This window comes from Triturus cristatus, chromosome 4_2 (assembly GCF_964204655.1).
Source record: "Triturus cristatus chromosome 4_2, aTriCri1.1, whole genome shotgun sequence".
In the NCBI taxonomy this organism is placed as follows: domain Eukaryota; kingdom Metazoa; phylum Chordata; class Amphibia; order Caudata; family Salamandridae; genus Triturus; species Triturus cristatus.
The window spans coordinates 101,865,697-102,009,875 of record NC_140586.1 but is presented as its reverse complement, the minus strand read 5'-3'; positions in this window follow the sequence as shown (position 1 = coordinate 102,009,875).

Genomic DNA, 144,179 nt, shown 5'->3' with positions numbered 1-144,179 from the left:
GGTGTTTTCACTTGAACAATAAAGGCCTCCAAATGGTATTTAATTCACTTCCCATGGAGGAGAAACACTTTTTAAGGCCTCAGAGTGAGTAAATTGGCCATTTTCATTCACTTTTATCCATTTCTCAAATCTTGTGTTTAGGGCACCTGGAAGCATGAAAATCACTTTAAACATCTCATTTTATCTTTAAAAGTGATTTTCCTTGTATAAATGTGAATTGTAGTTCAAAGACGCAACATTTGAAAATGGACCATTTTTGTCGTTTCTGAAGCATGTCGTAAGGGGGGGTGGTTATCTCTTTCACCAAAAAACGTGCGTTTTTGATTGAACGATAAAGGCCTCCAAATGTTATTTTATTCTCTTCCCGTGGAGGAGAAACACTTTTTAAGGCCGCAGAGTGAGTAAATTGGCCATTTTCATTCACTTTTACCCATTCCAAATATCTTGTGTTTAAGGCCCCTGGACGCATGAAAATCACTTTAAACATCTCATTTTATCTTTAAGAATGATTTTCCACGTACAAATGTGAATTGTAGTTCAAAGACACAGCATTTGAAAACGGACCATTTTTTTAGTTTCTGAAGCATGTCGTAAGGGGGGTGGGTATCTCGTTCATCAAAAATCAGGCGTTTTCGATTGAACAATAAAGGCCTCCAAATGTTATTTTATTCACTTTCTGGGGTGGAGAAACACTTTTTAAGGCAGCAGAGTGAGTAAATTGGCCATTTTCATTCACTTTTACCATTCCACAAATCTTGTGTTTAAGGCCCCTGGAAGCATGAAAATTACTTGAAACATCTCCTTTCATCTTTAAAAGTGATTTTCCACTTACAAATGTGAATTGTAGTTCAAAGACGCAACATTTGAAAATGGACCATTTTTTTCGTTTCTGAAGCATGTCGTAAGGGGGGGTGGTTATCTCTTTCACCAAAAAACATGCGTTTTTGATTGAACAATAAAGGCCTCCAAATGATATTTTATTCTCTTCCCGTGGAGGAGAAACACTTTTTAAGGCCGCAGAGTGAGTAAATTGGCCATTTTCATTCACTTTTACCCATTCCAAAAATCTTGTGTTTAAGGCCCCTGGACGCATAAAAATCACTTTAAACATCTCATTTTATCTTTAAAAGTGATTTTCCATGTACAAATGTGAATTGTAGTTCAAAGCCGCAACATTTGAAAACAGACCATTTTTTTAGTTTCTGAAGCATGTCGTAAGGGGGGGTGGTTATCTCTTTCATCAAAAATCAGGCGTTTTCGCTTGAACAATAAAGGCCTCCAAATGTTATTTTATTCACTTCCCGTGGAGGAGAAACACTTTTCAAGGCCGCAGAGTGAGTAAATTGGCCATTTTCATTCACTTTTACCCATTCTAAAAATCTTGTGTTTAAGGCCCCGGACGCATCAAAATCACTTTAAACATCTCATTTTATCTCTAAAAGTGAATATCCACGTACAAATGTTAATTGTAGTTCAAAGACGCCACATTTGAAAATGAACCATTTTTTTAGTTTTAGAAGCATGCCGTAAAGGGGGGTTGTTATCTCTTTCACCAAAAAACAGGCGTTTTTGATTGAACAATAAAGGCCTCCAAATGTTATTTTATTCACTTTCCGGGGTGGAGAAATACTTGTTAAGTCCTCAGAATGAGTAAATTGGCCATTTTCGTTCACTTTTACCACTGCACAAATCTTGTGTTTAAGACCCCTGGAAGCATGAAAATCACTTGAAACATCTCATTTCATCTTTAAAAGTGATTTTCCACTTACAAATGTGAATTGTAGTTCAAAGACGCAACATTTGAAAATGGACCATTTTTTTCGTTTCTGAAACATTTCGTAAGGGGGGGGTGGTTATCTCTTTCACCAAAAAACGTGCGTTTTTGATTGAACAATAAAGGCCTCCAAATGTTATTTTATTCTCTTCCCATGGAGGAAAAACACTTTTTAAGGCCACAGAGTGAGTAAATTGGCCATTTTCATTCACTTTTACCCATTCCAAAAATCTTGTGTTTAAGGCCCCTGGACGCATGAAAATCACTTTCAACATCTCATTTTATCTTTAAAAGTGATTTTCCACTGTACAAATGTGAATTGTAGTTCAAAGGCGCAACATTTGAAAACAGACCATTTTTTTAGTTTCTTAAGCATGTCCTAAGGGGGGGTAGTTATCTCTTTCACCAAAAAACAGGCGTTTTTGATTAAACAATAAAGGCCTCCAAATGTTATTTTATTCACTTTCCGGGGTAGAGAAATACTTGTTAAGGCCTCAGAGTGAGTAAATTGGCCATTTTCATTCATGTTTACCCATTCCTCAGATCTTGTGTTTAGGGCCCCTGGAAGCTTGAAAATCACTTTAAACATCTCATTTTATCTTTAAAAGTGATTTTCCACGTACAAATGTGAATTGTAGTTCAAAGAGGCAACATTTGAAAACGGACCATTTTTTTTGTTTCTGAAGCATGTCGTAAGGGGGGTGGTTATCTCTTTCGTCAAAAATCAGGCGTTTTTGATTGAACAATAAAGGCCTCCAAATGTTATTTAATTCACTTTCTGGGGTGGAGAAACACTTTTTAAGGCCTCAGAGTGAGTAAATTGGCCATTTTCATTCACTTTTACCATTCCACAAATCTTGTGTTTAAGACCCCTGGAAGCATGAAAATCACTTTAAACATCTCATTTTATCTTCAAAAGTGATTTTCCTTGTAAAAATGTGAATTGTAGTTCAAAGAGGCAACATTTGAAAACGGACCATTTTTTTTGTTTCTGAAGCATGTCGTAAGGGGGGGTGGTTATCTCTTTCATGAAAAAATCGGGCGTTTTTGATTGAACACTAAAGGCCGCCAAATGTTATTTAATTTACTTTCTGGGGTGGAGAAACACTTTTTCAAGGCCTCAGAATGAGTAAATTGGCCATTTTCATTCACTTTTACCATTCCACAAATCTTGTGTTTAAGGCCCCTGGAAGCATGAAAATCACTTGAAACATTTCATTTCATCTTTAAAAGTGATTTTCCACTTACAAATGTGAATTGTAGTTCAAAGACGCAACATTTGAAAATGGACCATTTTTTCCCTTTCTGAAGCATGTCGTAAGGGGGGGTGGTTATCTCTTTCACCAAAAAACGTGCGTTTTTGATTGAACAATAAAGGCCTCCAAACGTTATTTTATTCTCTTCCCGTGGAGGAGAAACACTTTTTAAGGCCGCAGAGTGAGTAAATTGGACATTTTCATTCACTTTTACCCATTCCAAAAATCTTGTGTTTAAGGCCCCTGAACGCATGAAAATCACTTTAAACATCTCATTTTATCTTTAAAAGTGATTTTCCACGTACAAATGTGAATTGTAGTTCAAAGACGCAGCATTTGAAAACGGACCATTTTTTTAGTTTCTGAAGCACGTCGTAAGGGGGTGGTTATCTCTTTCATCAAAAATCAGGCGTTTTCGATTGAACAATAAAGGCCTCCAAATGTTATTTTATTCACTTTCTGGGGTGGAGAAACACTTTTTAAGGCCGCAGAGTGAGTAAATTGGCCATTTTCATTCACTTTTACCCATTCTAAAAATCTTGTTGTGTAAGGCCCCTGGACGCATGAAAATCACTTTAAACATCTCATTTTATCTCTAAAAGTGATTATCCACGTACAAATGTTAATTGTAGTTCAAAGACGCCACATTTGAAAATGAACCATTTTTTTAGTTTCAGAAGCATGCCGTAAGGGGGGTGGTTATCTCTTTCACCAAAAAACAGGCGTTTTTGATTGAACAATAAAGGCCTCCAAATGTTATTTTATTCACTTTCCGGGGTGGAGAAATACTTGTTAAGGCCTCAGAATGAGTAAATTGGCCATTTTCATTCACTTTTACCATTGCACAAATCTTGTGTTTAAGACCCCTGGAAGCATGAAAATCACTTGAAACATCTCATTTCATCTTTAAAAGTGATTTTCCACGTACAAATGTGAATTGTAGTTCAAAGACGCAACATTTGAAAACGGACCATTTTTTTTAGTTTCTGAAGCATGTCGTAAGGGGGGTGGTTATCTCTCGTCAAAAATTCGGGCAGTTTCGCTTTAACAATAAAGGCCTCCATATGTTATTTTATTCGCTTTCCGGGGTGAAGAAATACTTGTTAAGGCCTCAGAGTGAGTAAATTGGCCATTTTCATTCATGTTTACCCATTCCTCAGATCTTGTGTTTAGGGGCCCTGGAAGCTTGAAAATCACTTTAAACATCTCATTGTATCTTTAAAAGTGATTTTCCTTGTATAAATGTGAATTGTAGTTCAAAGACGCAACATTTGAAAATGGACCATTTTTGTCGTTTCTGAAGCATGTCGTAAGGGGGGGTGGTTATCTCTTTCACCAAAAAACGTGCGTTTTTGATTGAACAATAAAGGCCTCCAAATGTTATTTTATTCTCTTCCCATGGAGGAAAAACACTTTTTAAGGCCACAGAGTGAGTAAATTGGCCATTTTCATTCACTTTTACCCATTCCAAAAATCTTGTGTTTAAGGCCCCTGGATGCATGAAAATCACTTTTAACATCTCATTTTATCTTTAAAAGTGATTTTCCACTGTACAAAAGTGAATTGTAGTTCAAAGACGCAACATTTGAAAACAGACCATTTTTTTAGTTTCTTAAGCATGTCCTAAGGGGGGGTGGTTATCTCTTTCACCAAAAAACGTGCGTTTTTGATTGAACAATAAAGGCCTCCAAACGTTATTTTATTCTCTTCCCGTGGAGGAGAAACACTTTTTAAGGCCGCAGAGTGAGTAAATTGGACATTTTCATTCACTTTTACCCATTCCAAAAATCTTGTGTTTAAGGCCCCTGGACGCATGAAAATCACTTTAAACATCTCATTTTATCTTTAAAAGTGATTTTCCACGTACAAATGTGAATTGTAGTTCAAAGACGCAGCATTTGAAAACGGACCATTTTTTTAGTTTCTGAAGCACGTCGTAAGGGGGTGGTTATCTCTTTCATCAAAAATCAGGCGTTTTCGATTGAACAATAAAGGCCTCCAAATGTTATTTTATTCACTTTCTGGGGTGGAGAAACACTTTTTAAGGCCGCAGAGTGAGTAAATTGGCCATTTTCATTCACTTTTACCCATTCTAAAAATCTTGTGTTTAAGGCCCCTGGACGCATGAAAATCACTTTAAACATCTCATTTTATCTCTAAAAGTGATTATCCACGTACAAATGTTAATTGTAGTTCAAAGACGCCACATTTGAAAATGAACCATTTTTTTAGTTTCAGAAGCATGCCGTAAGGGGGGTGGTTATCTCTTTCACCAAAAAACAGGCGTTTTTGATTGAACAATAAAGGCCTCCAAATGTTATTTTATTCACTTTCCGGGGTGGAGAAATACTTGTTAAGGCCTCAGAATGAGTAAATTGGCCATTTTCATTCACTTTTAACATTGCACAAATCTTGTGTTTAAGACCCCTGGAAGCATGAAAATCACTTGAAACATCTCATTTCATCTTTAAAAGTGATTTTCCACGTACAAATGTGAATTGTAGTTCAAAGAGGCAACATTTCAAAACGGACCATTTTTTTTGTTTCTGAAGCATGTCGTAAGGGGGGGTGGTTATCTCTTTCGTCAAAAATCAGGCGTTTTTGATTGAACAATAAAGGCCTCCAAATGTTATTTAATTCACTTTCTGGGGTGGAGAAACACTTTTTAAGGCCTCAGAGTGAGTAAATTGGCCATTTTCATTCACTTTTACCCATTTCTCAAATCTTGTGTTTAGGGCCCCTGGAAGCATGAAAATCACTTTAAACATCTCATTTTATCTTCAAAAGTGATTTTCCTTGTACAAATGTGAATTGTAGTACAAAGAGGCAACATTTGAAAACGGACCATTTTTTTTGTTTCTGAAGCATGTCGTAAGGGGGGGTGGTTATCTCTTTCATGAAAAATCGGGCGTTTTTGATTGAACAATAAAGGCCGCCAAATGTTATTTAATTTACTTTCTGGGGTGGAGAAACAATTTTTCAAGGCCTCAGAATGAGTAAATTGGCCATTTTCATTCACTTTTACCATTACAGAAATCTTGTGTTTAAGGCCCCTGGAAGCATGAAAATCACTTGAAACATCTCATTTTATCTCTAAAAGTGTTTATCCACGTACAAATGTTAATTGTAGTTCAAAGACGGCACATTTGAAAATGAACCATTTTTTTAGTTTCAGAAGCATGCCGTAAAGGGGGGTGGTTATCTCTTTCACCAAAAAACAGGCATTTTTGATTGAACAATAAAGGCCTCCAAATGTTATTTTATTCACTTTACGGGGTGGAGAAATACTTGTTAAGGCCTCAGAATGAGTAAATTGGCCATTTTCATTCACTTTTACCATTGCACAAATCTTGTGTTTAAGACCCCTGGAAGCATGAAAATCACTTGAAACATCTCATTTCATCTTTAAAAGTGATTTTCCACTTACAAATGTGAATTGTAGTTCAAAGACGCAACATTTGAAAATGGACCATTTTTTTCGTTTCTGAAACATTTCGTAAGGGGGGGGTGGTTATCTATTTCACCAAAAAACGTGCGTTTTTGATTGAACAATAAAGGCCTCCAAATGTTATTTTATTCTCTTCCCATGGAGGAGAAACACTTTTTAAGGCCGCAGAGTGAGTAAATTGGCCATTTTCATTCACTTTTACCCATTCCAAAAATCTTGTGTTTAAGGCCCCTGGACGCATGAAAATCACTTTTAACATCTCATTTTATCTTTAAAAGTGATTTTCCACTGTACAAATGTGAATTGTAGTTCAAAGACGCAACATTTGAAAACAGACCATTTTTTTAGTTTCTGAAGCATGTCCTAAGGGGGGGTGGTTATCTCTTTCACCAAAAAACAGGAGTTTTTGCTTAAACAATAAAGGCCTCCAAATGTTATTTTATTCACTTTCCGGGGTAGAGAAATACTTGTTAAGGCCTCAGAGTGAGTAAATTGGCCATTTTCATTCATGTTTACCCATTCCTCAGATCTTGTGTTCAGGGCCCCTGGAAGCTTGAAAATCGCTTTAAAAATCTCATTTTATCTTTAAAAGTGATTTTCCACGTACAAATGTGAATTGTAGTTCAAAGAGGCAACATTTGAAAACGGACCATTTTTTTTGTTTCTGAAGCATGTCGTAAGGGGGGGTGGTTATCTCTTTCATGAAAAATCGGGCGTTTTTGATTGAACAATAAAGGCCGCCAAATGTTATTTAATTTACTTTCTGGGGTGGAGAAACACTTTTTCAAGGCCTCAGAATGAGTAAATTGGCCATTTTCATTCACTTTTACCATTCCACAAATCTTGTGTTTAAGGCCCCTGGAAGCATGAAAATCACTTGAAACATTTCATTTCATCTTTAAAAGTGATTTTCCACTTACAAATGTGAATTGTAGTTCAAAGACGCAACATTTGAAAATGGACCATTTTTTCCCTTTCTGAAGCATGTCGTAAGGGGGGGTGGTTATCTCTTTCACCAAAAAACGTGCGTTTTTGATTGAACAATAAAGGCCTCCAAACGTTATTTTATTCTCTTCCCGTGGAGGAGAAACACTTTTTAAGGCCGCAGAGTGAGTAAATTGGACATTTTCATTCACTTTTACCCATTCCAAAAATCTTGTGTTTAAGGCCCCTGGACGCATGAAAATCACTTTAAACATCTCATTTTATCTTTAAAAGTGATTTTCCACGTACAAATGTGAATTGTAGTTCAAAGACGCAGCATTTGAAAATGGACCATTTTTTTAGTTTCTGAAGCACGTCGTAAGGGGGTGGTTATCTCTTTCATCAAAAATCAGGCGTTTTTGATTGAACAATAAAGGCCTCCAAATGTTATTTTATTCACTTTCTGGGGTGGAGAAACACTTTTTAAGGCCGCAGAGTGAGTAAATTGGCCATTTTCATTCACATTTACCATTCCACAAATCTTGTGTTTAAGGCCCCTGGAAGCATGAAAATCACTTGAAACATCTCATTTCATCTTTAAAAGTGATTTTCCACTTACAAATGTGAATTGTAGTTCAAAGACGCAACATTTGAAAATGACCATTTTTTTCGTTTCTGAAGCGTGTCGTAAGGGGGGGTGGTTATCTCTTTCACCAAAAAACGTGCGTTTTTGATTGAACGATAAAGGCCTCCAAATGTTATTTTATTCACTTTCCGGGGTGGAGAAATACTTGTTAAGGCCTCAGAGTGAGTAAATTGGCCATTTTCATTCACTTTTACCATTCCACAAATCTTGTGTTTAGGGCCCCTGGAAGCATGAAAATCACTTGAAACATCTCATTTCATCTTTAAAAGTGATTTTCGACTTACAAATGTGAATTGTAGTTCAAAGACGCAACATTTGAAAATGGACCATTTTTTTGTTTCAGAAGCATGCCGTAAGGGGGGGTGGTTATCTCTTTAATCAAAAATCAGGCGTTTTCACTTGAACAATAAAGGCCTCCAAATGTTATTTAATTCACTTCCCATTGAGGAGAAACACTTTTTAAGGCCTCAGAGTGAGTAAATTGGCCATTTTCATTCCCTTTTATCCATTTCTCAAATCTTGTGTTTAGGGCCCCTGGAAGCTTGAAAATCACTTTAAACATCTCATTTTATCTTTAAAAGTGATTTTCCACATACAAATGTGAATTGTAGTTCAAAGAGGCAACATTTGAAAATGAACCATTTTTTTTGTTTCTGAAGCATGTCGTAAGGGGGGGTGGTTATCTCTTTCGTCAAAAATCGGGCGTTTTTGATTGAACAATAAAGGCCTCCAAATGTTATTTAATTCACTTTCTGGGGTGGAGAAACACTTTTTAAGGCCTCAGAGTGAGTAAATTGGCCATTTTCATTCACTTTTACCCATTCCAAATATCTTGTGTTTAAGGCCCCTGGACGCATGAAAATCACTTTAAACATCTCATTTTATCTTTAAAAGTGATTTTCCACGTACAAATGTGAATTGCAGTTTAAAGACGCAGCATTTGAAAACGGACCATTTTTTTAGTTTCTGAAGCATGTCGTAAGGGGGGTGGTTATCTCGTTCATCAAAAATCAGGCATTTTTGATTGAACAATAAAGGCCTCCAAATGTTATTTTATTCACTTTCTGGGGTGGAGAAACACTTTTTAAGGCCGCAGAGTGAGTAAATTGGCCATTTTCATTCACTTTTACCATTCCGCAAATCTTGTGTTTAAGGCCCCCAGAAGCATGAAAATCACTTGAAACATCTCATTTCATCTTTAAAAGTGATTTTCCACTTACAAATGTGAATTGTAGTTCAAAGACGCAACATTTGAAAATGGACCATTTTTTTCGTTTCTGAAGCATGTCGTAAGGGGGGCTGGTTATCTCTTTCACCAAAAAACGTGCATTTTTGATTGAACAATAAAGGCCTCCAAATGATATTTTATTCTCTTCCCGTGGAGGAGAAACACTTTTTAAGGCCGCAGAGTGAGTAAATTGGCCATTTTCATTCACTTTTACCCATTCTAAAAATCTTGTGTTTAAGGCCCCTGGACGCATGAAAATCACTTTAAACATCTCATTTTATCTTTAAAAGTGATTTTCCACGTACAAATGTGAATTGTAGTTCAAAGACGCATCATTTGAAAACGGACCATTTTTTTAGTTTCTGAAGCATGTCGTAAGGGGGGGTGGTTATCTCTTTCATCAAAAATCAGGCGTTTTCGCTGGAACAATAAAGGCCTCCAAATGTTATTTAATTCACTTCCCGTGGAGGAGAAACACTTTTTAAGGCCGCAGATTGAGATAATTGGCCATTTTCATTCACGATTACCCATTTCTCAAATATTGTGTTTAGGGCCCCTGGAAGCTTGAAAATCACTTTAAACATCTCATTTTATCTCTAAAAGTGATTATCCACGTACAATGTTAATTTTAGTTCAAAGACGCCACATTTGAAAATGAACCATTTTTTTAGTTTCAGAAGCATGCCGTAAGGGGGGGTGGTTATCTCTTTCACCAAAAAACGTGCGTTTTTGATTGAACGATAAAGGCCTCCAAATGTTATTTTATTCTCTTCCCGTGGAGGAGAAACACTTTTTAAGGCCGCAGAGTGAGCAAATTAGCCATTTTCATTCACTTTTACCCATTTTCTCAAATCTTGTGTTTAGGGCCCCTTGAAGCATGAAAATCACTTTAAACATCTCATTTTATCTTTAAAAGTGATTTTCCACGTACAAATGTGAATTGTAGTTCAAAGAGGCAACATTTGAAAATGGACCATTTTTTTTGTTTCTGAAGCATGTCGTAAGGGGGGGTGGTTATCTCTTTCGTCAAAAATCAGGCGTTTTTGATTGAACAATAAAGGCCTCCAAATGTTATTTAATTCACTTTCTGGGGTGGAGAAACACTTTTTAAGTCCTCAGAATGAGTAAATTGGACATTTTCATTCACTTTTACCATTCCACAAATCTTGTGTTTAAGGCCCCTGGAAGCATGAAAATCACTTGAAACATCTCATTTCATCTTTAAAAGTGATTTTCCACTTACAAATGTGAATTGTAGTTCAAAGACGCAACATTTGAAAATGGACCATTTTTTTCGTTTCTGAAGCATGTCGTAAGGGAGGGTGGTTATCTCTTTCACCAAAAAGCGTGCGTTTTTGATTGAACAATAAAGGCCTCCAAATGTTATTTTATTCTCTTCCCGTGGAGGAGAAACACTTTTTAAGGCCGCAGAGTGAGTAAATTGGCCATTTTCATTCACTTTTACCCATTCCAAAAATCTTGTGTTTAAGGCCCCTGGACGCATGAAAATCACTTTAAACATCTCATTTTATCTTTAAAAGTGATTTTCCACGTACAAATGTGAATTGTAGTTCAAAGACGCAACATTTGAAAACGGACCATTTTTTTAGTTTCTGAAGCATGTCGTAAGGGGGGGTGGTTATCTCTTTCATCAAAAATCAGGCGTTTTCGCTTGAACAATAAAGGCCTCCAAATGTTATTTAATTCACTTCCCGTGGAGGAGAAACACTTTTTAAGGCCGCAGAGTGAGTAAATTGGCCATTTCCATTCATGTTTACCCATTCCTCAGATCTTGTGTTTAGGGCCCCTGGAAGCTTGAAAATCACTTTAAACATCTCATTTTATCTTTAAAAGTGATTTTCCTTGTACAAATGTAAATTGTAGTTCAAAGACGCAACATTTGAAAATGGACCATTTTTGTCGTTTCTGAAGCATGTCGTAAGGGGGGGTGGTTATCTCTTTCGTCAAAAATCGGGCGTTTTCGCTTGAACAATAAAGGCCTCCAAATGTTATTTTATTCACTTTCCGGGGTGGAGAAATGCTTGTTAAGGCCTCAGAGTGAGTAAATTGGCCATTTTCAATCACTTTTACCCATTCCAAAAATCTTGTGTTTAAGGCCCCTGGACGCATGAAAATCACTTTAAACATCTCATTTTATCTTTAAAAGTGATTTTCCACGTACAAATGTGAATTGTAGTTCAAAGACGCAACATTTGAAAACGGACCATTTTTTTTAGTTTCTGAAGCATGTCGTAAGGGGGGTGGTTATCTCTCGTCAAAAATTCGGGCAGTTTCGCTTTAACAATAAAGGCCTCCATATGTTATTTTATTCGCTTTCCAGGGTGGAGAAATACTTGTTAAGGCCTCAGAGTGAGTAAATTGGCCATTTTCATTCATGTTTACCCATTCCTCAGATCTTGTGTTTAGGGGCCCTGGAAGCTTGAAAATCACTTTAAACATCTCATTTTATCTTTAAAAGTGATTTTCCTTGTACAAATGTGAATTGTAGTTCAAAGACGCAACATTTGAAAATGGACCATTTTTGTCGTTTCTGAAGCATGTTGTAAGGGGGGGTGGTTATTTCTTTCACCAAAAAGCTGGCGTTTTTGATTGAACAATAAAGGCCTCCAAATGTTATTTAATTCACTTTCTGGGGTGGAGAAACTCTTTTTAAGGCCTCAGAATGAGTAAATTGGCCATTTTCATTCACTTTTACCATTCCACAAATGTTGTGTTTAAGGCCCCTGGAAGCATGAAAATTTCTTGAAACATCTCATTTCATCTTTAAAAGTGATTTTCCACTTACAAATGTGAATTGTAGTTCAAAGACGCTACATTCGAAAATGGACCATTTTTGTCGTTTCTGAAGCATGTCGTAACGGGGGGTGGTTATTTCTTTCACCAAAAATCTGCCGTTTTTGATTGAACAATAAAGGCCTCCAAATGTTATTTAATTCACTTTCTGGGGTGGAGAAACTCTTTTTAAGGCCTCAGAATGAGTAAATTGGCCATTTTCATTCACTTTTACCATTCCACAAATGTTGTGTTTAAGGCCCCTGGAAGCATGAAAATTTCTTGAAACATCTCATTTCATCTTTAAAAGTGATTTTCGAATTACAAATGTGAATTGTAGTTCAAAGACGCAACATTTGAAAACGGACCATTTTTTTAGTTTCTGAAGCATGTCGTAAGGCGGGGTGGTTATCTCTTTCATCAAAAATCAGGCGTTTTCTCTTGAACAATAAAGGCCTCCAAATGGTATTTTATTCACTTGCAGTGGAGGAAAAACACTTTTTAAGGCCTCAGAATGAGTAAATTGGCCATTTCCATTCACTTTTACCCATTCCAAAAACCTTGTGTTTAAGGCCCCTGGACGCATGAAAATCACTTGAAACATCTCATTTCATCTTTAAAAGTGATTTTCCACTTACAAATGTGAATTGTAGTTCAAAGACGCAACATTTGAAAATGGACCATTTTTGTCGTTTCTGAAGCATGTCGTAAGGGGGGTGGTTATTTCTTTCACCAAAAATCTGGCGTTTTTGATTGAACAATAAAGGCCTCCAAATGTTATTTAATTCACTTTCTGGGGTGGAGAAACACTTTTTAAGGCCTCAGAATGAGTAAATTGGCCATTTTCATTCACTTTTACCATTCCACAAATCTTGTGTTTAAGGCCAGTGGAAGCATGAAAATCACTTGAAACATCTAATTTTATCTTTAAAAGTGATTTTCCACTTACAAATGTTAATTGTAGTTCAAAGACGCCACATTTGAAAATGAACCATTTTTTTAGTGTCAGAAGCATGTCGTAAGGGGGAGTGGTTATCTCTTTCATAAAAAATCAGGCGTTTTCACTTGAACAATAAAGGCCTCCAAATGTTATTTAATTCACTTCCCGTGGAGGAGAAACACTTTTTAAGGCCTCAGAGTGAGTAAATTAGCCATTTTCATTCACTTTTACCCATTTCTCAAATCTTGTGTTTAGGGCCCCTGGAAGCATGAAAATCACTTTAAACATCTCATTTTATCTTTAAAAGTGATTTTCCTTGTACAAATAAGAATTGTAGTTCAAAGACGCAACATTTGAAAATGGGCCATTTTTGTCGTTTCTGAAGCATGTTGTAAGGGGGGTGGTTTTCTCTTTCACCAAAAAACAGGCGTTTTTGATTGAACAATAAAGGCCTCCAAATATTATTTTATTCACTTTCCGGGGTGGGGAAAAACTTGTTAAGGCCACAGAATGAGTAAATTGGCCATTTTCATTCACTTTTACCCATTCCAAAAATCTTGTGTTTAAGGCCCCTGGACGCATGAAAATCACTTTAAACATCTCATTTTATCTTTAAAAGTGATTTTCCACGTACAAATGTGAATTGTAGTTCAAAGACGCAACATTTGAAAACGGACCATTTTTTAAAGTTTCTGAAGCATGTCGTAAGGGGGGGTGGTTGTCTCTTTCGTCAAAAATCGGGCGTTTTCGATGAATAATAAAGGCCTCCAAATGTTATTTTATTCACTTTCCGGGGTGGAGAAATACTTGTTAAGGCCTCAGAGTGAGTAAATTGGCCATTTTCATTCATGTTTACCCGTTCCTCAGATCTTGTGTTTAGGGCCCCTGGAAGCTTGAAAATCACTTTAAACATCTCATTTTATCTTTAAAAGTCATTTTCCACGTACAAATGTGAATTGTAGTTCAAAGAGGCAACATTTGAAAACGGACCATTTTTTTAGTTTCTGAAGCATGTCGTAAGGGGGGGTGGTTATCTCTTTCATCAAAAATCAGGCGTTTTTGCTTGAACAATAAAGGCCTCCAAATGTTATTTAATTCACTTCCCGTGGAGGAGAAACACTTTTTAAGGCCGCAGAGTGAGTAAATTGGCCATTTTCATTCACTTTTATCCATTTCTCAAATCTTGTGTTTAGGGCCCCTGGAAGCATGAAAATCACTTTAAACATCTCATTTTATCTTTAAAAGTGATTTTCCTTGTATAAATAAGAATTGTAGTTCAAAGACGCAACATTTGAAAATGGACCATTTTTGTCGTTTCTGAAGCATGTTGTAAGGGGGGTGGTTTTCTCTTTCACCAAAAAACAGGCGTTTTTGATTGAACAATAAAGGCCTCCAAATATTATTTTATTCACTTTCCGGGGTGGGGAAAAACTTGTTAAGGCCTCAGAATGTGTAAATTGGCCATTTTCATTCACTTTTACCCATTCCAAAAATCTTGTGTTTAAGGCCCCTGGACGCATGAAAATCACTTTAAACATCTCATTTTATCTTTAAAAGTGATTTTCCACGTACAAATGTGAATTGTAGTTCAAAGACGCAACATTTGAAAACGGACCATTTTTTAAAGTTTCTGAAGCATGTCGTAAGGGGGGGTGGTTATCTCTTTCGTCAAAAATCGGGCGTATTCGATGAATAATAAAGGCCTCCAAATGTTATTTTATTCACTTTCCGGGGTGGAGAAATACTTGTTAAGGCCTCAGAGTGAGTAAATTGGCCATTTTCATTCATGTTTACCCGTTCCTCAGATCTTGTGTTTAGGGCCCCTGGAAGCTTGAAAATCACTTTAAACATCTCATTTTATCTTTAAAAGTCATTTTCCACGTACAAATGTGAATTGTAGTTCAAAGAGGCAACATTCGAAAACGGACCATTTTTTTTGTTTCTGAAGCATGTCGTAAGGGGGGTGGTTATCTCTTTCATCAAAAATCGGGCGTTTTTGATTGAACAATAAAGGCCTCCAAATGTTATTTAATTCACTTTCTGGGGTGGAGAAACACTTTTTAAGGCCTCAGAATGAGTAAATTGTCCATTTTCATTCACTTTTACCATTCCACAAATCTTGTGTTTAAGGCCCCTGGACGCACGAAAATCACTTTAAACATCTCATTTTATCTTTAAAAGGGATTTTCCACGTACAAATGTGAATTGTAGTTCAAAGACGCAACATTTGAAAACGGACCATTTTTTTAAGTTTCTGAAGCATGTCGTAAGGGGGGGTGGTTATCTCTTTCATCAAAAATCAGGCGTTTTCGCTTGAACAATAAAGGCCTCCAAATGTTATTTAATTCACTTCCCGTGGAGGAGAAACACTTTTTAAGGCCGCAGAGTGAGTAAATTGGCCATTTTCATTCACGATTACCCATTTCTCAAATCTTGTGTTTAGGGCCCTGGAAACTTGAAAATCACTTTAAACATCTCATTTTATCTTTAAAAGGGATTATTCACGTACAATGTTAATTGTAGTTCAAAGACGCCACATTTGAAAATGAACCATTTTTTTAGTTTCAGAAGCATGTCGTAAGGGGGGGTGGTTATCTCTTTCATCAAAAATCAGACGTTTTCACTTGAACAATAAAGGCCTCCAAATGTTATTTAATTCTCTTCCCGTGGAGGAGAAACACTTTTTAAGGCCGCAGAGTGAGTAAATTGGCCATTTCCATTCACTTTTACCCATTCCAAAAATCTTTTGTTTAAGGCCCCTGGACGCAAGAAAATCACTTTAAACATCTCATTTTATCTTTAAAAGTGATTTTCCACGTACAAATGTGAATTGTAGTTCAAAGACGCAACATTTGAAAACGGACCCTTTTTTTAGTTTCTGAAGCATGTCGTAAGGGGGGGTGGTTATCTCTTTCATCAACAATCAGGCGTTTTTGCTTGAACAATAAAGGCCTCCAAATGTTATTTTATTCACTTTCCGGGGTGAAGAAATACTTGTTAAGGCCTCAGAGTGAGTAAATTGGCCATTTTCATTCACTTTTACCATTCCACAAATCTTGTGTTTAAGGCCCCTGGAAGCATGAAAATCACTTGAAACATCTCATTTCATCTTTAAAAGTGATTTTCCACTTACACATGTGAATTGTAGTTCAAAGACGCAGCATTTGAAAATGGACCATTTTTTTCGTTTCTGAAGCATGTCGTAAGGGAGGGTGGTTATCTCTTTCACCAAAAAACGTGTGTTTTTGATTAAACAATAAAGGCCTCCAAATGGTATTTTATTCTCTTCCCGTGGAGGAGAAACACTTTTTAAGGCCGCAGAGTGAGTAAATTGGCCAATTTAATTCACTTTTACCCATTCCAAAAATCTTGTGTTTAAGGCCCCTGGATGCATGAAAATCACTTTAAACATCGCATTTTATCTTTAAAAGTGATTTTCCACGTACAACTGTGAATTGTATTTCAAAGACGCAACATTTGAAAACGGACCATTTTTTTAGTTTCTGAAGCATGTCGTAAGGGGGAGTGGTTATCTCTTTCATCAAAAATTAGGCGTTTTCGCTTGAACAATAAAGGCCTCCAAATGTTATTTAATTCACTTCCCGTGGAGGAGAAACACTTTTTAAGGCCTCAGAGTGAGTAAATTGGCCATTTTCATTCACTTTTACCAATTTCTGCAATCTTGTGTTTAGTGCCCCTGGAAGCATGAAAATCACTTTAAACATCTCATTTTATCTTCAAAAGTGATTTTCCACGTACAAATGTGAATTATAGTTCAAAGACGCTACATTCGAAAATGGACCATTTTTGTCGTTTCTGAAGCATGTCGTAACGGGGGGTGGTTATTTCTTTCACCAAAAATCTGCCGTTTTTGATTGAACAATAAAGGCCTCCAAATGTTATTTAATTCACTTTCTGGGGTGGAGAAACTCTTTTTAAGGCCTCAGAATGAGTAAATTGGCCATTTTCATTCACTTTTACCATTCCACAAATGTTGTGTTTAAGGCCCCTGGAAGCATGAAAATTTCTTGAAACATCTCATTTCATCTTTAAAAGTGATTTTCGAATTACAAATGTGAATTGTAGTTCAAAGACGCAACATTTGAAAACGGACCATTTTTTTAGTTTCTGAAGCATGTCGTAAGGCGGGGTGGTTATCTCTTTCATCAAAAATCAGGCGTTTTCTCTTGAACAATAAAGGCCTCCAAATGGTATTTTATTCACTTGCAGTGGAGGAAAAACACTTTTTAAGGCCTCAGAATGAGTAAATTGGCCATTTCCATTCACTTTTACCCATTCCAAAAACCTTGTGTTTAAGGCCCCTGGACGCATGAAAATCACTTGAAACATCTCATTTCATCTTTAAAAGTGATTTTCCACTTACAAATGTGAATTGTAGTTCAAAGACGCAACATTTGAAAATGGACCATTTTTGTCGTTTCTGAAGCATGTCGTAAGGGGGGTGGTTATTTCTTTCACCAAAAATCTGGCGTTTTTGATTGAACAATAAAGGCCTCCAAATGTTATTTAATTCACTTTCTGGGGTGGAGAAACACTTTTTAAGGCCTCAGAATGAGTAAATTGGCCATTTTCATTCACTTTTACCATTCCACAAATCTTGTGTTTAAGGCCAGTGGAAGCATGAAAATCACTTGAAACATCTAATTTTATCTTTAAAAGTGATTTTCCACTTACAAATGTTAATTGTAGTTCAAAGACGCCACATTTGAAAATGAACCATTTTTTTAGTGTCAGAAGCATGTCGTAAGGGGGAGTGGTTATCTCTTTCATAAAAAATCAGGCGTTTTCACTTGAACAATAAAGGCCTCCAAATGTTATTTAATTCACTTCCCGTGGAGGAGAAACACTTTTTAAGGCCTCAGAGTGAGTAAATTAGCCATTTTCATTCACTTTTACCCATTTCTCAAATCTTGTGTTTAGGGCCCCTGGAAGCATGAAAATCACTTTAAACATCTCATTTTATCTTTAAAAGTGATTTTCCTTGTACAAATAAGAATTGTAGTTCAAAGACGCAACATTTGAAAATGGGCCATTTTTGTCGTTTCTGAAGCATGTTGTAAGGGGGGTGGTTTTCTCTTTCACCAAAAAACAGGCGTTTTTGATTGAACAATAAAGGCCTCCAAATATTATTTTATTCACTTTCCGGGGTGGGGAAAAACTTGTTAAGGCCACAGAATGAGTAAATTGGCCATTTTCATTCACTTTTACCCATTCCAAAAATCTTGTGTTTAAGGCCCCTGGACGCATGAAAATCACTTTAAACATCTCATTTTATCTTTAAAAGTGATTTTCCACGTACAAATGTGAATTGTAGTTCAAAGACGCAACATTTGAAAACGGACCATTTTTTAAAGTTTCTGAAGCATGTCGTAAGGGGGGGTGGTTGTCTCTTTCGTCAAAAATCGGGCGTTTTCGATGAATAATAAAGGCCTCCAAATGTTATTTTATTCACTTTCCGGGGTGGAGAAATACTTGTTAAGGCCTCAGAGTGAGTAAATTGGCCATTTTCATTCATGTTTACCCGTTCCTCAGATCTTGTGTTTAGGGCCCCTGGAAGCTTGAAAATCACTTTAAACATCTCATTTTATCTTTAAAAGTCATTTTCCACGTACAAATGTGAATTGTAGTTCAAAGAGGCAACATTTGAAAACGGACCATTTTTTTTGTTTCTGAAGCATGTCGTAAGGGGGGTGGTTATCTCTTTCATCTCTTTCATCAAAAATCGGGCGTTTTTGATTGAACAATAAAGGCCTCCAAATGTTATTTAATTCACTTTCTGGGGTGGAGAAACACTTTTTAAGGCCTCAGAATGAGTAAATTGTCCATTTTCATTCACTTTTACCATTCCACAAATCTTGTGTTTAAGGCCCCTGGACGCATGAAAATCACTTTAAACATCTCATTTTATCTTTAAAAGGGATTTTCCACGTACAAATGTGAATTGTAGTTCAAAGACGCAACATTTGAAAACGGACCATTTTTTTAGTTTCTGAAGCATGTCGTAAGGGGGGGTGGTTATCTCTTTCATCAAAAATCAGGCGTTTTTGCTTGAACAATAAAGGCCTCCAAATGTTATTTAATTCACTTCCCGTGGAGGAGAAACACTTTTTAAGGCCGCAGAGTGAGTAAATTGGCCATTTTCATTCACTTTTATCCATTTCTCAAATCTTGTGTTTAGGGCCCCTGGAAGCATGAAAATCACTTTAAACATCTCATTTTATCTTTAAAAGTGATTTTCCTTGTACAAATAAGAATTGTAGTTCAAAGACGCAACATTTGAAAATGGACCATTTTTGTCGTTTCTGAAGCATGTTGTAAGGGGGGTGGTTTTCTCTTTCACCAAAAAACAGGCGTTTTTGATTGAACAATAAAGGCCTCCAAATATTATTTTATTCACTTTCCGGGGTGGGGAAAAACTTGTTAAGGCCTCAGAATGTGTAAATTGGCCATTTTCATTCACTTTTACCCATTCCAAAAATCTTGTGTTTAAGGCCCCTGGACGCATGAAAATCACTTTAAACATCTCATTTTATCTTTAAAAGTGATTTTCCACGTACAAATGTGAATTGTAGTTCAAAGACGCAACATTTGAAAACGGACCATTTTTTAAAGTTTCTGAAGCATGTCGTAAGGGGGGGTGGTTATCTCTTTCGTCAAAAATCGGGCGTATTCGATGAATAATAAAGGCCTCCAAATGTTATTTTATTCACTTTCCGGGGTGGAGAAATACTTGTTAAGGCCTCAGAGTGAGTAAATTGGCCATTTTCATTCATGTTTACCCGTTCCTCAGATCTTGTGTTTAGGGCCCCTGGAAGCTTGAAAATCACTTTAAACATCTCATTTTATCTTTAAAAGTCATTTTCCACGTACAAATGTGAATTGTAGTTCAAAGAGGCAACATTCGAAAACGGACCATTTTTTTTGTTTCTGAAGCATGTCGTAAGGGGGGTGGTTATCTCTTTCATCAAAAATCGGGCGTTTTTGATTGAACAATAAAGGCCTCCAAATGTTATTTAATTCACTTTCTGGGGTGGAGAAACACTTTTTAAGGCCTCAGAATGAGTAAATTGTCCATTTTCATTCACTTTTACCATTCCACAAATCTTGTGTTTAAGGCCCCTGGACGCACGAAAATCACTTTAAACATCTCATTTTATCTTTAAAAGGGATTTTCCACGTACAAATGTGAATTGTAGTTCAAAGGCGCAACATTTGAAAACGGACCATTTTTTTAAGTTTCTGAAGCATGTCGTAAGGGGGGGTGGTTATCTCTTTCATCAAAAATCAGGCGTTTTCGCTTGAACAATAAAGGCCTCCAAATGTTATTTAATTCACTTCCCGTGGAGGAGAAACACTTTTTAAGGCCGCAGAGTGAGTAAATTGGCCATTTTCATTCACGATTACCCATTTCTCAAATCTTGTGTTTAGGGCCCTGGAAACTTGAAAATCACTTTAAACATCTCATTTTATCTTTAAAAGGGATTATTCACGTACAATGTTAATTGTAGTTCAAAGACGCCACATTTGAAAATGAACCATTTTTTTAGTTTCAGAAGCATGTCGTAAGGGGGGGTGGTTATCTCTTTCATCAAAAATCAGACGTTTTCACTTGAACAATAAAGGCCTCCAAATGTTATTTAATTCTCTTCCCGTGGAGGAGAAACACTTTTTAAGGCCGCAGAGTGAGTAAATTGGCCATTTCCATTCACTTTTACCCATTCCAAAAATCTTTTGTTTAAGGCCCCTGGACGCAAGAAAATCACTTTAAACATCTCATTTTATCTTTAAAAGTGATTTTCCACGTACAAATGTGAATTGTAGTTCAAAGACGCAACATTTGAAAACGGACCCTTTTTTTAGTTTCTGAAGCATGTCGTAAGGGGGGGTGGTTATCTCTTTCATCAACAATCAGGCGTTTTCGCTTGAACAATAAAGGCCTCCAAATGTTATTTTATTCACTTTCCGGGGTGAAGAAATACTTGTTAAGGCCTCAGAGTGAGTAAATTGGCCATTTTCATTCACTTTTACCATTCCACAAATCTTGTGTTTAAGGCCCCTGGAAGCATGAAAATCACTTGAAACATCTCATTTCATCTTTAAAAGTGATTTTCCACTTACACATGTGAATTGTAGTTCAAAGACGCAGCATTTGAAAATGGACCATTTTTTTCGTTTCTGAAGCATGTCGTAAGGGAGGGTGGTTATCTCTTTCACCAAAAAACGTGTGTTTTTGATTAAACAATAAAGGCCTCCAAATGGTATTTTATTCTCTTCCCGTGGAGGAGAAACACTTTTTAAGGCCGCAGAGTGAGTAAATTGGCCAATTTAATTCACTTTTACCCATTCCAAAAATCTTGTGTTTAAGGCCCCTGGATGCATGAAAATCACTTTAAACATCGCATTTTATCTTTAAAAGTGATTTTCCACGTACAACTGTGAATTGTATTTCAAAGACGCAACATTTGAAAACGGACCATTTTTTTAGTTTCTGAAGCATGTCGTAAGGGGGAGTGGTTATCTCTTTCATCAAAAATTAGGCGTTTTCGCTTGAACAATAAAGGCCTCCAAATGTTATTTAATTCACTTCCCGTGGAGGAGAAACACTTTTTAAGGCCTCAGAGTGAGTAAATTGGCCATTTTCATTCACTTTTACCAATTTCTGCAATCTTGTGTTTAGTGCCCCTGGAAGCATGAAAATCACTTTAAACATCTCATTTTATCTTCAAAAGTGATTTTCCTTGTACAAATGTGAATTGTAGTTCAAAGAGGCAACATTTGAAAACAGACCATTTTTTTGTTTCTGAAGCATGTCGTAGGGGGGGTTATCTCTTTCATCAAAAATCGGGCGTTTTTGATTGAACAATAAAGGCTTCCAAATGTTATTTAATTCACTTTCTGGGGTGGAGAAACACTTTTTAAGGCCTCAGAATGAGTAAATTGGCAATTTTCATTCACTTTTACCATTCCAAAAATCTTTTGTTTAAGGCCCCTGGACGCAAGAAAATCACTTTAAACATCTCATTTTATCTTTAAAAGTGATTTTCCACGTACAAATGTGAATTGTAGTTCAAAGACGCAACATTTGAAAACGGACCATTTTTTTTGTTTCTGAAGCATGTCGTAAGGGGGGTGGTTATCTTTTTCAACTCTTTCATCAAAAATCGGGCGTTTTTGATTGAACAATAAAGGCCTCCAAATGTTATTTAATTCACTTTCTGGGGTGGAGAAACACTTTTTAAGGCCTCAGAATGAGTAAATTGTCCATTTTCATTCACTTTTACCATTCCACAAATCTTGTGTTTAAGGCCCCTGGACGCATGAAAATCACTTTAAACATCTCATTTTATCTTTAAAAGGGATTTTCCACGTACAAATGTGAATTGTAGTTCAAAGACGCAACATTTGAAAACGGACCATTTTTTTAGTTTCTGAAGCATGTCGTAAGGGGGGGTGGTTTTCTCTTTCACCAAAAAACAGGCGTTTTTGATTGAACAATAAAGGCCTCCAAATATTATTTTATTCACTTTCCGGGGTGGGGAAAAACTTGTTAAGGCCTCAGAATGAGTAAATTGGCCATTTTCATTCACTTTTATCCATTTCTCAAATCTTGTGTTTAGGGCCCCTGGAAGCATGAAAATCACTTTAAACATCTCATTTTATCTTTAAAAGTGATTTTCCTTGTACAAATAAGAATTGTAGTTCAAAGACGCAACATTTGAAAATGGACCATTTTTGTCGTTTCTGAAGCATGTTGTAAGGGGGGTGGTTTTCTCTTTCACCAAAAAACAGGCGTTTTTGATTGAACAATAAAGGCCTCCAAATATTATTTTATTCACTTTCCGGGGTGGGGAAAAACTTGTTAAGGCCTCAGAATGAGTAAATTGGCCATTTTCACTCACTTTTACCCATTCCAAAAATCTTGTGTTTAAGGCCCCTGGACGCATGAAAATCACTTTAAACATCTCATTTTATCTTTAAAAGTGATTTTCCACGTACAAATGTGAATTGTAGTTCAAAGACGCAACATTTGAAAACGGACCATTTTTTAAAGTTTCTGAAGCATGTCGTAAGGGGGGGTGGTTATCTCTTTCATCAAAAATCAGGCGTTTTCGCTTGAACAATAAAGGCCTCCAAATGTTATTTAATTCACTTCCCGTGGAGGAGAAACACTTTTTAAGGCCGCAGAGTGAGTAAATTGGCCATTTTCATTCACGATTACCCACTTCTCAAATCTTGTGTTTAGGGCCCCTGGAAACTTGAAAATCACTTTAAACATCTCATTTTATCTCTAAAAGTGATTATTCACGTACAATGTTAATTGTAGTTCAAAGACGCCACATTTGAAAATGAACCATTTTTTTAGTTTCAGAAGCATGCCGTAAGGGGAGGTGGTTATCTCTTTCATCAAAAATCAGGCATTTTCACTTGAACAATAAAGGCCTCCAAATGTTATTTAATTCACTTCCCATGGAGGAGAAACACTTTTTAAGGCCTCAGAGTGAGTAAATTGGCCATTTTCATTCACTTTTATCCATTTCTCAAATCTTGTGTTTAGGGCCCCTGGAAGCATGAAAATCACTTTAAACATCTCATTTTATCTTTAAAAGTGATTTTCCTTGTACAAATAAGAATTGTAGTTCAAAGACGCAACATTTGAAAATGGACCATTTTTGTCGTTTCTGAAGCATGTTGTAAGGGGGGTGGTTTTCTCTTTCACCAAAAAACAGGCGTTTTTGATTGAACAATAAAGGCCTCCAAATATTATTTTATTCACTTTCCGGGGTGGGGAAAAACTTGTTAAGGCCTCAGAATGAGTAAATTGGCCATTTTCGTTCACTTTTACCCATTCCAAAAATCTTGTGTTTAAGGCCCCTGGACGCATGAAAATCACTTTAAACATCTCATTTTATCTTTAAAAGTGATTTTCCACGTACAAATGTGAATTGTAGTTCAAAGAGGCAACATTTGAAAACGGACCATTTTTTTTGTTTCTGAAGCATGTCGTAAGGGGGGGTGGTTATCTCTTTCGTCAAAAATCGGGCGTTTTTGATTGAACAATAAAGGCCTCCAAATGTTATTTAATTCACTTTCTGGGGTGGAGAAACACTTTTTAAGGCCTCAGAATGAGTAAATTGTCCATTTTCATTCACTTTTACCATTCCACAAATCTTGTGTTTAAGGCCCCTGGACGCATGAAAATCACTTTAAACATCTCATTTTATCTTTAAAAGGGATTTTCCACGTACAAATGTGAATTGTAGTTCAAAGACGCAACATTTGAAAACGGACCATTTTTTTAGTTTCTGAAGCATGTCGTAAGGGGGGGTGGTTATCTCTTTCATCAAAAATCAGGCGTTTTCGCTTGAACAATAAAGGCCTCCAAATGTTATTTAATTCACTTCCCGTGGAGGAGAAACACTTTTTAAGGCCGCAGAGTGAGTAAATTGGCCATTTCCATTCACTTTTACCCATTCCAAAAATCTTGTGTTTAGGGCCCTGGAAACTTGAAAATCACTTTAAACATCTCATTTTATCTTTAAAAGTGATTTTCCACGTACAAATGTGAATTGTAGTTCAAAGACGCAACATTTGAAAACGGACCCTTTTTTTAGTTTCTGAAGCATGTCGTAAGGGGGGGTGGTTATCTCTTTCATCAACAATCAGGCGTTTTCGCTTGAACAATAAAGGCCTCCAAATGTTATTTTATTCACTTTCCGGGGTGAAGAAATACTTGTTAAGGCCTCAGAGTGAGTAAATTGGCCATTTTCATTCACTTTTACCATTCCACAAATCTTGTGTTTAAGGCCCCTGGATGCATGAAAATCACTTTAAACATCTCATTTTATCTTTAAAAGTGATTTTCCACGTACAACTGTGAATTGTAGTTCAAAGACGCAACATTTGAAAACGGACCATTTTTTTAGTTTCTGAAGCATGTCGTAAGGGGGGGTGGTTATCTCTTTCATCAAAAATTAGGCGTTTTCGCTTGAACAATAAAGGCCTCCAAATGTTATTTAATTCACTTCCCGTGGAGGAGAAACACTTTTTAAGGCCTCAGAGTGAGTAAATTGGCCATTTTCATTCACTTTTACCAATTTCTGCAATCTTGTGTTTAGTGCCCCTGGAAGCATGAAAAACACTTTAAACATCTCATTTTATCTTTAAAAGTGATTTTCCTTGTACAAATAAGAATTGTAGTTCAAAGACGCAACATTTGAAAACGGACCATTTTTTTAGTTTCTGAAGCATGTCGTAAGGGGGGGTGGTTATCTCTTTCATCAAAAATCAGGCGTTTTCGCTTGAACAATAAAGGCCTCCAAATGTTATTTAATTCACTTCCCGTGGAGGAGAAACACTTTTTAAGGCCGCAGAGTGAGTAAATTGGCCATTTTCATTCACGAGTACCCATTTCTCAAATCTTGTGTTTAGGGCCCCTGGAAACTTGAAAATCACTTTAAACATCTCATTTTATCTCTAAAAGTGATTATTCACGTACAATGTTAATTGTAGTTCAAAGACGCCACATTTGAAAATGAACCATTTTTTTAGTTTCAGAAGCATGCCGTAAGGGGAGGTGGTTATCTCTTTCATCAAAAATCAGGCGTTTTCACTTGAACAATAAAGGCCTCCAAATGTTATTTAATTCACTTCCCATGGAGGAGAAACACTTTTTAAGGCCGCAGAGTGAGTAAATTGGCCATTTTCATTCACTTTTATCCATTTCTCAAATCTTGTGTTTAGGGCCCCTGGAAGCATGAAAATCACTTTAAACATCTCATTTTATCTTTAAAAGTGATTTTCCTTGTACAAATAAGAATTGTAGTTCAAAGACGCAACATTTGAAAATGGACCATTTTTGTCGTTTCTGAAGCATGTTGTAAGGGGGGTGGTTTTCTCTTTCACCAAAAAACAGGCGTTTTTGATTGAACAATAAAGGCCTCCAAATATTATTTTATTCACTTTCCGGGGTGGGGAAAAACTTGTTAAGGCCTCAGACTGAGTAAATTGGCCATTTTCATTCACTTTTACCCATTCCAAAAATCTTGTGTTTAAGGCCCCTGGACGCATGAAAATCACTTTAAACATCTCATTTTATCTTTAAAAGTGATTTTCCACGTACAAATGTGAATTGTAGTTCAAAGACGCAACATTTGAAAACGGACCATTTTTTAAAGTTTCTGAAGCATGTCGTAAGGGGGAGTGGTTATCTCTTTCGTCAAAAATCAGGCGTTTTCGATGAATAATAAAGGCCTCCAAATGTTATTTTATTCACTTTCCGGGGTGGAGAAATACTTGTTAAGGCCTCAGAGTGAGTAAATTCGCCATTTTCATTCATGTTTACCCGTTCCTCAGATCTTGTGTTTAGGGCCCCTGGAAGCTTGAAAATCACTTTAAACATCTCATTTTATCTTTAAAAGTCATTTTCCACGTACAAATGTGAATTGTAGTTCAAAGAGGCAACATTTGAAAACGGACCATTTTTTTTGTTTCTGAAGCATGTCGTAAGGGGGGGTGGTTATCTCTTTCATCAAAAATCGGGCGTTTTTGATTCAACAATAAAGGCCTCCAAATGTTATTTAATTCACTTTCTGGGGTGGAGAAACACTTTTTAAGGCCTCAGAATGAGTAAATTGTCCATTTTCATTCACTTTTACCATTCCACAAATCTTGTGTTTAAGGCCCCTGGACGCATGAAAATCACTTTAAACATCTCATTTTATCTTTAAAAGGGATTTTCCACATACAAATGTGAATTGTAGTTCAAAGAAGCAACATTTGAAAACGGACCATTTTTTTAGTTTCTGAAGCATGTCGTAAGGGGGGGTGGTTATCTCTTTCATCAAAAATCAGGCGTTTTCGCTTGAACAATAAAGGCCTCCAAATGTTATTTAATTCACTTCCCGTGGAGGAGAAACACTTTTTAAGGCCGCAGAGTGAGTAAATTGGCCATTTTCATTCACGATTACCCATTTCTCAAATCTTGTGTTTAGGGCCCTGGAAACTTGAAAATCACTTTAAACATCTCATTTTATCTCTAAAAGTGATTATTCACGTACAATGTTAATTGTAGTTCAAAGACGCCACATTTGAAAATGAACCATTTTTTTAGTTTCAGAAGCATGTCGTAAGGGGGGGTGGTTATTTCTTTCATCAAAAATCAGACGTTTTCACTTGAACAATAAAGGCCTCCAAATGTTATTTAATTCTCTTCCCGTGGAGGAGAAACACTTTTTAAGGCCGCAGAGTGAGTAAATTGGCCATTTCCATTCACTTTTACCCATTCCAAAAATCTTTTGTTTAAGGCCCCTGGACGCAAGAAAATCACTTTAAACATCTCATTTTATCTTTAAAAGTGATTTTCCACGTACAAATGTGAATTGTAGTTCAAAGACGCAACATTTGAAAACGGACCCTTTTTTTAGTTTCTGAAGCATGTCGTAAGGGGGGGTGGTTATCTCTTTCATCAACAATCAGGCGTTTTCGCTTGAACAATAAAGGCCTCCAAATGTTATTTTATTCACTTTCCGGGGTGAAGAAATACTTGTTAAGGCCTCAGAGTGAGTAAATTGGCCATTTTCATTCACTTTTACCATTCAACAAATCTTGTGTTTAAGGCCCCTGGAAGCATGAAATTCACTTGAAACATCTCATTTCATCTTTAAAAGTGATTTTCCACTTACACATGTGAATTGTAGTTCAAAGACGCAGCATTTGAAAATGGACCATTTTTTTCGTTTCTGAAGCATGTCGTAAGGGAGGGTGGTTATCTCTTTCACCAAAAAACGTGTGTTTTTGATTAAACAATAAAGGCCTCCAAATGGTATTTTATTCTCTTCCCGTGGAGGAGAAACACTTTTTAAGGCCGCAGAGTGAGTAAATTGGCCAATTTCATTCACTTTTACCCATTCCAAAAATCTTGTGTTTTAGGCCCCTGGATGCATGAAAATCACTTTAAACATCGCATTTTATCTTTAAAAGTGATTTTCCACGTACAACTGTGAATTGTAGTTCAAAGACGCAACATTTGAAAACGGACCATTTTTTTAGTTTCTGAAGCATGTCGTAAGGGGGAGTGGTTATCTCTTTCATCAAAAATTAGGCGTTTTCGCTTGAACAATAAAGGCCTCCAAATGTTATTTAATTCACTTCCCGTGGAGGAGAAACACTTTTTAAGGCCTCAGAGTGAGTAAATTGGCCATTTTCATTCACTTTTACCAATTTCTGCAATCTTGTGTTTAGTGCCCCTGGAAGCATGAAAATCACTTTAAACATCTCATTTTATCTTCAAAAGTGATTTTCCTTGTACAAATGTGAATTGTAGTTCAAAGACGCAACATTTGAAAACAGACCATTTTTTTGTTTCTGAAGCATGTCGTAGGGGGGGGTTATCTCTTTCATCAAAAATCGGGCGTTTTTGATTGAACAATAAAGGCTTCCAAATGTTATTTAATTCACTTTCTGGGGTGGAGAAACACTTTTTAAGGCCTCAGAATGAGTAAATTGGCAATTTTCATTCACTTTTACCATTCCAAAAATCTTTTGTTTAAGGCCCCTGGACGCAAGAAAATCACTTTAAACATCTCATTTTATCTTTAAAAGTGATTTTCCACGTACAAATGTGAATTGTAGTTCAAAGACGCAACATTTGAAAACGGACCATTTTTTAGTTTCTGAAGCATGTCGTAAGGGGGGGTGGTTATCTCTTTCATCAAAAATCAGGCGTTTTCGCTTGAACAATAAAGGCCTCCAAATGTTATTTAATTCACTTCCCGTGGAGGAGAAACACTTTTTAAGGCCGCAGAGTGACTAAATTGGCCATTTTCATTCACGATTACCCATTTCTCAAATCTTGTGTTTAGGGCCCCTGGAAACTTGAAAATCACTTTAAACATCTCATTTTATCTCTAAAAGTGATTATTCACGTACAATGTTAATTGTAGTTCAAAGACGCCACATTTGAAAATGAACCATTTTTTTAGTTTCAGAAGCATGCCGTAAGGGGAGGTGGTTATCTCTTTCATCAAAAATCAGGCGTTTTCACTTGAACAATAAAGGCCTCCAAATGTTATTTAATTCACTTCCCATGGAGGAGAAACACTTTTTAAGGCCGCAGAGTGAGTAAATTGGCCATTTTCATTCACTTTTATCCATTTCTCAAATCTTGTGTTTAGGGCCCCTGGAAGCATGAAAATCACTTTAAACATCTCATTTTATCTTTAAAAGTGATTTTCCTTGTACAAATAAGAATTGTAGTTCAAAGACGCAACATTTGAAAATGGACCATTTTTGTCGTTTCTGAAGCATGTTGTAAGGGGGGTGGTTTTCTCTTTCACCAAAAAACAGGCGTTTTTGATTGAACAATAAAGGCCTCCAAATATTATTTTATTCACTTTCCGGGGTGGGGAAAAACTTGTTAAGGCCTCAGAATGAGTAAATTGGCCATTTTCATTCACTTTTACCCATTCCAAAAATCTTGTGTTTAAGGCCCCTGGACGCATGAAAATCACTTTAAACATCTCATTTTATCTTTAAAAGTGATTTTCCACGTACAAATGTGAATTGTAGTTCAAAGACGCAACATTTGAAAACGGACCATTTTTTAAAGTTTCTGAAGCATGTCGTAAGGGGGAGTGGTTATCTCTTTCGTCAAAAATCAGGCGTTTTCGATGAATAATAAAGGCCTCCAAATCTTATTTTATTCACTTTCCGGGGTGGAGAAATACTTGTTAAGGCCTCAGAGTGAGTAAATTCGCCATTTTCATTCATGTTTACCCGTTCCTCAGATCTTGTGTTTAGGGCCCCTGGAAGCTTGAAAATCACTTTAAACATCTCATTTTATCTTTAAAAGTCATTTTCCACGTACAAATGTGAATTGTAGTTCAAAGAGGCAACATTTGAAAACGGACCATTTTTTTTGTTTCTGAAGCATGTCGTAAGGGGGGTGGTTATCTCTTTCATCAAAAATCGGGCGTTTTTGATTGAACAATAAAGGCCTCCAAATGTTATTTAATTCACTTTCTGGGGTGGAGAAACACTTTTTAAGGCCTCAGAATGAGTAAATTGTCCATTTTCATTCACTTTTACCATTCCACAAATCTTGTGTTTAAGCCCCCTGGACGCATGAAAATCACTTTAAACATCTCATTTTATCTTTAAAAGGGATTTTCCACGTACAAATGTGAATTGTAGTTCAAAGACGCAACATTTGAAAACGGACCATTTTTTTAGTTTCTGAAGCATGTCGTAAGGGGGGGTGGTTATCTCTTTCATCAAAAATCAGGCGTTTTCGCTTGAACAATAAAGGCCTCCAAATGTTATTTAATTCACTTCCCGTGGAGGAGAAACACTTTTTAAGGCCGCAGAGTGAGTAAATTGGCCATTTTCATTCACGATTACCCATTTCTCAAATCTTGTGTTTAGGGCCCTGGAAACTTGAAAATCACTTTAAACATCTCATTTTATCTCTAAAAGTGATTATTCACGTACAATGTTAATTGTAGTTCAAAGACGCCACATTTGAAAATGAACCATTTTTTTAGTTTCAGAAGCATGTCGTAAGGGGGGGTGGTTATTTCTTTCATCAAAAATCAGACGTTTTCACTTGAACAATAAAGGCCTCCAAATGTTATTTAATTCTCTTCCCGTGGAGGAGAAACACTTTTTAAGGCCGCAGAGTGAGTAAATTGGCCATTTCCATTCACTTTTACCCATTCCAAAAATCTTTTGTTTAAGGCCCCTGGACGCAAGAAAATCACTTTAAACATCTCATTTTATCTTTAAAAGTGATTTTCCACGTACAAATGTGAATTGTAGTTCAAAGACGCAACATTTGAAAACGGACCCTTTTTTTAGTTTCTGAAGCATGTCGTAAGGGGGAGTGGTTATCTCTTTCATCAACAATCAGGCGTTTTCGCTTGAACAATAAAGGCCTCCAAATGTTATTTTATTCACTTTCCGGGGTGAAGAAATACTTGTTAAGGCCTCAGAGTGAGTAAATTGGCCATTTTCATTCACTTTTACCATTCCACAAATCTTGTGTTTAAGGCCCCTGGAAGCATGAAAATCACTTGAAACATCTCATGTCATCTTTAAAAGTGATTTTCCACTTACACATGTGAATTGTAGTTCAAAGACGCAGCATTTGAAAATGGACCATTTTTTTCGTTTCTGAAGCATGTCGTAAGGGAGGGTGGTTATCTCTTTCACCAAAAAACGTGTGTTTTTGATTAAACAATAAAGGCCTCCAAATGGTATTTTATTCTCTTCCCGTGGAGGAGAAACACTTTTTAAGGCCGCAGAGTGAGTAAATTGGCCAATTTCATTCACTTTTACCCATTCCAAAAATCTTGTGTTTAGGGCCCCTGGATGCATGAAAATCACTTTAAACATCGCATTTTATCTTTAAAAGTGATTTTCCACGTACAACTGTGAATTGTAGTTCAAAGACGCAACATTTGAAAACGGACCATGTTTTTAGTTTCTGAAGCATGTCGTAAGGGGGGGTGGTTATCTCTTTCATCAAAAATTAGGCGTTTTCGCTTGAACAATAAAGGCCTCCAAATGTTATTTAATTCACTTCCCGTGGAGGAGAAACACTTTTTAAGGCCTCAGAGTGAGTAAATTGGCCATTTTCATTCACTTTTACCAATTTCTGCAATCTTGTGTTTAGTGCCCCTGGAAGCATGAAAATCACTTTAAACATCTCATTTTATCTTCAAAAGTGATTTTCCTTGTACAAATGTGAATTGTAGTTCAAAGAGGCAACATTTGAAAACAGACCATTTTTTTGTTTCTGAAGCATGTCGTAGGGGGGGGTTATCTCTTTCATCAAAAATCGGGCGTTTTTGATTGAACAATAAAGGCTTCCAAATGTTATTTAATTCACTTTCTGGGGTGGAGAAACACTTTTTAAGGCCTCAGAATGAGTAAATTGGCAATTTTCATTCACTTTTACCATTCCAAAAATCTTTTGTTTAAGGCCCCTGGACGCAAGAAAATCACTTTAAACATCTCATTTTATCTTTAAAAGTGATTTTCCACGTACAAATGTGAATTGTAGTTCAAAGACGCAACATTTGAAAATGGACCATTTTTTTTAGTTTCTGAAGCATGTCGTAAGGGGGGGTGGTTATCTCTTTCATCAAAAATCAGGCATTTTCGCTTGAACAATAAAGGCCTCCAAATGATATTTTATTCACTTTCCGGGGTGGAGAAATGCTTGTTAAGGCCTCAGAGTGAGTAAATTGGCCATTTTCATTCATGTTTACCCATTGCTCAGATCTTGTGTTTAGGGCCCCTGAAAGCTTGAAAATCACTTTAAACATCTCATTTTATCTTTAAAAGTGATTTTCCATGTACAAATGTGAATTGTAGTTCAAAGAGGCAACATTTGAAAACGGACCATTTTTTTTGTTTCTGAAGCATGTCGTAAGGGGGGTGGTTATCTCTTTCATCAAAAATCAGGCGTTTTTGATTGAACAATAAAGGCCTCCAAATGTTATTTAATTCACTTTCTGGGCTGGAGAAACACTTTTTAAGGCCTCAGAATGAGTAAATTGGCCATTTTCATTCACTTTTACCATTCCACAAATCTTGTGTTTAAGGCCCCTGGACACATGAAAATCACTTTAAACATCTCATTTTATCTTTAAAAGTGATTTTCCACGTACAAATGTGAATTGTAGTTCAAAGACGCAACATTTGAAAACGGACCATTTTTTTAGTTTCTGAAGCATGTCGTAAGGGGGGGTGGTTATCTCTTTCATTAAAAATCAGCCGTTTTTGATTGAACAATAAAGGCCTACAAATGTTATTTAATTCACTTTGTGGGGTGGGGAAAAACTTTTTAAGGCCTCAGAGTGAATAAATTGGCCATTTTCATTTACGTTTACCCATTCCTCAAATCTTGTGTTTAGGGCCCCTGGAAGCTTGAAAATCACTTTAAACATCTCATTTTATCTCTAAAAGTGATTATCCACGTACAAATGTGAATTGTAGTTCAAAGACGCAACATTTGAAAATGGACTATTTTTGTCGTTTCTGAAGCATGTCGTAAGGGGGGGTGGTTATCTCTTTCGTAAAAAATCGGGCGTTTTCACTAGAACAATAAAGGCCTCCAAATGTTATTTTATTCACTTTCCGGGGTGGAGAAATACGTGTTAAGGCCTCAGAGTGAGTAAATTGGCCATTTTCATTCATGTTTACCCATTCCTCAAATCTTGTGTTTAGGGCCCCTGGAAGCTTGAAAATCACTTTAAACATCTCATTTTATCTTTAAAAGTGATTTTCCACGTACAAATGTGAATTGTAGTTCAAAGAGGCAACATTTGAAAATGAACTATTTTTTTAGTTTCAGAAGCATGTCGTAACGGGGGGTGGTTATCTCTTTCGTCAAAAATCAGGCGTTTTCACTTGAACAATAAAGGCCTCCAAATGTTATTTAATTCACTTTCTGGGCTGGAGAAACACTTTTTAAGGCCTCAAAATGAGTAAATTGGCCATTTTCATTCACTTTTACCATTCCACAAATCTTGTGTTTAAGGCCCCTGGACACATGAAAATCACTTTAAACATCTCATTTTATCTTTAAAAGTGATTTTCCACGTACAAATGTGAATTGTAGTTCAAAGACGCAACATTTGAAAACGGACCATTTTTTTAGTTTCTGAAGCATGTCGTAAGGGGGGGTGGTTATCTCTTTCATCAAAAATCAGGCGTTTTCGCTTGAACAATAAAGGCCTCCAAATGTTATTTTATTCACTTCCCGTGGATGAGAAACACTTTTTAAGGCCGCAGAGTGAGTAAATTAGCCATTTTCATTCACTTTTACCCATTCCAAAAATCTTGTGTTTAAGGCCCCTGGACGCATGAAAATAATTTTAAACATCTCATTTTATCTTTAAAAGTGATTTTCCACGTACAAATGTGAATTGTAGTTCAAAGACGCAACATTTGAAAACGGACCTTTTTTTAGTTTCTGAAGCATGTCGTAAGGGGGGGTGGTTATCTCTTTCATCAAAAATCTGGCGTTTTCACTTGAACAATAAAGGCCTCCAAATGTTATTTAATTCACTTCCCGTGGAAGAGAAACACTTTTTAAGGCCGCAATGTGAGTAAATTGGCCATTTTCATTCACGATTACCCATTTCTCAAATCTTGTGTTTAGGGCCCCTGGAAACTTGAAAATCACTTTAAACATCTCATTTTATCTCTAAAAGTGATTATCCACGTACAATGTTAATTGTAGTTCAAAGACGCAACATTTGAAAATGGACCATTTTTGTCGTTTCTCAAGCATTTCGTAAGGGGGGTGGTTATCTCTTTCACCAAAAAACAGGCCTTTTTGATTGAACAATAAAGGCCTCCAAATGTTATTTTATTCACTTTCCGGGGTGGAGAAATACTTGTTAAGGCCTCAGAATGAGTAAATTGGCCATTTTCATTCACTTTTACCCATTCCAAAAATCTTGTGTTTAAGGCCCCTGGACGCATGAAAATCATTTTAAACATCTCATTTTATCTTTAAAAGTGATTTTCCACGAACAAATGTGAATTGTAGTTCAAAGACGCAACATTTGAAAATGGACCATTTTTTTAGTTTCTGAAGCATGTCGTAAGGGGGGGTGGTTATCTCTTTCATCAAAAATCAGGCATTTTCGCTTGAACAATAAAGGCCTCCAAATGATATTTTATTCACTTTCCGGGGTGGAGAAATGCTTGTTAAGGCCTCAGAGTGAGTACATTGGCCATTTTCATTCACTTTTACCCATTCCAAAAATCTTGTGTTTAAGGCCCCTGGACGCATGAAAATCACTTTAAACATCTCATTTTACCTTTAAAAGTGATTTTCCACGTACAAATGTGAATTGTAGTTCAAAGACGCAACATTTGAAAACGGACCATTTTTTAGTTTCTGAAGCATGTCGTAAGGGGGGGTGGTTATCTCTTTCATTAAAAATCAGGCGTTTTCGCTTGAACAATAAAGGCCTCCAAATGTTATTTAATTCACTTCCCGTGGAAGAGAAACACTTTTTAAGGCCGCAAAGTGAGTAAATTGGCCATTTTCATTCAAGATTACCCATTTCTCAAATCTTGTGTTTAGGGCCCCTGGAAACTTGAAAATCACTTTAAACATCTCATTTTATCTCTAAAAGTGATTATCCACGTACAATGTTAATTGTAGTTCAAAGAGGCAACATTTGAAAACGGACCTTTTTTTTTGTTTCTGAAGCATGTCGTAAGGGTGGTGGTTATCTCTTTCATCAAAAATCGGGCGTTTTTGATTGAACAATAAAGGCCTCCAAATGTTATTTAATTCACTTTCTGGGGTGGAAAAACACTTTTTAAGGCCTCAGAATGAGTAAATTGGCCATTTTCATTCACTTTTACCATTTCAAAAATCTTGTGTTTAAGGCCCCTGGAAGCATGAAAATCACTTGAAACATTTCATTTCATCTTTAAAAGTGATTTTCCACTTACAAATGTGAATTGTAGTTCAAAGACGCAACATTTGAAAACGGACCATTTTTGTCGTTTCTGAAACATGTCGCAAGGGGGGGTGGTTATCTCTTTCATCAAAAAACAGGCGTTTTTGATTGAACAATAAAGGCCTCCAAATGGTATTTTATTCACTTTCCGGGGTGGAGAAATACTTGTTAAGGCCTCAGAATGAGTAAATTTGCCATTTTCATTCACTTTTACCCATTCCAAAAATCTTGTTTAAGGCCCCTAGACGCATGAAAATCACTTTAAACATCTCATTTTATCTTTAAAAGTGATTTTCCATGTACAAATGTGAATTGAAGTTTAAAGACGCAACATTTGAAAACGGACCATTTTTTTTAGTTTCTGAAGCATGTCGTAAGGGGGGGGTGGTTATCTCTTTCATCAAAAATCGGGCGTTTTCGCTTGAACAATAAAGGCCTCCAAATGTTATTTTATTCGCTGACCGGGGTGGAGAAATACTTGTTAAGGCCTCAGAGTGAGTAAATTGGCCATTTTCATTCATGTTTACCCATTCCTCAGATCTTGTGTTTAGGACCCCTGGAAGCTTGAAAATCCCTTTAAACATCTCATTTTATCTTTAAAAGTGATTTTCCACGTACAAATGTGAATTGTAGTTCAAAGACGCAACATTTGAAAATGGACCATTTTTTGTACTTTCTGAAGCATATCGTAAGGGAGGGTGGTTATCTCTTTTGTCAAAAATTGGGCTTTTTTGCGTGAATATCAAAGAACTAAAAAATGTTATTTAATTCACTTTCTGGGGTGGAGAAACACTTTTTAAGGCCTCAGAGTGAATAAATTGGCCATTTTCATTCACGTTTACCCATTCCTCAAATCTTGTGTTTAGGGCCCCTGGAAGCTTGAAAATCACTTTAAACATCTCATTTTATCTCTAAAAGTGATTATCCACGTACAAATGTGAATTGTAGTTCAAAGACGCAACATTTGAAAATGGACCATTTCTTTCATTTCTGAAGCATGTCGTAATGGGGGTGGTTATCTCTTTCGTCAAAAATCGGGCGTTTTCGCTTGAACAATAAAGGCCTCCAAGTGTTATCTAATTCACTTCCCGTGGAGGAGAAATACTTTTTAAGGCCTCAGAGTGAGTAAATTGGTCATTTTCATTCACTTTTACCTATTCCTCAAATCTTGTGTTTAAGGCCCCTGGAAGCTTGAAAATCACTTTAAACATCTCATTTTATCTCTAAAAGTTATTATCCACGTTTAAATGTGAATTGTAGTTCAAAGACGCAACATTTGAAAACGGACCATTTTTTTAGTTACTGAAGCATGTTGTAAGGGGGTTGGTTATCTCTTTCATCAAAAATAGGGCGTTTTTGATTGAACAATAAAGGCCTCCAAATGTTATTTTATTTATTTTCCGGGGTGGAGAAACACTTGTTAAGGCCTCAGAATGAGTAAATTGGACATTTTCATTCACTTTTAGGCATTCCCAAAATCTTGTGTTTAAGGCCCCTGGATGCATGAAAATCACTTTAAACATCTCATTTTATCTCTAAAAGTTATTATCCATGAACAAATGTGAATTGTAGTTCAAAGACGCAACATTTGAAAACGGACCATTTTTTTCGTTTCTAAAGCATCTCGTAAGGGCGGGTGGTTATCTCTTTCACAAAAAAACTAGCATTTTTGATTGAACAATAAAGGCCTCCAAATGTTATTTTATTCACTTCCCGTGGAGGAGAAACACTTTTTAAGGCCGCAGAGTGAGTAAATTGGCCATTTTCATTCACTTTTACCCATTCCTGAAATCTTGTGTTTAAGGCCCCTGGAAGCATGAAAATCACTTTAAACATCTCATTTTATCTTTAAAAGTGATTTTCCACATACAAATATGAATTGTAGTTCAAAGAGGCAACATTTGGAAACGGACCATTTTTTAAGTTTCTGAAGCATGTCGTAAGGGGGGTGGTTATCTCTTTCATCAAAAATCTGACGTTTGTGATTGAAAAATAAAGGCCTACAAATGTTATTTAATTCACTTTCTGGGGAGGAGAAAAACTTTTTAAGGCCTCAGAGTGAATAAATTGGCCATTTTTATTCACATTTACCCATTCCTCAAATCTTGTGTTTAGGGCCACTGTAAGCTTGAAAATCACTTTAAACATCTCATTTTATCTTTAAAAGTGATTTTCCACGTACAAATGTGAATTGTAGTTCAAAGAGGCAACATGTGAAAACGGACCATTTTTTTTAATTTCTGAAGGATACTGTAAGGGGGGGTGGTTATCTCTTTCATCAAAAATCGGGCGTTTTTGATTGAACAATAAGGACCTCCACATGTTATTTAATTCACTTTCTGGGGTGGAGAAACACTTGTTAAGGCCTCAGAATGAGTAAATTGGCCATTTTTATTCACTTTTACCCATTCCAAAAATCTTGTGTTTAAGGCCCCTGGACGCATGACAATCACTTTAAACATCTCATTTTATCTTTAAAAGTGATTTTCCAAGTACAAATGTGAATTGTAGTTCAAAGACGCAACATTTGAAAACGGACCATTTTTTAGTTTCTGAAGCATGTCGTAAGGGGGGGTGGTTATCTCTTTCACCAAAAAACGGGTGTTTTTTATTGAACAATAAAGGCCTCCAAATGTTAATTTATTCACTTCCCGTGGAGGAGAAGCACTTTTTAAGTTCGCAGAGTGAGTAAATTGGCCATTTTCATTCACTTTTACCCATTCCTCAAATCTTGTGTTTAGGGCCCCTGGAAGCTTGAAAATCACTTTAAACATTTCATTTTATCTCTAAAAGTGATTATCCACGTACAAATGTGAATTGTAGTTCAAAGACGCAACATTTGAAAATGGACCATTTTTGTCGTTTCTGAAGCATGTCGTAAGGGGGGGTGGTTATCTCTTTCGTCAAAAATCGGGCGTTTTCACTTGAACAATAAAGGCCTCCAAATGTTATTTTATTCACTTTCCGGGGTGGAGAAATGCTTGTTAAGGCCTCAGAGTGAGTAAATTGGCCATTTTCATTCGTTTACCCATTCCTCAGATCTTGTGTTTAGGGCCCCTGGAAGCTTGAAAATCACTTTAAACATCTCATTTTATCTTTAAAAGTGATTTTCCACGTAGAAATGTGAATTGTAGTTCAAAGAGGCAACATTTGAAAACGGACCATTTTTTTTGTTTCTGAAGCATGTCGTAAGGGGGGGTGGTTATCTCTCATCAAAAATCAGGCGTTTTTGATTGAACAATAAAGGCCTCCAAATGTTATTTAATTCACTTTCTGGGGTGGAGAAACACTTTTTGAGGCCTCAGAGTGAGTAAATTGGCCATTTTCATTCACTTTTACCCATTTCTCAAATCTTGTGTTTAAGGCCCCTGGACGCATGAAAATCACTTTAAACATCTAATTTTATCTTTAATAGTGATTTTCCACGTACAAATGTGAATTGTAGTTCAAAGACGCAACATTTGAAAACGGACCATTTTTTTAGTTTCTGAAGCATGTCGTAAGGGGGGGTGGTTATCTCTTTCATTAAAAATCAGGCGTTTTCGCTTGAACAATAAAAGCCTCCAAATGTTATTTTATTTACTTCCCGTGAAGGAGAAACACTTTTTAAGGCCGCAGAGTGAGTAAATTGGCCATTTTCATTCACTTTTACCCATTCCAAATATCTTGTGTTTAAGGCCGCTGGACGCATGAAAATAATTTTAAACATCTCATTTTATCTTTAAAAGTGATTTTCCACGTACAAATGTGAATTTTAGTTCAAAGATGCAACATTTGAAAATGGACCATTTTTTTAGTTTCTGAAGCATGTCGTAAGGGGGGGTGGTTATCTCTTTCATCAAAAATCTGGCGTTTTCGCTTGAACAATAAAGGCCTCCAAATGTTATTTAATTCACTTCCCGTGGAAGAGAAACACTTTTTAAGGCCGCAAAGTGAGTAAATTGGCCATTTTCATTCACGATTACCCATTTCTCAAATCTTGTGTTTAGGGCCCCTGGAAACTTAAAAATCACTTTAAACATCTCATTTTATCTCTAAAAGTGATTATCCACGTACAATGTTAATTGTAGTTCAAAGACGCCACATTTGAAAATGAACCATTTTTTTAGTTTCAGAAGCATGTCGTAAGGGGGGGTGGTTATCTCTTTCACTAAAAAACTTGCGTTTTTGATTGAACAATAAAGGCCTCCAAATGTTATTTAATTCACTTTCTGGGATGGAGAAACACTTTTTAAGGCTTCAGAATGAGTAAATTGGCCATTTTCATTCACTTTTACCATTCCACAAATCTTGTGTTTAAGGCCCCTGGAAGCATGAAAATAACTTGAAACATTTCATTTCATCTTTAAAAGTGATTTTCCACTTACAAATGTGAATTGTAGTTCAAAGACGCAACATTTGAAAATGGACCATTTTTTTAGTTTCTGAAGCAAGTCGTAAGGGGGGGTGGTTATCTCTTTCATCAAAAATCAGGCGTTTTCGCTTGAACAATAAAGGCCTCCAAATGTTATTTTATTCTCTTCCCGTGGAAGAGAAACACTTTTTAAGGACGCAGAGTGAGTAAATTGGCCATTTTCATTCACTTTTACCCATTCCAAACATCTTTTGTTTAAGGCCCCTGGACGCAAGAAAATCACTTTAAACATCTCATTTTATCTTTAAAAGTGATTTTCCACGTACAAATGTGAATTGTAGTTCAAAGACGCAACATTTGAAAACGGACCCTTTTTTTAGTTTCTGAAGCATGTCGTAAGGGGGGTGGTTATCTCTTTCATCAACAATCAGGCGTTTTCGCTTGAACAATAAAGGCCTCCAAATGTTATTTTATTCACTTTCCGGGGTGAAGAAATACTTGTTAAGGCCTCAGAGTGAGTAAATTGGCCATTTTCATTCACTGTTACCATTCCACAAATCTTGTGTTTAAGGCCCCTGGAAGCATGAAAATCACTTGAAACATCTCATTTCATCTTTAAAAGTGATTTTCCACTTACACATGTGAATTGTAGTTCAAAGACGCAGCATTTGAAAATGGACCATTTTTTTTTGTTTCTGAAGCATGTCGTAAGGGAGGGTGGTTATCTCTTTCACCAAAAAACGTGTGTTTTTGATTGAACAATAAAGGCCTCCAAATGGTATTGTATTCTCTTCCCGTGGAGGAGAAACACTTTTTAAGGCCGCAGAGTGAGTAAATTGGCCATTTTCATTCACTTTTACCCATTCCAAAAATCTTGTGTTTAAGGCCGCTGGACGCATGAAAATAATTTTAAACATCTCATTTTATCTTTAAAAGTGATTTTCCACGTACAAATGTGAATTGTAGTTCAAAGATGCAACATTTGAAAATGGACCATTTTTTTAGTTTCTGAAGCATGTCGTAAGGGGGGGTGGTTATCTCTTTCATCAAAAATCTGGCGTTTTCGCTTGAACAATAAAGGCCTCCAAATGAGATTTAATTCACTTCCCGTGGAAGAGAAACACTTTTTAAGGCCGCAAAGTTAGTAAATTGGCCATTTTCATTCACGATTACCCATTTCTCAAATCTTGTGTTTAGTGCCCCTGGAAACTTGAAAATCACTTTAAACATCTCATTTTATCTCTAAAAGTGATTATCCACGTACAATGTTAATTGTAGTTCAAAGACGCCACATTTGAAAATGAACCATTTTTTTAGTTTCAGAAGCATGTCGTAAGGGGGGTGGTTATCTCTTTCACCAAAAAACTTGCGTTTTTGAGTGAACAATAAAGGCCTCAAAATGTTATTTAATTCACTTTCTGGGGTGGAGAAACACTTTTTAAGGCCTCAGAATGAGTAAATTGGCCATTTTCATTCACTTTTACCATTCCACAAATCTTGTGTTTAAGGCCCCTGGAAGCATGAAAATAACTTGAAACATTTCATTTCATCTTTAAAAGTGATTTTCCACGTACAAATGTGAATTGTAGTTCAAAGACGCAACATTTGAAAATGGACCATTTTTTTAGTTTCTGAAGCAAGTCGTAAGGGGGGGTGGTTATCTCTTTCATCAAAAATCAGGCGTTTTCGCTTGAACAATAAAGGCCTCCAAATGTTATTTTATTCTCTTCCCGTGGAGGAGAAACACTTTTTAAGGACGCAGAGTGAGTAAATTGGCCATTTTCATTCACTTTTACCCTTTCCAAAAATCTTTTGTTTAAGGCCCCTGGACGCAAGAAAATCACTTTAAACATCTCATTTTATCTTTAAAAGTGATTTTCCACGTACAAATGTGAATTGTAGTTCAAAGACGCAACATTTGAAAACGGACCCTTTTTTTAGTTTCTGAAGCATGTCGTAAGGGGGGGTGGTTATCTCTTTCATCAACAATCAGGTGTTTTCGCTTGAACAATAAAGGCCTCCAAATGTTATTTTATTCACTTTCCGGGGTGAAGAAATACTTGTTAAGGCCTCAGAGTGAGTAAATTGGCCATTTTCATTCACTTTTACCATTCCACAAATCTTGTGTTTAAGGCCCCTGGAAGCATGAAAATCACTTGAAACATCTCATTTCATCTTTAAAAGTGATTTTCCACTTACACATGTGAATTGTAGTTCAAAGACGCAGCATTTGAAAATGGACCATTTTTTTTCGTTTCTGAAGCATGTCGTAAGGGAGGGTGGTTATCTCTTTCACCAAAAAACGTGTGTTTTTGATTGAACAATAAAGGACTCCAAATGGTATTTTATTCTCTTCCCGTGGAGGAGAAACACTTTTTAAGGCCGCAGAGTGAGTAAATTGGCCATTTTCATTCACTTTTACCCATTCCAAAAATCTTGTGTTTAAGGCCCCTGGATGCATGAAAATCACTTTAAACATCTCATTTTATCTTTAAAAGTGATTTTCCACGTACAACTGTGAATTGTAGTTCAAAGACGCAACATTTGAAAACGGACCATTTTTTTAGTTTCTGAAGCATGTCGTAAGGGCGGGTGGTTATCTCTTTCATCAAAAATTAGGCGTTTTCGCTTGAACAATAAAGGCCTCCAAATGTTATTTAGTTCACTTCCCGTGGAGAAGAAACAATTTTAAGGCCTCAGAGTGAGTAAATTGGCCATTTTCATTCACTTTTACCAATTTCTGCAATCTTGTGTTTAGTGCCCCTGGAAGCATGAAAATCACTTTAAACATCTCATTTTATCTTCAAAAGTGATTTTCCTTGTACAAATGTGAATTGTAGTTCAAAGAGGCAACATTTGAAAACAGACCATTTTTTTTGTTTCTGAAGCATGTCGTAGGGGGGGTTATCTCTTTCATCAAAAATCGGGCGTTTTTGATTGAACAATAAAGGCCTCCAAATGTTATTTAATTCACTTTCTGGGGTGGAGAAACACTTTTTAAGGCCTCAGAATGAGTAAATTGGCCATTTTCATTCACTTTTACCATTCCACAAATCTTGTGTTTAAGGCCCCTGGAAGCATGAAAATAACTTGAAACATTTCATTTCATCTTTAAAAGTGATTTTCCACTTACAAATGTGAATTGTAGTTCAAAGACGCAACATTTAAAAATGGACCATTTTTTAGTTTCTGAAGCATGTCGTAAGGGGGGGTGGTTATCTCTTTCATCAAAAATCAGGTGTTTTCGCTTGAACAATAAAGGCCTCCAAATGGTATTTTATTCTCTTCCCGTGGAGGAGAAACACTTTTTAAGGACGCAGAGTGAGTAAATTGGCCATTTTCATTCACTTTTACCCATTCCAAAAATCTTTTGTTTAAGGCCCCTGGACGCAAGAAAATCACTTCAAACATCTCATTTTATCTTTAAAAGTGATTTTCCACGTACAAATGTGAATTGTAGTTCAAAGACGCAACATTTGAAAACGGACCATTTTTTAGTTTCTGAAGCATGTCGTAAGGGGGGGTGGTTATCTCTTTCATCAAAAATCAGGCGTTTTCACTTGAACAATAAAGGCCTCCAAATGTTATTTAATTCACTTTCCGTGGAGGAGAAACACTTTTTAAGGATGCAGAGTGAGTAAATTGGCCATTTTCATTCACTTTTACCCATTCCAAAAATCTTGTGTTTAAGGCCCCTGGACGCATGAAAATCATTTTAAACATCTCATTTTATCTTTAAAAGTGATTTTCCACGAACAAATGTGAATTGTAGTTCAAAGACGCAACATTTGAAAATGGACCATTTTTTTAGTTTCTGAAGCATGTCGTAAGGGGGGGTGGTTATCTCTTTCATCAAAAATCAGGCGTTTTCGCTTGAACAATAAAGGCCTCCAAATGGTATTTAATTCACTTTCCGTGGAGGAGAAACACTTTTTAAGGCCTCAGAGTGAGTAAATTGGCCATTTTCATTCACTTTTACCCATTTCTCAAATCTTGTGTTTAGGGCCCCTGGAAGCTTGAAAATCACTTTAAACATCTAATTTTATCTCTAAAAGTGATTATTCATGTACAAATGTGAATTGTAGTTCAAAGACGCAACATTTGAAAATGGACAATTTTTTTCGTTTCTGAAGCATTTCGTAAGGGGGGGTGGTTATCTCTTTCACCAAAAAACGGGTGTTTTTTATTGAACAATAAAGGCCTCCAAATGTTAATTTATTCACTTCCCGTGGAGGAGAAGCACTTTTTAAGTTCGCAGAGTGAGTAAATTGGCCATTTTCATTCACTTTTACCCATTCCTCAAATCTTGTGTTTAAGGCCCCTGGAAGCATGAAAATCACTTTAAACATCTCATTTTATCTTTAAAAGTGATTTTCCTTGTACAAATGTGAATTGTAGTTCGAAGAGGCAACATTTGAAAACGGACCATTTTTTTAGTTTCTGAAGCATGTCGTAAGCGGGGGTGGTTATCTCTTTCATCAAAAATCAGCCGTTTTTGATTGAACAATAAAGGCCTACAAATGTTATTTAATTCACTTTGTGGGGTGGGGAAAAACTTTTTAAGGCCTCAGAGTAAATAAATTGGCCATTTTCATTTACGTTTACCCATTCCTCAAATCTTGTGTTTAGGGCCCCTGGAAGCTTGAAAATCACTTTAAACATCTCATTTTATCTCTAAAAGTGATTATCCACGTACAAATGTGAATTGTAGTTCAAAGACGCAACATTTGAAAATGGACCATTTTTGTCGTTTCTGAAGCATGTCGTAAGGGGGGGTGGTTATCTCTTTCGTAAAAAATCGGGCGTTTTCACTTGAACAATAAAGGCCTCCAAATGTTATTTTATTCACTTTCCGGGGTGGAGAAATACGTGTTAAGGCCTCAGAGTGAGTAAATTGGCCATTTTCATTCATGTTTACCCATTCCTCAAATCTTGTGTTTAGGGCCCCTGGAAGCTTGAAAATCACTTTAAACATCTCATTTTATCTCTAAAAGTGATTATCCACGTACAAATGTGAATTGTAGTTCAAAGACGCAACATTTGAAAACGGACCATTTTTTTAGTTTCTGAAGCATGTCGTAAGGGGGGGTGGTTATCTCTTTCGTCAAAAATCAGGCGTTTTCACTTGAACAATAAAGGCCTCCAAATGTTATTTAATTCACTTTCTGGGCTGGAGAAACACTTTTTAAGGCCTCAAAATGAGTAAATTGGCCATTTTCATTCACTTTTACCATTCCACAAATCTTGTGTTTAAGGCCCCTGGACACATGAAAATCACTTTAAACATCTCATTTTATCTTTAAAAGTGATTTTCCACGTACAAATGTGAATTGTAGTTCAAAGACGCAACATTTGAAACCTGACCATTTTTTTAGTTTCTGAAGCATGTCGTAAGGGGGGGTGGTTATCTCTTTCATCAAAAATCAGGCGTTTTCGCTTGAACAATAAAGGCCTCCAAATGTTATTTTATTCACTTCCCGTGGAGGAGAAACACTTTTTAAGGTCGCAGAGTGAGTAAATTGGCCATTTTCATTCACTTTTACCCATTCCAAAAATCTTGTGTTTAAGGCCCCTGGACGCATGAAAATAATTTTAAACATCTCATTTTATCTTTAAAAGTGATTTTCCACGTACAAATGTGAATTGTAGTTCAAAGACGCAACATTTGAAAACGGACCTTTTTTTAGTTTCTGAAGCATGTCGTAAGGGGGGGTGGTTATCTCTTTCATCAAAAATCTGGCGTTTTCACTTGAACAATAAAGGCCTCCAAATGTTATTTAATTCACTTCCCGTGGAAGAGAAACACTTTTTAAGGCCGCAAAGTGAGTAAATTGGCCATTTTCATTCACGATTACCCATTTCTCAAATCTTGTGTTTAGGGCCCCTGGAAACTTGAAAATCACTTTAAACATCTCATTTTATCTCTAAAAGTGATTATCCACGTACAATGTTAATTGTAGTTCAAAGACGCAACATTTGAAAATGGACCATTTTTGTCGTTTCTCAAGCATTTCGTAAGGGGGGTGGTTATCTCTTTCACCAAAAAACAGGCCTTTTTGATTGAACAATAAAGGCCTCCAAATGTTATTTTATTCACTTTCCGGGGTGGAGAAATACTTGTTAAGGCCTCAGAATGAGTAAATTGGCCATTTTCATTCACTTTTACCCATTCCAAAAATCTTGTGTTTAAGGCCCCTGGACGCATGAAAATCACTTTAAACATCTCATTTTATCTTTAAAAGTGATTTTCCACATACAAATGTGAATTGTAGTTCAAAGACGCAACATTTAAAAATGGACCATTTTTTTTAGTTTCTGAAGCATGTCGTAAGGGGGGGTGGTTATCTCTTTCGTCAAAAATCGGGCGTTTTCACTTGAACAATAAAGGCCTCCAAATGTTATTTTATTCACTTTCCGGGGTGGAGAAATGCTTGTTAAGGCCTCAGAGTGAGTAAATTGGCCATTTTCATTCATGTTTACCCATTCCTCAGATCTTGTGTTTAGGGCCCCTGGAAGCTTGAAAATCACTTTAAACATCTCATTTTATCTTTAAAAGTGATTTTCCACGTATAAATGTGAATTGTAGTTCAAAGAGGCAACATTTGAAAACGGACCATTTTTTTTGTTTCTGAAGCATGTCGTAAGGGGGGGTGGTTATCTCTTTCATCAAAAATCAGGCGTTTTCGCTTGAACAATAAAGGCCTCCAAGTGTTATCTAATTCACTTCCCGTGGAGGAGAAATACTTTTTAAGGCCTCAGAGTGAGTAAATTGGTCATTTTCATTCACTTTTACCTATTCCTCAAATCTTGTGTTTAAGGCCCCTGGAAGCTTGAAAATCACTTTAAACATCTCATTTTATCTCTAAAAGTTATTATCCACGTTTAAATGTGAATTGTAGTTCAAAGACGCAACATTTGAAAACGGACCATTTTTTTAGTTACTGAAGCATGTTGTAAGGGGGTTGGTTATCTCTTTCATCAAAAATAGGGCGTTTTTGATTGAACAATAAAGGCCTCCAAATGTTATTTTATTTATTTTCCGGGGTGGAGAAACACTTGTTAAGGCCTCAGAATGAGTAAATTGGACATTTTCATTCACTTTTAGGCATTCCCAAAATCTTGTGTTTAAGGCCCCTGGATGCATGAAAATCACTTTAAACATCTCATTTTATCTCTAAAAGTTATTATCCATGAACAAATGTGAATTGTAGTTCAAAGACGCAACATTTGAAAACGGACCATTTTTTTCGTTTCTAAAGCATCTCGTAAGGGCGGGTGGTTATCTCTTTCACAAAAAAACTAGCATTTTTGATTGAACAATAAAGGCCTCCAAATGTTATTTTATTCACTTCCCGTGGAGGAGAAACACTTTTTAAGGCCGCAGAGTGAGTAAATTGGCCATTTTCATTCACTTTTACCCATTCCTGAAATCTTGTGTTTAAGGCCCCTGGAAGCATGAAAATCACTTTAAACATCTCATTTTATCTTTAAAAGTGATTTTCCACATACAAATATGAATTGTAGTTCAAAGAGGCAACATTTGGAAACGGACCATTTTTTAAGTTTCTGAAGCATGTCGTAAGGGGGGTGGTTATCTCTTTCATCAAAAATCTGACGTTTGTGATTGAAAAATAAAGGCCTACAAATGTTATTTAATTCACTTTCTGGGGAGGAGAAAAACTTTTTAAGGCCTCAGAGTGAATAAATTGGCCATTTTTATTCACATTTACCCATTCCTCAAATCTTGTGTTTAGGGCCACTGTAAGCTTGAAAATCACTTTAAACATCTCATTTTATCTTTAAAAGTGATTTTCCACGTACAAATGTGAATTGTAGTTCAAAGAGGCAACATGTGAAAACGGACCATTTTTTTTAATTTCTGAAGGATACTGTAAGGGGGGGTGGTTATCTCTTTCATCAAAAATCGGGCGTTTTTGATTGAACAATAAGGACCTCCACATGTTATTTAATTCACTTTCTGGGGTGGAGAAACACTTGTTAAGGCCTCAGAATGAGTAAATTGGCCATTTTTATTCACTTTTACCCATTCCAAAAATCTTGTGTTTAAGGCCCCTGGACGCATGACAATCACTTTAAACATCTCATTTTATCTTTAAAAGTGATTTTCCAAGTACAAATGTGAATTGTAGTTCAAAGACGCAACATTTGAAAACGGACCATTTTTTAGTTTCTGAAGCATGTCGTAAGGGGGGGTGGTTATCTCTTTCACCAAAAAACGGGTGTTTTTTATTGAACAATAAAGGCCTCCAAATGTTAATTTATTCACTTCCCGTGGAGGAGAAGCACTTTTTAAGTTCGCAGAGTGAGTAAATTGGCCATTTTCATTCACTTTTACCCATTCCTCAAATCTTGTGTTTAGGGCCCCTGGAAGCTTGAAAATCACTTTAAACATTTCATTTTATCTCTAAAAGTGATTATCCACGTACAAATGTGAATTGTAGTTCAAAGACGCAACATTTGAAAATGGACCATTTTTGTCGTTTCTGAAGCATGTCGTAAGGGGGGGTGGTTATCTCTTTCGTCAAAAATCGGGCGTTTTCACTTGAACAATAAAGGCCTCCAAATGTTATTTTATTCACTTTCCGGGGTGGAGAAATGCTTGTTAAGGCCTCAGAGTGAGTAAATTGGCCATTTTCATTCGTTTACCCATTCCTCAGATCTTGTGTTTAGGGCCCCTGGAAGCTTGAAAATCACTTTAAACATCTCATTTTATCTTTAAAAGTGATTTTCCACGTAGAAATGTGAATTGTAGTTCAAAGAGGCAACATTTGAAAACGGACCATTTTTTTTGTTTCTGAAGCATGTCGTAAGGGGGGGTGGTTATCTCTCATCAAAAATCAGGCGTTTTTGATTGAACAATAAAGGCCTCCAAATGTTATTTAATTCACTTTCTGGGGTGGAGAAACACTTTTTGAGGCCTCAGAGTGAGTAAATTGGCCATTTTCATTCACTTTTACCCATTTCTCAAATCTTGTGTTTAAGGCCCCTGGACGCATGAAAATCACTTTAAACATCTAATTTTATCTTTAATAGTGATTTTCCACGTACAAATGTGAATTGTAGTTCAAAGACGCAACATTTGAAAACGGACCATTTTTTTAGTTTCTGAAGCATGTCGTAAGGGGGGGTGGTTATCTCTTTCATTAAAAATCAGGCGTTTTCGCTTGAACAATAAAAGCCTCCAAATGTTATTTTATTTACTTCCCGTGAAGGAGAAACACTTTTTAAGGCCGCAGAGTGAGTAAATTGGCCATTTTCATTCACTTTTACCCATTCCAAATATCTTGTGTTTAAGGCCGCTGGACGCATGAAAATAATTTTAAACATCTCATTTTATCTTTAAAAGTGATTTTCCACGTACAAATGTGAATTTTAGTTCAAAGATGCAACATTTGAAAATGGACCATTTTTTTAGTTTCTGAAGCATGTCGTAAGGGGGGGTGGTTATCTCTTTCATCAAAAATCTGGCGTTTTCGCTTGAACAATAAAGGCCTCCAAATGTTATTTAATTCACTTCCCGTGGAAGAGAAACACTTTTTAAGGCCGCAAAGTGAGTAAATTGGCCATTTTCATTCACGATTACCCATTTCTCAAATCTTGTGTTTAGGGCCCCTGGAAACTTAAAAATCACTTTAAACATCTCATTTTATCTCTAAAAGTGATTATCCACGTACAATGTTAATTGTAGTTCAAAGACGCCACATTTGAAAATGAACCATTTTTTTAGTTTCAGAAGCATGTCGTAAGGGGGGGTGGTTATCTCTTTCACTAAAAAACTTGCGTTTTTGATTGAACAATAAAGGCCTCCAAATGTTATTTAATTCACTTTCTGGGATGGAGAAACACTTTTTAAGGCTTCAGAATGAGTAAATTGGCCATTTTCATTCACTTTTACCATTCCACAAATCTTGTGTTTAAGGCCCCTGGAAGCATGAAAATAACTTGAAACATTTCATTTCATCTTTAAAAGTGATTTTCCACTTACAAATGTGAATTGTAGTTCAAAGACGCAACATTTGAAAATGGACCATTTTTTTAGTTTCTGAAGCAAGTCGTAAGGGGGGGTGGTTATCTCTTTCATCAAAAATCAGGCGTTTTCGCTTGAACAATAAAGGCCTCCAAATGTTATTTTATTCTCTTCCCGTGGAAGAGAAACACTTTTTAAGGACGCAGAGTGAGTAAATTGGCCATTTTCATTCACTTTTACCCATTCCAAACATCTTTTGTTTAAGGCCCCTGGACGCAAGAAAATCACTTTAAACATCTCATTTTATCTTTAAAAGTGATTTTCCACGTACAAATGTGAATTGTAGTTCAAAGACGCAACATTTGAAAACGGACCCTTTTTTTAGTTTCTGAAGCATGTCGTAAGGGGGGTGGTTATCTCTTTCATCAACAATCAGGCGTTTTCGCTTGAACAATAAAGGCCTCCAAATGTTATTTTATTCACTTTCCGGGGTGAAGAAATACTTGTTAAGGCCTCAGAGTGAGTAAATTGGCCATTTTCATTCACTGTTACCATTCCACAAATCTTGTGTTTAAGGCCCCTGGAAGCATGAAAATCACTTGAAACATCTCATTTCATCTTTAAAAGTGATTTTCCACTTACACATGTGAATTGTAGTTCAAAGACGCAGCATTTGAAAATGGACCATTTTTTTTTGTTTCTGAAGCATGTCGTAAGGGAGGGTGGTTATCTCTTTCACCAAAAAACGTGTGTTTTTGATTGAACAATAAAGGCCTCCAAATGGTATTGTATTCTCTTCCCGTGGAGGAGAAACACTTTTTAAGGCCGCAGAGTGAGTAAATTGGCCATTTTCATTCACTTTTACCCATTCCAAAAATCTTGTGTTTAAGGCCGCTGGACGCATGAAAATAATTTTAAACATCTCATTTTATCTTTAAAAGTGATTTTCCACGTACAAATGTGAATTGTAGTTCAAAGATGCAACATTTGAAAATGGACCATTTTTTTAGTTTCTGAAGCATGTCGTAAGGGGGGGTGGTTATCTCTTTCATCAAAAATCTGGCGTTTTCGCTTGAACAATAAAGGCCTCCAAATGAGATTTAATTCACTTCCCGTGGAAGAGAAACACTTTTTAAGGCCGCAAAGTTAGTAAATTGGCCATTTTCATTCACGATTACCCATTTCTCAAATCTTGTGTTTAGTGCCCCTGGAAACTTGAAAATCACTTTAAACATCTCATTTTATCTCTAAAAGTGATTATCCACGTACAATGTTAATTGTAGTTCAAAGACGCCACATTTGAAAATGAACCATTTTTTTAGTTTCAGAAGCATGTCGTAAGGGGGGTGGTTATCTCTTTCACCAAAAAACTTGCGTTTTTGAGTGAACAATAAAGGCCTCAAAATGTTATTTAATTCACTTTCTGGGGTGGAGAAACACTTTTTAAGGCCTCAGAATGAGTAAATTGGCCATTTTCATTCACTTTTACCATTCCACAAATCTTGTGTTTAAGGCCCCTGGAAGCATGAAAATAACTTGAAACATTTCATTTCATCTTTAAAAGTGATTTTCCACGTACAAATGTGAATTGTAGTTCAAAGACGCAACATTTGAAAATGGACCATTTTTTTAGTTTCTGAAGCAAGTCGTAAGGGGGGGTGGTTATCTCTTTCATCAAAAATCAGGCGTTTTCGCTTGAACAATAAAGGCCTCCAAATGTTATTTTATTCTCTTCCCGTGGAGGAGAAACACTTTTTAAGGACGCAGAGTGAGTAAATTGGCCATTTTCATTCACTTTTACCCTTTCCAAAAATCTTTTGTTTAAGGCCCCTGGACGCAAGAAAATCACTTTAAACATCTCATTTTATCTTTAAAAGTGATTTTCCACGTACAAATGTGAATTGTAGTTCAAAGACGCAACATTTGAAAACGGACCCTTTTTTTAGTTTCTGAAGCATGTCGTAAGGGGGGGTGGTTATCTCTTTCATCAACAATCAGGTGTTTTCGCTTGAACAATAAAGGCCTCCAAATGTTATTTTATTCACTTTCCGGGGTGAAGAAATACTTGTTAAGGCCTCAGAGTGAGTAAATTGGCCATTTTCATTCACTTTTACCATTCCACAAATCTTGTGTTTAAGGCCCCTGGAAGCATGAAAATCACTTGAAACATCTCATTTCATCTTTAAAAGTGATTTTCCACTTACACATGTGAATTGTAGTTCAAAGACGCAGCATTTGAAAATGGACCATTTTTTTCGTTTCTGAAGCATGTCGTAAGGGAGGGTGGTTATCTCTTTCACCAAAAAACGTGTGTTTTTGATTGAACAATAAAGGACTCCAAATGGTATTTTATTCTCTTCCCGTGGAGGAGAAACACTTTTTAAGGCCGCAGAGTGAGTAAATTGGCCATTTTCATTCACTTTTACCCATTCCAAAAATCTTGTGTTTAAGGCCCCTGGATGCATGAAAATCACTTTAAACATCTCATTTTATCTTTAAAAGTGATTTTCCACGTACAACTGTGAATTGTAGTTCAAAGACGCAACATTTGAAAACGGACCATTTTTTTAGTTTCTGAAGCATGTCGTAAGGGCGGGTGGTTATCTCTTTCATCAAAAATTAGGCGTTTTCGCTTGAACAATAAAGGCCTCCAAATGTTATTTAGTTCACTTCCCGTGGAGAAGAAACAATTTTAAGGCCTCAGAGTGAGTAAATTGGCCATTTTCATTCACTTTTACCAATTTCTGCAATCTTGTGTTTAGTGCCCCTGGAAGCATGAAAATCACTTTAAACATCTCATTTTATCTTCAAAAGTGATTTTCCTTGTACAAATGTGAATTGTAGTTCAAAGAGGCAACATTTGAAAACAGACCATTTTTTTTGTTTCTGAAGCATGTCGTAGGGGGGGTTATCTCTTTCATCAAAAATCGGGCGTTTTTGATTGAACAATAAAGGCCTCCAAATGTTATTTAATTCACTTTCTGGGGTGGAGAAACACTTTTTAAGGCCTCAGAATGAGTAAATTGGCCATTTTCATTCACTTTTACCATTCCACAAATCTTGTGTTTAAGGCCCCTGGAAGCATGAAAATAACTTGAAACATTTCATTTCATCTTTAAAAGTGATTTTCCACTTACAAATGTGAATTGTAGTTCAAAGACGCAACATTTAAAAATGGACCATTTTTTAGTTTCTGAAGCATGTCGTAAGGGGGGGTGGTTATCTCTTTCATCAAAAATCAGGTGTTTTCGCTTGAACAATAAAGGCCTCCAAATGGTATTTTATTCTCTTCCCGTGGAGGAGAAACACTTTTTAAGGACGCAGAGTGAGTAAATTGGCCATTTTCATTCACTTTTACCCATTCCAAAAATCTTTTGTTTAAGGCCCCTGGACGCAAGAAAATCACTTCAAACATCTCATTTTATCTTTAAAAGTGATTTTCCACGTACAAATGTGAATTGTAGTTCAAAGACGCAACATTTGAAAACGGACCATTTTTTAGTTTCTGAAGCATGTCGTAAGGGGGGGTGGTTATCTCTTTCATCAAAAATCAGGCGTTTTCACTTGAACAATAAAGGCCTCCAAATGTTATTTAATTCACTTTCCGTGGAGGAGAAACACTTTTTAAGGATGCAGAGTGAGTAAATTGGCCATTTTCATTCACTTTTACCCATTCCAAAAATCTTGTGTTTAAGGCCCCTGGACGCATGAAAATCATTTTAAACATCTCATTTTATCTTTAAAAGTGATTTTCCACGAACAAATGTGAATTGTAGTTCAAAGACGCAACATTTGAAAATGGACCATTTTTTTAGTTTCTGAAGCATGTCGTAAGGGGGGGTGGTTATCTCTTTCATCAAAAATCAGGCGTTTTCGCTTGAACAATAAAGGCCTCCAAATGGTATTTAATTCACTTTCCGTGGAGGAGAAACACTTTTTAAGGCCTCAGAGTGAGTAAATTGGCCATTTTCATTCACTTTTACCCATTTCTCAAATCTTGTGTTTAGGGCCCCTGGAAGCTTGAAAATCACTTTAAACATCTAATTTTATCTCTAAAAGTGATTATTCATGTACAAATGTGAATTGTAGTTCAAAGACGCAACATTTGAAAATGGACAATTTTTTTCGTTTCTGAAGCATTTCGTAAGGGGGGGTGGTTATCTCTTTCACCAAAAAACGGGTGTTTTTTATTGAACAATAAAGGCCTCCAAATGTTAATTTATTCACTTCCCGTGGAGGAGAAGCACTTTTTAAGTTCGCAGAGTGAGTAAATTGGCCATTTTCATTCACTTTTACCCATTCCTCAAATCTTGTGTTTAAGGCCCCTGGAAGCATGAAAATCACTTTAAACATCTCATTTTATCTTTAAAAGTGATTTTCCTTGTACAAATGTGAATTGTAGTTCGAAGAGGCAACATTTGAAAACGGACCATTTTTTTAGTTTCTGAAGCATGTCGTAAGCGGGGGTGGTTATCTCTTTCATCAAAAATCAGCCGTTTTTGATTGAACAATAAAGGCCTACAAATGTTATTTAATTCACTTTGTGGGGTGGGGAAAAACTTTTTAAGGCCTCAGAGTAAATAAATTGGCCATTTTCATTTACGTTTACCCATTCCTCAAATCTTGTGTTTAGGGCCCCTGGAAGCTTGAAAATCACTTTAAACATCTCATTTTATCTCTAAAAGTGATTATCCACGTACAAATGTGAATTGTAGTTCAAAGACGCAACATTTGAAAATGGACCATTTTTGTCGTTTCTGAAGCATGTCGTAAGGGGGGGTGGTTATCTCTTTCGTAAAAAATCGGGCGTTTTCACTTGAACAATAAAGGCCTCCAAATGTTATTTTATTCACTTTCCGGGGTGGAGAAATACGTGTTAAGGCCTCAGAGTGAGTAAATTGGCCATTTTCATTCATGTTTACCCATTCCTCAAATCTTGTGTTTAGGGCCCCTGGAAGCTTGAAAATCACTTTAAACATCTCATTTTATCTCTAAAAGTGATTATCCACGTACAAATGTGAATTGTAGTTCAAAGACGCAACATTTGAAAACGGACCATTTTTTTAGTTTCTGAAGCATGTCGTAAGGGGGGGTGGTTATCTCTTTCGTCAAAAATCAGGCGTTTTCACTTGAACAATAAAGGCCTCCAAATGTTATTTAATTCACTTTCTGGGCTGGAGAAACACTTTTTAAGGCCTCAAAATGAGTAAATTGGCCATTTTCATTCACTTTTACCATTCCACAAATCTTGTGTTTAAGGCCCCTGGACACATGAAAATCACTTTAAACATCTCATTTTATCTTTAAAAGTGATTTTCCACGTACAAATGTGAATTGTAGTTCAAAGACGCAACATTTGAAACCTGACCATTTTTTTAGTTTCTGAAGCATGTCGTAAGGGGGGGTGGTTATCTCTTTCATCAAAAATCAGGCGTTTTCGCTTGAACAATAAAGGCCTCCAAATGTTATTTTATTCACTTCCCGTGGAGGAGAAACACTTTTTAAGGTCGCAGAGTGAGTAAATTGGCCATTTTCATTCACTTTTACCCATTCCAAAAATCTTGTGTTTAAGGCCCCTGGACGCATGAAAATAATTTTAAACATCTCATTTTATCTTTAAAAGTGATTTTCCACGTACAAATGTGAATTGTAGTTCAAAGACGCAACATTTGAAAACGGACCTTTTTTTAGTTTCTGAAGCATGTCGTAAGGGGGGGTGGTTATCTCTTTCATCAAAAATCTGGCGTTTTCACTTGAACAATAAAGGCCTCCAAATGTTATTTAATTCACTTCCCGTGGAAGAGAAACACTTTTTAAGGCCGCAAAGTGAGTAAATTGGCCATTTTCATTCACGATTACCCATTTCTCAAATCTTGTGTTTAGGGCCCCTGGAAACTTGAAAATCACTTTAAACATCTCATTTTATCTCTAAAAGTGATTATCCACGTACAATGTTAATTGTAGTTCAAAGACGCAACATTTGAAAATGGACCATTTTTGTCGTTTCTCAAGCATTTCGTAAGGGGGGTGGTTATCTCTTTCACCAAAAAACAGGCCTTTTTGATTGAACAATAAAGGCCTCCAAATGTTATTTTATTCACTTTCCGGGGTGGAGAAATACTTGTTAAGGCCTCAGAATGAGTAAATTGGCCATTTTCATTCACTTTTACCCATTCCAAAAATCTTGTGTTTAAGGCCCCTGGACGCATGAAAATCACTTTAAACATCTCATTTTATCTTTAAAAGTGATTTTCCACATACAAATGTGAATTGTAGTTCAAAGACGCAACATTTAAAAATGGACCATTTTTTTTAGTTTCTGAAGCATGTCGTAAGGGGGGGTGGTTATCTCTTTCGTCAAAAATCGGGCGTTTTCACTTGAACAATAAAGGCCTCCAAATGTTATTTTATTCACTTTCCGGGGTGGAGAAATGCTTGTTAAGGCCTCAGAGTGAGTAAATTGGCCATTTTCATTCATGTTTACCCATTCCTCAGATCTTGTGTTTAGGGCCCCTGGAAGCTTGAAAATCACTTTAAACATCTCATTTTATCTTTAAAAGTGATTTTCCACGTATAAATGTGAATTGTAGTTCAAAGAGGCAACATTTGAAAACGGACCATTTTTTTTGTTTCTGAAGCATGTCGTAAGGGGGGGTGGTTATCTCTTTCATCAAAAATCAGGCGTTTTTGATTAAACAATAAAGGCCTCCACATGTTATTTAATTCACTTTCTGGGGTGGAGAAACAATTTTTAAGGCCTCAGAGTGAGTAAATTGGCCATTTTCATTCACTTTTACCCATTTCTCAAATCTTGTGTTTAGGGCCCCTGGAAGCATGAAAATCACTTTAAACATCTCATTTTATCTTCAAAAGTGATTTTCCTTGTACAAATGTGAATTGTAGTTCAAAGAGGCAACATTTGAAAACGGACATTTTTTTTTGTTTCTGAAGCATGTCGTAAGGGTGGTGGTTATCTCTTTCATCAAAAATCGGGCGTTTTTGATTGAACAATAAAGGCCTCCAAATGTTATTTAATTCACTTTCTGGGGTGGAAAAACACTTTTTAAGGCCTCAGAATGAGTAAATTGGCCATTTTCATTCACTTTTACCATTCCAAAAATCTTGTGTTTACGGCCCCTGGAAGCATGAAAATCACTTGAAACATTTCATTTCATCTTTAAAAGTGATTTTCCACTTACAAATGTGAATTGTAGTTCAAAGACGCAACATTTGAAAACGGACCATTTTTGTCGTTTCTGAAGCATGTCGCAAGGGGGGGTGGTTATCTCTTTCATCAAAAAACAGGCGTTTTTGATTGAACAATAAAGGCCTCCAAATGGTATTTTATTCACTTTCCGGGGTGGAGAAATACTTGTTAAGGCCTCAGAATGAGTAAATTGGCCATTTTCATTCACTTTTACCCATTCCAAAAATCTTGTTTAAGGCCCCTAGACGCATGAAAATCACTTTAAACATCTCATTTTATCTTTAAAAGTGATTTTCCATGTACAAATGTGAATTGAAGTTTAAAGACGCAACATTTGAAAACGGACCATTTTTTTTAGTTTCTGAAGCATGGGGGGGTGGTTATCTCTTTCATCAAAAATCGGGCGTTTTCGCTTGAACAATAAAGGCCTCCAAATGTTATTTTATTCGCTGACCGGGGTGGAGAAATACTTGTTAAGGCCTCAGAGTGAGTAAATTGGCCATTTTCATTCATGTTTACCCATTCCTCAGATCTTGTGTTTAGGACCCCTGGAAGCTTGAAAATCACTTTAAACATCTCATTTTATCTTTAAAAGTGATTTTCCACGTACAAATGTGAATTGTAGTTCAAAGACGCAACATTTGAAAATGGACCATTTTTTGTACTTTCTGAAGCATATCGTAAAGGAGGGTGGTTATCTCTTTTGTCAAAAATTGGGCTTTTTTGCGTGAATATCAAAGAACTAAAAAATGTTATTTAATTCACTTTCTGGGGTGGAGAAACACTTTTTAAGGCCTCAGAGTGAATAAATTGGCCATTTTCATTCACGTTTACCCATTCCTCAAATCTTGTGTTTAGGGCCCCTGGAAGCTTGAAAATCACTTTAAACATCTCATTTTATCTCTAAAAGTGATTATCCACGTACAAATGTGAATTGTAGTTCAAAGACGCAACATTTGAAAATGGACCATTTCTTTCGTTTCTGAAGCATGTCGTAATGGGGGTGGTTATCTCTTTCGTCAAAAATCGGGCGTTTTCGCTTGAACAATAAAGGCCTCCAAGTGTTATCTAATTCACTTCCCGTGGAGGAGAAATACTTTTTAAGGCCTCAGAGTGAGTAAATTGGTCATTTTCATTCACTTTTGCCTATTCCTCAAATCTTGTGTTTAATGCCTCTGGATGCATGAAAATCACTTTAAACATCTCATTTTATCTTTAAAAGTGATTTTCCACGTACAAATGTGAATTGTAGTTTAAAGACGCAACATTTGAAAATGAACCATTTTTTTAGTTTCAGAAGCATGTCGTAGGGGGGGTGGTTATCTCTTTCCTCAAAACGCAGGCATTAAGGCTTGAACAATAAAGGCCTCCAAATGTTATCTAATTCACTTCCCGTGGAGGAGAAATACTTTTTAAGGCCTCAGAGTGAGTAAATTGGTCATTTTCATTCACTTTTACCTATTCCTCAAATCTTGTGTTTAAGGCCCCTGGAAGCTTGAAAATCACTTTAAACATCTCATTTTATCTCTAAAAGTTATTATCCACGTTTAAATGTGAATTGTAGTTCAAAGACGCAACATTTGAAAACGGACCATTTTTTTAGTTACTGAAGCATGTTGTAAGGGGGTTGGTTATCTCTTTCATCAAAAATCGGGCGTTTTTGATTGAACAATAAAGGCCTCCAAATGTCATTTTATTTATTTTCCGGGGTGGAGAAACACTTGTTAAGGCCTCAGAATGAGTGAATTGGACATTTTCATTCACTTTTACCCATTCCCAAAATCTTGTGTTTAAGGCCCCTGGACGCATGAAAATCACTTTAAACATCTCATTTTATCTCTAAAAGTTATTATCCATGTACAAATGTGAATTGTAGTTCAAAGACGCAACATTTGAAAACGGACCATTTTTTTCGTTTCTAAAGCATGTCGTAAGGGCGGGTGGTTATCTCTTTCACAAAAAAACTAGCATTTTTGATTGAACAATAAAGGCCTCCAAATGTTATTTTATTCACTTCCCGTGGAGGAGAAACACTTTTTAAGGCCGCAGAGTGAGTAAATTGGCCATTTTCATTCACTTTTACCCATTCCTGAAATCTTGTGTTTAAGGCCCCTGGAAGCATGAAAATCACTTTAAACATCTCATTTTATCTTTAAAAGTGATTTTCCACATACAGATATGAATTGTAGTTCAAAGAGGCAACATTTGGAAACGGACCATTTTTTAAGTTTCTGAAGCATGTCGTAAGGGGGGTGGTTATCTCTTTCATCAAAAATCTGACGTTTGTGATTGAAAAATAAAGGACTACAAATGTTATTTAATTCACTTTCTGGGGAGGAGAAAAACTTTTTAAGGCCTCAGAGTGAATAAATTGGCCATTTTTATTCACATTTACCCATTCCTCAAATCTTGTGTTTAGGGCCACTGTAAGCTTGAAAATCACTTTAAACATCTCATTTTATCTTTAAAAGTGATTTTCCACGTACAAATGTGAATTGTAGTTCAAAGAGGCAACATGTGAAAACGGACCATTTTTTTTAATTTCTGAAGGATACTGTAAGGGGGGGTGGTTATCTCTTTCATCAAAAATCGGGCGTTTTTGATTGAACAATAAGGACCTCCACATGTTATTTAATTCACTTTCTGGGGTGGAGAAACACTTGTTAAGGCCTCAGAATGAGTAAATTGGCCATTTTTATTCACTTTTACCCATTCCAAAAATCTTGTGTTTAAGGCCCCTGGACGCATGACAATCACTTTAAACATCTCATTTTATCTTTAAAAGTGATTTTCCAAGTACAAATGTGAATTGTAGTTCAAAGACGCAACATTTGAAAACGGACCATTTTTTAGTTTCTGAAGCATGTCGTAAGGGGGGGTGGTTATCTCTTTCACCAAAAAACGGGTGTTTTTTATTGAACAATAAAGGCCTCCAAATGTTAATTTATTCACTTCCCGTGGAGGAGAAGCACTTTTTAAGTTCGCAGAGTGAGTAAATTGGCCATTTTCATTCACTTTTACCCATTCCTCAAATCTTGTGTTTAAGACCCCTGGAAGCATGAAAATCACTTTAAACATCTCATTTTATCTTTAAAAGTGATTTCCTTTGTACAAATGTGAATTGTAGTTCGAAGAGGCAACATTTGAAAACGGACCATTTTTTTTAGTTTCTGAAGCATGTCGTAAGCGGGGGTGGTTATCTCTTTTATCAAAAATCAGCCGTTTTTGATTGAACAATAAAGGCCTACAAATGTTATTTAATTTACTTTCTGGGGTGGGGAAAAACTTTTTAAGGCCTCAGAGTGAATAAATTGGCCATTTTCATTTACGTTTACCCATTCCTCAAATCTTGTGTTTAGGGCCCCTGGAAGCTTGAAAATCACTTTAAACATCTCATTTTATCTCTAAAAGTGATTGTCCACGTACAAATGTGAATTGTAGTTCAAAGACGCAACATTTGAAAATGGACCATTTTTGTCGTTTCTGAAGCATGTCGTAAGGGGGGGTGGTTATCTCTTTCGTCAAAAATCGGGCGTTTTCGCTTGAACAATAAAGGCCTCCAAATGTTATTTTATTCACTTTCTGGGGTGGAGAAATGCTTGTTAAGGCCTCAGAGTGAGTAAATTGGCCATTTTCATTCACTTTTACCATTCCACAAATCTTGTGTTTAAGGCCCCTGGAAGCATGAAAATCATTCGAAACATCTCATTTTATCTTTAAAAGTGATTTTCCACGTACAAATGTGAATTGTATTTCAAAGACGCAACATTTGAAAATGGACCATTTTTTGTACTTTCTGAAGCATATCGTAAGGGAGGGTGGTTATCTCTTTTGTCAAAAATTGGGCTTTTTTGCGTGAATATCAAAGAACTACAAATGTTATTTAATTCACTTTCTGGGGTGGAGAAACACTTTTTAAGGCCTCAGAGTGAATAAATTGGCCATTTTCATTCACGTTTACCCATTCCTCAAATCTTGTGTTTAGGGCCCCTGGAAGCTTGAAAATCACTTTAAACATCTCATTTTATCTCTAAAAGTGATTATCCACGTACAAATGTGAATTGTAGTTCAAAGACGCAACATTTGAAAATGGACCATTTCTTTCGTTTCTGAAGCATGTCGTAATGGGGGTGGTTATCTCTTTCGTCAAAAATCGGGCGTTTTCGCTTGAACAATAAAGGCCTCAAAGTGTTATTTAATTCACTTGCCGTGGAGGAGAAACACTTTTTCAGGCCTCAGAATGAGTAAATTGGCCATTTTCATTCACTTTTACCCATTCCTCAAATCTTGTGTTTAAGGCTCCTGGAAGCATGAAAATCACTTTAAACATCTAATTTTATCCCTAAAAGTGATTATCCATGTACAAATGTGAATTGTAGTTCAAAGACGCAACATTTGAAAATGGACCATTTTTTTCGTTTCAGAAGCATGTCGTAGGGGGGGTGGTTATCTCTTTCCTCAAAACTCAGGCATTAAGGCTTGAACAATAAAGGCCTCCAAATGTTATCTAATTCACTTCCCGTGGAGGAGAAATACTTTTTAAGGCCTCAGAGTGAGTAAATTGGTCATTTTCATTCACTTTTACCTATTCCTCAAATCTTGTGTTTAAGGCCTCTGGATGCATGAAAATCACTTCAAACATCTCATTTTATCTTTAAAAGTGATTTTCCACGTACAAATGTGAATTGTAGTTTAAAGACGCAACATTTGAAAATGAACCATTTTTTTAGTTTCAGAAGCATGTCGTAGGGGGGGTGGTTATCTCTTTCCTCAAAACTCAGGCATTAAGGCTTGAACACTAAAGGCCTCCAAATGTTATCTAATTCACTTCCCGTGGAGGAGAAATACTTTTTAAGGCCTCAGAGTGAGTAAATTGGTCATTTTCATTCACTTTTACCTATTCCTCAAATCTTGTGTTTAAGGCCCCTGGAAGCTTGAAAATCACTTTAAACATCTCATTTTATCTATAAAAGTTATTATCCACGTACAAATGTGAATTGTAGTTCAAAGACGCAACATTTGAAAACGGACCATTTTTTTAGTTTCTGAAGCATGTCGTAAGGGGGGGTGGTTATCTCTTTCATCAAAAATCGGGCGTTTTTGATTGAACAATAAAGGCCTCCAAATGTTATTTAATTCACTTTCTGGGGTGGTGAAACACTTTTTAAGGCCTCAGAATGAGTACATAGGCCATTTTCATTCACTTTTACCTATTCCTCAAATCTTGTGTTTAGGGCCCCTGGAAGCTTGAAAAGCGCTTAAAACATCTCATTTTATCTCTAAAAGTTATTATCCACGTTTAAATGTGAATTGTAGTTCAAAGACGCAACATTTGAAAACGGACCATTTTTTTAGTTACTGAAGCATGTTGTAAGGGGGGTGGTTATCTCTTTCATCAAAAATCGGCCGTTTTTGATTGAACATTAAAGGCCTCCAAATGTTATTTAATTCACTTTCCGTGGTGGAGAAACACTTTTTAAGGCCTCAGAATGAGTAAATTGGCCATTTTCATTCACTTTTACCATTCCACAAATCTTGTGTTTAAGGCCCCTGGAAGCATGAAAATCATTCGAAACATCTCATTTTATCTTTAAAAGTGATTTTCCACGTACAAATGTGAATTGTATTTCAAAGACGCAACATTTGAAAATGGACCATTTTTTGTACTTTCTGAAGCATATCGTAAGGGAGAGTGGTTATCTCTTTTGTCAAAAATTGGGCTTTTTTGCGTGAATATCAAAGAACTACAAATGTTATTTAATTCACTTTCTGGGGTGGAGAAACACTTTTTAAGGCCTCAGAGTGAATAAATTGGCCATTTTCATTCACGTTTACCCATTCCTCAAATCTTGTGTTTAGGGCCCCTGGAAGCTTGAAAATCACTTTAAACATCTCATTTTATCTCTAAAAGTGATTATCCACGTACAAATGTGAATTGTAGTTCAAAGACGCAACATTTGAAAATGGACCATTTCTTTCGTTTCTGAAGTATGTCGTTATGGGGGTGGTTATCTCTTTCGGCAAAAATCGGGCGTTTTCGCTTGAACAATAAAGGCCTCCAAATGTTATCTAATTCACTTCCCGTGGAGGAGAAATACTTTTTAAGGCCTCAGAGTGAGTAAATTGGTCATTTTCATTCACTTTTACCTATTCCTCAAATCTTGTGTTTAAGGCCTCTGGATGCATGAAAATCACTTTAAACATCTCATTTTATCTTTAAAAGTGATTTTCCACGTACAAATGTGAATTGTAGTTTAAAGACGCAACATTTGAAAATGAACCATTTTTTTAGTTTCAGAAGCATGTCGTGGGCGGGTGGTTATCTCTTTCCTCAAAACTCAGGCATTAAGGCTTGAACAATAAAGGCCTCCAAATGTTATCTAATTCACTTCCCGTGGAGGAGAAATACTTTTTAAGGCCTCAGAGTGAGTAAATTGGTCATTTTCATTCACTTTTACCTATTCCTCAAATCTTGTGTTTAAGGCCCCTGGAAGCTTGAAAATCCATTTAAACATCTCATTTTATCTCTAAAAGTTATTATCCACGTATAAATGTGAATTGTAGTTCAAAGACGCAACATTTGAAAACGGACCATTTTTTTAGTTTCTGAAGCATGTCGTAAGGGGGGGTGGTTATCTCTTTCATCAAAAATCGGGCGTTTTTGATTGAACAATAAAGGCCTCCAAATGTTATTTAATTCACTTTCTGGGGTGGTGAAACACTTTTTAAGGCCTCAGAATGAGTACATAGGCCATTTTCATTCACTTTTACCTATTCCTCAAATCTTGTGTTTAGGGCCCCTGGAAGCTTGAAAAGCGCTTAAAACATCTCATTTTATCTCTAAAAGTTATTATCCACGTTTAAATGTGAATTGTAGTTCAAAGACGCAACATTTGAAAACGGACCATTTTTTTAGTTACTGAAGCATGTTGTAAGGGGGTTGGTTATCTCTTTCATCAAAAATCGGGCATTTTTGATTGAACAATAAAGGCCTCCAAATGTTATTTAATTCACTTTCTGGGGTGGTGAAACACTTTTTTTGGCCTCAGAATGAGTACATAGGCCATTTTCATTCACTTTTACCTATTCCTCAAATCTTGTGTTTAGGGCCCCTGGAAGCTTGAAAAGCGCTTAAAACATCTCATTTTATCTCTAAAAGTTATTATCCACGTTTAAATGTGAATTGTAGTTCAAAGACGCAACATTTGAAAACGGACCATTTTTTTAGTTACTGAAGCATGTTGTAAGGGGGGTGGTTATCTCTTTCATCAAAAATCGGCCGTTTTTGATTGAACATTAAAGGCCTCCAAATGTTATTTAATTCACTTTCCGTGGTGGAGAAACACTTTTTAAGGCCTCAGAATGAGTAAATTGGCCATTTTCATTCACTTTTACCATTCCACAAATCTTGTGTTTAAGGCCCCTGGAAGCATGAAAATCATTCGAAACATCTCATTTTATCTTTAAAAGTGATTTTCCACGTACAAATGTGAATTGTATTTCAAAGACGCAACATTTGAAAATGGACCATTTTTTGTACTTTCTGAAGCATATCGTAAGGGAGAGTGGTTATCTCTTTTGTCAAAAATTGGGCTTTTTTGCGTGAATATCAAAGAACTACAAATGTTATTTAATTCACTTTCTGGGGTGGAGAAACACTTTTTAAGGCCTCAGAGTGAATAAATTGGCCATTTTCATTCACGTTTACCCATTCCTCAAATCTTGTGTTTAGGGCCCCTGGAAGCTTGAAAATCACTTTAAACATCTCATTTTATCTCTAAAAGTGATTATCCACGTACAAATGTGAATTGTAGTTCAAAGACGCAACATTTGAAAATGGACCATTTCTTTCGTTTCTGAAGTATGTCGTTATGGGGGTGGTTATCTCTTTCGGCAAAAATCGGGCGTTTTCGCTTGAACAATAAAGGCCTCCAAATGTTATCTAATTCACTTCCCGTGGAGGAGAAATACTTTTTAAGGCCTCAGAGTGAGTAAATTGGTCATTTTCATTCACTTTTACCTATTCCTCAAATCTTGTGTTTAAGGCCTCTGGATGCATGAAAATCACTTTAAACATCTCATTTTATCTTTAAAAGTGATTTTCCACGTACAAATGTGAATTGTAGTTTAAAGACGCAACATTTGAAAATGAACCATTTTTTTAGTTTCAGAAGCATGTCGTGGGCGGGTGGTTATCTCTTTCCTCAAAACTCAGGCATTAAGGCTTGAACAATAAAGGCCTCCAAATGTTATCTAATTCACTTCCCGTGGAGGAGAAATACTTTTTAAGGCCTCAGAGTGAGTAAATTGGTCATTTTCATTCACTTTTACCTATTCCTCAAATCTTGTGTTTAAGGCCCCTGGAAGCTTGAAAATCCATTTAAACATCTCATTTTATCTCTAAAAGTTATTATCCACGTATAAATGTGAATTGTAGTTCAAAGACGCAACATTTGAAAACGGACCATTTTTTTAGTTTCTGAAGCATGTCGTAAGGGGGGGTGGTTATCTCTTTCATCAAAAATCGGGCGTTTTTGATTGAACAATAAAGGCCTCCAAATGTTATTTAATTCACTTTCTGGGGTGGTGAAACACTTTTTAAGGCCTCAGAATGAGTACATAGGCCATTTTCATTCACTTTTACCTATTCCTCAAATCTTGTGTTTAGGGCCCCTGGAAGCTTGAAAAGCGCTTAAAACATCTCATTTTATCTCTAAAAGTTATTATCCACGTTTAAATGTGAATTGTAGTTCAAAGACGCAACATTTGAAAACGGACCATTTTTTTAGTTACTGAAGCATGTTGTAAGGGGGTTGGTTATCTCTTTCAACAAAAATCGGGCATTTTTGATTGAACAATAAAGGCCTCCAAATGTTATTTTATTTATTTTCCGGGGTGGAGAAACACTTGTTAAGGCCTCAGAATGAGTAAATTGGACATTTTCATTCACTTTTACCCATTCCCAAAATCTTGTGTTTAAGGCCCCTGGACGCATGAAAATCACTTTAAACATCTCATTTTATCTCTAAAAGTTATTATCCATGTACAAATGTGAATTGTAGTTCAAAGACGCAACATTTGAAAACGGACCATTTTTTTCGTTTCTAAAGCATGTCGTAAGGGCGGGTGGTTATCTCTTTCACAAAAAAACTAGCGTTTTTGATTGAATAATAAAGGCCTCCAAATGTCATTTTATTCACTTCCCGTGGAGGAGAAACACTTTTTAAGGCCGCAGAGTGAGTAAATTGGCCATTTTCATTCACTTTTACCCATTCCTGAAATCTTGTGTTTAAGGCCCCTGGAAGCATGAAAATCACTTTTAACATCTCATTTTATCTTTGAAAGTGATTTTCCACATACAATTATGAATTGTAGTTCAAAGAGGCAACATTTGGAAACAGACCATTTTTTAAGTTTCTGAAGCATGTCGTAAGGGGGGTGGTTATCTCTTTCATCAAAAATCGGACGTTTGTGATTGAAAAATAAAGGCCTACAAATGTTATTTAATTCACTTTCTGGGGAGGAGAAAAACTTTTTAAGGCCTCAGAGTGAATAAATTGGCCATTTTTATTCACATTTACCCATTCCTCAAATCTTGTGTTTAGGGCCACTGTAAGCTTGAAAATCACTTTAAACATCTCATTTTATCTTTAAAAGTGATTTTCCACGTACAAATGTGAATTGTAGTTCAAAGAGGCAACATGTGAATACGGACCATTTTTTTTAATTTCTGAAGGATACTGTAAGGGGGGGTGGTTATCTCTTTCATCAAAAATCGGGCGTTTTTGATTGAATAATAAGGACCTCCACATGTTATTTAATTCACTTTCTGGGGTGGAGAAACACTTGTTAAGGCCTCAGAATGAGTAAATTGGCCATTTTCATTCACTTTTACCCATTCCTCAAATCTTGTGTTTAAGGCTCCTGGAAGCATGAAAATCACTTTAAACATCTAATTTTATCCCTAAAAGTGATTTTCCACGTACAAATGTGAATTGTAGTTTAAAGACGCAACATTTGAAAATGAACCATTTTTTTAGTTTCAGAAGCATGTCGTAGGGGGGGTGGTTATCTCTTTCCTCAAAACTCAGGCATTAAGGCTTGAACAATAAAGGCCTCCAAATGTTATTTTATTTATTTTCCGGGGTGGAGAAACACTTGTTAAGGCCTCAGAATGAGTAAATTGGACATTTTCATTCACTTTTACCCATTCCCAAAATCTTGTGTTAAAGGCCCCTGGACGCATGAAAATCACTTTAAACATCTCATTTTATCTCTAAAAGTTATTATCCATGTACAAATGTGAATTGTAGTTCAAAGACGCAACATTTGAAAATGGACCATTTTTTTCGTTTCTAAAGCATGTCGTAAGGGCGGGTGGTTATCTCTTTCACAAAAAAACTAGCGTTTTTGATTGAACAATAAAGGCCTCCAAATGTTATTTTATTCACTTCCCGTGGAGGAGAAAAACTTTTTAAGGCCGCAGAGTGAGTAAATTGGCCATTTTCATTCACTTTTACCCATTCCTGAAATCTTGTGTTTAAGGCCCCTGGAAGCATGAAAATCACTTTAAACATCTCATTTTATCTTTAAAAGTGATTTTCCACATACAAATATGAATTGTAGTTCAAAGAGGCAACATGTGAAAACGGACCATTTTTTTTAATTTCTGAAGGATACTGTAAGTGTGGTTATCTCTTTCATCAAAAATCGGGCGTTTTTGATTGAACAATAAGGACCTCCACATGTTATTTAATTCACTTTCTGGGGTGGAGAAACACTTGTTAAGGCCTCAGAATGAGTAAATTGGCCATTTCTATTCACTTTTACCCATTCCAAAAATCTTGTGTTTAAGGCCCCTGGACGCATGACAATCACTTTAAACATCTCATTTTATCTTTAAAAGTGATTTTCCAAGTACAAATGTGAATTGTAGTTCAAAGACGCAACATTTGAAAACGGACCATTTTTTAGTTTCTGAAGCATGTCGTAAAGGGGGGGGGGGTTATCTCTTTCATCAAAAATCAGGCGTTTTCGCTTGAACAATAAAGGCCTCCAAATGTTATTTAATTCACTTTCCGTGGAGGAGAAACACTTTTTAAGGCCTCAGAGTGAGTAAATTGGCCATATACATTCACTTTTACCCATTTCTCAAATCTTGTGTTTAGGGCCCCTGGAAGCTTGAAAATCACTTTAAACATCTAATTTTATCTTTAAAAGTGATTATTCACGTACAAATGTGAATTGTAGTTCAAAGACGCAACATTTGAAAATGGACAATTTTTTTCGTTTCTGAAGCATGTCGTAAGGGGGGGTGGTTATCTCTTTCACCAAAAAACGGGTGTTTTTTATTGAACAATAAAGGCCTCCAAATGTTAATTTATTCATTTCCCGTGGAGGAAAAGCACTTTTTAAGTTCGCAGAGTGAGTAAATTGGCCATTTTCATTCACTTTTACCCATTCCTCAAATCTTGTGTTTAAGGCCCCTGGAAGCATGAAAATCACTTTAAACATCTCATTTTATCTTTAAAAGTGATTTTCCTTGTACAAATGTGAATTGTAGTTCGAAGAGGCAACATTTGAAAACGGACCATTTTTTTAGTTTCTGAAGCATGTCGTAAGCGGGGGTGGTTATCTCTTTCATCAAAAATCAGCCGTTTTTGATTGAACAATAAAGGCCTACAAATGTTATTTAATTCACTTTCTGGGGTGGGGAAAAACTTTTTAAGGCCTCAGAGTGAATAAATTGGCCATTTTCATTTACGTTTACCCATTCCTCAAATCTTGTGTTTAGGGCCCCTGGAAGCTTGAAAATCACTTTAAACATCTCATTTTATCTTTAAAAGTGATTTTCCTTGTACAAATGTGAATTGTAGTTCGAAGAGGCAACATTTGAAAACGGACCATTTTTTTAGTTTCTGAAGCATGTCGTAAGCGGGGGTGGTTATCTCTTTCATCAAAAATCAGCCGTTTTTGATTGAACAATAAAGGCCTACAAATGTTATTTAATTCACTTTCTGGGGTGGGGAAAAACTTTTTAAGGCCTCAGAGTGAATAAATTGGCCATTTTCATTTACGTTTACCCATTCCTCAAATCTTGTGTTTAGGGCCCCTGGAAGCTTGAAAATCACTTTAAACATCTCATTTTATCTCTAAAAGTGATTATCCACGTACAAATGTGAATTGTAGTTCAAAGACGCAACATTTGAAAATGGACCATTTTTGTCGTTTCTGAAGCATGTCGTAAGGGGGGGTGGTTATCTCTTTCGTAAAAAATCGGGCGTTTTCACTTGAACAATAAAGGCCTCCAAATGTTATTTTATTCACTTTCCGGGGTGGAGAAATACGTGTTAAGGCCTCAGAGTGAGTAAATTGGCCATTTTCATTCATGTTTACCCATTCCTCAAATCTTGTGTTTAGGGCCCCTGGAAGCTTGAAAATCACTTTAAACATCTAATTTTATCTTTAAAAGTGATTTTCCATGTACAAATGTGAATTGTAGTTCAAAGAGGCAACATTTGAAAACGAACTATTTTTTTAGTTTCAGAAGCATGTCGTAAGGGGGGGTGGTTATCTCTTTCGTCAAAAATCAGGCGTTTTCACTTGAACAATAAAGGCCTCCAAATGTTATTTAATTCACTTTCTGGGCTGGAGAAACACTTTTTAAGGCCTCAAAACGAGTAAATTGGCCATTTTCATTCACTTTTACCATTCCACAAATCTTGTGTTTAAGGCCCCTGGACACATGAAAATCACTTTAAACATCTCATTTTATCTTTAAAAGTGATTTTCCACGTACAAATGTGAATTGTAGTTCAAAGACGCAACATTTGAAACCTGACCATTTTTTTAGTTTCTGAAGCATGTCGTAAGGGGGGGTGGTTATCTCTTTCATCAAAAATCAGGCGTTTTCGCTTGAACAATAAAGGCCTCCAAATGTTATTTTATTCACTTCCCGTGGAGGAGAAACACTTTTTAAGGCCGCAGAGTGAGTAAATTGGCCATTTTCATTCACTTTTACCCATTCCAAAAATCTTGTGTTTAAGGCCCCTGGACGCATGAAAATAATTTTAAACATCTCATTTTATCTTTAAAAGTGATTTTCCACGTACAAATGTGAATTGTAGTTCAAAGACGCAACATTTGAAAACGGACCTTTTTTTAGTTTCTGAAGCATGTCGTAAGGGGGGTGGTTATCTCTTTCATCAAAAATCTGGCGTTTTCGCTTGAACAATAAAGGCCTCCAAATGTTATTTAATTCACTTCCCGTGGAAGAGAAACACTTTTTAAGGCCGCAAAGTGAGTAAATTGGCCATTTTCATTCACGATTACCCATTTCTCAAATCTTGTGTTTAGGGCCCCTGGAAACTTGAAAATCACTTTAAACATCTCATTTTATCTCTAAAAGTGATTATCCACGTACAATGTTAATTGTAGTTCAAAGACGCAACATTTGAAAATGGACCATTTTTGTCGTTTCTCAAGCATTTCGTAAGGGGGTGGTTATCTCTTTCACCAAAAAACAGGCCTTTTTGATTGAACAATAAAGGCCTCCAAATGTTATTTTATTCACTTTCCGGGGTGGAGAAATACTTGTTAAGGCCTCAGAATGAGTAAATTGGCCATTTTCATTCACTTTTACCCATTCCAAAAATCTTGTGTTTAAGGCCCCTGGACGCATGAAAATCACTTTAAACATCTCATTTTATCTTTAAAAGTGATTTTCCACATACAAATGTGAATTGTAGTTCAAAGACGCAACATTTAAAAATGGACCATTTTTTTTAGTTTCTGAAGCATGTCGTAAGGGGGGGTGGTTATCTCTTTCGTCAAAAATCGGGCGTTTTCGCTTGAACAATAAAGGCCTCCAAATGTTATTTTATTCACTTTCCGGGGTGGAGAAATGCTTGTTAAGGCCTCAGAGTGAGTAAATTGGCCATTTTCATTCATGTTTACCCATTCCTCAGATCTTGTGTTTAGGGCCCCTGGAAGCTTGAAAATCACTTTAAACATCTCATTTTATCTTTAAAAGTGATTTTCCACGTAGAAATGTGAATTGTAGTTCAAAGAGGCAACATTTGAAAACGGACCATTTTTTTTGTTTCTGAAGCATGTCTTAAGGGGGGGTGGTTATCTCTTTCATCAAAAATCGGGCGTTTTTGATTGAACAATAAAGGCCTCCAAATGTTATTTAACCCCTTCAGCGCTGCGCGGATTCAGACGGACCCAGGACTTCCTACCCAGACGGCAGCCTCAGCCTCGCGGTCCTAGACGGACCCAGGACTTCCTACCCAGACGGCAGCCTCAGCCTCGCGGTCCCAGACGGACCCAGGACTTCCTACCCAGACGGCAGCCTCAGCCTCGCGGTCCTAGACGGACCCAGGACTTCCTACCCAGACGGCAGCCTCAGCCTCGCGGTCCTAGACGGACCCAGGACTTCCTACCCAGACGGCAGCCTCAGCCTCGCGGTCCTAGACGGACCCAGGACTTCCTACCCAGACGGCAGCCTCAGCCTCGCGGTCCCAGACGGACCCAGGACTTCCTACCCAGACGGCAGCCTCAGCCTCGCGGTCCCAGACAGACCCAGGACTTCCTACCCAAACGGCAGCCTCAGCACAAGTTCATCCTATGATTACCATAACATACAACAAGGGAATCAGTCTCACTATTTATCAGATCACACAAGAACTGCCAGTTCGAGCACGGCCTGTTCTCTGGTTCGAGGGGCTCCTCTCTCCCTTATTCAGTTACCACTTACCTGAGCAGGGTTAACATCTGTTCATGTCAAGTCACAGCTGACTAGAAGAATAGGCTACCCTCTCATGCAAGAACACATAGCACATGTTGGTTCACTACAAACTGGGTACTTTATTTATTCATTATATACGCGATCACATAACATTATAATATAACATATAACCTGCAAAGAAAAGTGAAAGATTAGGTTGTATACTCTAATAAAAAGGGGTCGACATCACCTTAGTCGTATGTAGCCTGCACTCAATGGTCATCTAGGTTCCCTTCTCGTCTGTGCCTCGGCTCGCCTGGAAGTCACACCTCCGCAGTTACGGATCTACTCCCTTCTCTCTTCTCCGAGTCACTGGGACCTCTTCCTCATCGGCTACTCTCTTCTCTCTCTGGCTATTCTGCTAGTAGAGTATCTGTCTCTCGGTTTTTCTCCGCCTTCAAGTTTGTCCTCTGTCTTCCCTGGAATAAGTAGTAGCTTTACTGCTAACGGCTAGATGCCACCTACGGACTGAAGCAAGTGCCAGTATCTGCCTCAGACTTTCACTAATATAGAGGTGCATTTCCTCATGGAAAATTCCGGCCCGTAACCTGCCGCCCACCAAATTCTTGTACCTCCCCGTACCAAGGACACGTTCCCAGCCGGCCGGCCTGATGTAGTGTCTTCGGCATGAAGAAAAATACAATCCTTCGATAAGGGCCGGCCTGAACCGGTTCTCTCCAAGCGAATAACACCTCGTAACTAAAACATTACCCTTAACCTAGAAGCATCTCAAGCTGCCGGAGCAGAAAGAAAGATGGAGTCTCTCCCGTTTGAGGCCTACCAGGCCTGAATTCAGCACGGCTCCATGAAATACCCTCGCTACAGGACAGGTTATCCCTAATACTAACAAATCTTTCGCGCACCCAAAGCGTACACATCACGAGTACGCTTTGGGTGCACGACTCCGAAAAAAAATTGGAAACATTTAAAAAAAATATTTATATTTTACATATTTTAAAATAAAAAATAAAACAAAAAAAGTAAATATTTCAGTTTTAATTTTTTTAAAATTTTGTTTTTGCAATTTTCAGAAAAATATATAATGAATAAAATATTTATAAATAAACAGTTAAAAAACTGTAGAAAATCAGTACAAAAAATAGGTATAACTACTATTACACTTAAAAATTAGCATTTAAAAAACCTTTGAAATTCACTGAAAAAACAATAGGTTTCAGAGACGTTATAGTTAGAAATTAGCATTTAAAAAACCTTAGAAATTCACAGAAAAAACCATAGGTTTCAGGGGTGTTATAGTTAGCTAAATAGTATACTAATTTCTAACAATAACGTCTCTGAAACCTATTGTTTTTTCAGTGAATTTCAAAGGTTTTTTAAATGCGGTGCGGTGCGCGCACGGTGAAAAACCTGAAAAAATAAATAAATAAATAAATACATAACTTAGCATTTAAAAAACCGTACAAATTCACTGAAAAAACCATAGGTTTCACACACGTTATAGTTACGAATTAGCATTTAAAAAACCTTGCAAATTCACTTAAAAACCATAGGTTTCACACATGTTATAGTTAGCTGGACATTTCACTCGTAAAAAACCAATGAAATTCCCCCGTTATAGTTAGTGCAGGCAACTATAACTCACGCGACCGCAATCCTCTGCTGATGACGTCAGATATTACATCACTGATGACATATGTGTCTTTCTGAAAAATAAATATTTGTAATATATGTATAGCTAAAGATTAATGGAAGAAGACATGGGTAAATAAGTGTCTAAATACAGTGATGTAATATCTGACGTCATCAGCAGAGGATTGCGGTCGCGTGAGTTATAGTTGCCTGCACTAACTATAACGGGGGAATTTCATTGGTTTTTTACGAGTGAAATGTCCAGCTAACTATAACATGTGTGAAACCTATGGTTTTTTAAGTGAATATATATATATATAAATACACAGAAAAAAGCACATAGATGTGCTTGTGTTTTTCTTTATATATATGTGTGTGTTTAAACACAAGCACATCTATGTGTTTTTTTCTGTTTATATTAGTATGTATTTATATATAGTATTACATATTAGTGGAATCAATTAAATTTACATTTTGTTACATTTATATATTAAAATATTTAACATTTACTGCTTTAAGCTCTATTTTGAAAAATCGATATTTTTGTATATTTTTAGACACTATTAGTGCCAAAGATCTTTTTTTTCAGATGTTTTTGTAATTACTGTTGTAATTATTGGAGCATGATGATGTGGTAAATTATATATTTGGCAACCATATTGTTTAGCGCAATATTGGGTAAGTGATCCAGCAAACTGAAGTCCAAATGGCCAACAACTACTGGACAACTAATTGGAGGCAATTGTTGGTCAAGACTCCAGTCCAGGAAAGAGGGTGAAGTAAAGAAAAACTTAAAAACCGGGGATCAAGTAGAGTAAAAGATACAGATTTCTGCTGAGACAGGGCAAGGGTCAGCGACAAAGCAGGCTCTGTCGCATTTCAGTCTTGAAAGCAATGCACTTCCAGAGACCAGCTGACTTCATTCTGTAGTTCTTGTATCATCTTCTTGTGGGTGCGAGGAACCTCATAACTGTCAGCCTGTCCCACACAGGTACTTCCCCGCAGCTGGACTCAATTTTTCTCAAGGGTGGGTGTATTAAATCCTCATTCAGAAGCAGTTTATCAGCTCACACAAGCAGGCAGATTTCCCTTTCTCCACTTCCAGAGGCTTCCTCAGGCTTAGTCTCAAACAACAAAAGTGGAAAGCAGCAGAGGATATACTATTGGGCTGTCTGTTTTTCTCTTCACTGCTGTTTAAACCATCCATGGCCACATAGAAAGCAATGAACAACTTACTCATCTCCGGCAAAGGAATATCTAGAAATCAAACTCTTGGGGCCCTATTATGAGAATGGCCATCTGAGGACTGCCAGACTCGTGGTGGTGGATCCAGCCACTGCCACACCAGCGGTCCGACCGCCTGATTATGATGTGAAAGTTGGACTGCCTGCTCTGCCAGGATACCGCCGTTCCCTGGCATTGGAGCAGCAATCAGAGGCCGCAATAAGCTTGGCGGGACCTCCACGGTCCCGACAAGCATTTTACGAGTTTCCCAGGTTTTAGATAGAGGTTCTTACTCTATGTAAACCTTGGAGGAGAGAAAACGAAGGGGGCCCTACAGGGCCCCCATGTGCCTCAACCGAATGTGCATGCACATGGGGGGCATAACATGTGCTCTCCTGTGTGCATTCACAGAGGTTCCTGAACAGCATGGACTTTCGAGTCCATTTCGTACAGTAACCTTGTAGAGGCACCGCCATAGGACCACCACACCGCCCGCCTGCCACACTACTTGTAAATTATAGTCTGGCAGGCGGGCGGGCGAACTTGGGTGGAGCAGTGGTGCTGCAGTTTGCACCCCCGGGCCACCACTACGCCGAAAAGTCGTAATGGGCCCCTTGGTGTCTAGTAAGGGAGTATTAAAAAAATTAAACCCCACTCACACCAAATCTCTAATGGCACAGCACAAGCGAAGTGTGCCTCTTCCTGGTAAAGTTTATTTTACCCATTCGTCCTTCGACACATTCACTAATAAATCCAGACTAGTCAACTCACACACATTTGGCGGGTAACACTTTTTGTTTGTGTTCATTCCCCATTCCCCTTTATGGTATCACCCTCTTCGAGTATGAATTTAAGGATGTTATTTTGGTGAAAGTTCCTAAAAGAAATATGATCAGTTTACAATATTGCACACAATACAATACATTGCATGATCATATTTCGTATCAGTCGGCTTGCACAAATATATAAAAGCTTGCATATAGTATACAAAATGAAGTGCTTTGGGAGTGTAGAAATGCATGAACAATAGAAGCTTCCTATAAAATTACATATTATGCATAGCCACTAAACTGCTGCTATTTGACAAATTATAAACAAGTGCATGAATAAAAGAAATTAAGGCTAAGAATATTTTTTTCTTTATGGAAGAAGAGTAATTCATATGCTTCTACCCCTATATACTAAAGTGCTAGAACATAAGTGCAAAATATTAGAGTGCATTGTTAGAGTGTTTAAATATCCACAGTATTTGGGAGACCCACAACACCAAGACACTTACTAATCAAACAAAGTGCATTCGATTCATGAGTTAGAATCTTAGACCAAATTGGCCAGACACTATCAAGATATTTTGCAATTCAAAAAAATAATGTGAATGTAGTGTCTAAAATACAAATTCTAAGTGCAACCCATGATTGACGAATGCACATAGCGTGACAAAGTGGGACAATCCAGCCTTTGCGCTGCTAATGTACTTTGGACAAAAAAACTAAAGACGTTCATCAGATTCCTCCTGTTTAGGACAGGCTGGGCATAATTTAGCACCCTTGGATGGGCCCTACCATTTGGCAGTGACCGTTGCAAGCGGAAGGGCATCTAGCCTTAATCTTATGTAGAGGTCTTTGGTAAAAGCTGAAACAATCTCATCCATATAAGGCTCGAACCACAGAGTTGGTTTTATCCCAAGAAATCTATTTTTTAGTGAGCCAAAATTTTGTGATCGGATCATAGCCCTCTCTCTTCATTCTCCCATAAAACCCTCTTCGTCGTTGTAACGGCAGAGGAGATAATAGATACTGGGTCAGTCCAGAAATTAATCAAACCCAGAGAAATTATGATCTTCTTCACATATTTTAGCCATGGGAGTGACATCACAACCTTTTTGCCTATTTAGGAAATGTTTCAAGCCTGCCCTATAAGGTTCCAGTTCGGTAGTCACGCACATCCTTAGCCAATATAAGACTGGACTGGTCTGAGTCTCTCTTTAGGGATAATAGCCTGCATATCCAGATCAAGTTTAAAAACTAGTGGGGTGCTTTGGGGAGGTTTAAGAGCCAGCCTCAAATATTTGTTTTCAGCCATTCCTAAAGTTTTGATGTTACAATAACCCCACAGTTCACCCCCATATACTGCAGTGGCCACAGCTTGAGATCTCCATATTTCTAGGAAGGGAGATACAAATCTCAAGGTGACTGCCACCCTGTGGTTTAGGAGGAGCAATACTGTTCGTGTTCTGCCTGGCCCAGGAGTTGCTACTGTATAGGTGAATTCCCAGATAATCAAAGTCTGAGATTCTTTCAAGATCCACACCTTCTAAGCTTACTATCCCACTAAAGTGCCTGTGTGGGTGTATTGCCATGAGTTTTGTTTTATTAGTATAATGGCAAGGCTGTGGTTAGTGCAAAACAGTTTCAACCAAATTAAAAGGGTTTCAATGCCTTTCCATGTTCTGAACACTAACAGGGTATAGTCTGCGAACAATCGGGCTAGGATTGTTGTGCCTCCTAAAATTGAGGAATTGTAATTACATGTTAGTAAAAAATCTACATGACCATTTATAAAGAGAAGAAATAATGTTGGGGCAAGGGCTCATCCTTGCCGAACCCCCTTGTCCACCTTTATCTGGTCCATTATTTTCCCATTAGCACTCCATCTGATTTGTGCATAATTATCAGTGTGTAAGCCCACGAAAACATCCAAAAGAGGAGCTGAGTGACCTAACTCTCTTAGAGTACACCACGGTCTTTCTCTGGGGACCATGTCAACTGTAGCTTTCAGATCAACAAATGCCAAATAAAGGCTTACCTATTGAGATCCACCACCTTCCTTCTTAAGAGTTGGAATCTGAACACTTGGTCCACTGTGCTCGTTTTAGAGTGAATCCTGGAACTGGGAATGAATGTTGTTGTCTTCAATCCAACCTAAAAGATGATCCAGAATCTGCCTGCAGAAGATTTTCTGTGCTGCATCAATAAGGCTTAGTGGGCGGTCGTTTGCTGGATAAGATTTATGGTCCCTTCTTAAAGGTGGGTACTATCTTTGTTCTTTTCCAGCTAGCAGGGATTGGACATGGGCCATGATGACATTGACAATATGGTTTAAGTAAGGAGCCCAAACATTGGGCTCAGACTTAAAAAGATCTGCAGGGATGTTGTCTGGCCCGGGTGCTTTACCTGCTTTCTTCACGCAAATAGCATGATATGTTTGGCCAGGCAAAAGTTAGCTATGGATTCATCTATTTTCCACCCATTGGAGGTGCTTATCGTGGGGGATACCAATTTAGCTCTTCAGGGTGAACTAGAGTGGAGAGGGAAAGGCCAGCAGGACCAGCACTGTAAAGAGCTTGAAAATGGCTGACCCAATCCTGGGGGAGAATGTTATTTTCTGGCTTCATTGTAATTGTTTTTGCACCATGACATATCATGTGCCAAAATGGGTTTCCTAATCGAACTGCATTCAAAGTTCCTCCCAAACAGAGATATCCCAGGCTACTTTAGCCTGTTTTTGGGCTGCTTTATAATTGGCTCTAGCAGATTGAATTTCAAGTTGGGTGCCACCTTTTATAGCTTGAATTAAAGCACACGTAGCTATCCTACAGGTCTTGCTATACTAAGTAGGTTTGGTATATGGAGATGCATTGCTCTTGATTGGAGATTTGGTGAAAATAGAGTTTTTCAATACCTCAAAGCACTTGGCATGAGAGACCATAACTCGGTAAGGGAGGAGTCTGGTTCATGCAATTGTGGACAAGATAGGTCCCGGCACTTGGATACCCTCATTTCTGATGACAAACTTCAATATTATGTCCCTTTGGTTGTTGGTAACAACTAAGCTACCACAAGGCAATTGTGTGTGTCTGTCTAGAGCATTTGGCTTACCCCGAAGGGAGGGAAAGCAAAGGAAAGCGATCACTTTTATACCGCTCCAATATTTCCATGTCAATGAGGTTAGGCCACGAGTGCAAGTCCAGAAGGATTTAATCTGTATTGTTCTTGTAAGAACTCCTTCTAAAAGTCAGCCGCCTAGCCATATCAGAGGCAGTCAAGCCTTTGCAAGCTCTCAAATGACAGCTTAATCAAAGGTCTACCATTTGCAATGCTACCTTGGCTGAGGATGATAAACAAGGACCCAGGGGCTGTGCGATGCCCCATTTTTGATCTTCCTCACCGCTATGTTCTTAAGGAGGTGTTGGACCTGTCAGCCCTAGGGTGGTCTCCCCTTCTATTTTTGTATCGTGCCTCATTTTTTTCCACCCTCATTTTTATGTTGGACTAGGTCTCCGGGCGCCTTTTCATTGCCAATCAGTGTTAAGGTGCAGGTGCTCCCTTCTCCCAAGATGGCTGCCACAGACCCCTGCTACTGCAGGGTGGTCGTTTTTCATAGTAGCACCCTAGCTGCCAGGAGCTGGCTGGGACCCACAACAATGTTACGACACCAGCCTGCCTTTTTGTCCCATAGGTAGAGTGGGGAAGCTCCTGGAAGATGCTGGAACCTTCTAGAAGGGAGGTGGGGTTTTACTTTTGCCGCCTTGGCTAGAGGTCACCTGACCTAGGGCTACTTAAGAGTGGGAGGGAAACTTTTGTGGGGAGTTGGCCATTGGGGTGACGCAGAGCTGGAAGAATCCACCAGGAGTGTAGGCGGTAGGGCCTAGCCAGGGACTTATGCCTCTGAGAGTGACAGGATTTAGGTACTGCCTCTTAAGTGAGTGAGGTGCCCTGTGAATCCCACTGATCTTGCCCAGTAGTAGGAGGACCCAGAGACTCTCTGCCAGCCTGACTAGGAAGGATCTAGTCGCCCTCTCCATTCCTACCCCCTGTAACAGAACCCCTTAAGGGCGCCAGATACATCTGCGCCACAAGACTTCATCTGTCAACTGAGAACTGAAACCTAGCTGTAAGAACTGAGACTGCATGACAAGAGCAAGCTGTAAGCCTTGAATGCCAGAGCTGAGACTGCGTGTCCAAGCTGACCTATCAAACTAAATGCCAAGCCGATTGCCAAGCCACCGGGGATCGACCAGGTACTAGCGCTGTGACCCCCGCGCTCCCTGTCCTGGTCTGGGACCCCCGGCAGCGTGCTCCGTTGAGCACCATATCCCCATCCTTAACTTGAGCCCCCCCTGCGACGACGAAGCCAGTGCACTCACCACCGCGGCCTGGAGGCCCTGGAGAAGTGCCCTGCTGTGTCGCGAGGCCCTGGAGAAGCCCGGGACCCCGTCGCTGCCGTCGCAGCCGTGTGAGGAGGTGTGCAAGGTCGGGGCCGAGTTCCCCCAACGTCGTGAGGACGGACGCCTGCTGACGCCGAGACGGAGGTAAGCCCGGAGGCCGAGATCCCCCCTGGTGCGCCCCCTGCTGGTCTGGAAACCACACCGCACTTGGCCCGGGTTGTCCCCTCCGTGGGAGTCCCCTCCCCTGCCTGCGCGACGGAGAGACCCCGCCGAGGGATCCTGTCCGTGTCCCCCCTTCTGTAATACTGAGCGCGGTGCTCTGTGAACTGCCCCGGAGCATAGGGACCCGCTCCTCAAGTCCGGTCACCCTCCCCGCTGGAAGCCGCCCAAAGAACTGACTGACATTACCCTCGTGTGGCGCTTCACGCCACCGACCCTGCGTCCCCAGCCGGAGAGACCGTAACTGCGAGTAACCCACTGTGTTATGTGCTCTGATCGAAAGTAAATTACATGCCAAGGAATGCGAGTAGCGCACTGTGTTATATGCTCGGCTCGAAAGTAATTACCTGCCAAGGAATGCGAGTAGCGCACTGTGTTATATGCTCTGCTCGAAAGTAATTACCCGCCAAGGAATGCGAGTAGCTCACTGTTTTATATGCTCTGCTCGAAAGTAATTACCTGCCAAGGAATGCGAGTAGCGCACTGTGTTATAGGCTCTGCTCGAAAGTAATTACATGCCCAGGAACGCGAGTAGCGCACTGTGTTATATGCTCTGCTCGACCGTAGTTACATGCCCAGGAATGCGAGTAGCGCATTGTGTTATATGCTCTGCTCGAAGGTAATGATATGCAACTGATTACGAGTAACGCTTTGTGATAACTGTTCTACGCAAACGTTTCCACATGCAACTGATTGCGCGTAGCGCTGTGTTTTATATGCCTTGCTTCACAGTACTAGGGGCCAGTGGTCACGAGGAGCGCTCAGTTCGACAGGCGCCATGTTGATGAACCCAATGTTCCCTCTTACAAGTATTACGCTGTGTTAGACGGCCTGGTCAGGAACAGACTTTACATAAGCGCGCACAGCGCTAGAATCTCCCGCATCTAACCAGCGGGCGTGGGTACATGAACGAGGTTAGGCACTGCATAGATATCACCAAGAGTGTCGCATGTACTGAACGATGGTATTATGATTCATGTATTACCTTGTTATTTCCTGAACTGCAACTGACCAGCTATACTTGGATAAACTTGAAGTATTTGCATAATTTAAACGGTGTGGCGTCCCTTATTGTGTGTGACTCTAGTCCATGAGAAGCGTGTGGTGTATGGTTGCTTAACACATAGCCCTCTGGTTGCCCGACCGGCTCGCGCCACGTTACCGCCCTTAGGGCCTGGTGACCCCAGGTTCCTACAGGAGGGCAGAAGGCTCAAAAGCTATGTTGAAGTGCCCGCCAACCACAACAGCAACCTCTTTAGGAATCCTTTAAATGGTGACTCTCAGTAAAGTTAAGACTATGGATTCTGAGAACGTCGGGACGCTCCTATTGTACACATTGTTTAAAACTGTTTTCCCTGTTCCAGGATGAAAATTCAAGCCCAAGCAGGTTGGGGCAATGAATACTTAATTGCTTCACATGACATCTCCAAGAAATGTTAAGCCATGTTGGAAGTCCCCATGGTGATCTGCCAAACTCGGACTTTCAGGCTGGGACAAAAAAGGCTTTAGAACCTTGTCTGTGAGATGGTACTATTTCCCAAGTTTCTTGAAACATGATAATCTCACCGTTATCAACAAAAGCCCCCCAGTCAACTTGCATCTTTTTACTCCTCAACCCCACCATGTACTCGAAAACTAGAGATAAACTACTACTCGAGGTAATATTCTAGATGTCTGGTGAGATGTTACAGTCTCCAGGTGTAATGGGCACAATGGGGATTGCATGACTGATGTTCCATCAACGGGAACGATTTCTTGGGGCAGGTTGGAAAATGCCAGAGGCCAAGCTACTGCAGTATTGCCGGAGTTTAGGACAGACTAATGTACAGGTGAACCTGTAGAGGGCCCCTGGACTGATAGTATTTTAAATATTGCAGGTGTATTTAAGGCAGGCCCAGTGGTAAGGTTCAGTGAATCGACAAAAGATGTAAGTGAAGAGATTTGAGGGCAGTCTGTCCTCTTCAAAAGGGGTATGTGAGTTTTTAACTGAATCTTCTATTTAGCTGTTGAAAGGGTTCGAGACTCTAAAGATAATAAACCACTCGTAAAAGAGGAATGTGCGAATATCAGTTTGACAAGATCTAAAGTGTCATCCATAGATGGTAACCGGGTAGCAGTAAGAATGTCTGAATGAATTGCACTATGACATTTCCGAACGTCTCTGATCCAGTGAACGGCCTTATTAACTAATTAAGCCTAATTTTCCCGATATTTTGTCTGTGACTTAGTCACACCAGTGGCGGCTTCGCCGTTAAGTCGGCGAAGTGTCGATCCACTGTTCTCTCAGCAGTAAAATCATGAAAAATAAAATGATAATAACACAAGTTATCATTTTAGTTTTTTCACGCTAAACCAAGAAAATGGCAGGGCAGCTCTGGGCTAGGCTGATAGACAGCACCTGCAACAGGGAGGAGGAGTGGTGGGCACTGCTGCAAGTGTGTATAAACCTTTGGCCGGCCTTCATAAAATGGCTAAACCATCCCACGCACTTGCATTTCTTCAACCCGAGCTGTGCTGCACAGCCAGATGGAGAACAGGCAGAGGTTGAGAGGTCCTAACTGAGCATTAAACCAGCCCGCTCAGGCCAATCATGGCACTGCACTCATGCATTACCAGCATGGGAGCAGCACCTGGATTGGCATAGGATACTAGGAGCCTTGCATGGACTGCCGGGAGTCGAGAGGAGAGTTGCAGAAGAGTACCAAGGCGGCGGCTGGCAGGTAAGTGCCTTTTTATTTATTTATTTTTGTATTTCCCCCCCCATGCTGCCCCTTATTACTCCTGTGCTGGCTCACCACTTTTATGCCACAGCAGCCGCCACTGAGGCACACCTGTCATATAGATGGTCCTAGTGTTTAGAGGGGTGTCTAAATTCAAACCGACCCCTGAATACTTTTGTGGACATGATGTAGCTGGACTACAGATAATGGCATTGGGGTAGATAGTGAGGAATCTTGGTCAGAGTTGTGAGTGTGGAATAACATGAGGTGGATTGGTGTATCCTAGTGTCCTTCCCAGAATAGGAGCCGATTGGACTAGCTAGGGTGCCCCAGCGGGCATGGGTGTTTCCACCGGCTGTTGATAGAAAGGGGCCGGAGATGTTCCTAGGTGCTTCTCCTAGTATGATGTATAAGACTCTGGGGTGATTCTCTTGCTGTAGTGTGGGGTAACCTATTAGGTGGAGTATTGCATTCAGTGGTAACCCCCCCTGTTGGCAACCGGGCACACTCTATCTCACATCTTTCATTGGCTAGCCCTCATGGATAAAGTTCTGAGAGTAATTGTACCTTGGTTCTTAGGTTTGTGATTTCTGTCCTCATAAGGGTAATGATTTCCCAAAGTCTTTTATTTGATTTCTTTTCTCATCTACCACTGGAATCTTAGTGTTAGTGATAGGTCTCAACCTAGTCTCACTATTAAATTCTTCATCTGGGGCCAATGCTGAAAACCGATTGGAGCATAGTATAGTGGGTTCCAACTGGATTGTGGGGTTAGAGTATTCACTATTTTGAATAGCAGCTACTATGGTGTTCTCTGGGGCGTCTCTTTTCTCAAGGACAGATCTCAATCAGTTAGACTATCCCCTTTAAGTTCTCCTGAACTGCAATTGAATTGTGGGGTACCACAAGGCTCTTCTCCCTCCCCTTCTCGTTTTAATTCATATATTCGCCCCCTGGTTCACTCTCTCAAAAACATGAAAGTTAACATTTTTAATTATGCTGATGACATGCAACTCCTCTTTATGACTGACAGTACTCCAAATTCTAAGCTGCATTTCCAAGACCCCATGCTGTTCATCCAGGATGAATGAACAGCAACCACTTGAAATTAAACTCTGACAAAACAGAGATAGTGGTCACCAAAAATAAGTTTGACCTTTGGACTCCTTCATTCTGGCCCAATGAGATGGGTCCTCCCCCCTCTCCAAAGAAATAGGTAAAAAGTCTTGGTTTTATGATTGACGAGGATCTATTTCTGAAACTCAACTCAGCTCAGTGATATCCTCCTGCTTTTTCCTACTTAGCAGAATTAGGAAGATCAAGAAATTCCTTTCCACTGACGTCTTGGTTCAGGTTATAATAGCTTTGGTCATGTCGAGAATTGACTATGCTAATTCTCTTTACTTGGTCTTCCCAAAAATCAAATGCGGAGGCTTCAGTTGGTCCAAAACCAGGCTGCTCGGCTGAGTTATCAGCTTCTCAAAATGTTCCCATGTTTAAAGTGACAAAAGACCCTCACTGGCTCCCAGTTGCACAGACATCTACATTCAAAACATGTTGCTCTATTTTCAAAGGTTTGCACATGAAAAGTCCAGTTTTTAAAATCACAGATCCACAAGTACTCCCCCACCAGAGATCTTAGATCTTCTCATCTGCACTTGTTAGTGATCCCCCAATTTAAGAGGAATAGGATAGGTGTAGTCAGGTTTTCAGTCACTGCTCCTCGTGTCTGGAACTCCCTGCCCCTGGAACTCAGGACCACCTTAAATTATGGGAAGATCAGACTGATGCTAAAGACTTTGCTCTTTAAGCAAGTCTATTAATAAGCATCCTGAGCCGTTCTGGGACAGATAGAGACCGTTTAGTGTATGTGCGCTCTACAAGACGCTGTAACATTACATAACACGTTACATAAGCACTGGAACAATGAAAGGCTGAGTTTGACCTACCAGGTTTGAAACTGGTAACCTACAGGTACCAAACACAAATTGTCCCTTGATTCACTCAATCAACAAGAACACCCTATCAATAGTGGAATTCTTAATTCATATAAAACACAAAGGTAAACTTAAAAAAGATCTCTATCAAAGTCCCTGGTACACTCAAACAATGATACTACTATAACATACAATGCACACAAGACAATTTATTTCTTTAGTACATTTGAATATTATTAAAACACAATTTATATAAAAACACCTATAATAAGACACAATGCATCAGTTCAACATAATTAAAAACAATACAATTCATCAAATCAGGACATAACATAATCTTATAACATTTTTACCACAGAGAACCCTAAAAAATAGGGAAGAAGAAGAACAATGATAGACAGTATACTTTGACTTTTGGCTCAACAATTCCCTGGGAATAATTGTAGCAAGATTAGCCTGGATACATATGCTCTATTTTGTATCTACAGGTCCAACTTGTCCTCGGGATAATGTATAGAAATGCGTTGACGCGTTTCGATGGGTATCTGATTATTCCGTCTTTATCAAGACAGTCATTATGTTCACTTTTCTTAGTGGTATATTTGATTGTTATACCCTGTATAAACAAGTATATAAAAAATATATGTTTAAAAAACTTAAAATGATTCTACTATACACGAAATTTACAATAGCATTCTACTAACACATGATTCTATGATTCATTTTATATATGCTCACATGTGCTATGACTCAAATTAATCTCCTTATACAATATGCCCATGTTATTTACATGAAGTATATTTCTCCAATTGTCTACACTGCAATTAAACATTTCATAAGGATACTCTAAGCTTATCCCTTCAAAGCATCACATTATTCCTGTTTACAACCTTCAAAAAAGGAAGCAAAGAGACAGTTTTTGCTACAGCACTTCTGAAAACTGCCCCACATTTGTGTACATTTTCTGGGTCCAAAAAAACCTACCACAATAACCCGCTATATAGCAAATGAATGATATTACACTCTCCCTACTGCAAGTAACCCATTTGTCTAGGGGAATAAAGACCACTAATGGCACTATGTGTCTACATTACTGTTCGCATATCTTCGTCATCAAACTCAATTAAGAGATATCTATATAGATCACTAAATTCATTTGTATGCCTCAAAAGGTGTTCTCTTTATTCTCACCTGAATGAAAGGGAGTTGATATTTGCACTTATTTTTGTATTTCTTTTTCAGACTCGAAGAATGGTCTATTTAATGGACCCCCTGATAAATAGAATGTTTTTTATATTACTATTGCTGTACCAGAGAATGTCTGCCATGTAATCTAACTAAAAACACTGCAGTGCATCTCCTCCTTTTTATTTTATGTCGTACCTTCTTAAACGGACTTGAATAATCCCCGTTTCCCAACTGCCGTATATTCTTGAACGGTTCAATCCGGAACTCCAGATTTCTAGTTTTCTGTCCAAAGAGTCCGCATATTAGGTCCAAGGTCGAGGGGCTTTGATACATACACCTCCTCACCTGCCGATGCACTTACGTCACGCTCTAAAATAAAGAGACATCCCCATTGTATTACCCCCATGAATATATATACGAGGGAAATTCATTTAGACACGCTGTTCATATATCTATCCCATCTATTTTATAGGCTTCCTTTCTCACCTTATTAGCTCAGGTATTCCCCGTCCTGCTCAGTCCTTTTGGAAAATGTGAATGGGAGACCGCTGCTTTGTCCTCGTTTAAATACTGTCTTGCGATCTCTCATTGGTTCCTACAAACCACGTTGCCCGCATGCACTGCTTGTACTGATCTGCCACTCCTAACCCGGAAACTAACAACATGGTTTTCATGGGTTTTAGCAACAGCTATGTTTGTTTGTATGAGATACAACTTTATTGGTTTGTATGTGTACATCTAATCGTAAAAGGGTCTAAAAGGATCCCATACATTTTCGTGAATAATAACACCAGCTATATTTGTTTGTTCAAATGCAACTTTGTTTGATTGTATGAATACATCTAATTCAAGCAGGGTTTCAAGGGATCCCATACATATGATTAGGGTACGTTCCTGAATATAGCCAATACTGCTGGATTTTACTTGCAGAATTGATCAATTTATATCCACTAGTATACTTAGATAGATGTCTAATTTCTATTTGCTGTTTCATGGCTACTCGAATCGCTAGTGGGAAACACTTACACTAGATATTTTACTCTCCCATTAATTCTAGCTGACGCATATAAATTTGTGTCTGATTTTACAGTCTGCCTAATATCTGATCCCCCATTGCAGGAACTATCTGCTGTGTATACAATATCTATAGATCTACACTGCCTTCTGTTTATTGATTGGCCACTATTTTCACCCAATCTTCTCGTGTGTTTAAACCATTTTCTATTGTGTTCAAATGACACATCATACACTGTTCTCGTTTTCTTTTGCTGTCCAGATCTCCACCCCTTCTATCTAAGCTGAATAATTTTCTTAGTCCTTATTGCCGATTTATGTTCAAGTAGCCGAACACGTAGTTCCCTACTAGTTTCACCGACATAACCTAGTCCACACGGACAGGTCAGTAGGTAGAAGATATTTTTACTACGGCAATTGTTCAGAGTTGTTGCCACTACGGTTTTACCTGCAAACATAATGCTCTTGCCTTTAATACAATGGGGGCATATAGAGCATGTTCCACACTTATAGTTGCCTATCGCCTTCTGTCCACCTAATGTCATTTGACCTCCAGATTCTGATTTATATGTTCTCACTAGAGAGTTCCTAATGGTCTTGTTCCGTCTAAAGGAAAAAAGCGGGTTTTGCATTTGGAAATTGACCCAATGGTTGAGAATCTTCCAATTTCTGTTGATTATACTCTTAACCATGTTGCTTTTGTTAGAGAAATTGTCACAAATTGTTAGAGAAATTAGTCACAAAGACAATGCCCTCAGCTCCTTTATTTTTTTTCTCTTTGTTAATGGTCAAGGTCATAAAACCGTGCCCTCTTGAGGGATTGTTTGATGAGTTTTCTTGGATACCCTCTATGCTGCAATTTTTTGGACATGATATCAGAATGGTAGTAAAAGTCTTTAAGGGATGTACAGTTACGTCGCAGTCTCAAGAATTCCCCAAAGGGAATATTGTTTTTCTGCGGATGATTACTATTATTTAGGAGTAGAGTATTCCTGTCTGTGGGTTTGGTGAATAACTCCACATGCAGTTCATCCTCAACACATTTCAACCTGATATCAAGAAACTCAACACTTGAATTGCTGTAATGAGCTGTAAATTTCAAGTTGCTGTCCCCCAAGTTGAGCCATTCAATGAATGACTCTAGTTAACTGCTGGCACCATTCTAGACAAAGATGATATCGTCAATGAAACGGTGCCAGCAGGACACATTTTCATAGTAGGGTGCCAGCTCATTGTATATATGACTATTTTCAAATTGTCTCACATACAAACAGGCCAGACTGGGGGCATATGTGGCCCCCATGCTAGTCCCCTTGATCTGTTTATATAGTTCATCCTTATATAAGAAGATGTTATTTTTAAAGACCGTAGTGATACATGCTATTATAAAATCCTTGTTGCCACCATTCAATTCCTCTTGTTCTAAAATTGCCGTGATTGCTCTAATGGTGTCATCTTGGGGGATGTTAGTGTATAGGGCTTCAATATCAAGGGTGACCGAAAATTGGGTCACCCTATTGAAGCCCTGTCCCTCAAAAATTGATATAGCATGTGCTGTATCCTTCAAATAGGATCTTTGTTTATGCACCAGTGGTTTTAAGAAAAAATCTGCATACTGGCTTAAGGGTTCTAGCATGGAATTCAAGCTGCTCACAATGGGGCACTTTGGAGGATCTGATACATTCTTGTGCATCTTGGGCAGCCCGTGGAATTACAGGATGCAGATTAAACAGAACTTTAAATTCATTATCACAAATCCATTCCTGTTCTTTGCCTACGCTTAATAACTGAGCAACCTCAATTTTAAGTTCATTGATGGCTGAGAAACTGATGCTTTTGTAATGCTCCTTTACATTTAAAAATTTTCACATTCTTCTGTCATAGTCTATAGAATCTAAAATCACCACTCCCCCGCTCTTATCGGCTGGTTTTATCGTGATTTGTTCACAATCTTGTAGTGCTCTTAGGGCTTTTCTCTGATCTATAGAGAAGTTATTATTATAGTTAGAGTGGCTACCTTCCATCTTTTTTATCTCGATATCCACAATTTTTTCAAATAGTTCTACATTTTTATCTATCTGACATAGACTTGGTGTGAATGTGGATTTCGGTTTGAAACCAGTCACATTAGGTCCCGGTTCATATATTCTATCCTCAAAAAAAAATGTTAGTCTTATTTTCTTATAGAAACTTTTTAAATCATTCTCTATTACAAACTTATTTAAGGGGCTGTTGGAGCAAAGCTGAAACCCTTCTTCAGGACCTCTTGTTCATATTGAGTTAAGATCTTCTGGAATAAATGTATAATTGGTAGTTATTCTACCTCCAGTATCTCTTGTTCCTGGTTGCTAAATATTCCTGAGCTCCCTGGTTTTGAGGTGGAGGGTTCCTCATGGGTTCCTCCCTGCTGTAATTTCTGAACGGCCTCTGTCCCCGATTCTGGCGTCTCCCTAAAAAAGGCTTGTGCTCATAACTGGGTGCTGCTCTACCTGCCAGGTTCATGCCTTGCTCCTCCTCGCTGCTTGAGCCAGATGTCTCTGAGAATGTAATACGTCTATTTCCTCCTCTTGAGTACATTGGTCTCTGATACTGAGCTCTATCTCTCTGGTCCCTCATTCCATTGTAATAATCTTTACCCAAATACGGATAAACACCCTCTGAACTGAATCTTTCCACATCTTTTCTCAGCTTCTTACGTTTTTTTATTCGAGAGGTATTCTCTATACCCATTAGATTCAGCCTTTAATTTATCAAGCTTTTTCTTTGCCTCATCCAGTGCTGAGTTTTGTCTAAAAAGGGCTTCCAAATCCTCAATCTGTTTACGTTCTATCACCATTAGCTCTTGAGCTGTCTCAATGATTAAAATGAGCCAGTCTCTACTGCATCGATTGGATATGTCTGTCCAAATTTCCCAAAACTTTCTATTCTCTATGAACAACCCTGGTTCATATTTTAATTGTAAGCCTATGGGGATTACACCAGCCTTAAGATATTCAATAAAAAATTTGGCATGCAATTCTGTCCGAATTACTTTCTTTTTCAAGTTTAAAATCTTGATTAATTGTTCATGGCTAGTATTGCTCATCACATCTCTATTTCCTTTGCGTGGATTTTGATTAATCAATCTATTAAATTGGTCTTCCGGAAAACCGAAAGTTTTGAAATTATCCATGATTCACACCAGGTACACACAGATCACCCCAGTAGGTTCCTAATCAGCTTGAAGCTGAATAGGCTGATGATAGCAGTTTGAGATTTTCTTGCAATTAAGTAGTACATATCCCATTGGCAGAAGTGTGCATGTGCTTATTCTGCCTGACAGTGACTTTGCATTTCTGTATAACTGCTCACATTTTGTACAAAAACGTTTAGTGAACATGTGATGTTTGCTGGAATGCAATCACCAATAGGGCTAGCCTGGGTCGCTCAAGCTAGCCTGGGTCGCTCAAGCATGGATTACATATTTTCCCACCATTTTCCAGTGCGCACAGAGTTCCTTTTCAACTTACAGTGCCTAATTCACACAACCATTTATATGTCAAAGTTTGCTGCATGCAAATAGCTTCATCTAGGAGGGAATACTCTCTTTTGCAATTCACAAATGCTGATTTCACATTCGTAAATTAATTTATTTACACTACGATTTGTTTGAGCAAATCTACTACTATGGGCAGGAAGATGGTGGTCCATGCCAGGAATGTCCAGGAAGTATAAGACTACCCACAAACATACATGTTTAAGAGTATTCACAAAATCCTCCCTGATCCATTCTTCCTGTAGAAGCAAGTATAGATTTACACCTTAGGAAGGCAGGAGTATTTCACCTTCTAGGATGCGAAGGGTAAGGGCACACAACGCAAAACTATATAAGAAAAGGGGTTTCTTCAAGGGACTGTCAAACATGTTTACTCGTGGAGAAAAAATATTAGCAAGTGCGTTTTCAGAAATAGTTTGTTTTTCACAAGACCAAAAAAACACGTTTATATTTATATACAAATGCAATCATATAGATAGTTGTATTTTTGCATGAATAAAATGAATTTTCAAAACTTCTTCAGGATTGTGTGTGGAAAGCTTTGCTTTATGTAGGTTTCTAGGCTTAGCCTGGAACACCATTAGGGCAAATTCACAAAAGCATTTAGGAGTAAGGCAAGTGGTACTGGTGCAGTTCGAGTTACAAAATCTCCCCCAGCTTCCACGGACGCAATGATTTCTCAGTCACACGCACATACACACATCACACGCTGGTGGGGCCCATAACACCAACCTTCATTCTCTCAAACTATCCGTGCCTACAGAGGGATATCAAATCCCGAACCACAGCTGTTCATTTGGATAGAGGAAAACTACGTCTACTGAATTACCCTAACAGTTCCTCCATCCGGAAGTCAATTGGATCATTTAGTTGATATAGGTTTTAATGACACTTTTAACTCTCAAATTAATCAATAAACATTTCAAGAAATAATCACCCGACACAGTAATTCAAATAAATGCTTTTCTTTTCTAATTTAAATGCAGGTTAAATCCTAATAATGCAATATTATCTTTTGTCATATTTACCTATTCTGGCTAATTGTCGTTTTCTAAGTCAGAACTGGTCCTCAGAAAGTTAATCAAAGTTCTAAAGTCTCCATTCTCTTCCGTCAGCATAAGGTGCTCTGATCATCAATAGCTCGGCACAAAGTGGTCTCTAGCGAAGAGCTACATAGAGTGTAGCGTAGAGTAGCGTAGCATAGAGCAGCGAGTAGCCCAAAGAGTAGCAGCCCCTTCCCTCTCTAGACTACTAATATTTATACTAAAATGTACATATAACAGTAACATTTTCTCTATTCCCAGGCCACTGATTGGCTGAATTCAAATGCATCTCAATACATTTAGGAAACATTTTCGAATATTCTCATGTGGTCGAAGTTCTACAATAGGCGTATGGGAAAGACTGTTCTCAGGTACAAATTGTATCCGTCCGTTGGTAACCGGTTGAGTTTGTTAGTTCATTCGCAACTTGCAACATTTGCTTCAGGTTCAGGGACATTGGCACCTCGCCCAGGGTAGTCTTCATGGGCATGGTCTGACAGGTCACACAAGGGACACGAGCGAAGTCAGTGCAGGCGCCTTTCTCCATTGTTCAAATGATGAAGTCATGTAATTTAGTTAGGTTTCAGTCGGCGGCCATCTTTTGGTAGGCCAGAATAGTCAACTTTAAGCAAAGAAACACAAAATCGTAATTAATACATAGAAATGATTAAAACAGTGTTATTCCCTTGCTAATACCCTTATGTGTATGCAATTATCTAGCCATATGCAACATTCAAAGCCGTTAATGCTAGTTTATTTAAGCGCAAATCACATTAACACTGCTCAAGCAACATTTATCGTTTTAATATGCATACAAACTTAGTTCACTTATCAATTTTAGCCATGCAAATGCATTCCCACGTGTATTCTCTTGGTTAATAAAGTTGATTTAGTACCATCACATCATTCAATTAATTATTAGAATTAATTATTAGTCATTTTAATATAAACTTATATAAATGGATTGGGTATATAAAAATAAAACATTTTACCCGCTCCATCAATCCCCCCTTTGGTGATTTTATCACCACAAACAAAACCCACAAAAACCAATTTATTTCCCCTTTTACGGAAATTTGAAATGTTTTCTTGCTCAATTAGAATTCTGTTTCTTTTTCATCTTCTCTTTTGGTTTTGTCATACATACTCTCCTTCCATTCTTCTAATTCTATTTCATTAAGATCTCTTTCTGGTTTCTTTTCCTTCTCTTTGTAAATTTCTCGTTTAACCTTCTTTTTATTTCTTCTATGTCTACAACACATACATCCTAATCTAAGTATTAATAATATGAAAATCACACACGTTAATGCAAGTAATATTTTCCATATTATAGTACTACCTAGTTTACCTAAGAAAGCTTTAATAGCAGCCATCTTATTACTAAATCTACTCCAGATACTTTCAACCTCCAGTGGTTTTATTTCATCATGCAGTTCTGTAATATTCTTAATATAGACTTTTAGATCTTTGCTTTCATCAGGAATGTAAGTGCAACAATGTTGAACTTTCAGCATTCCACAGACTCCACCCTCTTTTGCCAATAAGATATCAAGGGCAAGTCGATTTTGCATAATCATAGCACGGATGGCAACCAGTTCAGTGTTTACCAAAAGAAATCCTCCAGCTGTGCTTGTTGACAAGCGATCCACTATGGTGGACAACTTCTGAATATTATTTGCATTCAAAGATATTCCCACTGCTGGTATCAAGGCTCCAAAAATATCACCTACAATTTCTAACCAGGTTTCTCTTCTGCTACGCATTAGTAGGTTATTTGGTCCACTATTTTCTACTCTATCCATGTGAAAGATCTTTGGAAAGACCAGGCCAACATAACATGTGCCATACCAATGGTCGGGCAGCCTGTAATAAGCCTTGTTCCCACAAATATAGTACAGTCCAGGGAAAACTGGGTCTTCTCCGCCTCTAAATCCCCATCCAGATGCAATAAAATATGTATCATGACACTCACTTGTCCCTATATAATAATAATCATATTGGGATCTTTCTCTCATAATGCATAATTTGCCCTTCTGTGGTGAATCTATAGCTATTGTTGGTCTAGCATCACCTTTTGTCTCCTTTTTCCCATCTATTTCCCCAATGTTTTCCCTTCCTTTATGTCCTTCTGCATTCTTGTGTATTTTCAATCTCCTCTCTTCAACCATATACAAAAATGTTTTCTCTTCTGTCTTCAAACTGCAAGTTAAATTGTTCTTAAAAATATAATCTAAAGTTAGTTCTTTAGTTTCTATAAAAAAATCTCACCTAATACATTAGCAGCTTTTGCTGGATTCAATTCATTATTCATGGGCAATTGTCCAAGAATATTATCTATATTAGACAAATTATATTCTAATTTCCCTACTTGATAAAATATACTAGTTAAAACGCTACATGTTATTCCATAAGTTGCTGGGAGGTGATGATAAGTCACCCCTTCTGAAACAGAAGCAGGTAATTGCATACATACGTAGCAATCCCTTACGTCCATTGTTTTTACATATTCATACAATAATTTTGAAAAAACATAGCTAGAAAAATCAGTTATTGACCTATCCTTGTGCATATGCTCAGTGCTCGTTCTAACTGGAACTACCTTTTGTGAACTTTTCACTATGTTAGTCATATTCTCTGTATGTCCCTCTAGTGTATCTAAAGTTACTTTAAAAGAGATCAAAAGAGCGAGTATGCTCCAAAGAAGCATTAATAGTCCTGTACAACAACAACATGTCTTGCACCATCTTCTCATAAAGGTACATCTACTCTTGTTATCATCTATGTTAGCCATTTTGTTAAAATTAACCGTGTCTTTTGACTTAGCCTCTTCTACTCCGCCTCTTGTAGCTTTCCTACAAGAGCTAAGACCTTATCAGGTGATCCCAATACTTCAATTTCGTATTCAATCCTTTATATTTCTACAAGGACCTGTTTGAAATTACTCAGCTTGGCCTTTCGTCGTTTTTCACTTCTTTCTCGTCATCCACATACAGAATTTCCTGATCTTCCGCTTCTTCTCCGATATCGGATAGGATAACTCTCAGGATTTCCTCTGTTTCTTCCTCTTTTACCACTCTCAGAAAAGTCTCCTCTGGATTTCCTTGACTATCTACCTCTTTTCCCTGTTCAGGCAGTGCCACGTACGTCCATTCCGGTGACTTATACTTCTGGTTTGGTTTTCTTGATCGTTTGTTTGCTTCAGACACTTCTGTCTCTCCCTCTTTCTCTTGGTGCTGACTGGTTACTTCATTCACTTGTTCAGCTTCTGAGGGTTTGACTCGTGTCAATCGATATCTCAGTCTCTTAATTTTGTTTGGCCAAATATCTCCTTTAGCATTCCTTCTTGTTTTGCCGTCTTTGCTGTTTCTTTCCTCAATCCAAGTTCTCTTTCTTAGAACTCGACCCTCTGGTATTTCAGTTTCACTGTCCTCAGATTCTGACTCGTTTGGTTTTTCTTTTTCAACAGTCTCTTTTTCCACCTCTTGTGTTGGCCCTACTTCTGTCCCTCCTCGGGTCTCCGGCACGCAATCTTCCTGCTGACTACTTGTCCCTTCACCTAGCTGTGTGTTGCAGTAACCTACACCTCCTCGGGTTTTTTTCGCAATCTGTCCCTCTCTCTCTGTGACTGTCCCTTCTTCTCCTTCCAATATTTTCTCAGGTGGAACTTCTTCTACTCTCTCATTTGGTGTAAATGTTACTTCTGACTGAACATTCTTTTCTTTTCTTTTCTTCTTTCTGTGCTCACCACTGGCGTTTTGTTCACCTCCAGAATCTGAACCATCTGAAATTTGCAACCTTTTACTCAAAATTTCTTCTCTTGGAGTCTGGATTAGTCTTGGCTCATTTTCCCCCCTTTCAGGATTTTCTTTTGACTTTATATTCTCATTGCCTGACTCATCACTTGATTCTGATTCATCGAAATATTCTTTTCCAATGCTATCTGCTGGATTTGGAACTCTCAAAGTGTGACTCGCATGTATCCAATTTTTCAATCCAGCACACTTCACAGCAGTTGTTGTGGTCAAGATGACTTACCTTGGCCTTCCCCACCTCGGAACCAAGCAATTTCTTCTTCTGTGGACTTTTATTCTCACCCAGTCCCCTGGGCACAAATCATGGGCTGGTTTCTTTTCGAGTGTGGTGGCATCCGCTCCAACCTGGTGAAACACAGAATGGACTGTGTCAGCCAGGCCTTTACAGTAATCCAAAATCATGTCATCAGTTATAGTCATCAGCTTGTTGACGGGTACAAACACGTGTCTCATGGCGCGTCCCATGATGATTTTGTGGGGACTTAAACCTGTAGTTCTGTCTGGAGTAGACCTAATGGTCATCAAAACTAGAGGCAAGACATCAGGCCATTTCATTCCTGTGGCTAAACACATCTTCCCTATTCTGTTTTTGATGGTACCATTCATTTGCTCGACCACACCAGAAGCCTCTGGTCGGTAGGCACAATGCAGTTTTTGTTGTACACCCAATGCTTCACAAATCAGTTTCATGATCTCATTGTAAAAGTGTCCTCCTCTGTCTGATTCTATGGTTATTGGGAACCCGTACCTTGGGATGAATTCCCTCAACAAGAGCTTGGCCACTGTGATTCCATCATTTCTTCTGGTTGGGTATGCTTCCACCCACCTAGAGAACAGACAGACTACCACCAAAACATACCTCAGCTTGTTATAAGGGGGCATTTCAATGAAATCTACTTGCATTCTGGTGAAAGGTCCTCCCTCCCGGCCTATGGTGCCTAGACTCACCACAGTTTTCCTTCCAGGATTGTACTGTTGACATATCCGGCATCTTTGACAGAGGCTTTCTGCTATCAACCTAAATTTTGCATTATACCAGGTCTGCTTAAAAGCCCTTATCACGGCATCCCTTCCCAGATGTCCTTGGTCATGATACATCCGTGCCATGGTTGACATCATGCTATCAGGCATTACCGGTCTTCCATCCCGATAGACCCACACATGATCTTTTTCCCTGGGTGCACAACCTGCTTTTACCCACTGCTTCATTTCTTCATCAACTGCTTCATCCTGCAACTGTCTTACATCATCCCATGTTCCCACAACGTTAGTTAACATTATGGAGCAAGAAGACATTTCCCTTTCCTTTGACCGATTGATAGAATATTGGTTTTGGGCACAATACTGAGCCATGTCATTCGCAAAACGATTCCCGGGAGTGATGTAATCACTTCCTTGACCATGAGCAGCACATTGTACCACAGCCAGTTCTTTGGGCATTTGTATTGCCTCAAGCAATTTTCCAACCACTTCTGCATTCCTTATGGGAGTTCCACTTGAGGTTAGGAAACCTCTTTGTAGCCACAATTGGCCAAAGTCGTGGACAACTCCGAAGCCATACTGGCTATCAGTCATCACAGTCACTCTCACATTCCTCCCAATTTTGCATGCCTTTGTCAATGCCACTAATTCTGCTACTTGAGCGGATTTAACTCCTTTCAAGAGTGATGCTTCTATAACTGCTGAAACTGTGCATACTGCATATGCTGCGCTCAACACTCCTTCATCTGTTCTCAGACAGGATCCATCCACAAAAAACACATAATCACTTTCTGGCAATGGCAGATCTCTTATGTCAGGTCGAGGTTTTGTGCAGTAGTCAAGCACATCCAGACAATCATGATCAACATCCTCTCTTACCTCCACTCTCTCTGCATCAGGCAAAAGTGTAGCTGGATTCACATTCACACATCTTTCCAGACTCACATTGGTTGCACCTAGAATGACTTTCTCATACTTAGTCAGCCGACTATGTGACATGAACTGTGTTCGACTCCTTGTTAAAAGGATTGCCACACTGTGAGGTACAAACACCCTTACTGGATATCCCATCACGATTCCCTCACTCTGCTCCAGGCTTCGACATGTAGTAGCAACTGCTTTTAGACATCCTGGCAGACCTATCGCCACTGGATCTAACATTGACGAGAAATATGCCACTGGTCTCCTTTGCCTTCCATGTTTCTGTATTAACACTGAGAGTGCACATCCGTTTCTCTCACTGCAGTACAGTTCAAACTCTTTCTCATAGTCTGGCATCCCCAGAGCTGGGGCATCACAAAGACTGTTCTTCAGCTGTCTGAATGCTGCCAGTTCTTCTTTGTTCAGTTCAAGGGGGTCTTTAACCTCACTTTTTGTCAATTTCACCAATGGTTTGGCAATCAAGGAAAAGTTACTTATCCACTGACGACAGTAACCAACCATTCCTAGGAACATTCTCACCTCTCTTTGGGTCATTGGAGCTCTCATTCCTCTAATGATTCTGATCCTGTCTATGGTTACTTTTCTCAGTTCTTTTTTCAATAGTATGACCCAAATATTGTACTTCTTTTTTACAGTATTGCAATTTTGTCGGAGATACCTTCAGTCCTCCATCTGCCAAATGAATCAGCAAAGCTATGGTGTCTGTTTCACAGGCCTCACATGTCTTTGACGCCACTAATAGTCGTCAATATATTGGACCAAGACTGAATTTTCAGGCATGGTAAGACTTTCCAGAGATTTGTTTAGCAACTGATTGAAAATGGAGGGGCTCTCTGTGTACCCCTGTGGGATTCGGCACCATGCCAAAATACGCTCTCCAAACCGAAATTCAAAAAGCGGCTGGCTGTCATGATGCAACGGAATGGAAAAGAAAGCATGACACAAATCAATTACTGTGTACCATTCTGCATCATGAGGAATCTGATACAAAATTACTGAGGGATTTGGAACAATGGGACAAAATGACACAACAATCTTGTTAATCTTTCTCAAATCTTGCACAATCCTGAACTTCCCACTCGGCTTTTTCAGTCCCATTACAGGCGAGTTACATGGACTGCTCAATATTTCTCTTAACACTCCTTGCTGGATCATTTTCTCAATCAAAGGGGTTACTCCTGCAATTATTTCGGGTGTCAGTCTGTATTGTGGAATGTTTGGATAAACTGCTCCTTCCTTTACAGCGATTCTCACTGGGTCTACATTTCTCATCAGGCCTACATCTACATTGACCTGCTCCCTGCTGACGAGAGGCAACTACCTCGAAACACGTGTCCAGGGATGGCTAACGCAACACATACTGTTCTATTTACATTTCGTGGCATAGGCGTACCCGCCGTCGCCACTACATTTCCCACAGTCCTTTGGGGCAACTTGCTGGTGTGACGAGCGGTGTGCGACCTACTCTTTCACAATTTAAACGGCTTCCTTGAGCTAACGGGCTGACGAGCCTTGGTCTGCACCTGCGCGCCAGGAGAGGTACTTGACCTGCTTTTAATTACACTTTGGCAGTCCACACGGCACCCCTTACATTGACCTGCTCCCTGCTGACGAGAGGCAACTACCTCGAAACACGTGTCCAGGGATGGCTAACGCAACACATACTGTTCTATTTACATTTCGTGGCATAGGCGTACCCGCCGTCGCCACTACATTTCCCACAGTCCTTTGGGGCAACTTGCTGGTGTGACGAGCGGTGTGCGACCTACTCTTTCACAATTTAAACGGCTTCCTTGAGCTAACGGGCTGACGAGCCTTGGTCTGCACCTGCGCGCCAGGAGAGGTACTTGACCTGCTTTTAATTACACTTTGGCAGTCCACACGGCACCCCTTACATTGACCTGCTCCCTGCTGACGAGAGGCAACTACCACGAAACACGTGTCCAGGGATGGCTAACGCAACACATACTGTTCTATTTACATTTCGTGGCATAGGCGTACCCGCCGTCGCCACTACATTTCCCACAGTCCTTTGGGGCAACTTGCTGGTGTGACGAGCGGTGTGCGACCTACTCTTTCACAATTTAAACGGCTTCCTTGAGCTAACGGGCTGACGAGCCTTAGTCTGCACCTGCGCGCCAGAAGAGGTACTTGACCTGCTTTTAATTACACTTTGGCAGTCCACACGGCACCCCTTACATTGACCTGCTCCCTGCTGACGAGAGGCAACTACCTCGAAACACGTGTCCAGGGATGGCTAACGCAACACATACTGTTCTATTTACATTTCGTGGCATAGGCGTACCCGCCGTCGCCACTACATTTCCCACAGTCCTTTGGGGCAACTTGCTGGTGTGACGAGCGGTGTGCGACCTACTCTTTCACAATTTAAACGGCTTCCTTGAGCTTACGGGCTGACGAGCCTTGGTCTGCACCTGCGCGCCAGGAGAGGTACTTGACCTGCTTTTAATTACACTTTGGCAGTCCACACGGCACCCCTTACATTGACCTGCTCCCTGCTGACGAGAGGCAACTACCTCGAAACACGTGTCAAGGGATGGCTAACGCAACACATACTGTTCTATTTACATTTCGTGGCATAGGCGTACCCGCCGTCGCCACTACATTTCCCACAGTCCTTTGGGGCAACTTGCTGGTGTGACGAGCGGTGTGCGACCTACTCTTTCACAATTTAAACGGCTTCTTTGAGCTAACGGGCTGACGAGCCTTGGTCTGCACCTGCGCGCCAGGAGAGGTACTTGACCTGCTTTTAATTACACTTTGGCAGTCCACACGGCACCCCTTACATTGACCTGCTCCCTGCTGACGAGAGGCAACTACCTCGAAACACATGTCCAGGGATGGCTAACGCAACACATACTGTTCTATTTACATTTCGTGGCATAGGCGTACCCGCCGTCGCCACTACATTTCCCACAGTCCTTTGGGGCAACTTGCTGGTGTGACGAGCGGTGTGCGACCTACTCTTTCACAATTTAAACGGCTTCCTTGAGCTAACGGGCTGACGAGCCTTGGTCTGCACCTGCGCGCCAGGAGAGGTACTTGACCTGCTTTTAATTACACTTTGGCAGTCCACACGGCACCCCTTACATTGACCTGCTCCCTGCTGACGAGAGGCAACTACCTCGAAACACGTGTCCAGGGATGGCTAACGCAACACATACTGTTCTATTTACATTTCGTGGCATAGGCGTACCCGCCGTCGCCACTACATTTCCCACAGTCCTTTGGGGCAACTTGCTGGTGTGACGAGCGGTGTGCGACCTACTCTTTCACAATTTAAATGGCTTCCTTGAGCTAACGGGCTGACGAGCCTTGGTCTGCACCTGCGCGCCAGGAGAGGTACTTGACCTGCTTTTAATTACACTTTGGCAGTCCACACGGCACCCCTTACATTGACCTGCTCCCTGCTGACGAGAGGCAACTACCTCGAAACACGTGTCCAGGGATGGCTAACGCAACACATACTGTTCTATTTACATTTCGTGGCATAGGCGTACCCGCCGTCGCCACTACATTTCCCACAGTCCTTTGGGGCAACTTGCTGGTGTGACGAGCGGTGTGCGACCTACTCTTTCACAATTTAAACGGCTTCCTTGAGCTAACGGGCTGACGAGCCTTGGTCTGCACCTGCGCGCCAGGAGAGGTACTTGACCTGCTTTTAATTACACTTTGGCAGTCCACACGGCACCCCTTACATTGACCTGCTCCCTGCTGACGAGAGGCAACTACCTCGAAACACGTGTCCAGGGATGGCTAACGCAACACATACTGTTCTATTTACATTTCGTGGCATAGGCGTACCCGCCATCGCCACTACATTTCCCACAGTCCTTTGGGGCAACTTGCTGGTGTGACGAGCGGTGTGCGACCTACTCTTTCACAATTTAAACGGCTTCCTTGAGCTAACGGGCTGACGAGCCTTGGTCTGCACGTGCGCGCCAGGAGAGGTACTTGACCTGCTTTTAATTACACTTTGGCAGTCCACACGGCACCCCTTACATTGACCTGCTCCCTGCTGACGAGAGGCAACTACCTCGAAACACGTGTCCAGGGATGGCTAACGCAACACATACTGTTCTATTTACATTTTGTGGCATAGGCGTACCCGCCGTCGCCACTACATTTCCCACAGTCCTTTGGGGCAACTTGCTGGTGTGACGAGCGGTGTGCGACCTACTCTTTCACAATTTAAACGGCTTCCTTGAGCGAACGGGCTGACGAGCCTTGGTCTGCACCTGCGCGCCAGGAGAGGTACTTGACCTGCTTTTAATTACACTTTGGCAGTCCACACGGCACCCCTTACATTGACCTGCTCCCTGCTGACGAGAGGCAACTACCTCGAAACACGTGTCCAGGGATGGCTAACGCAACACATACTGTTCTATTTACATTTCGTGGCATAGGCGTACCCGCCGTCGCCACTACATTTCCCACAGTCCTTTGGGGCAACTTGCTGGTGTGACGAGCGGTGTGCGACCTACTCTTTCACAATTTAAACGGCTTCCTTGAGCTAACGGGCTGAGGAGCCTTGGTCTGCACCTGCGCGCCAGGAGATGTACTTGACCTGCTTTTAATTACACTTTGGCAGTCCACACGGCACCCCTTACATTGACCTGCTCCCTGCTGACGAGAGGCAACTACCTCGAAACACGTGTCCAGGGATGGCTAACGCAACACATACTGTTCTATTTACATTTCGTGGCATAGGCGTACCCGCCGTCGCCACTACATTTCCCACAGTCCTTTGGGGCAACTTGCTGGTGTGACGAGCGGTGTGCGACCTACTCTTTCACAATTTAAACGGCTTCCTTGAGCTAACGGGCTGACGAGCCTTGGTCTGCACCTGCGCGCCAGGAGAGGTACTTGACCTGCTTTTAATTACACTTTGGCAGTCCACACGGCACCCCTTACATTGACCTGCTCCCTGCTGACGAGAGGCAACTACCTCGAAACACGTGTCCAGGGATGGCTAACGCAACACATACTGTTCTATTTACATTTCGTGGCATAGGCGTACCTGCCGTCGCCACTACATTTCCCACTGTCCTTTGGGGCAACTTGCTGGTGTGACGAGCGGTGTGCGACCTACTCTTTCACAATTTAAACGGCTTCCTTGAGCTAACGGGCTGACGAGCCTTGGTCTGCACCTGCGCGCCAGGAGAGGTACTTGACCTGCTTTTAATTACACTTTGGCAGTCCACACGGCACCCCTTACATTGACCTGCTCCCTGCTGACGAGAGGCAACTACCTCGAAACACGTGTCCAGGGATGGCTAACGCAACGCATACTGTTCTATTTACATTTCGTGGCATAGGCGTACCCGCCGTCGCCACTACATTTCCCACAGTCCTTTGGGGCAACTTGCTGGTGTGACGAGCGGTGTGCGACCTACTCTTTCACAATTTAAACGGCTTCCTTGAGCTAACGGGCTGACGAGCCTTGGTCTGCACCTGCGCGCCAGGAGAGGTACTTGACCTGCTTTTAATTACACTTTGGCAGTCCACACGGCACCCCTTACATTGACCTGCTCCCTGCTGACGAGAGGCAACTACCTCGAAACACGTGTCCAGGGATGGCTAACGCAACACATACTGTTCTATTTACATTTCGTGGCATAAGCGTACCCGCCGTCGCCACTACATTTCCCACAGTCCTTTGGGGCAACTTGCTGGTGTGACGAGCGGTGTGCGACCTACTCTTTCACAATTTAAACGGCTTCCTTGAGCTAACGGGCTGACGAGCCTTGGTCTGCACCTGCGCGCCAGGAGAGGTATTTGACCTGCTTTTAATTACACTTTGGCAGTCCACACGGCACCCCTTACATTGACCTGCTCCCTGCTGACGAGAGGCAACTACCTCGAAACACGTGTCCAGGGATGGCTAACGCAACACATACTGTTCTATTTACATTTCGTGGCATAGGCGTACCCGCCGTCGCCACTACATTTCCACAGTCCTTTGGGGCAACTTGCTGGTGTGACGAGCGGTGTGCGACCTACTCTTTCACAATTTAAACGGCTTCCTTGAGCTAACGGGCTGACGAGCCTTAGTCTGCACCTGCGCGCCAGAAGAGGTACTTGACCTGCTTTTAATTACACTTTGGCAGTCCACACGGCACCCCTTACATTGACCTGCTCCCTGCTGACGAGAGGCAACTACCTCGAAACACGTGTCCAGGGATGGCTAACGCAACACATACTGTTCTATTTACATTTCGTGGCATAGGCGTCCCCGCCGTCGCCACTACATTTCCCACAGTCCTTTGGGGCAACTTGCTGGTGTGACGAGCGGTGTGCGACCTACTCTTTCACAATTTAAACGGCTTCCTTGAGCTAACGGGCTGACGAGCCTTGGTCTGCACCTGCGCGCTAGGAGAGGTACTTGACCTGCTTTTAATTACACTTTGGCAGTCCACACGGCACCCCTTACATTGACCTGCTCCCTGCTGACGAGAGGCAACTACCTCGAAACACGTGTCCAGGGATGGCTAACGCAACACATACTGTTCTATTTACATTTCGTGGCATAGGCGTACCCGCCGTCGCCACTACATTTCCCACAGTCCTTTGGGGCAACTTGCTGGTGTGACGAGCGGTGTGCGACCTACTCTTTCACAATTTAAACGGCTTCCTTGAGCTAACGGGCTGACGAGCCTTGGTCTGCACCTGCGCGCCAGGAGAGGTACTTGACCTGCTTTTAATTACACTTTGGCAGTCCACACGGCACCCCTTACATTGACCTGCTCCCTGCTGACGAGAGGCAACTACCTCGAAACACGTGTCCAGGGATGGCTAACGCAACACATACTGTTCTATTTACATTTCGTGGCATAGGCGTACCCGCCGTCGCCACTACATTTCCCACAGTCCTTTGGGGCAAATTGCTGGTGTGACGAGCGGTGTGTGACCTACTCTTTCACAATTTAAACGGCTTCCTTGAGCTAACGGGCTGACGAGCCTTGGTCTGCACCTGCGCTCCAGGAGAGGTACTTGACCTGCTTTTAATTACACTTTGGCAGTCCACACGGCACCCCTTACATTGACCTGCTCCCTGCTGACGAGAGGCAACTACCTCGAAACACGTGTCCAGGGATGGCTAACGCAACACATACTGTTCTATTTACATTTCGTGGCATAGGCGTACCCGCCGTCGCCACTACATTTCCCACAGTCCTTTGGGGCAACTTGCTGGTGTGACGAGCGGTGTGCGACCTACTCTTTCACAATTTAAACGGCTTCCTTGAGCTAACGGGCTGACGAGCCTTGGTCTGCACCTGCGCGCCAGGAGAGGTACTTGACCTGCTTTTAATTACACTTTGGCAGTCCACACGGCACCCCTTACATTGACCTGCTCCCTGCTGACGAGAGGCAACTACCTCGAAACACGTGTCCAGGGATGGCTAACGCAACACATACTGTTCTATTTACATTTCGTGGCATAGGCGTACCCGCCGTCGCCACTACATTTCCCACAGTCCTTTGGGGCAACTTGCTGGTGTGACGAGCGGTGTGCGACCTACTCTTTCACAATTTAAACGGCTTCCTTGAGCTAACAGGCTGACGAGCCTTAGTCTGCACCTGCGCGCCAGAAGAGGTACTTGACCTGCTTTTAATTACACTTTGGCAGTCCACACGGCACCCCTTACATTGACCTGCTCCCTGCTGACGAGAGGCAACTACCTCGAAACACGTGTCCAGGGATGGCTAACGCAACACATACTGTTCTATTTACATTTCGTGGCATAGGCGTACCCGCCGTCGCCACTACATTTCCCACAGTCCTTTGGGGCAACTTGCTGGTGTGACGAGCGGTGTGCGACCTACTCTTTCACAATTTAAACGGCTTCCTTGAGCTAACGGGCTGACGAGCCTTGGTCTGCACCTGCGCGCCAGGAGAGGTACTTGACCTGCTTTTAATTACACTTTGGCAGTCCACACGGCACCCCTTACATTGACCTGCTCCCTGCTGACGAGAGGCAACTACCTCGAAACACGTGTCCAGGGATGGCTAACGCAACACATACTGTTCTATTTACATTTCGTGGCATAGGCGTACCCGCCGTCGCCACTACATTTCCCACAGTCCTTTGGGGCAACTTGCTGGTGTGACGAGCGGTGTGCGACCTACTCTTTCACAATTTAAACGGCTTCCTTGAGCTAACGGGCTGACGAGCCTTGGTCTGCACCTGCGCGCCAGGAGAGGTACTTGACCTGCTTTTAATTACACTTTGGCAGTCCACACGGCACCCCTTACATTGACCTGCTCCCTGCTGGCGAGAGGCAACTACCTCGAAACACGTGTCCAGGGATGGCTAACGCAACACATACTGTTCTATTTACATTTCGTGGCATAGGCGTACCCGCCCTCGCCACTACATTTCCCACAGTCCTTTGGGGCAACTTGCTGGTGTGACGAGCGGTGTGCGACCTACTCTTTCACAATTTAAACGGCTTCCTTGAGCTAACGGGCTGACGAGCCTTGGTCTGCACCTGCGCGCCAGGAGAGGTACTTGACCTGCTTTTAATTACACTTTGGCAGTCCACACGGCACCCCTTACATTGACCTTCTCCCTGCTGACGAGAGGCAACTACCTCGAAACACGTGTCCAGGGATGGCTAACGCAACACATACTGTTCTATTTACATTTCGTGGCATAGGCGTACCCGCCATCGCCACTACATTTCCCACAGTCCTTTGGGGCAACTTGCTGGTGTGACGAGCGGTGTGCGACCTACTCTTTCACAATTTAAACGGCTTCCTTGAGCTAACGGGCTGACGAGCCTTGGTCTGCACGTGCGCGCCAGGAGAGGTACTTGACCTGCTTTTAATTACACTTTGGCAGTCCACACGGCACCCCTTACATTGACCTGCTCCCTGCTGACGAGAGGCAACTACCTCGAAACACGTGTCCAGAAATGGCTAACGCAACACATACTGTTCTATTTACATTTCGTGGCATAGGCGTACCCGCCGTCGCCACTACATTTCCCACAGTCCTTTGGGGCAACTTGCTGGTGTGACGAGCGGTGTGCGACCTACTCTTTCACAATTTAAACGGCTTCCTTGAGCTAACGGGCTGACGAGCCTTGGTCTGCACCTGCGCGCCAGGAGAGGTACTTGACCTGCTTTTAATTACACTTTGGCAGTCCACACGGCACCCCTTACATTGACCTGCTCCCTGCTGACGAGAGGCAACTACCTCGAAACACGTGTCCAGGGATGGCTAACGCAACGCATACTGTTCTATTTACATTTCGTGGCATAGGCGTACCCGCCGTCGCCACTACATTTCCCACAGTCCTTTGGGGCAACTTGCTGGTGTGACGAGCGGTGTGCGACCTACTCTTTCACAATTTAAACGGCTTCCTTGAGCTAACGGGCTGACGAGCCTTGGTCTGCACCTGCGCGCCAGGAGAGGTACTTGACCTGCTTTTAATTACACTTTGGCAGTCCACACGGCACCCCTTACATTGACCTGCTCCCTGCTGACGAGAGGCAACTACCTCGAAACACGTGTCCAGGGATGGCTAACGCAACACATACTGTTCTATTTACATTTCGTGGCATAGGCGTACCCGCCGTCGCCACTACATTTCCCACAGTCCTTTGGGGCAACTTGCTGGTGTGACGAGCGGTGTGCGACCTACTCTTTCACAATTTAAACGGCTTCCTTGAGCTAACGGGCTGACGAGCCTTGGTCTACACCTGCGCGCCCGGAGAGGTACTTGACCTGCTTTTAATTACACTTTGGCAGTCCACACGGCACCCCTTACATTGACCTGCTCCCTGCTGACGAGAGGCAACTACCTCGAAACACGTGTCCAGGGATGGCTAACGCAACACATACTGTTCTATTTACATTTCGTGGCATAGGCGTACCCGCCGTCGCCACTACATTTCCCACAGTCCTTTGGGGCAACTTGCTGGTGTGACGAGCGGTGTGCGACCTACTCTTTCACAATTTAAACGGCTTCCTTGAGCTAACGGGCTGACGAGCCTTAGTCTGCACCTGCGCGCCAGGAGAGGTACTTGACCTGCTTTTAATCACACTTTGGCAGTCCACACGGCACCCCTTACATTGACCTGCTCCCTGCTGACGAGAGGCAACTACCTCGAAACACGTGTCCAGGGATGGCTAACGCAACACATACTGTTCTATTTACATTTCGTGGCATAGGCGTACCCGCCGTCGCCACTACATTTCCCACAGTCCTTTGGGGCAACTTGCTGGTGTGACGAGCGGTGTGCGACCTACTCTTTCACAATTTAAACGGATTCCTTGAGTTAACGGGCTGACGAGCCTTGGTCTGCACCTGCGCGCCAGGAGAGGTACTTGACCTGCTTTTAATTACACTTTGGCAGTCCACACGGCACCCCTTACATTGACCTGCTCCCTGCTGACGAGAGGCAACTACCTCGAAACACGTGTCCAGGGATAGCTAACGCAACACATACTGTTCTATTTACATTTCGTGGCATAGGCGTACCCGCCGTCGCCACTACATTTCCAACAGTCCTTTGGGGAAACTTGCTGGTGTGACGAGCGGTGTGCGACCTACTCTTTCACAATTTAAACGGCTTCCTTGAGCTAACGGGCTGACGAGCCTTGGTCTGCACCTGCGCGCCAGGAGAGGTACTTGACCTGCTTTTAATTACACTTTGGCAGTCCACACGGCACCCCTTACATTGACCTGCTCCCTGCTGACGAGAGGCAACTACCTCGAAACACGTGTCCAGGGATGGCTAACGCAACACATACTGTTCTATTTACATTTCGTGGCATAGGCGTACCCGCCGTCGCCACTACATTTCCCACAGTCCTTTGGGGCAACTTGCTGGTGTGACGAGCGGTGTGCGACCTACTCTTTCACAATTTAAACGGCTTCCTTGAGCTAACGGGCTGACGAGCCTTGGTCTGCACCTGCGCGCCAGGAGAGGTACTTGACCTGCTTTTAATTACACTTTGGCAGTCCACACGGCACCCCTTACATTGACCTGCTCCCTGCTGACGAGAGGCAACTACCTCGAAACACGTGTCCAGGGATGGCTAACGCAACACATACTGTTCTATTTACATTTCGTGGCATAGGCGTACCCGCCATCGCCACTACATTTCCCACAGTCCTTTGGGGCAACTTGCTGGTGTGACGAGCGGTGTGCGACCTACTCTTTCACAATTTAAACGGCTTCCTTGAGCTAACGGGCTGACGAGCCTTGGTCTGCACGTGCGCGCCAGGAGAGGTACTTGACCTGCTTTTAATTACACTTTGGCAGTCCACACGGCACCCCTTACATTGACCTGCTCCCTGCTGACGAGAGGCAACTACCTCGAAACACGTGTCCAGGGATGGCTAACGCAACACATACTGTTCTATTTACATTTTGTGGCATAGGCGTACCCGCCGTCGCCACTACATTTCCCACAGTCCTTTGGGGCAACTTGCTGGTGTGACGAGCGGTGTGCGACCTACTCTTTCACAATTTAAACGGCTTCCTTGAGCGAACGGGCTGACGAGCCTTGGTCTGCACCTGCGCGCCAGGAGAGGTACTTGACCTGCTTTTAATTACACTTTGGCAGTCCACACGGCACCCCTTACATTGACCTGCTCCCTGCTGACGAGAGGCAACTACCTCGAAACACGTGTCCAGGGATGGCTAACGCAACACATACTGTTCTATTTACATTTCGTGGCATAGGCGTACCCGCCGTCGCCACTACATTTCCCACAGTCCTTTGGGGCAACTTGCTGGTGTGACGAGCGGTGTGCGACCTACTCTTTCACAATTTAAACGGCTTCCTTGAGCTAACGGGCTGAGGAGCCTTGGTCTGCACCTGCGCGCCAGGAGATGTACTTGACCTGCTTTTAATTACACTTTGGCAGTCCACACGGCACCCCTTACATTGACCTGCTCCCTGCTGACGAGAGGCAACTACCTCGAAACACGTGTCCAGGGATGGCTAACGCAACACATACTGTTCTATTTACATTTCGTGGCATAGGCGTACCCGCCGTCGCCACTACATTTCCCACAGTCCTTTGGGGCAACTTGCTGGTGTGACGAGCGGTGTGCGACCTACTCTTTCACAATTTAAACGGCTTCCTTGAGCTAACGGGCTGACGAGCCTTGGTCTGCACCTGCGCGCCAGGAGAGGTACTTGACCTGCTTTTAATTACACTTTGGCAGTCCACACGGCACCCCTTACATTGACCTGCTCCCTGCTGACGAGAGGCAACTACCTCGAAACACGTGTCCAGGGATGGCTAACGCAACACATACTGTTCTATTTACATTTCGTGGCATAGGCGTACCTGCCGTCGCCACTACATTTCCCACTGTCCTTTGGGGCAACTTGCTGGTGTGACGAGCGGTGTGCGACCTACTCTTTCACAATTTAAACGGCTTCCTTGAGCTAACGGGCTGACGAGCCTTGGTCTGCACCTGCGCGCCAGGAGAGGTACTTGACCTGCTTTTAATTACACTTTGGCAGTCCACACGGCACCCCTTACATTGACCTGCTCCCTGCTGACGAGAGGCAACTACCTCGAAACACGTGTCCAGGGATGGCTAACGCAACGCATACTGTTCTATTTACATTTCGTGGCATAGGCGTACCCGCCGTCGCCACTACATTTCCCACAGTCCTTTGGGGCAACTTGCTGGTGTGACGAGCGGTGTGCGACCTACTCTTTCACAATTTAAACGGCTTCCTTGAGCTAACGGGCTGACGAGCCTTGGTCTGCACCTGCGCGCCAGGAGAGGTACTTGACCTGCTTTTAATTACACTTTGGCAGTCCACACGGCACCCCTTACATTGACCTGCTCCCTGCTGACGAGAGGCAACTACCTCGAAACACGTGTCCAGGGATGGCTAACGCAACACATACTGTTCTATTTACATTTCGTGGCATAAGCGTACCCGCCGTCGCCACTACATTTCCCACAGTCCTTTGGGGCAACTTGCTGGTGTGACGAGCGGTGTGCGACCTACTCTTTCACAATTTAAACGGCTTCCTTGAGCTAACGGGCTGACGAGCCTTGGTCTGCACCTGCGCGCCAGGAGAGGTATTTGACCTGCTTTTAATTACACTTTGGCAGTCCACACGGCACCCCTTACATTGACCTGCTCCCTGCTGACGAGAGGCAACTACCTCGAAACACGTGTCCAGGGATGGCTAACGCAACACATACTGTTCTATTTACATTTCGTGGCATAGGCATACCCGCCGTCGCCACTACATTTCCACAGTCCTTTGGGGCAACTTGCTGGTGTGACGAGCGGTGTGCGACCTACTCTTTCACAATTTAAACGGCTTCCTTGAGCTAACGGGCTGACGAGCCTTAGTCTGCACCTGCGCGCCAGAAGAGGTACTTGACCTGCTTTTAATTACACTTTGGCAGTCCACACGGCACCCCTTACATTGACCTGCTCCCTGCTGACGAGAGGCAACTACCTCGAAACACGTGTCCAGGGATGGCTAACGCAACACATACTGTTCTATTTACATTTCGTGGCATAGGCGTCCCCGCCGTCGCCACTACATTTCCCACAGTCCTTTGGGGCAACTTGCTGGTGTGACGAGCGGTGTGCGACCTACTCTTTCACAATTTAAACGGCTTCCTTGAGCTAACGGGCTGACGAGCCTTGGTCTGCACCTGCGCGCTAGGAGAGGTACTTGACCTGCTTTTAATTACACTTTGGCAGTCCACACGGCACCCCTTACATTGACCTGCTCCCTGCTGACGAGAGGCAACTACCTCGAAACACGTGTCCAGGGATGGCTAACGCAACACATACTGTTCTATTTACATTTCGTGGCATAGGCGTACCCGCCGTCGCCACTACATTTCCCACAGTCCTTTGGGGCAACTTGCTGGTGTGACGAGCGGTGTGCGACCTACTCTTTCACAATTTAAACGGCTTCCTTGAGCTAACGGGCTGACGAGCCTTGGTCTGCACCTGCGCGCCAGGAGAGGTACTTGACCTGCTTTTAATTACACTTTGGCAGTCCACACGGCACCCCTTACATTGACCTGCTCCCTGCTGACGAGAGGCAACTACCTCGAAACACGTGTCCAGGGATGGCTAACGCAACACATACTGTTCTATTTACATTTCGTGGCATAGGCGTACCCGCCGTCGCCACTACATTTCCCACAGTCCTTTGGGGCAAATTGCTGGTGTGACGAGCGGTGTGCGACCTACTCTTTCACAATTTAAACGGCTTCCTTGAGCTAACGGGCTGACGAGCCTTGGTCTGCACCTGCGCTCCAGGAGAGGTACTTGACCTGCTTTTAATTACACTTTGGCAGTCCACACGGCATCCCTTACATTGACCTGCTCCCTGCTGACGAGAGGCAACTACCTCGAAACACGTGTCCAGGGATGGCTAACGCAACACATACTGTTCTATTTACATTTCGTGGCATAGGCGTACCCGCCGTCGCCACTACATTTCCCACAGTCCTTTGGGGCAACTTGCTGGTGTGACGAGCGGTGTGCGACCTACTCTTTCACAATTTAAACGGCTTCCTTGAGCTAACGGGCTGACGAGCCTTGGTCTGCACCTGCGCGCCAGGAGAGGTACTTGACCTGCTTTTAATTACACTTTGGCAGTCCACACGGCACCCCTTACATTGACCTGCTCCCTGCTGACGAGAGGCAACTACCTCGAAACACGTGTCCAGGGATGGCTAACGCAACACATACTGTTCTATTTACATTTCGTGGCATAGGCGTACCCGCCGTCGCCACTACATTTCCCACAGTCCTTTGGGGCAACTTGCTGGTGTGACGAGCGGTGTGCGACCTACTCTTTCACAATTTAAACGGCTTCCTTGAGCTAACAGGCTGACGAGCCTTAGTCTGCACCTGCGCGCCAGAAGAGGTACTTGACCTGCTTTTAATTACACTTTGGCAGTCCACACGGCACCCCTTACATTGACCTGCTCCCTGCTGACGAGAGGCAACTACCTCGAAACCCGTGTCCAGGGATGGCTAACGCAACACATACTGTTCTATTTACATTTCGTGGCATAGGCGTACCCGCCGTCGCCACTACATTTCCCACAGTCCTTTGGGGCAACTTGCTGGTGTGACGAGCGGTGACCGACCTACTCTTTCACAATTTAAACGGCTTCCTTGAGCTAACGGGCTGACGAGCCTTGGTCTGCACCTGCGCGCCAGGAGAGGTACTTGACCTGCTTTTAATTACACTTTGGCAGTCCACACGGCACCCCTTACATTGACCTGCTCCCTGCTGACGAGAGGCAACTACCTCGAAACACGTGTCCAGGGATGGCTAACGCAACACATACTGTTCTATTTACATTTCGTGGCATAGGCGTACCCGCCGTCGCCACTACATTTCCCACAGTCCTTTGGGGCAACTTGCTGGTGTGACGAGCGGTGTGCGACCTACTCTTTCACAATTTAAACGGCTTCCTTGAGCTAACGGGCTGACGAGCCTTGGTCTGCACCTGCGCGCCAGGAGAGGTACTTGACCTGCTTTTAATTACACTTTGGCAGTCCACACGGCACCCCTTACATTGACCTGCTCCCTGCTGACGAGAGGCAACTACCTCGAAACACGTGTCCAGGGATGGCTAACGCAACACATACTGTTCTATTTACATTTCGTGGCATAGGCGTACCTGCCCTCGCCACTACATTTCCCACAGTCCTTTGGGGCAACTTGCTGGTGTGACGAGCGGTGTGCGACCTACTCTTTCACAATTTAAACGGCTTCCTTGAGCTAACGGGCTGACGAGCCTTGGTCTGCACCTGCGCGCCAGGAGAGGTACTTGACCTGCTTTTAATTACACTTTGGCAGTCCACACGGCACCCCTTACATTGACCTTCTCCCTGCTGACGAGAGGCAACTACCTCGAAACACGTGTCCAGGGATGGCTAACGCAACACATACTGTTCTATTTACATTTCGTGGCATAGGCGTACCCGCCATCGCCACTACATTTCCCACAGTCCTTTGGGGCAACTTGCTGGTGTGACGAGCGGTGTGCGACCTACTCTTTCACAATTTAAACGGCTTCCTTGAGCTAACGGGCTGACGAGCCTTGGTCTGCACCTGCGCGCCAGGAGAGGTACTTGACCTGCTTTTAATTACACTTTGGCAGTCCACACGGCACCCCTTACATTGACCTGCTCCCTGCTGACGAGAGGCAACTACCTCGAAACACGTGTCCAGAAATGGCTAACGCAACACATACTGTTCTATTTACATTTCGTGGCATAGGCGTACCCGCCGTCGCCACTACATTTCCCACAGTCCTTTGGGGCAACTTGCTGGTGTGACGAGCGGTGTGCGACCTACTCTTTCACAATTTAAACGGCTTCCTTGAGCTAACGGGCTGACGAGCCTTGGTCTGCACCTGCGCGCCAGGAGAGGTACTTGACCTGCTTTTAATTACACTTTGGCAGTCCACACGGCACCCCTTACATTGACCTGCTCCCTGCTGACGAGAGGCAACTACCTCGAAACACGTGTCCAGGGATGGCTAACGCAACGCATACTGTTCTATTTACATTTCGTGGCATAGGCGTACCCGCCGTCGCCACTACATTTCCCACAGTCCTTTGGGGCAACTTGCTGGTGTGACGAGCGGTGTGCGACCTACTCTTTCACAATTTAAACGGCTTCCTTGAGCTAACGGGCTGACGAGCCTTGGTCTGCACCTGCGCGCCAGGAGAGGTACTTGACCTGCTTTTAATTACACTTTGGCAGTCCACACGGCACCCCTTACATTGACCTGCTCCCTGCTGACGAGAGGCAACTACCTCGAAACACGTGTCCAGGGATGGCTAACGCAACACATACTGTTCTATTTACATTTCGTGGCATAGGCGTACCCGCCGTCGCCACTACATTTCCCACAGTCCTTTGGGGCAACTTGCTGGTGTGACGAGCGGTGTGCGACCTACTCTTTCACAATTTAAACGGCTTCCTTGAGCTAACGGGCTGACGAGCCTTGGTCTGCACCTGCGCGCCCGGAGAGGTACTTGACCTGCTTTTAATTACACTTTGGCAGTCCACACGGCACCCCTTACATTGACCTGCTCCCTGCTGACGAGAGGCAACTACCTCGAAACACGTGTCCAGGGATGGCTAACGCAACACATACTGTTCTATTTACTTTTCGTGGCATAGGCGTACCCGCCGTCGCCACTACATTTCCCACAGTCCTTTGGGGCAACTTGCTGGTGTGACGAGCGGTGTGCGACCTACTCTTTCACAATTTAAACGGCTTCCTTGAGCTAACGGGCTGACGAGCCTTAGTCTGCACCTGCGCGCCAGGAGAGGTACTTGACCTGCTTTTAATCACACTTTGGCAGTCCACACGGCACCCCTTACATTGACCTGCTCCCTGCTGACGAGAGGCAACTACCTCGAAACACGTGTCCAGGGATGGCTAACGCAACACATACTGTTCTATTTACATTTCGTGGCATAGGCGTACCCGCCGTCGCCACTACATTTCCCACAGTCCTTTGGGGCAACTTGCTGGTGTGACGAGCGGTGTGCGACCTACTCTTTCACAATTTAAACGGATTCCTTGAGTTAACGGGCTGACGAGCCTTGGTCTGCACCTGCGCGCCAGGAGAGGTACTTGACCTGCTTTTAATTACACTTTGGCAGTCCACACGGCACCCCTTACATTGACCTGCTCCCTGCTGACGAGAGGCAACTACCTCGAAACACGTGTCCAGGGATAGCTAACGCAACACATACTGTTCTATTTACATTTCGTGGCATAGGCGTACCCGCCGTCGCCACTACATTTCCAACAGTCCTTTGGGGAAACTTGCTGGTGTGACGAGCGGTGTGCGACCTACTCTTTCACAATTTAAACGGCTTCCTTGAGCTAACGGGCTGACGAGCCTTGGTCTGCACCTGCGCGCCAGGAGAGGTACTTGACCTGCTTTTAATTACACTTTGGCAGTCCACACGGCACCCCTTACATTGACCTGCTCCCTGCTGACGAGAGGCAACTACCTCGAAACACGTGTCCAGGGATGGCTAACGCAACACATACTGTTCTATTTACATTTCGTGGCATAGGCGTACCCGCCGTCGCCACTACATTTCCCACAGTCCTTTGGGGCAACTTGCTGGTGTGACGAGCGGTGTGCGACCTACTCTTTCACAATTTAAACGGCTTCCTTGAGCTAACGGGCTGACGAGCCTTGGTCTGCACCTGCGTGCCAGGAGAGGTACTTGACCTGCTTTTAATTACACTTTGGCAGTCCACACGGCACCCCTTACATTGACCTGCTCCCTGCTGACGAGAGGCAACTACCTCGAAACACGTGTCCAGGGATGGCTAACGCAACACATACTGTTCTATTTACATTTCGTGGCATAGGCGTACCCGCCGTCGCCACTACATTTCCCACAGTCCTTTGGGGCAACTTGCTGGTGTGACGAGCGGTGTGCGACCTACTCTTTCACAATTTAAACGGCTTCATTGAGCTAACGGGCTGACGAGCCTTGGTCTGCACCTGCGCGCCAGGAGAGGTACTTGACCTGCTTTTAATTACACTTTGGCAGTCCACACGGCACCCCTTACATTGACCTGCTCCCTGCTGACGAGAGGCAACTACCTCGAAACACGTGTCCAGGGATGGCTAACGCAACACATACTGTTCTATTTACATTTCGTGGCATAGGCGTACCCGCCGTCGCCACTACATTTCCCACAGTCCTTTGGGGCAACTTGCTGGTGTGACGAGCGGTGTGCGACCTACTCTTTCACAATTTAAACGGCTTCTTTGAGCTAACGGGCTGACGAGCCTTGGTCTGCACCTGCGCGCCAGGAGAGGTACTTGACCTGCTTTTAATTACACTTTGGCAGTCCACACGGCACCCCTTACATTGACCTGCTCCCTGCTGACGAGAGGCAACTACCTCGAAACACGTGTCCAGGGATGGCTAACGCAACACATACTGTTCTATTTACATTTCGTGGCATAGGCGTACCCGCCGTCGCCACTACATTTCCCACAGTCCTTTGGGGCAACTTGCTGGTGTGACAAGCGGTGTGCGACCTACTCTTTCACAATTTAAATGGCTTCCTTGAGCTAACGGGCTGACGAGCCTTGGTCTGCACCTGCGCGCCAGAAGAGGTACTTGACCTGCTTTTAATTACACTTTGGCAGTCCACACGGCACCCCTTACATTGACCTGCTCCCTGCTGAAGAGAGGAAACTACCTCGAAACACGTGTCCAGGGATGGCTAACGCAACACATACTGTTCTATTTACATTTCGTGGCATAGGCGTACCCGCCGTCGCCACTACATTTCCCACAGTCCTTTGGGGCAACTTGCTGGTGTGACGAGCGGTGTGCGACCTACTCTTTCACAATTTAAACGGCTTCCTTGAGCTAACGGGCTGACGAGCCTTGGTCTGCACCTGCGCGCCAGGAGAGGTACTTGACCTGCTTTTAATTACACTTTGGCAGTCCACACGGCACCCCTTACATTGACCTGCTCCCTGCTGACGAGAGGCAACTACCTCGAAACACGTGTCCAGGGATGGCTAACGCAACACATACTGTTCTATTTACATTTCGTGGCATAGGCGTACCCGCCGTCGCCACTACATTTCCCACAGTCCTTTGGGGCAACTTGCTGGTGTGACGAGCGGTGTGCGACCTACTCTTTCACAATTTAAACGGCTTCCTTGAGCTAACGGGCTGACGAGCCTTGGTCTGCACCTGCGTGCCAGGAGAGGTACTTGACCTGCTTTTAATTACACTTTGGCAGTCCACACGGCACCCCTTACATTGACCTGCTCCCTGCTGACGAGAGGCAACTACCTCGAAACACGTGTCCAGGGATGGCTAACGCAACACATACTGTTCTTTTTACATTTCGTGGCATAGGCGTACCCGCCGTCGCCACTACATTTCCCACAGTCCTTTGGGGCAACTTGCTGGTGTGACGAGCGGTGTGCGACCTACTCTTTCACAATTTAAACGGCTTCATTGAGCTAACGGGCTGACGAGCCTTGGTCTGCACCTGCGCGCCAGGAGAGGTACTTGACCTGCTTTTAATTACACTTTGGCAGTCCACACGGCACCCCTTACATTGACCTGCTCCCTGCTGACGAGAGGCAACTACCTCGAAACACGTGTCCAGGGATGGCTAACGCAACACATACTGTTCTATTTACATTTCGTGGCATAGGCGTACCCGCCGTCGCCACTACATTTCCCACAGTCCTTTGGGGCAACTTGCTGGTGTGACGAGCGGTGTGCGACCTACTCTTTCACAATTTAAACGGCTTCCTTGAGCTAACGGGCTGACGAGCCTTGGTCTGCACCTGCGCGCCAGGAGAGGTACTTGACCTGCTTTTAATTACACTTTGGCAGTCCACACGGCACCCCTTACATTGACCTGCTCCCTGCTGACGAGAGGCAACTACCTCGAAACACGTGTCCAGGGATGGCTAACGCAACACATACTGTTCTATTTACATTTCGTGGCATAGGCGTACCCGCCGTCGCCACTACATTTCCCACAGTCCTTTGGGGCAACTTGCTGGTGTGACAAGCGGTGTGCGACCTACTCTTTCACAATTTAAATGGCTTCCTTGAGCTAACGGGCTGACGAGCCTTGGTCTGCACCTGCGCGCCAGAAGAGGTACTTGACCTGCTTTTAATTACACTTTGGCAGTCCACACGGCACCCCTTACATTGACCTGCTCCCTGCTGAAGAGAGGAAACTACCTCGAAACACGTGTCCAGGGATGGCTAACGCAACACATACTGTTCTATTTACATTTCGTGGCATAGGCGTACCCGCCGTCGCCACTACATTTCCCACAGTCCTTTGGGGCAACTTGCTGGTGTGACGAGCGGTGTGCGACCTACTCTTTCACAATTTAAACGGCTTCCTTGAGCTAACGGGCTGACGAGCCTTGGTCTGCACCTGCGCGCCAGGAGAGGTACTTGACCTGCTTTTAATTACACTTTGGCAGTCCACACGGCACCCCTTACATTGACCTGCTCCCTGCTGACGAGAGGCAACTACCTCGAAACACGTGTCCAGGGATGGCTAACGCAACACATACTGTTCTATTTACATTTCGTGGCATAGGCGTACCCGCCGTCGCCACTACATTTCCCACAGTCCTTTGGGGCAACTTGCTGGTGTGACGAGCGGTGTGCGACCTACTCTTTCACAATTTAAACGGCTTCCTTGAGCTAACGGGCTGACGAGCCTTGGTCTGCACCTGCGCGCCAGGAGAGGTACTTGACCTGCTTTTAATTACACTTTGGCAGTCCACACGGCACCCCTTACATTGACCTGCTCCCTGCTGACGAGAGGCAACTACCTCGAAACACGTGTCCAGGGATGGCTAACGCAACACATACTGTTCTATTTACATTTCGTGGCATAGGCGTACCCGCCGTCGCCACTACATTTCCCACAGTCCTTTGGGGCAACTTGCTGGTGTGACGAGCGGTGTGCGACCTACTCTTTCACAATTTAAACGGCTTCCTTGAGCTAACGGGCTGACGAGCCTTGGTCTGCACCTGCGCGCCAGGAGAGGTACTTGACCTGCTTTTAATTACACTTTGGCAGTCCACACGGCACCCCTTACATTGACCTGCTCCCTGCTGACGAGAGGCAACTACCTCGAAACACGTGTCCAGGGATGGCTAACGCAACACATACTGTTCTATTTACATTTCGTGGCATAGGCGTACCCGCCGTCGCCACTACATTTCCCACAGTCCTTTGGGGCAACTTGCTGGTGTGACGAGCGGTGTGCGACCTACTCTTTCACAATTTAAACGGCTTCCTTGAGCTAACGGGCTGACGAGCCTTGGTCTGCACCTGCGCGCCAGGATAGGTACTTGACCTGCTTTTAATTACACTTTGGCAGTCCACACGGCACCCCTTACATTGACCTGCTCCCTGCTGACGAGAGGCAACTACCTCGAAACACGTGTCCAGGGATGGCTAACACAACACATACTGTTCTATTTACATTTCGTGGCATAGGCGTACCCGCCGTCGCCACTACATTTCCCACAGTCCTTTGGGGCAACTTGCTGGTGTGACGAGCGGTGTGCGACCTACTCTTTCACAATTTAAACGGCTTCCTTGAGCTAACGGGCTGACGAGCCTTGGTCTGCACCTGCGCGCCAGGAGAGGTACTTGACCTGCTTTTAATTACACTTTGGCAGTCCACACGGCACCCCTTACATTGACCTGCTCCCTGCTGACGAGAGGCAACTACCTCGAAACACGTGTCCAGGGATGGCTAACGCAACACATACTGTTCTATTTACATTTCGTGGCATAGGCGTACCCGCCGTCGCCACTACATTTCCCACAGTCCTTTGGGGCAACTTGCTGGTGTGACGAGCGGTGTGCGACCTACTCTTTCACAATTTAAACGGCTTCCTTGAGGTAACGGGCTGACGAGCCTTGGTCTGCACCTGCGTGCCAGGAGAGGTACTTGACCTGCTTTTAATTACACTTTGGCAGTCCACACGGCACCCCTTACATTGACCTGCTCCCTGCTGACGAGAGGCAACTACCTCGAAACACGTGTCCAGGGATGGCTAACGCAACACATACTGTTCTATTTACATTTCGTGGCATAGGCGTACCCGCCGTCGCCACTACATTTCCCACAGTCCTTTGGGGCAACTTGCTGGTGTGACGAGCGGTGTGCGACCTACTCTTTCAAAATTTAAACGGCTTCCTTGAGCTAACGGGCTGACGAGCCTTGGTCTGCACCTGCGCGCCAGGAGAGGTACTTGACCTGCTTTTAATTACACTTTGGCAGTCCACACGGCACCCCTTACATTGACCTGCTCCCTGCTGACGAGAGGCAACTACCTCGAAACACGTGTCCAGGGATGGCTAACGCAACACATACTGTTCTATTTACATTTCGTGGCATAGGCGTACCCGCCGTCGCCACTACATTTCCCACAGTCCTTTGGGGCAACTTGCTGGTGTGACGAGCGGTGTGCGACCTACTCTTTCACAATTTAAACGGCTTCCTTGAGCTAACGGGCTGACGAGCCTTGGTCTGCACCTGCGCGCCAGGAGAGGTACTTGACCTGCTTTTAATTACACTTTGGCAGTCCACACGGCACCCCTTACATTGACCTGCTCCCTGCTGACGAGAGGCAACTACCTCGAAACACGTGTCCAGGGATGGCTAACGCAACACATACTGTTCTATTTACATTTCGTGGCATAGGCGTACCCGCCGTCGCCACTACATTTCCCACAGTCCTTTGGGGCAACTTGCTGGTGTGACGAGCGGTGTGCGACCTACTCTTTCACAATTTAAACGGCTTCCTTGAGCTAACGGGCTGACGAGCCTTGGTCTGCACCTGCGCGCCAGGAGAGGTACTTGACCTGCTTTTAATTACACTTTGGCAGTCCACACGGCACCCCTTACATTGACCTGCTCCCTGCTGACGAGAGGCAACTACCTCGAAACACGTGTCCAGGGATGGCTAACGCAACACATACTGTTCTATTTACATTTCGTGGCATAGGCGTACCCGCCGTCGCCACTACATTTCCCACAGTCCTTTGGGGCAACTTGCTGGTGTGACGAGCGGTGTGCGACCTACTCTTTCACAATTTAAATGGCTTCCTTGAGCTAACGGGCTGACGAGCCTTGGTCTGCACCTGCGCGCCAGGAGAGGTACTTGACCTGCTTTTAATTACACTTTGGCAGTCCACACGGCACCCCTTACATTGACCTGCTCCCTGCTGACGAGAGGCAACTACCTCGAAACACGTGTCCAGGGATGGCTAACGCAACGCATACTGTTCTATTTACATTTCGTGGCATAGGCGTACCCGCCGTCGCCACTACATTTCCCACAGTCCTTTGGGGCAACTTGCTGGTGTGACGAGCGGTGTGCGACCTACTCTTTCACAATTTAAACGGCTTCCTTGAGCTAACGGGCTGACGAGCCTTGGTCTGCACCTGCGCGCCAGGAGAGGTACTTGACCTGCTTTTAATTACACTTTGGCAGTCCACACGGCACCCCTTACATTGACCTGCTCCCTGCTGACGAGAGGCAACTACCTCGAAACACGTGTCCAGGGATGGCTAACGCAACACATACTGTTCTATTTACATTTCGTGGCATAGGCGTACCCGCCGTCGCCACTACATTTCCCACAGTCCTTTGGGGCAACTTGCTGGTGTGACGAGCGGTGTGCGACCTACTCTTTCACAATTTAAACGGCTTCCTTGAGCTAACGGGCTGACGAGCCTTGGTCTGCACCTGCGTGCCAGGAGAGGTACTTGACCTGCTTTTAATTACACTTTGGCAGTCCACACGGCACCCCTTACATTGACCTGCTCCCTGCTGACGAGAGGCAACTACCTCGAAACACGTGTCCAGGGATGGCTAACGCAACACATACTGTTCTATTTACATTTCGTGGCATAGGCGTACCCGCCGTCGCCACTACATTTCCCACAGTCCTTTGGGGCAACTTGCTGGTGTGACGAGCGGTGTGCGACCTACTCTTTCACAATTTAAACGGCTTCCTTGAGCTAACGGGCTGACGAGCCTTGGTCTGCACCTGCGCGCCAGGAGAGGTACTTGACCTGCTTTTAATTACACTTTGGCAGTCCACACGGCACCCCTTACATTGACCTGCTCCCTGCTGACGAGAGGCAACTACCTCGAAACACGTGTCCAGGGATGGCTAACGCAACACATACTGTTCTATTTACATTTCGTGGCATAGGCGTACCCGCCGTCGCCACTATATTTCCCACAGTCCTTTGGGGCAACTTGCTGGTGTGACGAGCGGTGTGCGACCTACTCTTTCACAATTTAAACGGCTTCCTTGAGCTAACGGGCTGACGAGCCTTGGTCTGCACCTGCGCGCCAGGAGAGGTACTTGACCTGCTTTTAATTACACTTTGGCAGTCCACACAGCACCCCTTACATTGACCTGCTCCCTGCTGACGAGAGGCAACTACCTCGAAACACGTGTCCAGGGATGGCTAACGCAACACATACTGTTCTATTTACATTTCGTGGCATAGGCGTACCCGCCGTCGCCACTACATTTCCCACAGTCCTTTGGGGCAACTTGCTGGTGTGACGAGCGGTGTGCGACCTACTCTTTCACAATTTAAACGGCTTCCTTGAGCTAACGGGCTGACGAGCCTTAGTCTGCACCTGCGCGCCAGGAGAGGTACTTGACCTGCTTTTAATTACACTTTGGCAGTCCACACGGCACCCCTTACATTGACCTGCTCCCTGCTGACGAGAGGCAACTACCTCGAAACACGTGTCCAGGGATGGCTAACGCAACACATACTGTTCTATTTACATTTCGTGGCATAGGCGTACCCGCCGTCGCCACTACATTTCCCACAGTCCTTTGGGCCAACTTGCTGGTGTGACGAGCGGTGTGCGACCTACTCTTTCACAATTTAAACGGCTTCCTTGAGCTAACGGGCTGACGAGCCTTGGTCTGCACCTGCGCGCCAGGAGAGGTACTTGACCTGCTTTTAATTACACTTTGGCAGTCCACACGGCACCCCTTACATTGACCTGCTCCCTGCTGACGAGAGGCAACTACCTCGAAACACGTGTCCAGGGATGGCTAACGCAACACATACTGTTCTATTTACATTTTGTGGCATAGGCGTACCCGCCGTCGCCACTACATTTCCCACAGTCCTTTGGGGCAACTTGCTGGTGTGACGAGCGGTGTGCGACCTACTCTTTCACAATTTAAACGGCTTCCTTGAGCTAACGGGCTGACGAGCTTTGGTCTGCACCTGCGCGCCAGGAGAGGTACTTGACCTGCTTTTAATTACACTTTGGCAGTCCACACGGCACCCCTTACATTGACCTGCTCCCTGCTGACGAGAGGCAACTACCTCGAAACACGTGTCCAGGGATGGCTAACGCAACACATACTGTTCTATTTACATTTCGTGGCATAGGCGTACCCGCCGTCGCCACTACATTTCCCACAGTCCTTTGGGGCAACTTGCTGGTGTGACGAGCGGTGTGCGACCTACTCTTTCACAATTTAAACGGCTTCCTTGAGCTAACGGGCTGACGAGCCTTGGTCTGCACCTGCGGGCCAGGAGAGGTACTTGACCTGCTTTTAATCACACTTTGGCAGTCCACACGGCACCCCTTACATTGACCTGCTCCCTGCTGACGAGAGGCAACTACCTCGAAACACGTGTCCAGGGATGGCTAACGCAACACATACTGTTCTATTTACATTTCGTGGCATAAGCGTACCCGCCGTCGCCACTACATTTCCCACAGTCCTTTGGGGCAACTTGCTGGTGTGACGAGCGGTGTGCGACCTACTCTTTCACAATTTAAACGGCTTCCTTGAGCTAACGGGCTGACGAGCCTTGGTCTGCACCTGCGCGCCAGGAGAGGTACTTGACCTGCTTTTAATTACACTTTGGCAGTCCACACGGCACCCCTTACATTGACCTGCTCCCTGCTGACGAGAGGCAACTACCTCGAAACACGTGTCCAGGGATGGCTAACGCAACACATACTGTTCTATTTACATTTCGTGGCATAGGCGTACCCGCCGTCGCCACTACATTTCCCACAGTCCTTTGGGGCAACTTGCTGGTGTGACGAGCGGTGTGCGACCTACTCTTTCACAATTTAAACGGCTTCCTTGAGCTAACGGGCTGACGAGCCTTGGTCTGCACCTGCGCGCCAGGAGAGGTACTTGACCTGCTTTTAATTACACTTTGGCAGTCCACACGGCACCCCTTACATTGACCTGCTCCCTGCTGACGAGAGGCAACTACCTCGAAACACGTGTCCAGGGATGGCTAACGCAACACATACTGTTCTATTTACATTTCGTGGCATAGGCGTACCCGCCGTCGCCACTACATTTCCCACAGTCCTTTGGGGCAACTTGCTGGTGTGACGAGCGGTGTGCGACCTACTCTTTCACAATTTAAACGGCTTCCTTGAGCTAACGGGCTGACGAGCCTTGGTCTGCACCTGCGCGCCAGGAGAGGTACTTGACCTGCTTTTAATTACACTTTGGCAGTCCACACGGCACCCCTTACATTGACCTGCTCCCTGCTGACGAGAGGCAACTACCTCGAAACACGTGTCCAGGGATGGCTAACGCAACACATACTGTTCTATTTACATTTCGTGGCATAGGCGTACCCGCCGTCGCCACTACATTTCCCACAGTCCTTTGGGGCAACTTGCTGGTGTGACGAGCGGTGTGCGACCTACTCTTTCACAATTTAAACGGCTTCCTTGAGCTAACGGGCTGACGAGCCTTGGTCTGCACCTGCGCGCCAGGAGAGGTACTTGACCTGCTTTTAATTACACTTTGGCAGTCCACACGGCACCCCTTACATTGACCTGCTCCCTGCTGACGAGAGGCAACTACCTCGAAACACGTGTCCAGGGATGGCTAACGCAACACATACTGTTCTATTTACATTTCGTGGCATAGGCGTACCCGCCGTCGCCACTACATTTCCCACAGTCCTTTGGGGCAACTTGCTGGTGTGACGAGCGGTGTGCGACCTACTCTTTCACAATTTAAACGGCTTCCTTGAGCTAACGGGCTGACGAGCCTTAGTCTGCACCTGCGCGCCAGAAGAGGTACTTGACCTGCTTTTAATTACACTTTGGCAGTCCACACGGCACCCCTTACATTGACCTGCTCCCTGCTGACGAGAGGAAACTACCTCGAAACACGTGTCCAGGGATGGCTAACGCAACACATACTGTTCTATTTACATTTCATGGCATAGGCGTACCCGCCGTCGCCACTACATTTCCCACAGTCCTTTGGGGCAACTTGCTGGTGTGACGAGCGGTGTGCGACCTACTCTTTCACAATTTAAACGGCTTCCTTGAGCTAACGGGCTGACGAGCCTTGGTCTGCACCTGCGCGCCAGGAGAGGTACTTGACCTGCTTTTAATTACACTTTGGCAGTCCACACGGCACCCCTTACATTGACCTGCTCCCTGCTGACGAGAGGCAACTACCTCGAAACACGTGTCCAGGGATGGCTAACGCAACACATACTGTTCTATTTACATTTCGTGGCATAGGCGTACCCGCCGTCGCCACTACATTTCCCACAGTCCTTTGGGGCAACTTGCTGGTGTGACGAGCGGTGTGCGACCTACTCTTTCACAATTTAAACGGCTTCCTTGAGCTAACGGGCTGACTAGCCTTGGTCTACACCTGCGCGCCAGGAGAGGTACTTGACCTGCTTTTAATTACACTTTGGCAGTCCACACGGCACCCCTTACATTGACCTGCTCCCTGCTGACGAGAGGCAACTACCTCGAAACACGTGTCCAGGGATGGCTAACGCAACACATACTGTTCTATTTACATTTCGTGGCATAGGCGTACCCGCCGTCGCCACTACATTTCCCACAGTCCTTTGGGGCAACTTGCTGGTGTGACGAGCGGTGTGCGACCTACTCTTTCACAATTTAAACGGCTTCCTTGAGCTAACGGGCTGACGAGCCTTGGTCTGCACCTGCGCGCCAGGAGAGGTACTTGACCTGCTTTTAATTACACTTTGGCAGTCCACACGGCACCCCTTACATTGACCTGCTCCCTGCTGACGAGAGGCAACTACCTCGAAACACGTGTTCAGGGATGGCTAACGCAACACATACTGTTCTATTTACATTTCGTGGCATAGGCGTACCCGCCGTCGCCACTACATTTCCCACAGTCCTTTGGGGCAACTTGCTGGTGTGACAAGCGGTGTGCTACCTACTCTTTCACAATTTAAATGGCTTCCTTGAGCTAACGGGCTGACGAGCCTTGGTCTGCACCTGCGCGCCAGGAGAGGTACTTGACCTGCTTTTAATTACACTTTGGCAGTCCACACGGCACCCCTTACATTGACCTGCTCCCTGCTGACGAGAGGCAACTACCTCGAAACACGTGTCCAGGGATGGCTAACGCAACACATACTGTTCTATTTACATTTCGTGGCATAGGCGTACCCGCCGTCGCCACTACATTTCCCACAGTCCTTTGGGGCAACTTGCTGGTGTGACGAGCGGTGTGCGACCTACTCTTTCACAATTTAAACGGCTTCCTTGAGCTAACGGGCTGACGAGCCTTGGTCTGCACCTGCGCGCCAGGAGAGGTACTTGACCTGCTTTTAATTACACTTTGGCAGTCCACACGGCACCCCTTACATTGACCTGCTCCCTGCTGACGAGAGGCAACTACCTCGAAACACGTGTCCAGGGATGGCTAACGCAACACATACTGTTCTATTTACATTTCGTGGCATAGGCGTACCCGCCATCGCCACTACATTTCCCACAGTCCTTTGGGGCAACTTGCTGGTGTGACGAGCGGTGTGCGACCTACTCTTTCACAATTTAAACGGCTTCCTTGAGCTAACGGGCTGACGAGCCTTGGTCTGCACGTGCGCGCCAGGAGAGGTACTTGACCTGCTTTTAATTACACTTTGGCAGTCCACACGGCACCCCTTACATTGACCTGCTCCCTGCTGACGAGAGGCAACTACCTCGAAACACGTGTCCAGGGATGGCTAACGCAACACATACTGTTCTATTTACATTTCGTGGCATAGGCGTATCCGCCGTCCCCACTACATTTCCCACAGTCCTTTGGGGCAACTTGCTGGTGTGACGAGCGGTGTGCGACCTACTCTTTCACAATTTAAACGGCTTCGTTGAGCTAACGGGCTGACGAGCCTTGGTCTGCACCTGCGCGCCAGGAGAGGTACTTGACCTGCTTTTAATTACACTTTGGCAGTCCACACGGCACCCCTTACATTGACCTGCTCCCTGCTGACGAGAGGCAACTACCTCGAAACACGTGTCCAGGGATGGCTAACGCAACACATACTGTTCTATTTACATTTCGTGGCATAGGCGTACCCGCCGGTGCCACTACATTTCCCACAGTCCTTTGGGGCAACTTGCTGGTGTGACGAGCGGTGTGCGACCTACTCTTTCACAATTTAAACGGCTTCCTTGAGCTAACGGGCTGACGAGCCTTGGTCTGCACCTGCGCGCCAGGAGAGGTACTTGACCTGCTTTTAATTACACTTTGGCAGTCCACACGGCACCCCTTACATTGACCTGCTCCCTGCTGACGAGAGGCAACTACCTCGAAACACGTGTCCAGGGATGGCTAACGCAATACATACTGTTCTATTTACATTTCGTGGCATAGGCGTACCCGCCGTCGCCACTACATTTCCCACAGTCCTTTGGGGCAACTTGCTGGTGTGACGAGCGGTGTGCGACCTACTCTTTCACAATTTAAACGGCTTCCTTGAGCTAACGGGCTGACGAGCCTTGGTCTGCACCTGCGCGCCAGGAGAGGTACTTGACCTGCTTTTAATTACACTTTGGCAGTCCACACGGCACCCCTTACATTGACCTGCTCCCTGCTGACGAGAGGCAACTACCTCGAAACACGTGTCCAGGGATGGCTAACGCAACACATACTGTTCTATTTACATTTCGTGGCATAGGCGTACCCGCCGTCGCCACTACATTTCCCACAGTCCTTTGGGGCAACTTGCTGGTGTGACGAGCGGTGTGCGACCTACTCTTTCACAATTTAAACGGCTTCCTTGAGATAACGGGCTGACGAGCCTTGGTCTGCACCTGCGCGCCAGGAGAGGTACTTGACCTGCTTTTAATTACACTTTGGCAGTCCACACGGCACCCCTTACATTGACCTGCTCCCTGCTGACGAGAGGCAACTACCTCGAAACACGTGTCCAGGGATGGCTAACGCAACACATACTGTTCTATTTACATTTCGTGGCATAGGCGTACCCGCCGTCGCCACTACATTTCCCACAGTCCTTTGGGGCAACTTGCTGGTGTGACGAGCGGTGTGCGACCTACTCTTTCACAATTTAAACGGCTTCCTTGAGCTAACGGGCTGACGAGCCTTAGTCTGCACCTGCGCGCCAGAAGAGGTACTTGACCTGCTTTTAATTACACTTTGGCAGTCCACACGGCACCCCTTACATTGACCTGCTCCCTGCTGACGAGAGGCAACTACCTCGAAACACGTGTCCAGGGATGGCTAACGCAACACATACTGTTCTATTTACATTTCGTGGCATAGGCGTACCCGCCGTCGCCACTACATTTCCCACAGTCCTTTGGGGCAACTTGCTGGTGTGACGAGCGGTGTGCGACCTACTCTTTCACAATTTAAACGGCTTCCTTGAGCTAACGGGCTGACGAGCCTTGGTCTGCACCTGCGCGCCAGGAGAGGTACTTGACCTGCTTTTAATTACACTTTGGCAGTCCACACGGCACCCCTTACATTGACCTGCTCCCTGCTGACGAGAGGCAACTACCTCGAAACACGTGTCCAGGGATGGCTAACGCAACATATACTGTTCTATTTACATTTCGTGGCATAGGCGTACCCGCCGTCGCCACTACATTTCCCACAGTCCTTTGGGGCAACTTGCTGGTGTGACGAGCGGTGTGCGACCTACTCTTTCACAATTTAAACGGCTTCCTTGAGCTAACGGGCTGACGAGCCTTGGTCTGCACCTGCGCGCCAGGAGAGGTACTTGACCTGCTTTTAATTACACTTTGGCAGTCCACACGGCACCCCTTACATTGACCTGCTCCCTGCTGACGAGAGGCAACTACCTCGAAACACGTGTCCAGGGATGGCTAACGCAACACATACTGTTCTATTTACATTTCGTGGCATAGGCGTACCCGCCGTCGCCACTACATTTCCCACAGTCCTTTGGGGCAACTTGCTGGTGTGACGAGCGGTGTGCGACCTACTCTTTCACAATTTAAACGGCTTCCTTGAGCTAACGGGCTGACGAGCCTTGGTCTGCACCTGCGCGCCAGGAGAGGTACTTGACCTGCTTTTAATTACACTTTGGCAGTCCACACGGCACCCCTTACATTGACCTGCTCCCTGCTGACGAGAGGCAACTACCTCGAAACACGTGTCCAGGGATGGCTAACGCAACACATACTGTTCTATTTACATTTCGTGGCATAGGCGTACCCGCCGTCGCCACTACATTTCCCACAGTCCTTTGGGGCAACTTGCTGGTGTGACGAGCGGTGTGCGACCTACTCTTTCACAATTTAAACGGCTTCCTTGAGCTAACGGGCTGACGAGCCTTAGTCTGCACCTGCGCGCCAGAAGAGGTACTTGACCTGCTTTTAATTACACTTTGGCAGTCCACACGGCACCCCTTACATTGACCTGCTCCCTGCTGACGAGAGGCAACTACCTCGAAACACGTGTCCAGGGATGGCTAACGCAACACATACTGTTCTATTTACATTTCGTGGCATAGGCGTACCCGCCGTCGCCACTACATTTCCCACAGTCCTTTGGGGCAACTTGCTGGTGTGACGAGCGGTGTGCGACCTACTCTTTCACAATTTAAACGGCTTCCTTGAGCTAACGGGCTGACGAGCCTTGATCTGCACCTGCGCGCCAGGAGATGTACTTGACCTGCTTTTAATTACACTTTGGCAGTCCACACGGCACCCCTTACATTGACCTGCTCCCTGCTGACGAGAGGCAACTACCTCGAAACACGTGTCCAGGAATGGCTAACGCAACACATACTGTTCTATTTACATTTTGTGGCATAGGCGTACCCGCCGTCGCCACTACATTTCCCACAGTCCTTTGGGGCAACTTGCTGGTGTGACGAGCGGTGTGCGACCTACTCTTTCACAATTTAAACGGCTTCCTTGAGCTAACGGGCTGACGAGCCTTGGTCTGCACCTGCGCGCCAGGAGAGGTACTTGACCTGCTTTTAATTACACTTTGGCAGTCCACACGGCACCCCTTACATTGACCTGCTCCCTGCTGACGAGTGGCAACTACCTCGAAACACGTGTCCAGGGATGGCTAACGCAACACATACTGTTCTATTTACATTTCGTGGCATAGGCGTACCCGCCCTCGCCACTACATTTCCCACAGTCCTTTGGGGCAACTTGCTGGTGTGACGAGCGGTGTGCGACCTACTCTTTCACAATTTAAACGGCTTCCTTGAGCTAACGGGCTGACGAGCCTTGGTCTGCACCTGCGCGCCAGGAGAGGTACTTGACCTGCTTTTAATTACACTTTGGCAGTCCACACGGCACCCCTTACATTGACCTGCTCCCTGCTGACGAGAGGCAACTACCTCGAAACACGTGTCCAGGGATGGCTAACGCAACACATACTGTTCTATTTACATTTCGTGGCATAGGCGTACCCGCCGTCGCCACTACATTTCCCACAGTCCTTTGGGGCAACTTGCTGGTGTGACGAGCGGTGTGCGACCTACTCTTTCACAATTTAAATGGCTTCCTTGAGCTAACGGGCTGACGAGCCTTGGTCTGCACCTGCGCGCCAGGAGAGGTACTTGACCTGCTTTTAATTACACTTTGGCAGTCCACACGGCACCCCTTACATTGACCTGCTCCCTGCTGACGAGAGGCAACTACCTCGAAACACGTGTCCAGGGATGGCTAACGCAACACATACTGTTCTATTTACATTTCGTGGCATAGGCGTACCAGCCGTCGCCACTACATTTCCCACAGTCCTTTGGGGCAACTTGCTGGTGTGACGAGCGGTGTGCGACCTACTCTTTCACAATTTAAACGGCTTCCTTGAGCTAACGGGCTGACGAGCCTTGGTCTGCACCTGCGCGCCAGGAGAGGTACTTGACCTGCTTTTAATTACACTTTGGCAGTCCACACGGCACCCCTTACATTGACCTGCTCCCTGCTGACGAGAGGCAACTACCTCGAAACACGTGTCCAGGGATGGCTAACGCAACACATACTGTTCTATTTACATTTCGTGGCATAGGCGTACCCGCCGTCGCCACTACATTTCCCACAGTCCTTTGGGGCAACTTGCTGGTGTGACGAGCGGTGTGCGACCTACTCTTTCACAATTTAAACGGCTTCCTTGAGCTAACGGGCTGACGAGCCTTGGTCTGCACCTGCGCGCCAGGAGAGGTACTTGACCTGCTTTTAATTACACTTTGGCAGTCCACACGGCACCCCTTACATTGACCTGCTCCCTGCTGACGAGAGGCAACTACCTCGAAACACGTGTCCAGGGATGGCTAACGCAACACATACTGTTCTATTTACATTTCGTGGCATAGGCGTACCCGCCGTCGCCACTACATTTCCCACAGTCCTTTGGGGCAACTTGCTGGTGTGACGAGCGGTGTGCGACCTACTCTTTCACAATTTAAACGGCTTCCTTGAGCTAACGGGCTGACGAGCCTTGGTCTGCACCTGCGCGCCAGGAGAGGTACTTGACCTGCTTTTATTTACACTTTGGCAGTCCACACGGCACCCCTTACATTGACCTGCTCCCTGCTGACGAGAGGCAACTACCTCGAAACACGTGTCCAGGGATGGCTAACGCAACACATACTGTTCTATTTACATTTCGTGGCATAGGCGTACCCGCCGTCGCCACTACATTTCCCACAGTCCTTTGGGGCAACTTGCTGGTGTGACGAGCGGTGTGCGACTAACTCTTTCACAATTTAAACGGCTTCCTTGAGCTAACGGGCTGACGAGCCTTGGTCTGCACCTGCGCGCCCGGAGAGGTACTTGACCTGCTTTTAATTACACTTTGGCAGTCCACACGGCACCCCTTACATTGACCTGCTCCCTGCTGACGAGAGGCAACTACCTCGAAACACGTGTCCAGGGATGGCTAACGCAACACATACTGTTCTATTTACATTTCGTGGCATAGGCGTACCCGCCGTCGCCACTACATTTCCCACAGTCCTTTGGGGCAACTTGCTGGTGTGACGAGCGGTGTGCGACCTACTCTTTCACAATTTAAACGGCTTCCTTGAGCTAACGGGCTGACGAGCCTTAGTCTGCACCTGCGCGCCAGGAGAGGTACTTGACCTGCTTTTAATTACACTTTGGCAGTCCACACGGCACCCCTTACATTGACCTGCTCCCTGCTGACGAGAGGCAACTACCTCGAAACAAGTGTCCAGGGATGGCTAACGCAACACATACTGTTCTATTTACATTTCGTGGCATAGGCGTACCCGCCGTCGCCACTACATTTCCCACAGTCCTTTGGGGCAACTTGCTGGTGTGACGAGCGGTGTGCGACCTACTCTTTCACAATTTAAACGGATTCCTTGAGCTAACGGGCTGACGAGCCTTGGTCTGCACCTGCGCGCCAGGAGAGGTACTTGACCTGCTTTTAATTACACTTTGGCAGTCCACACGGCACCCCTTACATTGACCTGCTCCCTGCTGACGAGAGGCAACTACCTCGAAACACGTGTCCAGGGATGGCTAACGCAACACATACTGTTCTATTTACATTTCATGGCATAGGCGTACCCGCCGTCGCCACTACATTTCCCACAGTCCTTTGGGGCAACTTGCTGGTGTGACGAGCGGTGTGCGACCTACTCTTTCACAATTTAAACGGCTTCCTTGAGCTAACGGGCTGACGAGCCTTGGGCTGCACCTGCGCGCCAGGAGAGGTACTTGACCTGCTTTTAATTACACTTTGGCAGTCCACACGGCACCCCTTACATTGACCTGCTCCCTGCTGACGAGAGGCAACTACCTCGAAACACGTGTCCAGGGATGGCTAACGCATCACATACTGTTCTATTTACATTTCGTGGCATAGGCGTACCCGCCGTCGCCACTACATTTCCCACAGTCCTTTGGGGCAACTTGCTGGTGTGACGAGCGGTGTGCGACCTACTCTTTCACAATTTAAACGGCTTCCTTGAGCTAAGGGCTGACGAGCCTTGGTCTGCACCTGCGCGCCAGGAGAGGTACTTGACCTGCTTTTAATTACACTTTGGCAGTCCACACGGCACCCCTTACATTGACCTGCTCCCTGCTGACGAGAGGCAACTACCTCGAAACACGTGTCCAGGGATGGCTAACGCAACACATACTGTTCTATTTACATTTCGTGGCATAGGCGTACCCGCCGTCGCCACTACATTTCCCACAGTCCTTTGGGGCAACTTGCTGGTGTGACGAGCGGTGTGCGACCTACTCTTTCACAATTTAAACGGCTTCCTTGAGCTAACGGGCTGACGAGCCTTGGTCTGCACCTGCGCGCCAGGAGAGGTACTTGACCTGCTTTTAATTACACTTTGGCAGTCCACACGGCACCCCTTACATTGACCTGCTCCCTGCTGACGAGAGGCAACTACCTCGAAACACGTGTCCAGGGATCGCTAACGCAACACATACTGTTCTATTTACATTTCGTGGCATAGGCGTACCCGCCGTCGCCACTACATTTCCCACAGTCCTTTGGGGCAACTTGCTGGTGTGGCGAGCGGTGTGCGACCTACTCTTTCACAATTTAAACGGCTTCCTTGAGCTAACGGGCTGACGAGCCTTGGTCTGCACCTGCGCGCCAGGAGAGGTACTTGACCTGCTTTTAATTACACTTTGGCAGTCCACACGGCACCCCTTACATTGACCTGCTCCCTGCTGACGAGAGGCAACTACCTCGAAACACGTGTCCAGGGATGGCTAACGCAACACATACTGTTCTATTTACATTTCGTGGCATAGGCGTACCCGCCGTCGCCACTACATTTCCCACAGTCCTTTGGGGGAACTTGCTGGTGTGACGAGCGGTGTGCGACCTACTCTTTCACAATTTAAACTGCTTCCTTGAGCTAACGGGCTGACGAGCCTTGGTCTGCACCTGCGCGCCAGGAGAGGTACTTGACCTGCTTTTAATTACACTTTGGCAGTCCACACGGCACCCCTTACATTGACCTGCTCCCTGCTGACGAGAGGCAACTACCTCGAAACACGTGTCCAGGGATGGCTAACGCATCACATACTGTTCTATTTACATTTCGTGGCATAGGCGTACCCGCCGTCGCCACTACATTTCCCACAGTCCTTTGGGGCAACTTGCTGGTGTGACGAGCGGTGTGCGACCTACTCTTTCACAATTTAAACGGCTTCCTTGAGCTAAGGGCTGACGAGCCTTGGTCTGCACCTGCGCGCCAGGAGAGGTACTTGACCTGCTTTTAATTACACTTTGGCAGTCCACACGGCACCCCTTACATTGACCTGCTCCCTGCTGACGAGAGGCAACTACCTCGAAACACGTGTCCAGGGATGGCTAACGCAACACATACTGTTCTATTTACATTTCGTGGCATAGGCGTACCCGCCGTCGCCACTACATTTCCCACAGTCCTTTGGGGCAACTTGCTGGTGTGACGAGCGGTGTGCGACCTACTCTTTCACAATTTAAACGGCTTCCTTGAGCTAACGGGCTGACGAGCCTTGGTCTGCACCTGCGCGCCAGGAGAGGTACTTGACCTGCTTTTAATTACACTTTGGCAGTCCACACGGCACCCCTTACATTGACCTGCTCCCTGCTGACGAGAGGCAACTACCTCGAAACACGTGTCCAGGGATCGCTAACGCAACACATACTGTTCTATTTACATTTCGTGGCATAGGCGTACCCGCCGTCGCCACTACATTTCCCACAGTCCTTTGGGGCAACTTGCTGGTGTGGCGAGCGGTGTGCGACCTACTCTTTCACAATTTAAACGGCTTCCTTGAGCTAACGGGCTGACGAGCCTTGGTCTGCACCTGCGCGCCAGGAGAGGTACTTGACCTGCTTTTAATTACACTTTGGCAGTCCACACGGCACCCCTTACATTGACCTGCTCCCTGCTGACGAGAGGCAACTACCTCGAAACACGTGTCCAGGGATGGCTAACGCAACACATACTGTTCTATTTACATTTCGTGGCATAGGCGTACCCGCCGTCGCCACTACATTTCCCACAGTCCTTTGGGGGAACTTGCTGGTGTGACGAGCGGTGTGCGACCTACTCTTTCACAATTTAAACTGCTTCCTTGAGCTAACGGGCTGACGAGCCTTGGTCTGCACCTGCGCGCCAGGAGAGGTACTTGACCTGCTTTTAATTACACTTTGGCAGTCCACACGGCACCCCTTACATTGACCTGCTCCCTGCTGACGAGAGGCAACTACCTCGAAACACGTGTCCAGGGATGGCTAACGCAACACATACTGTTATATTTACATTTCGTGGCATAGGCGTACCCGCCGTCGCCACTACATTTCCCACAGTCCTTTGGGGCAACTTGCTGGTGTGACGAGCGGTGTGCGACCTACTCTTTCACAATTTAAACGGCTTCCTTGAGCTAACGGGCTGACGAGCCTTGGTCTGCACCTGCGCGCCAGGAGAGGTACTTGACCTGCTTTTAATTACACTTTGGCAGTCCACACGGCACCCCTTACATTGACCTGCTCCCTGCTGACGAGAGGCAACTACCTCGAAACACGTGTCCAGGGATGGCTAACACAACACATACTGTTCTATTTACATTTCGTGGCATAGGCGTACCCGCCGTCGCCACTACATTTCCCACAGTCCTTTGGGGCAACTTGCTGGTGTGACGAGCGGTGTGCGACCTACTCTTTCACAATTTAAACGGCTTCCTTGAGCTAACGGGCTGACGAGCCTTGGTCTGCACCTGCGCGCCAGGAGAGGTACTTGACCTGCTTTTAATTACACTTTGGCAGTCCACACGGCACCCCTTACATTGACCTGCTCCCTGCTGACGAGAGGCAACTACCTCGAAACACGTGTCCAGGGATGGCTAACGCAACACATACTGTTCTATTTACATTTCGTGGCATAGGCGTACCAGCCGTCGCCACTACATTTCCCACAGTCCTTTGGGGCAACTTGCTGGTGTGACGAGCGGTGTGCGACCTACTCTTTCACAATTTAAACGGCTTCCTTGAGCTAACGGGCTGACGAGCCTTGGTCTGCACCTGCGCGCCAGGAGAGGTACTTGACCTGCTTTTAATCACACTTTGGCAGTCCACACGGCACCCCTTACATTGACCTGCTCCCTGCTGACGAGAGGCAACTACCTCGAAACACGTGTCCAGGGATGGCTAACGCAACACATACTGTTCTATTTACATTTCGTGGCATAGGCGTACCCGCCGTCGCCACTACATTTCCCACAGTCCTTTGGGGCAACTTGCTGGTGTGACGAGCGGTGTGCGACCTACTCTTTCACAATTTAAATGGCTTCCTTGAGCTAACGGGCTGACGAGCCTTGGTCTGCACCTGCGCGCCAGGAGAGGTACTTGACCTGCTCTTAATTACACTTTGGCAGTCCACACGGCACCCCTTACATTGACCTGCTCCCTGCTGACGAGAGGCAACTACCTCGAAACACGTGTCCAGGGATGGCTAACGCAACACATACTGTTCTATTTACATTTCGTGGCATAGGCGTACCCGCCGTCGCCACTACATTTCCCACAGTCCTTTGGGGCAACTTGCTGGTGTGACGAGCGGTGTGCGACCTACTCTTTCACAATTTAAACGGCTTCCTTGAGCTAACGGGCTGACGAGCCTTGGTCTGCACCTGCGCGCCAGGAGAGGTACTTGACCTGCTTTTAATTACACTTTGGCAGTCCACACGGCACCCCTTACATTGACCTGCTCCCTGCTGACGAGAGGCAACTACCTCGAAACACGTGTCCAGGGATGGCTAACGCAACACATACTGTTCTATTTACATTTCGTGGCATAGGCGTACCCGCCGTCGCCACTTCATTTCCCACAGTCCTTTGGGGCAACTTGCTGGTGTGACGAGCGGTGTGCGACCTACTCTTTCACAATTTAAACGGCTTCCTTGAGCTAACGGGCTGACGAGCCTTGGTCTGCACCTGCGCGCCAGGAGAGGTACTTGACCTGCTTTTAATTACACTTTGGCAGTCCACACGGCACCCCTTACATTGACCTGCTCCCTGCTGACGAGAGGCAACTACCTCGAAACACGTGTCCAGGGATGGCTAACGCAACACATACTGTTCTATTTACATTTCGTGGCATAGGCGTACCCGCCGTCGCCACTACATTTCCCACAGTCCTTTGGGGCAACTTGCTGGTGTGACGAGCGGTGTGCGACCTACTCTTTCACAATTTAAACGGCTTCCTTGAGCTAACGGGCTGACGAGCCTTGGTCTGCACCTGCGCGCCAGGAGAGGTACTTGACCTGCTTTTAATTACACTTTGGCAGTCCACACGGCACCCCTTACATTGACCTGCTCCCTGCTGACGAGAGGCAACTACCTCGAAACACGTGTCCAGGGATGGCTAACGCAACACATACTATTCTATTTACATTTCGTGGCATAGGCGTACCCGCCGTTGCCACTACATTTCCCACAGTCCTTTGGGGCAACTTGCTGGTGTGACGAGCGGTGTGCGACCTACTCTTTCACAATTTAAACGGCTTCCTTGAGCTAACGGGCTGACGAGCCTTGGTCTGCACCTGCGCGCCAGGAGAGGTACTTGACCTGCTTTTAATTACACTTTGGCAGTCCACACGGCACCCCTTACATTGACCTGCTCCCTGCTGACGAGAGGCAACTACCTCGAAACACGTGTCCAGGGATGGCTAACGCAACACATACTGTTCTATTTACATTTCGTGGCATAGGCGTACCTGCCGTCGCCACTACATTTCCCACAGTCCTTTGGGGCAACTTGCTGGTGTGACGAGCGGTGTGCGACCTACTCTTTCACAATTTAAACGGCTTCCTTGAGCTAACGGGCTGACGAGCCTTGGTCTGCACCTGCGCGCCAGGAGAGGTACTTGACCTGCTTTTAATTACACTTTGGCAGTCCACACGGCACCCCTTACATTGACCTGCTCCCTGCTGACGAGAGGCAACTACCTCGAAACACGTGTCCAGGGATGGCTAACACAACACATACTGTTCTATTTACATTTCATGGCATAGGCGTACCCGCCGTCGCCACTCTATTTCCCACAGTCATTTGGGGCAACTTGCTGGTGTGACGAGCGGTGTGCGACCTACTCTTTCACAATTTAAACGGCGTCCTTGAGCTAACGGGCTGACGAGCCTTGGTCTGCACCTGCGCGCCAGGAGAGGTACTTGACCTGCTTTTAATTACACTTTGGCAGTCCACACGGCACCCCTTACATTGACCTGCTTCCTGCTGACGAGAGGCAACTACCTCGAAACACGTGTCCAGGGATGGCTAACGCAACACATACTGTTCTATTTACATTTCGTGGCATAGGCGTACCCGCCGTCGCCACTACATTTCCCACAGTCCTTTGGGGCAACTTGCTGGTGTGACGAGCGGTGTGCGACCTACTCTTTCACAATTTAAACGGCTTCCTTGAGCTAACGGGCTGACGAGCCTTGGTCTGCACCTGCGCGCCAGGAGAGGTACTTGACCTGCTTTTAATTACACTTTGGCAGTCCACACGGCACCCCTTACATTGACCTGCTCCCTGCTGACGAGAGGCAACTACCTCGAAACACGTGTCCAGGGATGGCTAACGCAACACATACTGTTCTATTTACATTTCGTGGCATAGGCGTACCCGCCGTCGCCACTACATTTCCCACAGTCCTTTGGGGCAACTTGCTGGTGTGACGAGCGGTGTGCGACCTACTCTTTCACAATTTAAACGGCTTCCTTGAGCTAACAGGCTGACGAGCCTTGGTCTGCACCTGCGCGCCAGGAGAGGTACTTGACCTGCTTTTAATTACACTTTGGCAGTCCACACGGCACCCTTTACATTGACCTGCTCCCTGCTGACGAGAGGCAACAACCTCGAAACACGTGTCCAGGGATGGCTAACGCAACACATACTGTTCTATTTACATTTCGTGGCATAGGCGTACCCGCCGTCGCCACTACATTTCCCACAGTCCTTTGGGGCAACTTGCTGGTGTGACGAGTGGTGTGCGACCTACTCTTTCACAATTTAAACGGCTTCCTTGAGCTAACGGGCTGACGAGCCTTGGTCTGCACCTGCGCGCCAGGAGAGGTACTTGACCTGCTTTTAATTACACTTTGGCAGTCCACACGGCACCCCTTACATTGACCTGCTCCCTGCTGACGAGAGGCAACTACCTCGAAACACTTGTCCAGGGATGGCTAACGCAACACATACTGTTCTATTTACATTTCGTGGCATAGGCGTACCCGCCGTCGCCACTACATTTCCCACAGTCCTTTGGGGCAACTTGTTGGTGTGACGAGCGGTGTGCGACCTACTCTTTCACAATTTAAACGGCTTCCTTGAGCTAACGGGCTGAAGAGCCTTGGTCTGCACCTGCGCGCCAGGAGAGGTACTTGACCTGCTTTTAATTACACTTTGTCAGTCCACACGGTACCCCTTACATTGACCTGCTCCCTGCAGACGAGAGGCAACTACCTCGAAACACGTATCCAGGGATGGCTAACGCAACACATACTGTTCTATTTACATTTCGTGGCATAGGCGTACCCGCCGTCGCCACTACATTTCCCACAGTCCTTTGGGGCAACTTGCTGGTGTGACGAGCGGTGTGCGACCTACTCTTTCACAATTTAAACGGCTTCCTTGAGCTAACGGGCTGACGAGCCTTGGTCTGCACCTGCGCGCCAGGAGAGGTACTTGACCTGCTTTTAATTACACTTTGGCAGTCCACACGGCACCCCTTACATTGACCTGCTCCCTGCTGACGAGAGGCAACTACCTCGAAACACGTGTCCAGGGATGGCTAACGCAACACATACTGTTCTATTTACATTTCGTGGCATAGGCGTACCCGCCGTCACCACTACATTTCCCACAGTCCTTTGGGGCAACTTGCTGGTGTGACGAGCGGTGTGCGACCTACTCTTTCACAATTTAAACGGCTTCCTTGAGCTAACGGGCTGACGAGCCTTGGTCTGCACCTGCGCGCCAGGAGAGGTACTTGACCTGCTTTTAATTACACTTTGGCAGTCCACACGGCACCCCTTACATTGACCTGCTCCCTGCTGACGAGAGGCAACTACCTCGAAACACGTGTCCAGGGATGGCTAACGCAACACATACTGTTCTATTTACATTTCGTGTCATAGGCGTACCCGCCGTCGCCACTACATTTCCCACAGTCCTTTGGGGCAACTTGCTGGTGTGACGAGCAGTGTGCGACCTACTCTTTCACAATTTAAACGGCTTCCTTGAGCTAACGGGCTGACGAGCCTTGGTCTGCACCTGCGCGCCAGGAGAGGTACTTGACCTGCTTTTAATTACACTTTGGCAGTCCACACGGCACCCCTTACATTGACCTGCTCCCTGCTGACGAGAGGCAACTACCTCGAAACACGTGTCCAGGGATGGCTAACGCAACACATACTGTTCTATTTACATTTCGTGGCATAGGCGTACCCGCCGTCGCCACTACATTTCCCACAGTCCTTTGGGGCAACTTGCTGGTGTGACGAGCGGTGTGCGACCTACTCTTTCACAATTTAAATGGCTTCCTTGAGCTAACGGGCTGACGAGCCTTGGTCTGCACCTGCGCGCCAGGAGAGGTACTTGACCTGCTTTTAATTACACTTTGGCAGTCCACACGGCACCCCTTACATTGACCTGCTCCCTGCTGACGAGAGGCAACTACCTCGAAACACGTGTCCAGGGATGGCTAACGCAACACATACTGTTCTATTTACATTTCGTGGCATAGGCGTACCCGCCGTCGCCACTACATTTCCCACAGTCCTTTGGGGCAACTTGCTGGTGTGACGAGCGGTGTGCGACCTACTCTTTCACAATTTAAACGGCTTCCTTGAGCTAACGGGCTGACGAGCCTTGGTCTGCACCTGCGCGCCAGGAGAGGTACTTGACCTGCTTTTAATTACACTTTGGCAGTCCACACGGCACCCCTTACATTGACCTGCTCCCTGCTGATGAGAGGCAACTACCTCGAAACACGTGTCCAGGGATGGCTAACGCAACACATACTGTTCTATTTACATTTCGTGGCATAGGCGTACCCGCCGTCGCCACTACATTTCCCACAGTCCTTTGGGGCAACTTGCTGGTGTGACGAGCGGTGTGCGACCTACTCTTTCATAATTTAAACGGCTTCCTTGAGCTAACGGGCTGACGAGCCTTGGTCTGCACCTGCGCGCCAGGAGAGGTACTTGACCTGCTTTTAATCACACTTTGGCAGTCCACACGGCACCCCTTACATTGACCTGCTCCCTGCTGACAAGAGGCAACTACCTCGAAACACGTGTCCAGGGATGGCTAACGCAACACATACTGTTCTATTTACATTTCGTGGCATAGGCGTACCCGCCGTCGCCACTACATTTCCCACAGTCCTTTGGGGCAACTTGCTGGTGTGACGAGCGGTGTGCGACCTACTCTTTCACAATTTAAACGGCTTCCTTGAGCTAACGGGCTGACGAGCCTTGGTCTGCACCTGCGCGCCAGGAGAGGTACTTGACCTGCTTTTAATTACACTTTGGCAGTCCACACGGCACCCCTTACATTGACCTGCTCCCTGCTGACGAGAGGCAACTACCTCGAAACACGTGTCCAGGGATGGCTAACGCAACACATACTGTTCTATTTACATTTCGTGGCATAGGCGTACCCGGCGTCGCCACTACATTTCCCACAGTCCTTTGGGGCAACTTGCTGGTGTGACGAGCGGTGTGCGACCTACTCTTTCATAATTTAAACGGCTTCCTTGAGCTAACGGGCTGACGAGCCTTGGTCTGCACCTGCGCGCCAGGAGAGGTACTTGACCTGCTTTTAATCACACTTTGGCAGTCCACACGGCACCCCTTACATTGACCTGCTCCCTGCTGACAAGAGGCAACTACCTCGAAACACGTGTCCAGGGATGGCTAACGCAACACATACTGTTCTATTTACATTTCGTGGCATAGGCGTACCCGCCGTCGCCACTACATTTCCCACAGTCCTTTGGGGCAACTTGCTGGTGTGACGAGCGGTGTGCGACCTACTCTTTCACAATTTAAACGGCTTCCTTGAGCTAACGGGCTGACGAGCCTTGGTCTGCACCTGCGCGCCAGGAGAGGTACTTGACCTGCTTTTAATTACACTTTGGCAGTCCACACGGCACCCCTTACATTGACCTGCTCCCTGCTGACGAGAGGCAACTACCTCGAAACACGTGTCCAGGGATGGCTAACGCAACACATACTGTTCTATTTACATTTCGTGGCATAGGCGTACCCGCCGTCGCCACTACATTTCCCACAGTCCTTTGGGGCAACTTGCTGGTGTGACGAGCGGTGTGCGACCTACTCTTTCACAATTTAAACGGCTTCCTTGAGCTAACGGGCTGACGAGCCTTGGTCTGCACCTGAGCGCCAGGAGAGGTACTTGACCTGCTTTTAATTACACTTTGGCAGTCCACACGGCACCCCTTACATTGACCTGCTCCCTGCTGACGAGAGGCAACTACCTCGAAACACGTGTCCAGGGATGGCTAACGCAACACATACTGTTCTATTTACATTTCGTGGCATAGGCGTACCCGCCGTCGCCACTACATTCCCCACAGTCCTTTGGGGCAACTTGCTGGTGTGACGAGCGGTGTGCGACCTACTCTTTCACAATTTAAACGGCTTCCTTGAGCTAACGGGCTGACGAGCCTTGGTCTGCACCTGCGCGCCAGGAGAGGTACTTGACCTGCTTTTAATTACACTTTGGCAGTCCACACGGCACCCCTTACATTGACCTGCTCCCTGCTGACGAGAGGCAACTACCTCGAAACACGTGTCCAGGGATGGCTAACGCAACACATACTGTTCTATTTACATTTCGTGGCATAGGCGTACCCGCCGTCGCCACTACATTTCCCACAGTCCTTTGGGGCAACTTGCTGGTGTGACGAGCGGTGTGCGACCTACTCTTTCACAATTTAAACGGCTTCCTTGAGCTAACGGGCTGACGAGCCTTGGTCTGCACCTGCGCGCCAGGAGAGGTACTTGACCTGCTTTTAATTACACTTTGGCAGTCCACACGGCACCCCTTACATTGACCTGCTCCCTGCTGACGAGAGGCAACTACCTCGAAACACGTGTCCAGGGATGGCTAACGCAACACATACTGTTCTATTTACATTTCGTGGCATAGGCGTACCCGCCGTCGCCACTACATTTCCCACAGTCCTTTGGGGCAACTTGCTGGTGTGACGAGCGGTGTGCGACCTACTCTTTCACAAATCCCAGACTGCTGCCTTCACTGTCTGTTTCAATTCTGGGGGCAATTCATCTGGATTGAATATTGCATAGGTTCCAGCAACCTCACTCTCTCTGTTAGCTATGGTCATTTTATACAGAACATCCTCATCTGGTGTTTCAAAGGCTATTCCGTCTGGTGTACAGAATATGGTGCAATTCATTTTGCACAACAAATCTCTACCTAGCAAATTCACAGGACTGGTGTCACACACCACAAATCGGTGCATATCTGCAAATTTCCCTATTGTAACCTTTACCGGTTCAGTAAGGTACGTTCTAATCTGGGTGTTTGATACACCAACTACTTGGATTGTTTCATCCGAAAGAGGAAGATTTTTCACGTCTGCTGATCTGACAGTAGATCGCGTAGCTCCAGTGTCTACTAGAAAAGTAATGTTTTCATCATTAACTTTCCCATCCACAAATGGTCCTGTCTGATCTATTTCTAGAGATGCGCCAAGTACGCACCCTGCTTCCTCTTTTCGGCACCGTCAATAAATCTCTTCTGACTCACTCTCGTCATTTTGCAGCCAATATTGTGACACATCGCTCGCGCGTTGCGGTTTGTTTACCTGTTCTTCATTGTAGAATCCCGTCTCCTTACTATATCTCTCGGTTTTGGCACCTGATTCTGTGGATTAACAGCCTTCTGCTGTTGCGGCGGTGGGCCACTCCCCTCACACTGCACCTGCGAATTCAATGATGGATTTTCATTATTAGTACCTGGTGGATATTTATACTCGGATTTCCAGTGCCCTAACCTTCCGCAATTGTG